Below are 144,179 nucleotides of genomic sequence, written 5' to 3'. Positions count from 1 at the left end.
TAAAATTAGCTATAGAATGGGTGACCAGTCTCCCAACAACACGAAAATAAGAGTAGTCACCTTAGCGTTAACAAACCACAAGTCAAAGATGTCCTCACGTTCCCGCCTTGATATAGACGGCCAAGTGTTTATCTAGTGGATAGATTCTTCATAAATATGCAAAATGTTTAACACTTAGAATATCGAGTAAGAAAACCGTATGTTAACCCATCGAGCTGCCCTGCGTGTTGTCATTGTGGCTAGACGAGAGAACACAGGTGGACACGGCAGCTTCGATGAACGCACTTAACCCGGACCTCCCAACACTAGCCATTACTGTGTGTGTGTACCTTGTGGTGACCCAACACAGCTCAGACCACCACCAGACATTATCAGTCTCTTCCTTCCAAGAAAATCTGAGAGACCACAGATATTATTAAGATCCCTCCTCCTCCTCTCTTGTCCTCTCTCTTTCTCCTCTCCACGATCCTCTCTGCCCCTCCCATTGCATCTCCTTCCCTCTCCTCTTCTTATCTTCCTCCCTCTCCTCCTCTTCCTTCTCCTAACTTTTATTCTCCCCTCCCACTCCACCCCTATCTCCCCTCCCCCTCCACCTTAACACTTCCTCTCCAATATATTAGTAACACATCCTTGTCTCCCCCTTCCCTCCTCCTCCTTTCTTCCTCTTTCCTCCCCTTTCACCCCCCCCCTCTTTAAAACCCTGTCTCTTTCAGTCATCTCTTCCTTTGTCTCCCTCTATTCATTTCCCCTCACCTCCCCTTGTCTCTCCCCCCCCCTTTTCTTCCCTTCCTCTTCCTAGTATCTTCCCTCACTGTTCTCTCCCTTTCCCTCTTCTCTCCTCCCCTCTTTCTCCCGTCCATCCACCTTTCACCCACTGTCCCTCTCCCTACTTTCTCTCCTCCACACACACACACACACACACACACACACAGAGAAACAGCCATGGTGTGTACAGTAAATCCGGCCTCGATAACAGCCACGCAAACTGCTTCCAAATTACCCGCCAGCAAATAGTAGTGATTAGGAAGAGGGTAGTTGGTGGTCTCCTGTAGTTAAGTGGCAGGGGAGAGACCCAACCTCTTCCATAACGAACCATCACCCCGAGGGTTAAGTTAAACCACAGGTGCGACCCCCAGTGGTTTAGGTTTAGTGTTTTAGTCGTTATTTGTGGGTTTATTAGTGGTTAGTGTGGCCAGGGTGATGAGGGGGTCCAGCTGGCCATTAGGTAAACACTGGGGTCTGTGATAGCTAACCAAACACCTTGTGAACTGGTGGTGGTGAAGTGTCCCAGTCACGCTAACCTGTGCTCTCTCTCTCTCTCTCTCTCTCTCTCTCTCTCTCTCTCTCTCTCTCTCTCTCTCTGTTTTTCTTATGTCTTCGTTATCTCTCAAATTAATTTCGTTTTCTTTGTCTCCTTCCCTCTTATTGTGACTCTCTCTCTCTCTCTCTCTTTCTCTCTCTCTCTCTCATTTCTTCCATCTGCCTCTTCTTCTTCTTCTTCTCTCTCTTCCCCATCTTCTTTGCCCTCTCCTCATTCCCAATCCTCCTCCTCACCCTCCCACCTCCCCTTCTCCTCCAACCCCCACCTCCACTTTCATCCACCCCACCCCCCCTTTCATCCATCTCCCCTCTCATCCACCTCCACTTTCATTAACCTCTTATCCGCCTGCCCTTTTCACCCCTTTCACTTACCTGCCTTTTCCTTTCATCCACCCTCCTTCTCATCCCTTTCATCCACCTCCCTCTCCCTTCAGGGCCTGGGGAGGGACAATCCTCCACATCTTTAGGTGTGTTTAGTACATAGGTGTGACGTCAGGGTGGTGGATGATCGACAGTCAATTTCTCCCAGGTAAGATTACACCTTGATAAACGTCCCCTCCCCTTCTCCCTCCCCCGTCCCCTCCTCCCCTCCTCCTCCTCCTCCCCCTCCCTCTCCTCCTCCTCCTCTCGCTGAAATCTGTCCCAGACTGTGAAATCTAACAAAATCTGGTTTCGTAGATTACACGATATTACTTACCGATGAACGTGATGGAGGAGGTAAAGGAGGAAGGTAAGAGGTAGGAGGAAGGAGGGGGAAACAAAGGTAGTGGGAATGGGCAAGGTTACACACACACACACACACACACACACACACACACACAACTACACCTCCAAAACACACACACACACACACACACAGAGCCTCAGGGTGGTGGTAGACTACCTCAAAACACACACACAGGTGGCCTCAGGGTGTGGTGGTAAGACTACACCTCAAAATACACACACACACACAGGTGGCCTCAGGGTGTGGTGGTCACTACCTCAAAACACACACACACACACAGGTGGCCTCAAGTGTGTGGTGTGAGACTACACCTCAAAACACACACACACACACACACCAGGTGGCCTCAGGGTCACCATGCCCGAAGGTCAATCAGCACTCAGTAGGACGACCTATAAATGGTGTCCTGTTGTTGTTTGTGAGTGGTAAGAACATTATGAGTGTGATACATACCTGTGTGTTTGTGTGAACTTATCTGAGTGTGTGTGTGTGTGTGTGTGTTGAAACGTGCGTGTGTGTCTGTGTTGAAGTTAAGTAGAAATTCCCTGAAGTAAAATAATTTTGTCGATAAATGATTTTAAAATTAAAGTACAGTAAGATAGAGAGATAATGGACTCAAGGAAGTGTTATAGATAAACGATCAGACTTATAATACTGTTTAATGAATTAATGACTAATAACAATCATCTTCGTAAAGAAATTAAAGCTTGGGTATGGATAATAATTTGGGTTAGGTTAGGTTAGGTGTGGTTAGGTTAGGTTAAGTGTGGTGAGGTTATGTTAGATAATATTAGATACGTGTAAAGTTATAAAATATTTCGAATGTGATATTAACTCTGGTGGATAAATTGGATTTATTAACAGTTAGTGATGGATATATGTTAGATAAAGATTTTAAATAGGTTTTGCTGTGTTTGAAAGTAGAAACATTGTATATCATGTTAATAATGTCATGTCAATAATGCTTTAAATTTGAAGTAAGTTTAGATAGATTATATTTTGAATTTGAAGTAAGCTTTGGTTTATTAGTGATTTGATTTTGAAGAAAGCGAGGGAAGATTTTATTTGAAGTCAGCTTATGTATGTTAATAGTTTAATTTTGAAGAACGCTATTTGGATTAGAAATCAGCTTGAGTGTATGAATAACTTGATATTGAATAAAAGCTTGACTGACACCAAATGAAATCGATGTCAGCTTGAGTATATGATTTTTTTTACATTGATTCAGTAAAGCTTGAAGGACGAATTATTCCAAGCTTGATATAAGCTGTGGGCTGCTTGAGGGATCTCTTAGAGAGAACGCTACACCTGAGCTTGTTTTACCTGTCTTAGATTACACGTTACTTAACTCATTGCCTCAGTGAGTTACAGTTGTATCCTATCCTCTCTGGACACGATTACAGGTAGGAGGGGAGGAGAAAGGAAGAGGTAGAAGCAGGAGGAGGGAGAGGCAAAGAGGAGAGAGAGGAGGAGGAGAAGCAGGAGGAGAGGAGAAAGAGGGGAGGAGGCAGGAGGAGGGGAGAAAGAAGGGAGGAGGCAGGAGGAGGAGGAGAAAGAAGAGGAAGAGGTAGAAGCAGGAGGAGGAAGGCAAGAGGAGAGGAGGAGAAGGCAGGAGGAGAGGAGAAAGAAGAGGGAGAGGTAGAAGCAGAGGGAGAAGGCAAGATGAGAGGAGGAGAAGGCAGGAGGAGAGGAGAAAAAGAAGGGAGGAGGCAGGAGGGAGGAGAAAGAAGGGGAGGAGGCAGGAGGAGGAGGAGAAAGAAGGGGAGGAGGCAGGAGGAGAGGAGAAAAAGAAGGGAGGAGGAGGCAGGAGGAGGGGAGAAAGAAGAGGAAGAGGTAGAAGCAGGAGGAGGAGAAGGCAAGATGAGGAGGAGAAAGGCAGGAGGAGAGGAGAAAGAAGGGAGGAGGCAGGAGGAGGAGGAAAAAGGGGAGGAGGCAGGAGGAGAGGAGAAAGAAGGGGGAGGCAGGGAGGGAGAGAGAAAGGGAGGAGGCAGGAGGAGAGGAGAAGGGAGGAGGCAGGAGGAGAGGGAGAAAGAAGGAGAAGGCAGGAGGAGAGGGAGAAAGAAGGGAGGAGGCAGGAGGAGAGGAGAAAGAGAGGAGGCAGGAGGAGAGGAGAAAAGGAGGAGGCGGGAGGAGGGAGAAAGGAGGGAGGGGAGGAGAGGAGAGGGAGGAGGCAGGAGGAGAGGAGAAAGAAGGGGAGAGCAGGAGGAGAGGAGAAAAGGGGAGGAGCAGGAGGAGAGGAGAAAGAAGGGAGGAGGCAGGAGGAGAGGAGAAAGAAGGGAGGAGGGCAGGAGGAGAGGAGAAAGAAGAGGAAGAGACAGGGGAAGAGGAGGAGGAAGAGGCAGGAGGAGGAAAAAGAAGAGGAGGAAAAAGAAGACGAAGAAGAAGAAGACGAAGAAGAAGACATGATAATTATTTTGATAGGTCCAAGTTTTTCTTTATTAATTTGTACGTGTGTGTGTGTGTGTGTGTGTGTGTGTGTGTGTGTGTGTGTGTGTGTGTGTGTGTGTGTGTGTGTGTGTGGAAGTTACACTCAGACAAAACCACCAAACACACACACACACACACACACACACACACACACACACACACACACACACACACACACACACACACACACATCTATCCGTATGACACGTAGATCAGATTGGCCACCATCAGATGCTCACGTCTGATGGTGAAGGAGTCTGCGTGTTCCCTCAAATGGCCTGACAGCTCGTTTACTCCCAGCCTCTGATTGGTGGAAAAGGGACCTATCAGAACATCTCCCCGGGATAACGACTTTATTCTCGAGGATCTGAATGAAGCTGTGACGTATCCCGAAATCTCTATTGGTGGGAAGTATTATTTTTCCGAGGTTCTGATTGGTAGGAGGACTTACACGAGGTTCTGAGTGGTGAGATGACCTCTCTAGGTTCTGACGACTGGATCTGAGTTCTGATTAGCTAACTCTTGAGTTCTGATTGCTTAGAGGACTTTTCTGGGTTTTGACTTGTGACAGGACTTATTGCTAGTCTGATTGGCGGCAGGGCACTAATACAAGGATTTGATTGGCGGAGGGGCTTAACTAGTATGTGGCTGCTAGGTAATAAGGGCGTGTGTTAATGGTCTGTCCGTCTGTCAGCATGGTCGACGGGGGGCTGTTGGGCGTAGTAATCACATAATGGCGTCTTCCTCAGAGCTGTGACGGCTGTTCTGGTCTGCTGTGACGGCTGTTCTGGTCTGCTGTGACGGCTGTTCTGGTCTGCTGTGACGGCTGTTATGGTCTGCTGTGACGGCTGTTCTGGTTTGCTGTGACGGCTGTTCTGATCTGCTGTGGCGGCTGTTCTGGTCTGCTGTGATGGCTGTTCTGGTTTGCTGTGACGGCTGTTCTGATCTGCTGTGACGGCTGTTCTGATCTGCTGTGACGGCTGTTCTGATCTGCTGTGACGGCTGTTCTGGTCTCGTGACGGTTGTTCTGCTGCTGTGACGGTTGTTCTGGTCTGCTGTGACGGATGAACAAGCATAACGTGTGTGGAGGGAACGGCTGACTAGTTATGACGGGTGATGTATGGCGTGTGACGGATGGTGGGTGATATGGTGTGTGGCGGGTGACGAATGACGTGTGAAGGGTGACGGATGACGGGTGAATAATGACGGATGGTGTGACGGGTGACGGATGACTTGTAACGGGTGACGGATGATGGGTGACGATAGACGGAAGACGGGGAATGATGACGGATGGTGTGACGGGTAACGGATGGCGTGTATCAGGTGACGGGTGACGGATGATGGGTGACGTACAACACACCTGGTTATTATACAGGCCCTCTTACGCCTGTTTCTGGCCCTCTTGTTGCCTTGACCCAATGGGGCGGGAACCCAGACAGTCAACCAGTCATCCAATCAACCAGTCATCCAGTCAACCGGTCAGACAATCAACTAGTCAGATAATCAACCAGTCAAATAATCAACCAGTCATCCAATCAACCAGTCATCCAGTCAACCGGTCAGACAATCAACTAGTCAGATAATCAACCAGTCAAATAATCAACCAGTCATCCAGTCAGACAATCAACCAGTCAGACAATCAACCAGTCATCCAGTCAACCAGTCATCCAGTCAACCAGTCATCCAGTCAACCAGTCATCCAGTCATCCAGTCAACCAGTCGGAGTTGGGATTCATAACAGTGTGGTTGTAGCCGAGGTTGTTAGGATTCACAACCTCCCAGGGGTGACTCCCAGCCGGTGGTGGTGATGGTAGTTGTTGGTGATGGTGGTAGTGATGGTAGTTGTTGTGGTGGTGGTGGTGATAGTGGGTGGTGGTTGGTGATGGTGGTAGTGATGGTAGTTGTTGTGGTGGTGGTGATGGTGGTAGTGATGGTAGTTGTTGTGATTGGTGTGGTGGTAGGTTTGGTGGTGATGGTGGGTGGTGGTTGTGGTGATGGTGGTAGTGATGGTAGTTGTTGTGAGAATTGGTGGTGGTAGGTTTGGTGGTGATGAGTGGGTGGTTGTTGGTGATGGTGGTAGTGATGTGGTAGTTGTTGTGGTGGTGGTGGTGATAGTGGGTGGTTGTTGGTGATGGTGGTAGTGATGGTGGTTGTTGTTGTGGTGGTGGTGGTAGGTGTGGTGGTTGGTGATGGTGGTAGTGATGGTAGTTGTTGTGGTGGTGGTGGTTTTTGGTGGTGGTGATAGTGGGTGGTGGTTGGTGATGGTGGTAGTGATGGTGGTTGTTGTTGTGGTAGTGGTGGTAGGTGTGGTGGTGCCGTGTGGTTACTGACGGAAGGAGGGAACTGCGAGTTAACTCCTTTCTCCTGGAACAACCTGTTGCTGGGGAGACGTTTGCGTGTGTATGCATATATATGTGTACGTCTATGTGTGTACGTCTATGTATGTGTGTATGTATGTGTCCCATATATCTTAGTTGATAGATGGAGTGTAGGGGCGTTTCCTCACCTTCTCTCAGTAGACGGATAGATAAATTCTAAGGAGACATTCTCACTTTACCTCACATAGGAGTGTTTCTCACCTCTCTCACTGACAGAGGGGCTGTAGTTGATGGATGGATTATAGGGGGCCCCTCTATCCTCACAGTTGATGGATAGATTATAGAGATGTCCCAGAGTTCTCCAGATGGCAGAAAGGGGGGGGGTAGGGTAGGGTTTCTAATCTCCGACCGTTGATGTGTGAATTATAGTGTGCACTGCTTATCTCTGCGAACCTGGAAATTACAAGGAAGAGGTGAGGAAGACAGTGGTAGAGGAGGAGGAGGAAGAGGGGGGGAGGAGGAGGTGACAGAAGGATTAGTAAGGGTAGGAGGAGTAGCAAGAGGAGGAGGAGGTGTAGGAGAAGCATCAGCAAGGGAAGACAAATGAGGAGGCGAAGAAGAAGATAAAATAAAGAGTAAAGCCGCACACAAGATTATACCCAGAAGTGCATAAGGGTGGCAGGCGGTGGCTGAGAACCGGAACGAAAAATTAAGAAAGATGATGATTAAGAGGAGGTGGTGAAGAAGGAAGAGAAGGAGAAGGGGGGAGAGAGGGGGAGAAGGAGGAGGAAGACTTGAGCAATACACACACACACTAAGTATAGGCAGTCAGTCAGCCGCCGTGATGGTATCTCCGGGGAGCCAGATTGACCGCTGATACGGGCCTTCTCATGCAACCTCCTTCCTCGGGGCATGGTGGGTGAGAGGGGGGGGGGTGCTGGAGGTGGAGGGATTGTGGTGGTGTTGGGGGAGGAGGGATTGTGGTAGTGGGTGCTGGTGAAAGAGGGATTGTGATGGTTGGGGTGTTGAGGGAAGAGGGGATGGTGGTGATGTAGTTATGGTGAGGGAGGAAAGATGTTTGTCGTGGCACAGTTGGGGGAAGAGGGAGCAGTACTGAGGCAACAAGAGAGGGAGGTGGGATGGTTGTCGTGATGGTGGTAGGGGAGTAATGGTCTGGTGGTGGTGGTAGTTTTGGCGGCGGTGTCGATGTGGTGGTAGTGGTAGTAGTCGTTGGCACACACACACACACAAGATGGACGTGCTCGAGTGTTCCTTCAGTAGATGGCGGCGCCGTAGAGGTAAGACTTAGGTCAGCCTCTTCATCCCTCACCACCAGCCTCGCCCTGTAATCTGGCATCGCTTGTCCAGATGACCCGATTATGGCCAGTTGGCTGTCTCTCTCTCTCTCTCTCTCTCTCTCTCTCTCTCTCTCTCTCTCTCTCTCCTCTCTCTCTCTCTCTCTCTCTCTCTCTCTCTCTCTCTCTCTCTCTCTCTCTGGGCAGTCGAGATGGGGATTCAGTCTTATTCAATGCTTTATGAGGGTTAAGTTCGAGTCGTTACATCGCAAGTCTTAGTCGCTGAGTAGTGAGTGAGGAGAGTAGTGAAGGTAGGGAAATGGCGAGTGAGGGGAGAGAGAAGTGAGAAAGATGAGGGAGGAAGTGGTGAGGGGTGGTGGGAGTAGTGAGGAGGTGAGGAGTAGTGAGGTGAGGAGGAGGTGGAGGTGAGGAGGTGGTGAGGTGAGTGGGGAGTGAGTGAGGGGTGAGGGAGGTGAGGTGTGTGGGGTGGGGAGGTGGTGGGGTGGGGAAGGGGAGTGGTGGGGGAGGGTGGGGGGAGGTGAGTGAGGAAGAGAAGTGAGAGGTGAGGAGAAAGAGTTGACAGATACAGAAGTAATGTGACAGGTTGCCATGTTGAGGAAAAGTTGATTGATAATGACAGGTGCTCTTTTTGACACCTACCTGTGCTGTCAACCTGGTACTGCCCCGTGTTGCAAGCCCTGTACCATGGCCCCATTCCCTAGCCCCGTTGCCTAGCCGTAGCCCCGTTGCCTAACCCTATTCCCTAGCCTCGTCTCCTAGTCCGTTCCCTAACATTAACCCCATTCCCTAGCCTTCGTCCCGTCTCCTAGCCCTAGCCCCGTTCCCTAGCTCTATTCCCTAGCCCCGTTCCTTAGCCCTAGCCCCGTTCCATAGCCCTAGCCCCGTTCTCTAGCCCTATTCCATAGCCCCGTTTCCTAGCTCTAGCCCTGTTCCTTAGCCCTAGCCCCGTTCCCTAGCCCCGTTCCCTAGCCCCGTTCCCTAGCCCTATTCCCTCGCCCCATTCCCTAGCCCCGTTCCCTAGCTCGAGCCCCGTTCCTTAACCCAACCCCGTCTCCTAGCCCCGTTCCTTTCACCAGACGAGTGTTCAGCAGTAGTGGGGAGGGGACAAGAGTGGTGATGTGCCGTTACTAATCAAAAGGCGTCGCGTTACCTGTCTTGGTGATTGATACATAAACAGGTTAATAGGAAGACCTGAAGGTGACCTGGACTAGTGTCAGGACCTGTGAGAGCTGGTGACCTGTTTAGTCATTAGTCAGTCAGGATGGCCGCCATTAGACTATAGTGCTATACAGTATATTTAGGTGTGTAAACAAAGGGGTCTTCGGGGGTTTAAACAAAGGGGTCTTCGGAGGTGCAAACAAAGGGGTCTTCAGGTGTATACAGGTGTAAACTGTGCACTTCACTTTCCTCTTCTCTACGCCTTCTGTCTCCGGCTCTCCCTCTCACTGAACACCCACACCTCCCTAACACCCACACACCTCCCAACACCCACACTCCTCCCCAACACCCACACACCTCCCCAACACCCCACACCTCCCAACACCCCACACACCTCCCCCACCCACCACCTCCCCAACACCCACACACCTCCCCAACACCCACACACCTCCCCCAACACCCACACCTCCCCAACACCCACACACACCTCCCCCAACACCCACACACCTCCCCAACACCCACACACCTCCCCAACACCCACACACCTCCCCAACACCCACACACCTCCCCAGCACCCACACTACACCCACACCATGATGTTGCTGTCAGTCATAAGCTTTTTTTATTTTTTTTTATCTTCCCCGGGGTGGCAGGAGCACATGTATGTCGAGCGAATTAATATAAATCCATCAGTGTGTTTTATTGTGGCGAGGCAGAGGAACACCGCTAACCTGAGACGTCATCAACTTGTACCCAATTTTACGCTTTGGGTTAATGGTAAAACACACGCACACACACACACACACACACACACACACACACATCTCCTTTGTACAAGATGCGGAACTCGGTAATTTTGATTTTAATCGCCATCTGCCTCGAGACAAGCTTGGATCGTTTTTGTTATTGCTACATCCGCAATTACCGGCCAAGACGCGGCGGACTTGCATTATAGATGAGTGAGTCTGATACTGTGAACCCCAACTCTCAACTGTGTCGGGATGAGATGCGGTTGACCCTCCAGGTTTACATTTTGCAGCCATGATTACGGTGCTTGGCTGCGTCATCAATTGCCGAGTTTACATTTCGATGCTGTGATTACACTCCCTTATCCCGTGTACCATCCCACGTCCGTTCTTGTCCGTCTAGAGGGGAAAAAGTGTTGAATTTCCATGTTGTCTGTGTGATTACATTGTGGGGTATATCTGATATTGGTCCGGGGGGTAATTTGACCAGGGGGGGTTACAACACCAGCCGTAACACTCACACCGATAACCTTCAACGCCAATTGCACGAAATTGCACAAATCGAACCAGATTGCACAAAACAATAAAAGTGGTGGAAACGATGAATCAGGTGGTGGAAACAATTCCAAGAGGAGAACACTGCTCGCGGGGATCTAGAAATCTGTTCCGACTCAGTACACCTCCTGTGAGTGGGGCCCCGACCTGCCCCAGGCTCACTGGACCCCGGGAGGTTCCTGTGTCCCTCGAGGTGTTGTACTGCAGGATAATGTTGGACACTTTAACCCGGGATCCTTAAATTGAGGAAAATTCGGTCTGGATACTAACCTAACCTAACCATACCAAGTTTATTAATGTTGCCAACAGCAGGAGCCGCCCGTGCTGTGGTCACTACTTATGAACAACACTAAATGCCTTCAGTAAATAACCAGTTCATCCTCACTGCCAAGCTCCTCACTTAACAAATATACAAGTGTTCGTACAGACGCTTGTTAGTGTGTGGATAAATATGGTGTTGTTAGTGGTGGTGGTGGTGTTAGTGGTGGTGGTGGTGTTGTTAGTGGTGGTGGTGTTGTTAGTGGTGGTGGTGTTGTTAGTGGTGTTGGTGTTGGCAGTGGTGGTAGCTGTCACTGTGCCATACTTGTGTGTTTACCCAGACAAGTGGACCGGGAAACGTACACCACTCGTCTGGCCATCTCATTTCCCTGACCTTCCTTCCTCACACACACACACACACACACACACACACCTTCACCACCAGCCTACACAATGATGGATGATACTCCTTACTTTACTGAGTGAAATTATAACCCCAAGTCTTTTTAGTGTTGTTATTAGGTACACGCAACACCACTAGTACACAACAGCAGAGAATAAGATCATGTTTTATCTCTGTAAAAGGGTGGATGCAATTGACTTGGAACTACTAAGAAATATATCGTCTATTGCAAAGGATGAATATAATAGACTTGGAGCTATAAGGAAGACTATTCTCTATCACATAATACAACATAAGAAATTAAATTAACGAGATAGAACTAACACAAACAAGATGCCTTAGTTTTAACACGTAGACGCCCGGCTGAGGTACACATCCCCACACCATCAGACAGCGGCGGTGTGGAAAAAGTACAAGAATTATGCATCGAGTGTTTTACCATTAGGGTGGGTGTTGTCAGGTGTGTCAGGTGTACCAGATGTGTCAGGTGTGTTAGGTGTACCAGTTGTGTCAGGTGTACCAGATGTGTCAGGTGTACCAGATGTGTCAGGTGTACCAGTTGTGTCAGGTATGTTAGGTGTACCAGGTGTGTTACGTGTACCAGGTGTGTTAGGTGTATCGGACAGGTTTAAATTACCTGTCATCGTGGTTAGTGGAGGAGATTATTAGATTGTGTTTTTAGAATGTAGATATTTTTTGGAATGAGTCTTTGTTAGTTACGTGTGAGTGCGTTCTCTCTCTCTCTCTCTCTCTCTCTCTCTCTCTCTCTCTCTCTCTCTGACCACAGATGGGCTCAGGAAGTTAGTTTCTTGTCCACCTGGTGATTACCTGTAGCGGATGGCTTATTGTGTATAGGTAATAATATGCATTAAGTCCAGACTCCAATATGTAAACAACAACAAACTGTTTTATGTTATGGTTTATTTATGACCTTTAGTTTAGTTTAAATATAAGTCTCGGATCAGATGATTATTAGACACCCGACTTATGTCACTTGATGAGTAAACAACCTAACCTAACCTAACCTAACCTAACAATAACACTAACCTAACCTAACCTCTCCCCTCCAGGTATCGGTAGGGTGCTTAATCATCAGGTGAAATAACCTGGGGAAGGGGGGGGGTGAGGTGGTAATGTTCACGTGTTCCCAGATCTTTGATGCACAATAAACGGATTAACATTATGATTTCATTCTGATATTTCCGTTGATAGAAAGTGTAAGTGTTGGGTGGAGGACCATCCCTTCTCTCTTTCTCCCTCTCCTCCCTTCCTCTCTGCCCTTCTCCTCCCTCTCCTCCCTTCCTCTCTCCCTCCCCTAATACGAGTCTGCCCGTCCAAGAGGGGTGAGGAGGGGTTGGAGGATCTTTTGAGATGAGGGAGTAGAGAGAGAGAGAGAGAGAGAGGAGAGGTGGGAAATGGAATGGAAGTGACGGGGGAGAGAAGGGGCGGGGGGGGTTGAATTCTTCCTCTTGGTATGTACTCACAACACCTGGACCAAACAACCATCTCTACAACACACAGACCACCTCAGACCACAAGACCAAACAAGCTTCCTACAACTCCTCCTCCGTGTTATCTCGTCTCTTTATCGTCTTCGCCACTTATCGTCTTCGCCACTTGTCAGCTCACTCGCCGGTCAGTTCACTAGTGGCAGGTGCTGGCCGGGTCTACACAGGGCTCTTGGAACAGAATACCTGGACATGCGCCAGTGCTCGTCTCAACCTCGACTTACAAAAAAAACAACAACAATTCACTTGGGTTGTTCCTCGACTTCACAACACTTACTGCTAAGAGGTTAATGTCTGATAATAGTCTGTACTGAAGCGGCCATTTGTAAATATCCCAGAGTACATTTAACCGAGTACTTCTTATTAGTAACCTTTATATCTCTTGAGCACGTCTCCTTCTGGCTTCTATTATCCTGTATTTAACCTAACCTAACCTAACCATACCATCCGCCAGACTCCGACTCAAGGATAATGATGGTAGGAGCAGTGTATGGTGATCCTCGCTAATTACAGGTGTTTTCTTCTTTTGTTTCCAGGTAAGTGATGCTCCTGCCCTGAGTGTGTTGGGGAAAACCTCGTGCTGGTGAGTGTTACGTGCAAGTGTAAATAGTGTATACGAGTGTTTATGTATGTTTATTTACATATATACATACATACATACATACATACATACACCGTAGTAATATTACGTGTATCCAGGTAGTCCAACACAGGTGCCTTACGTTAATTAAAGCCGTGAATGTGACACTTCACCTGGACCTCCATACCTGGTATATTAATCACCCAGGTAGTGTACTGTAATAACCAATCAGAGAACAGTAGTGTAGTGTAATAACCAATCAGGGAACACTTACGACTCCGCCCAGGTATCTGTTCGAGCTGACGTCACATAGAGAACTAGAGAACTCAAAATTAAGGAGATCTATAATTTTACTGTAATGTCTTATGTAATTATTATGAATTTTGTAATATTATGTACAGTCTCGTTCAAGATTTTTCGAACAGTACTGGAGACAGCTGGTAACTCAAGGCCGTTTGTTTACTATAGTACGTAGTATAATATAATGCGAAACAACAAAGCCCAACCATTACTTTAGCAACGGGAACTAAGTAACCAATCACCGATCATTTTTACATTCATTCATAATTTTTACTACGTACTATAGTAAAAAAACGAGACTGTACCTTCCCTTTGTAGTGTATATATGAGATTCGCGAGTATACGATGTGACCTCTGACCTTGGGTTTGACCTCATTATGTCCAGAGTTTTAAATCACTTTTGTCCAATTGGTAAACTGTCGTGAATATTGATCCAATATTATGGTGAGGTACATTGACACTGTGAAGTAATCCTACACTGTCTGAAGTAATCCTACACTGTCTAAATTAATCCTACACTGTCTGAAGTAATCCTACACTGTCTAAAGTAATCCTACACTGTGTGAAGTAATCCTACACTGTCTAAAGTAATCCTACACTGTGTGAAGTAATCCTACACTGTGTGAAGTAATCCTACACTGTGTGAAGTAATCCTACACTGTCTAAAGTAATCCTACACTGTCTAAAGTAATCCTACACTGTCTGAAGTAATCCTATACTGTGTGAAGTAATCCTACACCGTCTAAAGTAATCCTACACTGTCTAAAGTAATCCTACACTGTCTAAAGTAATCCATATACCTCCAGAATTATTATTATCTTACGGATTATATGTGAGAGGGATTCCGTTATGTCCAAGTCCGGTAAATGAGAAACCTCCTTTAAACAGATTATTATGCAGGTGGTTAGTCCGTTAAATCGAAGTCCGTTAAATGGAGTTTTTACCGTACATAGATAGACTGCGTGAGCTAATCGATAGACTGCGTGAGCTAATCGCATGAGCTACAGATATTTATCTTTCTTTGAGATATGTAGAGGAAGAATATTGTACAGTTGAGGATGATTTGATTTTTGGGGTAATGAGAATGGTGTTGGTGGTAGTGGTAGTAGTTGTGGTGGTGTTGGTGGTAGTGGTAGTAGTTGTGGTGGTGTTGGTGGTAGTGGTAGTAGTTGTGGTGGTAGTGGTGGTAGTGGTAGTAGTTGTGGTGGTGTTGGTGGTTATTAATTGGTACGGTGGTAGTTGTTGTGGTGGTGTTGGTGGTAGTGGTAGTTGTTGTGGTGGTGTTGGTGGTAGTTGTGGTGGTGGTAGAGGTGTTGGTGGTGATAGTGGTAACTGTGTCGATGATGGTGGTAGGCAGTGATGTTAGTGGTAGATTGTTGTGGTTGTGGTTGATGTGATTGTTGTGTTGTTTTAGTTAGATAGTTGTTGTGGTTGTGACTGGTGGCACTGGTTGTAGTGGTAGTTGTTGTGGTGGTGTTGGTGGTAGTGGTAGTAGTTGTGGTGGTGTTGGTGGTAGTGGTGGTGAGAGAGAGACATTAAAGGAGGAAGGTAAATATATCCTGTCTATGAGAGATAAGAGAGCACAGCAAGGAGCAAAGGGGCGGGCCGGGTGCAAGATGTATACAGTATGGTATTGCGTGTTGAGAAGGCCGGGTGCGTGGGCGTCTGTTGAAACATGTAGTGCAGTAATGGTGGGTTGGGCGGCCCTCCTCGACACTATCTCACCATCCTCGACACTATCTCACCATCGCCACCATCACCCAGACACGAGATCCGGTGTTTTAATGCTGACGCCTATCACCCAGCCTATTACTCAGCCTATCACCCAGCCTATTACTCAGCCTATCACGTGATAAATACGTACAAGAGGCAATTTTAATTTGATGGATCATATACATTAATTAAAAGAGAGAGAGAGAGAGAGAGAGAGAGAGAGAGAGAGAGAGAGAAACAGGTAATATCTCTGTGGTATCAAGTCATTAAGATACATTATTAGGCTGGTTATGCATATATTACCTAGTATTTATGCTGGCACCTTCATTATAATGGGGCTATACATAGTACTTTTAATACCCAACTGTGTTTATAATGTGTGTGTGTGTGTGTGTGTGTGTGTGTGTGTGTGTGTGTGTGTGTGTGTGTGTGTGTGTGTGTGTGTGTGTGTGTGTGTGTGTGTGTGTGTGAAGTATGCTAATGGCTTTAATTGATACCTTAGCTATTATTATTACTATGTGTTGAGCTTCGTGCCTCCTGGTGAGATGATTTTGGGGTTGATGTGGGTTTGTGTTTATTGACGATAGGTAGAGGTTAAGAGGTTGTATGGGACCGTATTGGCTATAGGTAAAGAGGTAGATATTGGTTATGGGTGTATAGGTAGATAATGGTTATAGGTATTGGTTATAGGTAAAGAGGTAGATATTGGTTATGGGTGTATAGGTAGATAATGGTTATAGGTATTGGTTATAGGTAAAGAGGTAGACATTGGTTATGGGTGTATAGGTAGATAATGGTTATAGTTATTGGCTATAGGTAAAGAGGTAGACATTGGTTATGGGTGTATAGGTAGATAATGGTTATAGGTATTGGTTATAGGTAAAGAGGTAGATATTGGTTATGGGTGTATAGGTAGATAATGGTTATAGTTATTGGCTATAGGTAAAGGGGTAGACATTGGTTATGGGTGTATAGGTAGATAATGGTTATAGTTATTGCTATAGGTAGAGGTAGACATTGGTTATAGGGTGTATAAGGTAGATAATGGTTATAGTTATTGGCTATAGGTAAAGAGGTAGACATTGGTTTATGGGTGTATAGGTAGATAATGGTTATAGGTATTGGTTATAGGTAAAGAGGTAGATATTGGTTATGGGTGTATAGATAGATAATGGTTATAGTTATTGGCTATAGGTAAAGGTGGAGCATTGGTTATGGGTGTATAGGTAGATAATGGTTATAGGTATTGGTTATAGGTAAGGGTAGATATTGGTTATGAGTGTATAGGTAGGTAATGGTTATAGGTATTGGTTATAGGTAAAAGAGGTAGATGTTGGTTATGGGTGTATAGGTAGATAATGGTTATAGGTAAAGAGTGACATTGGTTATGGGTGTATAGGTAGATAATGGTTATAGGTATTGGCTATAGGTAAAGAGGTAGATATTGGTTATGGGTGTATAGGTAGATAATGGTTATAGGTATTGGTTATAGGTAAAGAGGTAGATATTGGTTATGGGTGTATAGGTAGATAATGGTTATAGGTATTGGTTATAGGTAAAGAGGTAGACATTGGTTATGGGTGTATAGGTAGATAATGGTTATAGTTATTGGCTATAGGTAAAGAGGTAGACATTGGTTATGGGTGTATAGGTAGATAATGGTTATAGTTATTGGCTATAGGTAAAGAGGTAGACATTGGTTATGGGTGTATAGGTAGGTAATGGTTATAGGTATTGGCTATAGGTAAAGAGGTAGACATTGGTTATGGGTGTATAGGTAGATAATGGTTATAGGTAACTAGGTAGATATTGATTATAGGTAAATAAGTAAGTAGGTAAATATTGGCAACAGGTAACAAGTTAAATTTTGGCTATAGGTAGACTATACGCCAGGTAGACAGTACGCCAGGTAGACTGTATGCAGGTAAATTGTACGCCAGGTAGACTGTACATAGGTAGTTGTACACCAGTTAGACTGTACGCCAGTTAGACTGTACCCTTAAAATTAGACTGTGCGCCAGGTAGACCTGTACGCCAGGTAGACTGTACGCCAGGTAGACTGTACGCCAGGTAGACTGTACGCCAGGTAGACTGTACGCCAGGTAGACCTGTACGCCAGGTAGACTGTACCACTTGGGTAGACTGTGCATAGGTGGGCCTAACACGCCAGGTAGACTGCATAGGTAGACTCATACATGGAGTAGACTGTACGCCAGGTAGACTGTGCATAGGTAGACTGTACATATAGGTAGACTATACGCCAGGTAGACTGTACGCCAGGTAGACAGTACGGCAGGTAGACTATACGCCAGGTAGACTGTATGCAGGTAAATTGTACATCAGGCAAATGTGTTAGTAGAGCTCTCCATCCTTGGCCTACCTGAGTACACCTTGACACTGTCTCCTTGATGAGTGTATGCAGGTGTGCCAACTTGTGTCTTACCAATGAGAGTCTCTACATTACCTGGCTCCGTGGTACAGTGTGTGTAGAACATTCAACCAGTTAGCGAATAATCAAGGGTTCTACTCCCGACTCAAATGGAGAATTGAGTTCCCTCCTTGTACACAAACAACATCTGTACACACATCATACTGCCAGGTGTGTGTGTGTGTGTGTGTGTGTGTGTGTGTGTGTGTGTGTGTGTGTGTGTGTTGTAACCCACTATTTGTTGGAGATTAAAACAAGTAGCCAAACCTGTCTGGCTCTGAACCATATATAAACATACCGGTATATCTGTATAAAAAAAAGGTCTCTATACTTTACATTTATTCAGGTCACTTGTAAATGGTAACGTAATAAAACACATACATATTACAATAACTTAACAACAAGGAGAACTATAACTACATGATTATAGTGGCTGTTGAGTTATATGACTTGCCACACGCGATGACATTACGATAGTGAGTAGAAATACACTGTTGTTATGTTTATGTTGGTGAGAGGAGTCAGTCGATCTTGATGGGTTAGCAGCTTTGGGTGCCTGCCGCTATCACCTGTTGGCGCTGCTATCTCTGGTGTACCTCGTATGTTGGTTACAGTGGTGGGGTACAGCGGTGGTGTTGGGTACAGTGGTGGTGTTGGGTACAGTGATGGTGTTGGGTACAGTGATGGTGTTGGGTACAGTGATGGTGTTGGGTACAGTGGTGGTGTTGGGTACAGTGGTGGTGTTGGGTACAGTGGTGGTGTTGGGTACAGTGGTGGTGTTGGGTACAGTGGTGGTGTTGGGTACAGCAGTGGTGGGGTACAGGGTGGTGTTGGCACAGTGGTGGTGTTGGGGTACAGTGGTGGTGTTGGGTACAGCGGTGGTGTTGGGTACAGTGGTGGTGTTGGGCAACAGTGTGGTGTTGGGTACAGTGGTGGTGTTGGGTACAGCGGTGGTGTTGGGTACAGTGGTGCTGGGTACAGTGGTGGTGTTGGGTACAGGGTGGTGTTGGGTACAGTGTGGTGTTGGGTGACAGTGGTGGTGTTAAAGCATGGTGGTGTTGGGGCACAGTGGTGTGGACAGTGGTGGTGACATGTGGTGTTGGTACAGTGGTGGTGTTGGGTACAGTGGTGGTGTTGGGTACAGTGGTGGTGTTGGGTACAGCGGTGGTGTTGGGCACAGTGGTGGTGTTGGCACAGTGGTGGTGGTGACAGTGGTGGTGTTGGGTACAGCGGTGGTGTTGGGTACAGCGGTGGTGTTGGTACAGGTGGTGGTGTTGGGTACAGTGGTGGTGTTGTACAGCGGTGGTGTTGGGTACAGTGGTGGTGTTGGGTACAGCGGTGGTGTTGGGTACAGTGGTGGGTTGGGTACAGTGGTGGTGTTGGGTACAGCGGTGGTGTTGGGTACAGTGGTGGTGTTGGGTACAGTGGTGGTGTTGGGTACAGCGGTGGTGTTGGGTACAGTGGTGGTGTTGGGTACAGTGGTGGTGTTGGGTACAGTGGTGGTGTGTGTAGGTTGGGGCACAGTGGTGGTGTTGGGTACAGGGTGGTAGGTACAGCTGTGGTGTTGGGTAGTCAGTGGTGTTGGGCAGTGGTGGTGTTGGGTAGTGGTGGTGTTGGGTACAGTGGTGGTGTTGGGGTACAGTGGTGGTGTTGGGTACAGTGGTGGTGTTGGGTACAGTGGTGGTGTTGGGTACAGCGGTGGTGTTGGGTACAGTGGTGGTGTTGGGGCACAGTGGTGTTGGGTACAGTGGTGTTGGTATGGTGGTGTTGTACAGTGGTGGTGTTGGGTACAGCGGTGGTGTTGGTACAGCGGTGGTGTTGGGTACAGTGGTGGTGTTGGGTACAGTGGTGGTGTTGGGTACAGTGGTGGTTGGTACAGTGGTGGTGTTGGGTACAGTGGTGGTGTTGGGTACAGCGTGGTGTTGGGGCAGTGGTGGTGTTGGGTACAGTGGTGGTGTGTGGGTACAGTGGTGGTGTTGGGTACAGTGGTGGTGTTGGGCACAGTGGTGGTGTTGGGTACAGTGGTGGTGTTGGGTACAGCGGTGGTGTTGGGTACAGCGGTGGTGTTGGGTGCAGGTGTTGGGTACAGCGGTGGTGTTGGGTACAGTGGTGGTGTTGGGCTGAGTGGTGGTGTTGGGTACAGTGGTGGTGTTGGGTACAGTGGTGGTGTTGGGCACAGTTGGGGGGTACAGTTGTGGTGTTGGGGCAAGGTGGTGTTGGGTTCAGGTGGTGGTGGTGTTGGGTACAGCTGTGGTGTTGGGCACAGTGGTGTTGGTTGGCACAGTGGTGGTGTTGGGTACAGTGGTGTTGGGCACAGTGGTGGTGTTGGGTACAGTGGTGGTGTTGGGGCACAGTGGCAGGGACAGTGGTGGTGTTGGTACAGCAGTGGTTGGGCACAGTGGTGGTGTTGGGCACAGCTGTGGTGTTACAGTGGTGGTGTTGACAGCGGTGGTGTTTGGTACAGTGGTGGTGTTGGGCACAGCTGTGGTGTTGGGTACAGTGGTGGTGTTGGGTACAGCGGTGGTGTTGGGTACAGTGGTGGTGTTAAGTACAGTGTGGGCAGCTGTGGTGTTGACAGCGGTGGTGTTGGGCACATAGTGGTGTTGGGCACAGTGGTGGTTGTTACAGTGGTGTTGGCAACAGCGTGGTGTTAAACAGTGGTGGTGTTGGGTACAGTGGTGGTGTTGGGTACAGCTGTGGTAAACAGTGGTGGTGTTGGCACAGCGGTGGTGTGTGGGTACAGTAGTGGTGTTGGGTACAGTGGTGTGTTGGGTACATGGTGGTGTTGGAGCTGTGGTGTTGTGGTGGTGTTGGGTGCAGGGTGTTGGGTACAGTGGTGGTGTTGGGTACAGCAGTGGTGTTGGGTACATGTGTTGGTGGTGGTGTTGGGTACATGGTGTTGGGCACAGCGGTGGTGTTGGGCACAGCGGTGGTGAGGGACAGCTGTGGTGTTGGGTACAGTGGTGGTGTTGGGCACAGCCATGGTGTTGGGGTACAGCGGTGGTGTTGGGGCAGCAGTGGTGTTGGGTACAGCTGTGGTGTTGTACAGCGGTGGTGTGGTACAGCTGTGGTGTTGGGTACAGTGGTGGTGTTGTGGGGAAGGGGTACAGCTGTGGTGTTGGGTACAGCGGTGGTGTTGGGTACAGTGGTGGTGTTGGGTACAGCTGTGGTGTTGGGCACAGTGGTGGTGTTGGGGTACAGTACAGCTGTGGTGTTGATACTGGTGGTGTTGGGTACAGTTTTAAGGCACAGTGTGGATGGTAGTGTTGACGTACAGTGGTATGGTAAAATGTAACACAGCCGTAAATAAACACTATAATATTACCACGTTACAAAGTTAATAAGAAAATTATCTTTATTCGTACAGGTAAATTGAAAGTGTGTAATTATATTTTATTGATGAAAGCAAAATTGATCAACTATGTCCTGAGAAAATAAAGTTTATTTTTTTTTTCTTATTACTATTGCCGTTATTATTATTATTATTATTATTATTATTATTATTATTATTATTATTATTATTATTATTATTATTATTATTATTGTTATTATTATTATTATTATTATTATTATTATTATTATTATTATTATTGTTATTATTATTATTATTATTATTATTATTATTATTATTATTATTATTATTATTATTATTATTATTATTAGTGTATGCAATGACTATCTTTAATGAGAGGTGATCGTAGGCCTAGCGTCATAACTCTTGCTGGATATTGGTAAGACTTGCTTGCTTGAAGGTTGACCACACGATTGGTAACAATAAGCAGGGCTACCAACTGTCATTATTGTATTATTAACTGTCTCGTGTATATAATTAGTTATATTTACTAGTTATAATATTCTCGTGTTTGTTTAATTTAAAACCGATAAATGACTAGATAGGAAATGTGATAAAATGGGCAAAATAAAGGAATAATGAATTGGCTATAATTTGGGGTTAGGTTGGCAGGCATGGGCGAAGTGCGGCGGCTCCGGGTCAGAGGGTAAACAGGTAATCAACAGGTAATTAATCAGTTACAGGTAATTACAGGTTGCGGACGCTATGATCCCTGACGCCCAGCTGGTGAGGGGGTTAGAGCGAGGGAGGGCCTGGGGTGGGGGAGGGAGAAGGAGGGGCCTGGGGAGGAGGGGAGGGAGGGGGAGGTGCCTGGGGATGGAGGTGAGGGGAGGGAGGGGCCTGGGATGGAGGTGAGGGGGGAAGGAGGGGCCTGGGATGGAGGTGAGGAGGGAGGGGCCTGGGGATGTAGGTGAGGGGAGGGAGGCCTGGAGGAGGAGGAGGAGGATGTACTTAGTTGGGGTGGTGAGGGAGGGAGACCGTAGGGGAGGAGAGGATGTGAATTTAGTGAGGGTGGGGAAGGAGAATAAGATGAGGTGTTAGAGGAGGAGAAGGAAGAAGGGGGAGGAGGAGGGAAGGGGAGGAGGAGGAAGGGAAGGAGGATGAAGTAGAGGAAGACAGAAGGGAAGGCTGGGAAGAAGAACGGTATAGACAGAGAGTGAAAGAATTGGTCAGGAGAAAAGTGCAATTTGATGCTCTGAAAGTAGGAGCAGGAGGCGAGAGGTGGTGATGGTAAAGGGGAAGTGGCAATAAGTGGTTACAAAGGGGTGAAAGTGGTGGTAAGTGAAGGGATATAGAATTTAGTGTGTGTGTGTGTGTGTGTGTGTGTGTGTGTGTGTGTGTGGTTCTATCCTTCTTTCATCTCTTCTTCTCTCCCTCCCTATTCCATCTCTTTTCTCCCCCTCCATCCCCTTACCTGCACCACCCCTTCCTCTTCCTCTCTCTCTCAACCCTTCCCTCTCCTTCCTCTGTCTCCTCCTCTCCTCTTCCACCTTCCCTTACTCTCACACCTCCTCCTCCCCCTCCCCTTCTCCCCCCCCTCCCCCTCTCCCCTCCTCCCCCTTCCTCCTCTTCCCTCCACCCTCCTCTTCCCCCCCCCCTCCTCTCTCCCACCCTCCTCTTCCCTCCCACCCTCCCTCTTCCCCCTCCTACCCCTCCCTCCCTCCCCCCTCCCTCTCCTCCCCCCCCCTTCCCCCCCTCCCCTTCCTCCCCCTCCTCTTCCTCCACCCCCCTCCTCTTCTCCCCTCCTCTTCCCCCCTCTTCCTTCCTTCCCTCCCCCCTTCCCTCCTCTTCCTCCCCTTCCCTCCCCTCCTCCTCCTTCCTCCCTCCCCTCCCCACAACAAAGTAGAGCCAAAATATTACTCCAAATTATCAGTTTCGCAAAGAACGATGTTTGGGAACTGTCTGCATACATGGGTGAGAGAGAGAGAGGGAGAGAGAGGAGAGAGAGAGAGAGAGAGAGAGAGAGAGAGAGAGCAGGTTCAGAGCTCAGGTGGAGTCATCATTACACACTGGCCTGAATTGTGGACTGCAGTGAGTAGTGTTGGCACCCTCTCACGAGCCTCACCTCCCGCCCTCGCTCCTCCTCCTCCTCCTCCTCCTCTTCTTTCTTCCTTTTCTTTTTCTTTTCATTTTGTTTTCCTTCTGTTGGCTCTCTCTCTCTCTCTCTCTCTCTCACACCATAAATATATATAAGTTACTATTTACCGTGGTATATATGCTTAATATTCATGTGTGTATCACTTAACATGTATAACAAAGTACATGTCACTGGTGGTCTTTCCTTATCATTAAATTATAGAATCTATTCAAGATTTATTATGTATGTAAAGTGAAGGTGATGTTAATCTCCTGGATACCGGAAGATCTCCACCTTCCTTATCTCCCTCCCCCCTCCCCCTTCCCCCCCTTCCCTCCCTTCCTCCCTCCCTCCCCCCTCCCTCCCCTCCCCTCCCCCCTCCCCTCCCTCCTTCTTCTCCCTTTTCTTCTTCCCTTCCTCCTCCATTTCTTCTCATCCGCCTTCCTTTTCATCCTCCTTTCCTTCTTTAGTCCCTTCACTCCATCCACCCCCCCCATCCTCCCTCCTTCCGCCCTTTCCTCCCTCCCTTCTTCCTCTCCTTCCTCCTTCCTTCACCTCCGGCTTCCAATGTTACCTGTACACCGTCAGGTATAGCAGGTGTTCCCACGTCCCTCCTCGCTACAGGGGTTCAGACCTCCGGGTACAGCTTCACAGCAGCTGTACCCCTTATATGACAGGTGTTGTCTCAGTACAGGTGTTAAAGCACATCTGAAACAACAATAACAAGAAATATCTTACTCTAACAACACCATCAGTCAAGTCAGGAGAGTCTAGCATTTATTGATGTCTCGAATCCACATCCTCAGGTGAACCAGAGGAACCAGGTAACTCCACTCAGCCAGTTCATATGTAAATTAGTAGCCAGGTTATGGTCAGTTTAGTTTTAATTGTTCTTTATAATCTATTTTTCTGATGATTAATTTATTGTTTATTATTATTATTTTGTGTTGATTTATTTATTTTGTTTGTTTTTGTTTATTGGTTTATGTATTTATTTATTTGTTCTTATTTCGGGGGAAGGGCCAGGAGGTGAGACGGGGGGAAGAAGGTGTTCTTACAACATTGCACGTGAATAGTGATGGATATAGTCGTGTGTGTGTGTGTGTGTGGGTGTGTGTGTGTGTGTGTGTGTGTGTGTGTGTGTGTGTGTGTGTGTGTGTGTGGATGAAGCAGTCTAGCTGGAGGTGTGAATAATAATAATAATAATTAACGGTTTATTGAAGAGCATGCCAGCCAGAAGGCTGAAAATATACAGTTACATATTGGAATGGGTCTCTTGATTGACAATAAGATCATACTTCAAGGCATTTCAACATAGTAACAGTGCAAAATATAAAATTGACTGGGAGGAACACGCTGTTGATTACGAGATGTTGATCATTTTACAATGGTTGGGACTGGCTGTCTTATAGCGATCAGTACGTGCTCGTATGGGCTGGATGCGGTTGTGGTGTCGAACAGCAAATGACGGACGAGGATCTCGGTGTAAGCAAGAGCCGGTGGGAGGATGGTGCAGAAGCTTCTCCCAAATTGCAGATGTGTCATTGTGTGTGTGTGTGTGTGTGTGTGTGTGTGTGTGTGTGTGTGTGTGTGTGTGTGTGTGTGTGTGTGTGTGTGTGTGTGTGTGTGTGTGTGTGTGTGTGTGTGTGTGTGTGTGTGTGTGTGTGTGTGTGTGTGTATAATAAATAATAATAATAATTAACGGTTTATTGAAAGAGCTTACAGCCAGAAGGCTGAAAATATACAGTTACATATTTGGGGAATGGGTTACGAATTACAAATAATATAAAATGACATAAGTGACAAATAAGACATATAGTAACTTAGATGGGGATCAGCTCAAACTACAGTTCATTTCAACATAGTGACAGTGTAGGGAGTGTTTACTGGGAGTGAACACGCTGGTTGATTACGAGATGTTGATCATTTTTACAATGGTTGGGACTGGGCTGTTCTTATAGCGATCAGTACGTGCTCGTATGGGCTGGATGCGGTTGTGGTGTCAAACAGCAAATCACGGACGAGGGATCTCGGGTGTAAGCAGGAGCCGGTGGGAGGATGGTGCAGAAGCTTCTCCCCAAATTTGCAGATGAGGTCATTGTGTGTGTGTGTGTGTCTGTCTGTCTGTGAGTATGTTCGGTTATTTTATTTTTCTTATGCCTTAGTAATGGGTGTCGTTGTAAGCGCCATTCTCGGCGACCGACACAATCTCGTTCATCAGGAGTCTTGTTGATATTCTGTTCATGTTTTTCTCATTCTTCTCCGCCTCGTCTTCTTCTTCCTCCTCTTCGCCGCTTGTCTCTTCTTCCCCGTATTCTCTCTCTTTCTGTCTCACACACACACACACACGTTCTCTCTCTCTCTCTCCTTTACCAGTTCCTAATCAAGTGTAATATATTCGAATCACCTCAAGAGCCAATCCCGCGCTAGGCCTTTAAACAATCATGGCGAGAGAGAGAGAGAGAGAGAGAGAGAGAGAGAGAGAGAGAGAGAGAGACTGTTAAAAGGTCAGCCAATCTATCAATCAATATACCACGAGAGAAGTCAGCGGGCACATAATCATCTTGCAGAAACCTTCACCATCATCATCACCATCACAATCATCTGCCGGACAATCATCACTATCATCAGGTCGATTTATCTGCCCTCCGTCTCTGAGCCCAAGTTTTTATGGTTATCTAAATTAAATCTATGAAAAGGTTTGTCCGTGGTGCTATCATGCCATCGGCCGCGGGGTCTACAACCAAACGCTAGCATTTTCCCTACCACTTACGTACTCTTCCCGTATGTTTTGAACCGTGTCTGTTGTGAGCCTGATCCCACGATTACACTTTTAAGTTTGTGGTTTAACTATTCACTGCTTCCACTCGGAGTACCGGCAGGAACGCGTCATGGTAGAGATTGGAGACTTCGTTAGCCAAAAAGGAGGAGTTTCCGCGCCAAGACAAAAAAAAAAATGCCGGGAAAATTGATAAACAAAGTGTGATTTTTGGCGAGTCTTGGGTACTTACTCTTACATCTTGTCTCGTCTCCTAACACCACTCTGGTATAGGGTCGCTTATCACCGCTGTAATCTCCACTTAATAAACCCAGACTAAGTAACCAATTCCTTCTATACACCACTGCTTAACCTGGATATAGAATGGTGGGAAGGATTGTAACTCGACTCTACTGATATCGTTCACAAATCATTCCCGTGTTATTTTTTTTAGTGAACTCGTTCATAAGATTGTGATGATTTAATTTCATGAAGGAGACACAATGATATAGTTGGTTATTAGTGTAATTACTGGCTATCGTAGGTTATGTGTTCACCTGCTTAATGTAAGTGGGACTTGGATCAGGTTATTATCAAGTGATAATTTAGTGGCTGATCGCTGCCCCCCCCTCACCACCCCTCCCTACCACACCCCACCCCTCCCTACCTCACCCCTCACCCCACCACTCACCCCACCACTCCACCCCTCACCCCCCACCCCACCTCATATGTTCTAAAACCAGCCGTAATTCAGGCCGCTGTATGTGAGATAGGAAATAACTCTTTATCACCTGCGGCTTATCGCATCTTATCTCTTTATGGGTAATTCCTCTCACTGGTCTTATCAACAGTGTTCTTATACATGTTGAATTGTGATGAGATAGAAAGTCTCCAATGTTGTTGATCTGTTGTGCAATGGAGGTTTTTAATATTCTTGCACATGCTCTTGGCTCTCTGTTGCAAGTGAGGTTTAAAGTTTTTTTTTTCATATTAAACAGCCGTATAGTTAAGTAGGTTTTAATGTTTTACCTTTTAAATCAATGTTGATGAAAATTCAGGTGTTTTATGCACTTGTGTTACGATGGGAAGATTGTTTTGCAACGAGGCGTGATTATTCTTAAACGTGTATTAACTTATATTGCAATTGATAGGTTCGTCTTATTATTGCACCTGTTGACCTGTGTTGCAGATGAGCAGTTCTCTTGTATTTATAAATGATTAATTGACGTAAGATTGATAGACTTTATTGTTCTTTCTTTTGGTATTAAACTTGATGACCTGAATTACGTTTCTAGTGATTGACGCTCGAGATAACGTGAATGAAATGACTGTTCAATTAAAGCAAGTGACTTTCTCAACGAGGTATTAAGGTTGGTGTGTGTGTGTGTGTTTGGAGGGCACCCTGGATAAGTAAGTTGGTGGTCTTGGGGAGCTACAGTATCCCTCCCTCCCTCCCTTCCACAGGTTACATACACAACGAGAGAGAGACAGTGGACAACCTTCCCCAAATTACCGTCCCTGTGTTTGTAAGTTACTGTCACCCAGCTGTGAAAAAATTGTGAATTTCCCTACCCATTACTTGGCTCTCGTGTGATATATATTGAATAGAAGTAAATATATTTCACACGGCATAAAATTACGTGAAAACATACGGGGATATTAAATACATTATTGGTATATTTCCTTGTCTGTATATCACTATATTTCCTCGCCTGGGCTATATATTTTGACTCGGGTGTGAAATCTATTTTTCGGAACTCTCAGATCAGTATTACCAACACGGGCTGTAAATTGAATGTGTTGCGGGTAGGTTTAGATCAGTATTACCAACACGGGCTGTAAATTGAATGTGTTGCGGGTAGGTTTAGATCAGTATTACCAACACGGGCTGTAAATTGAATGTGTTGCGGGTAGGTTTAGATCAGTATTACCAACACGGGCTGTAAATTGAATGTGTTGCGGGTAGGTTTAGATCAGTATTACCAACACGGGCTGTAAATTGAATGTGTTGCGGGTAGGTTTAGATCAGTATTACCAACACGGGCTGCTAATGACACGTCCACAAGGTGTTGTTTTGTCGCCCTTAGCTCTTATTGCGAGCCTTCACAACCTGTTTTTATGACAACCGTAAACTCTTAAGCTTGATTTCATAAGTTGTAAATTAATGTTAACAGGTGATCTTATCTTTCTCTCTCTCTCTCTCTCTCTCTCTCTCTCTCTCTCTCTCTCTCTGTGTTACCTCTCCGTTTCCCCATCTCCCAACCAGTTGCCTTCCTCCTTCCCTTTCCCCCACCTTCTCTCCTACCCCTCTCCAACCTCCCCCTCCCAACCTACCCCTCCCCCATCCACATCCACCTCACTGCACTCCCCTACCTACCTTCCTTCTCTCTCTCTCTCTCTCTCTCTCTCTCTCTCTCTCTCTCTCTCTCTCTCTCTCTCTCTCTCTCTATTCCTCCCTCGTATATTCACATCACATTCGTTGGTAATTGACGAGGCCTCTATTCCTGCTTCACTGCCGGGTTGCCGGTGGACGAGTATAACCACCCCTTATCACTAGCATATCTGGGGGTATATCTGGGGGTAGATCTCTGGGTATAATGTTGAGAGGAAAAAGATGATGAGTGGGTTGGTTTATCTCGCTTCCATCTGATGCTGAGGTGATATCTGCCCTGACCGGTGAGGGCAGATGAGAGCTGGGGTGGTGGTAAGAGGGAAGAGGTGACGTGATGTGGTGGGGAAGGGGAGACACTGAGAGGGAAGAATGACGTGATGGTGGGGAAGGGAGACACTGGGGAGAGGAGGAATGGGGGAGAGAGTTGTTGTGATGAGGGAGGGAAGGGGAGTGGTTTGTGAGTGAGAGGGGGAAGGAGATGAGACATGTGGTGGGATGGAAGATGGGAGAGGGTGGGAAGGGAGGAAAGAGGGAGAAAGAGCCAGTGAGAGACAGTTGAGGATGCGATGATGTGGCTGGAAGGAGGACAGTGAAGGAAGAGGTAAGGGAAAGGGAGGAGCAGGAAGAGAAGAGGAACCAACTAATAGAAAAGGTGAGAGAAGATATGAAAAGAAGACTAGAGGGTGAGAAGAGGGAGAGGAATAGGAGGTGAATCAAGGAGTGGATGGAAAGATGGAATAAGAAAAGGAAAGGTAACGAAGAACGAAGTCAGTAGATTGTAAAGTAGCAAGGAAGAGATCAAGGAGGGGAGAGGAGAAGTAATTGTATGGTATAGGAGGTGAGGTGTGAGAGAGGTGGAGGGTGAGAGCCGTGTTATGTGTGGTGGGGTGTGAAGGAGGAGGAGGAGGAGGGAGGAGGAGGAGGAGGAGGAGGAGGAGGAGGAGGAGGAGGAGGAGGCAGTGTTGTTGATGGAGGACGTCAGAGATTTAAATAATAATAACAACACCAACACCACTACCTCTACTACCACCAACACCACTACCAAACACCACTACCACAGCTACCACACCAACACCACACCCATCACCACCACCACCACTACCACCAACCACCACCACCACCACCACCAACCACCACCACCACCAACACCACCACCACCAACCACCACTACCACCACCACCACCACTACCACCAACACCAACACCACCACTACCACCACCAACACCACTACCACCCACCAACACCACTACCACCACACCTCCAACACCACACCAACACACCACCCACCACACACCAACAACACCACCACCAACACCACCAACAACACCACCACAACACCAACAACCAACACCACCACCACCACACCAACACCACCACCACACCACCACCAACAACACTACCACCACCACCACCACCACCAACACCACCCACCACCACACCACCACCCACCACACCACCAACACCACCACCACCACCACCACCACCACCACCACCAACAACACACCACCACCACCACCACCACCACCACCACCACCACCACCAACACCACCACCAACACCAACCACACCACCAACACACCACACCACCACCACACACCACCACCACCAACACCACCAACACCACCACCACCACCACCACCACCAACAACACCACCACCACCACCACCAACACAACAACACCCACCACACCACCACCAACAACACACCACCACACCACCAACACCACCCACCAACACCACCACCACCACCACCACACCACCACCACCACCACACACCAACAACACCACTACCACCAACACCACCACCACCAACACCACCACCACCAACCACCACCAACAACAACAACACCACCACACCCCACCAACAACAACAACACCACCACTACCACCAACACCACCACCACCAACAACACCACCACCACCAACACCACCACCAACAACACCACCACCACCAACACCACCACCAACAACAACACCACCACCACCACTACCACCGACACCACTACCACCACCAACAACACCACTACCACCAACACCACCAAGTAGACTAGTGCAAATAGGCACTAGTCGATCCATAGTTTACCATGATGAGATGTATCAAATAAAACATGTATATGGAGCAAGTAACAAGATCACTAGATTACAAGATGTTGTAACCGCTAGATTAAGGTTCCTCAAGCAGATGTAAACGAGACTAAATGTAAAGTGTGTGGCCAGACATATGGCCACACGCTTGAACACTACGTCCTCGACTGTGTGAAGATAGAACCTTTTAGGGACAGGTCCAAGCACACTGTGTGTGAAATGGCACAACACTTCATCTCTAATGGCAAGATAGCCGACATATTAAGATTGTATCCACTTTTTTGCACTTAGTAACTATATCAGTTCTCATGTACAGAACCAAATACACAATGTGCTTGAATACCTCCCACGCAAATGTGAATAACAAAGTGTGAGGCCAGACATACTGCCTCACACGCCTGTACTCACGCATTTGTGAATAAGTTACCCTTTATGTATAGAACTAAACAAATAATGTAATTGAAATACTGTGTAACATTCAGTGCCATAATATCTTGACAACGCGGGTTAATTATTATGACCCTTTATAAACTCAACTCTGTAATCCTTTTGCGCTACCGCTCACAGGATGAGTGTGGGGTGCACAATAAAGTAGCCGCTGTAAGTGTCAAAATCAAAATCAACCACCACCACCACTACCACCACCACTAACAATAACAACCAAAGTATAACTCACACAACGCAACAAAAATAAACTAATAAGGTTGTTAACAAACAGGTGACACAGGTCTGGTCCACACACACACACACACACACACACACACCATCTAAGCATCATTATCCAGATCTATAATCCCTCTATACCAAGTTGCTGCTGATTTAAAAGACGATAATTATATAACCAGAATTATACTAATGGATTATGTTACTTAATTAATTATACTCTGAAGTGATTATTAGGCATTGTGGTGGAGGAGGAGGAGGAGGAGGATGGATAAGAATGATGGATGTTGGTGGATAAGGATGATGGATGTGGAGGATGGAGGATTTGGATGATAAGGATGAGGCTGGCGGTCAGTGCGGTTACAGTATAATTTGGGCTTATAACCACATTAACACCTTCACTGGTTAAAGGTCTTGCTAACCAGTCTCATATAGTATGGTCAATGGTTTCTTATTTAACCAGTGATTGTCATGGTTGGATCAAGAACTGGCTTAAGGGTAATGGTACCATACAAACTCGTGTGTTATGGTAAATGGTTAATATGGTTCAGTGAGGGGGGGGGGTGGTGGCAGGTGGGGCAACAAGGCTTGATAGTTATCTTAACATTAACACACTATACTTAACCTTCTCAGTGTCTAGTATAAGGCATTTCCTTAACTCTCTTGGTATTTCCTCTCTCTCTCTCTCTCTCTCTCTCTCTCTGTGTGTGTGTGTGTGTGTTTAAAAGTCTCTGTCTCCTCCCCTCTTTGTTGCATTTCACTATTCCCTCATTTATCTCTCTCTCTCTCTCTCTCTCTCTCTGTTCCTCCATCCCTTTCTCACCTTTTCTCATCCACCCTTTCTTTCCCTCCCATCTCATCTGTTTTCATTACTGTATTTTCTCTCTTCTTCTTCCCACTCTCCACCTCTCTCCATCCACCCATCATCACCTCTCTCCCATCCACCCCATCATCACCTCTCTCCCATCCACCCCCATCATCACCTCTCTCCCATCCACCCCATCATCACCTCTCTCCCTCCACCCCATCATCACCTCTCTCCCATCCACCCCATCATCACCTCTCTCCCATCCACCCCATCATCACCTCTCTCCCATCCACCCCATCATCACCTCTCCCATCACCCCATCACCTCTCTCCCCATCCACCCCATCATCACCTCTCTCCCATCCACCCCATCATCACCTCTCTCCCATCCACCCATCATCACCTCTCCCTTCCCTCACTGTTTGATCTTCCTCCTCTCATTGTTTATTGTTTTGATTAAAGTAAATATTATTTTTATCTTTATTATTTGCCTCCTCGTTAATCATTCTCTCCTCTCCTCCTCTCTCTCTCTCTCTCTCTCTCTCTCTCTCTCTCTCTCCTCTCTCTCTCTCTCTCTCTCTCTCTCTCTCCTCTATTTGCTCCTTCCCTTTCCTTCTCCCCACATATTTTTACCATAACCACCATCACCATCAATCACCATCCTCACCACCACTTACCGCCACCACTCACCATCATTCACCATCACCACTACCGCCACTGCCACCACCACTATCAGCATCACCACCACCACTAGTAACCACTCCGTGTAAAACCAAATAGTTATTGAGACACATTTTCTCCAACCACCGTTTAGCCTCCCTGACACCCCCCGCCCTGTACCACTTTACCACTTAACTCTACTTCCCCTGACCACCACAGTCTAATCACCCATCGCCACTACTACCCCTGGCTGTACACCACACTACCACTACCACTACTCCTTCAGCACCACTAACCCATCACCCAGCCACCTACCACTACTTCCCACCCAGCCACCTACCACTACTTCCACCCACACCACCACTCCCACCCACCACCTTCCCACAAACCCCCACTTCCCACCCAGCCAACTTCCCACCCACCACCACTCACCCAACCTACCACTACTTCCCACCCACCACCTTCCCTACCCACCCAGCCACCTTCCCTACTTCCCACCCAGCCACCTACTACTTCCCACCCAGCCACCTTCCCCTACTTCCCACCCAACCACCCTACTTCACAGCCACCTACCTACTTCCCACCCAGCCACCTACCACTACTTCCCACAGCCACCTTCCCCTACTTCCCACCCAGCCACCTTCCCCACTTCCCACCCAGCCACTTCCACTACTTCCCACCCAGCCACCTTCCCCCACTTCCCACCCAGCCACCTTCCCCCACTTCCCACCCAGCCACCTACCACTACTTCCCACCAGCCACCTTCCCCCACTTCACCAGCCACCTTCCCCACTTCCCACCCAGCCACCTACCACTAATTCCCACCCAGCACCTTCCCTACTTCCCACCAGTAGATGATTAGTAAGTGCACGTGGGGGGGTTAATGGCTTATTTAAAGTCTGTACAAGAAGGTGAAGTGGTCGAGGTGAAGTAGCCATATAGGGAGGTGGAGTGGGGGAAATGGTGGTTGTTCAGTGGCGAAACAGGCAGGTGAAGTGGTGGTAACGCGATATGTGGTGATAAGGAGGTGAAGTAGTGATGAGGGGGTAGTGTCTTGGAGTATAGGGGTCGTGGTAAGGTTAAGTGGCAAGTAGAGGTGAAATTAGTGATGTGGACTAGTGGTGGATGTAGTGATGAAGAGACTCGGTGGTGACATGAATTAAGATGAAAAAGTTATATATTTTGGAAACTTTTGTACATGAGGCAAAATAACGTTAATATTAAAGGAAAACTAATTTACCAATATAAAGTTCCAACTATTTCATCATTTACCTCAAAACACGAGTTAAATCACTGTTAACACGAGGCATTAACTCAAATTAACATATCTTTAGTAATCTGGTTTAATGCCGCGGTGATTCTTCGAGGAGTTTGGTGAGTGAGAAGATTTAAGATATATTAGCGATTAAAAACTCCTTGGTATGTGGCTCTTAAGTACAGGAGTATTAAACTAACTCAGTCCTCAAGGGTTAAAATTGACTCTTGCGTCTTTGATTTGTTTTGATTCATGCGATAGTCGAGTTATTAGAGACATAAAGGTGAAGTGGTAGAGGAATTAAGTAGTATTTAAAGGTAATTTGATAACGTTAAGTGGCAAGGTGAAGTAGTGATTTGTTATTAAGATACGTGGAAAATAATGATAAAGGTGTAATAATTATACAGTGTAGTCTCTTCCTCGTTATGTATGTATTTATGTATGTATGAAAGTATGTATGTATGTATGTATGTATGTATGTACAGAAGAAGGAAAGACGCAACTAGATCCAAAACTCTTCCCTTTCCTTCTTATCCCTACCCTTTCACTCTACTCCTTCCTCTTCCATTCATCCCTTTCTCCCCTTCCCCTCCCTTTTCCTCCCCAAACTTCAATAGATAGACAAAACTGGTTCCTCAAAGATTCTCCTTAGATACTAACAATGAACACATAGGTCGAGGGTGCCAGCGTTAACCCAAGGGAAGAAGTAGACTCGTGTAATCCTTTATGGAGAACAACCAAGAAACTATTAAGACAGAATCATCAACAAACACCACGTCTCTTCACCTTCTCCTCTCCCTTCCCTTCTCCCTCTGCCTTCACCCTCTCCTCACCCTCTGCCTTCACCCTCCCCTCACCCTCTGCCTTCACTCTCTCCTCTCCCTTCCCTTCACCCTCTCCCCTCCCCTCACCCTCTGCCTTCACTCTCTCCTCTCCCTTCCCTTCACCCTCTCCCCTCCCTTCACCCTCTCCTCCCTTAACCATTTCCTTTAATATCTGAAAGTTAAGAGGACTGTTTTTTACTTTTTTTCTTCTTTTATCACTGAAGATGTACTGTAACGAGAGGAGGGGGAGGGGGGTAAGTAGGAGGGAGTTTGTCGGTGCGCGGTTCCCCAAGGCGACTAATTGTGGCCCACCCAAAAACCTCACACGTGTAAAGCTCCTCCTGCTGAAGGGACTCGACGCAAGCAAGAAAGCAAGCAAGCAAGCAAGGAAGCAAGCAAGCAAGCCAGCCAGCCAGCAAGCCAACCCATTGATTCCCGTCGTAAATTGTGCCACCAGCCAATCTTGCTATCTCCTAACACCCTGCTACCTAGCCTGCTATTACTATTCAGGTGAGCGGCTACCTGTTATTCTGCCTCATTACCACCTAGTAATTATGGAAATTACCCTTCGCTGGTAATTAACAAAGTGCCACATAAGTGCTTAGCGAGTGAGTTAGGGTTAGAGGCTGGCCGGTCGTGCTGGCTTGTGATGGGGGGGGCGGTGAGAAGGAGGGAGACAAGAAGAAGAAAAAGAAGAAAGACAGAAAGAGGTGAGGGGTAGAGAGAGAAGGTGGGTAGGAAAGATGAGAAGGAGATATAGAAGGGGTGTGAGAGAGAGAGAAAGAGATGAGAGGGAGGGAGAGTGGGCGAGGTAAGAGTGAAGAAGAAGAAGAATAAGGAAGAGAGAAAATATGAGAGAGGGAGAGAGGATTTTAATGAGTTTGAGCAGTAAGCTGTAATAAAGGAATGGTAATGGGCCTCTCTCTCTCTCTCTCTCTCTCTCTCTCTCCACCTACACTTCTTACCTGTACAAACACAGCCTCCCTTCACCCTCTGCTTTCCCACTCTCTTCACCCTCTCCTCTCCCCTCCCTTACCCCCCTTTTCTCACCCTGCCCACCCTTCCTTCCCCTACCTCTTCCTTCTTCCTGCCTATCCTTCACCTCACCCTCCCTCTACCCTGTGCTGATCCCCTTCACCAGTCCACCATCCACCCAGTACCCCATCCTCCCTACACCCTCTCACCCTTCCTACCTCTTCCAATATCCTCCACCCCATCCCTCTTCCACCCTCCACCCTGCTAGGTATGATGATGTTGATCAGCATATGACTCCGTCCAGTACAGCGACGTTGTTCTCAGTGCCTTGTAAGAACTAGACTGGCCGGGTTCACGAGCAGATGTTATCTCTCGACCATTGTGATCGCCGGCTACACTGCCCAACTCATCCACAATTTGCTGTTCCTCTTCGTCTTGACCTAAACCTTTCGCCGTCACTCATACTCACCAGTCCCTTGAGTTTATTTATTTTATTACATTTATTTTTTATTTTTTTTAAAGGAGATCTTAGTGGATAATTTTGAATATATTTTTTGTACTGTTTGAAGGAATATTTGAGGATGGGTGAGCTATGCAGTCCGGATAATAATTTAGAGTGCGTTTGTGATTAGGATTTGGATAACGTGTCAGGTCACATTAACGGGACGAGGAGATAGAAGAGGTGTGTTTGTGAAAGCATCGGAGGAGGGGGAGGTGGTGGAAGAGGTGGAGGAGGAGAATGGGGGTGAGGTAGAGGAGGTGGAGGAGCTAGTGGAGGGGGAGGGAGAGGTAGAGATTGATGGAGGGGGAGGAACAGCAGTGTTACCAGAGCGGTGTTTGCCCCTGGAGACTCACTAAGAAACCCGAGACTGGTGCACTAACCCGTCTTAGATTTCATTAGTGATTTTTAATTCATATTTGATTATTACTGAAGATGAATGCTGCTCTAGCCTCCACAAGTGGTGTGTGTGTGTGTGTGTGTGTGTGTGTGTGTGTGTGTGTGTGTGTGTGTGTGTGTGTGTGTGTGTGTGTGTGTGTGTGTGTGTGTGTGTGTGTGTGTGTGTGTGTGTGTGTGTGTGTGTGTGTGTGTGTGTGTGTGTGTGTGTGTGTGTGTGTGTGTGTGTGTGTGTGTGTGTGTGTGTGTGTGTGTGTGTGTGTGTGTGTGTGTGTGTGTGTGTGTGTGTGTGTGTGTGTGTGTGTGTGTGTGTGTGTGTGTGTGTGTGTGTGTGTGTGTGTGTGTGTGTGTGTGTGTGTGTGTGTGTGTGTGTGTTCGTAAGTTATACTATTTTGTACGTGGTATTCATGCTAAGTAACAGTAAACTCTTCCTCCGTAACAATTATGGTATTGTGCGATATACCATTTTATACATAACTGTATATATGTACGTAATATCCTCGCGTACGTAACAACTGTGCGTCTTTACGGTATGATCACTCGTGTACGGAACAACAGGAGCATGTTAAGTAGCGTGTCGTCTAATGTTGCATGAGGTTGTGACGTGGCGGAGTATAAGTCAGGGGAGGAGAGTGGTAAGTGATGGTGATGTGTTGTGTTGTGTTTAGAAATAATTTACCACCTGAGAGATGATTAATGGCAGGTGTACAGGTGTGTATGTGTGTGTGTGAAGCGTGTGTACATGGGTTATTAGCACACACACACACACACACACACAGGTATAAGAGAAAGTGCTTTGGAAAGTGGAATGCAACGATACAGTGAAGTTGGTTAAAATAGAATGAAAAATAACATCGAGACGAACATTATAATAGATGTCACGAGGATCTTGTGGGTGATGATAGCTGTCGGGTGAGTAAACAAACGGGGAAGTCTATGAAAGTTAACGGTGAAGTGTTTTAACTGTGGTGTAAACAGAGACATTGTGTAAAACAGTGATTAAAACAACAAAAACAACGAAACAAAAGTACGAGGTAATGTTTTTTTTGGTTATATTCTTAAACAGTAAATCAATTAAAACAAGCTTGTATGGTTTGTGTATTTGTGTATGATTAAGATACATAGCAGACGCCAGAAATGATACTGTATAAGCTTAATGAACGCTTGAGTACTCACGTTCACTATACAATTAAGCTGATGTGTTAAGCTTATTTGATACCTGGTGTTCTTGTTACTTGAAGTGTTCTTGTTACTTGAAGTGTTCTTGTTACTTGATACAATTCTGATAATTTGTTACTGTTGCTTAAATTGTTTCAGTTACTATACCCTTTCCACACTAACTTGGCCCATAAGCCCCGCCCTGGACTGCTAGTGTATAAGCACATATTTACATCGACCTATTATGATAAATATTTATAATTTTCCAACATCCTCGCTGAAGTGCTAATGCCTTGAAATCAACCTCATTTTAATAGTTCAGGTATTTAACAATATTTTAGATAATAACAGGTAAATACATTTAGGTCGAATTTTCTATGAACCAATTAGCTATTAGTATAGAAGTGGGTCGTGGCTTATGGGCCAGGTTAGTGTAGAAATACTATAGATATAAACCTGTTACTGGCTACATTATATTACTATGATAACTGCAAAAATGAAATGAATTACTAGAAATTGATAAATACGAAAAATGTGCCAAATATTATATTAATGTATCTAGAAGTGAGAAGGTAATGGTAGAGATATTTTAATGGTGTGGAATATAAGATGGAGGAAAGATATTTATATGAATGGGTGGAATTTGTGGGGTAAGGAGTTGGGGGTGGGATGGGGTGAGGTACAGTGTGTGGGGGAAGGTGGAACGAGGAGAGGTAATGATATATTGTCGGGGTGGGGAGGGGTAGGAGGGAGGGGCAGGTGGGGGTGGGGCCAGGTTAGATAATGTAGATAGAACAAAATAAGTTATTATGGGAGAGAACCACAAGAATTCCTGGGGGGGGTCAGGGGTCTCATTGTGGGGTGGGTGAGGGAGTGGCAGGGGGGAGGTAGAGAACGGTGTGGGGCGGGTGAGTGTAAGGTGAGACGGGGGAAGTATCTTGAGGAAGTGTGAGGCCGGGCTAGAGTTGAGGTGGGGAGAGGTTGGCGCAAGGAAGTGTGGGGTGAGGCGGGGCAAAATTGGGGAGATGTCGGCACGTGAAAGAGGAAGGTTTGGGGAAAAAGGAAGTGTGGGGTGGGGTAGGGATGAGTGGGGAGGGGATTGGCACGATGAAGAGTGGGGTGGGGTGAGGCTGAGAGAGGTGGGGCGGGGCGGGGCAGGGGAGGGGAGGGGGTAGAGGATGCAGTAGCCCGGTTGCCCGCCCAGCGATCACTCTTGTGATAAACGCCATAAATACAAAGTGCCTTATCGGAAGTGTCGTAAATAGAGTTTATACGGGTGTTGATCGCTGCAAGTGTAAAGTGTAGTGTGTAGTGGTGCTGTGTAGTGATGTAATGGTGCTGTGTAGTGTGTAGTGGCCCTGTGTAGTGATGTAATGGTGCTGTGTAGTGTGTAGTGGTGCTGTGTAGTGTGTAGTGGCCCTGTGTAGTGATGTAATGGTGCTGTGTAGTGGCCCTGTGTAATGTGCAGTGGTGGTGTGTAATGGTGCGGTGTAGTGTGTAGTGGTGCTGTGTAGTGATGTGATGTAGTGGTGCTGTGTAGTGGCCCTGTGTAGTGATGTAGTGGTGCTGTGTAGTGTCCCTGTGTAGTGATGTAATGTAGTGATGTAGTGTTGCTGTGTAGTGTGAAGTGGCCCTGTGTAGTGTGCAATAGTGCTGTGTAATGGTGCTGTGTAGTGTAGTGTGTAATGGTGCGGTGTAGTGTGTAGTGGTGCTGTGTAGTGGTACTGTGTAGTGTAGTGCTGTGTAGTGTGTAATGGTGCTGTGTAGTGTTGCTATGTAGTGTGTAGTGGTACTGTGTAGTGTGTAGTGGTGCCAATACTCGCCCAAGACCTGACCATATGTTAGGCAGTCTCTCATGCTCAATTTAATACCTGAAAAAGATGTGATTTTTTGTTCTTCAGATATCCGCGTACTTGTGGCCTACGGTATTTTGATTGTCTGTTCTGATTGGCCGTCGGACTTGATAGTTGGTATTTTTGTGGCCCAGGATATTCTGATTGGCTTTCGAGTGTGATTGGAAAGTCCCTTAGCTTTTCTGATTAACTGATGAACTCTGTGACGATTCCGAGGCCCAAATTGATCTGATTGGCTGTGGCACATGTGGTAGAACTGTAGTTTAGGATAATCTGATGGTCTCCTGGATGTAGCAGGTTATACTTCAGTGGTTCGTGGTATTCTGATTGTTGCCGGAACATGATTAATGGTAAATCTGTAACCTATGATTGACTCACACACACACACATACACACATGATTGATGGATATTCAGGGGTCCAGGACACTCTGATTGTCGTCCAAACGTGATTAATGAGTCATGTGGATCAGGATATTCTGATTGTGTTCTGGACGTGACCAGTGATAGTCCTCTTTGTCCAGGATATTCTGATTGCCTGCAGTACATGAATTGATCGGTAACTATGCCTTGGTTTAGGATATTCTGATTGTGTGTCGGACGTGACTAGTAGGTGTGTCTTGGTCTAGGAATCTAGAATATTCTGATTGTCTGCCGGACGCGGATCAGTAACTTCGATCCCGGATATTCTGATTGCTACGATCGGCGACATCTGTGGTGCATGAAATTTCCAAAAGTCCCGTCAGGCTCTACAACCATGGCTCAGGAAATTAATACTGTGTGCCTGACATGATCGGTGGCGGTGTGTGCCTTGGTGTGAGTGGCGTAACACAGGGCGAGGTGTGGTCGCTCGCTCTTTGCCTCAGTGCAATTATTAAATGACGTGGATTGATTTACGCGGGATATTTCTTGTTGGCGTTGTGGAGCGAGAGGCAGAGTTCTTCCCCCGCGGCCTCCCTCGTTATCATAATGTTATCTAGAACAGGCATCTAAATGTGGGCATTGTTTGTTCTTGCCACAATCCACCCTTGAAGTCCCCAGGCAAAATTCGTAGATACTCGACCTTGTGAACACTGCTCCTAAGAACTTCCATCCCCAAATTTCATAGTATTTAGCGACTCCTCAAGATTGGAAAAAGTATTTTATCTATAGTAAAAGATAACTACGCGAGAGGTTTATTGTACGGGGTGTAATTTTTTTTTTTTTTTATGGGGAGGGTCGACTGATGTGGTGTTAGGATGATTGAGGCAGCCAGCATCCGCCTTGCCACACACACACACACACACACACACACACACACACACACCAAGAGATCTCCCCTCACACTGTTACCTGAGTTGTAGTCTGTACCGTGTGTATTTACGGTCTGCAATCAAGGTAGAAAAAGAATCCAAACTGAATCCGATCGTATCAGCTGGCCGGGATGCATGTCATGCTTGATGCAATGACTGTGATCTCAAGTGGTGTGTAATGCCTTGGTTCTCCGCTCCGCATCATCACAGGGACCCCACAACACTCCACAACAAGAGTATTGATAAACTTGAGCAGATGAAGACAAACCCAAGCTGTAAATAAGACAGTTTATAATGTCAGTGCAAGTCGTTTGATGGAGGGGAACCCAAATGACTCTTAACGACAGTATAAGCAGTTTAATAGGTGATTAGAGAGATGTTGGGGGGATCCAAACTACTGTAGCGGTAGTAATAAATAGTTTAACAGGGAGAGTAGGTAAACGACCCCAACGGCTTTATCAACAGTGTAACGGGGGCAAATTAAGGAACCTCGGTGCTTAATTGTATATACTTATGACTGAATAAACTTATCTCAACGCTAGGATCAACAGTCAAACAAAGGCGCCAGACCAAACACCCTCAACGGCAGTATAAACACGTAAACTGGAGGCACTGTTAACGTCCTTACTGACAAATATAAACAGACGAGGCCATATTAAGCCTCAACGCCAGAATGAACAGTAAAACAGGAGGAGGGGGGACAAACTAAACGGTCCCCCACCCCCTCCCCCCAACGCCTGTAAAACTTGTGTGTTGTAGAACCGCCCCAGTGGAGATGAGGCTTAAGATTATTTGTTTATGACCGCTGGTGATTTCCAATATTCACCTCGCAAAACTGCCTAATGCGTGTCGTAAAGATGGTCAAGACAAGAGAGACGAACCACAACACTCTGCCCTCCCTGTCTGGTTATTTTTTGACTAAGTAACTAACTGGCTTCCGGCATGAGAGTCACCAGATGGTATACTGTGTGTGTGTGTGTGTGTGTGTGTGTTTTTACTCCTCGTCAGGGTGTACTGTGGGTGTAAGAGAGTGTGTGTTGTGTAGATACGGGTGTGTTTATGAGATGGTCTGTTGTGGCAGCTGAGGAAGATGTGTTCAATGTGATGGTCTCTTGTAGGTGTACCTGATGTAAACAACTTTATTTACAGGTCTAAGTTTACACCTGTCATTGAGATAATTTTAACACTTGCTACTGGCACACTGTAAACACGTGTTATGAGGTACTTTTCACGTAGTAACACTCTTGGTATGAGTGTGGTTCCGTAATATTGTTCAGGGTACAAGACGTAATTGGTAGGTTTATGTTTACCTGCAATTGTTGATAATTGAGAACGTCCACCAGGTGTATTGGGTTCATTGTTTACATCAGCCATGGAGGGAAGGAGGTGTCGCTGGTCAACTGTGTATATTGTTTGTACCTTATTATAAACCTCCACATATAACTAGTATAATTTAAACTATTGTAAAGCTCTATAATTATGCTGTATAATCAGCCGTAAAGTTAGGATGTTGTTATAGATTTAACACCGACTGCAATGGTAAAGTTTAAATATTCGTGTCACTCATTTGAAGACAAGGTTTCGGATCCCCAGTGTAGAGGCTGATGGGAGACTTCAATTCCGTGTAGGAAGGGATCCCAGCAGGTCTCAGCGTGGGGTCCGATGCTCCACCAATAGATGAAAGACTATCTCAAACCCTTGTGTTTATACTCTGTTTTTATAATAGGATCCTATCTGATGGTCATATTATTGGTAGGATGTTTAGTTTACGAGGAATTGGGAATGGTTTATGTTTTGTTTTATCTCTACATTAACTTAGGTGACCCGTGCTGTGAAAGGGTTTAATCTGACTCGACTTTACAATATTGAAGAACTTTATACATTCAAGTTTCTGGTGACTAGGGTGAAAATTTTGTATTACTGTATAATCAACTTTCTGTAGTATAGATGTTCTGTCAATATAGATTAAAAAGAAGTCATTTATTTTATCCACTTCGTAAATTTAGGGATAAAACTGTGGTATAGTGATTTTTTTTAGTTTATTTATGTCTTTCGAGGTGTGTGTGTGTGTGTGTGTGTGTGTGTGTGTGTGTGTGTGTGTGTGTGTGTGTGTGTGTGTGTGTGTGTGTGTGTGTGTGTGTGTGTGTGTGTGTGTGTGTGTGTGTGTGTGTGTGTGTGTGTGTGTGTGTGTGTGTGTGTGTGTGTGTGTGTGTGTGTGTGTGTGTGTGTGTGTGTGTGTGTGTGTGTGTGTGTTGATGCATTAGTGAAGACAGTGGCCAAGATAACAAGTGCACATCTTTAACACACTCTCATTAAGGTGTAAAGTTATCTCCGCTTAACATTACCTGCGTCACAGCATCACCTACAGGTGTTTTTAAAAGCAGAGGCAAGGTAATATATTTTAATGACGTAACAACACTTTTCGTTCAAATTAATGGTCATATATCAGGGTGAATTTATGCCTGTCATTTTTAGTGCTATTACCAAGCAGTATATAATTATCTAGAGGGGGATCTTTCTGTCAGTCTATTGCAGGTGTTTTTGATTAATATCCACCTGTTGTTTTCTTCTCAGGCATTATTCGCTGTTGTTGTGTGACATTTGCCTTTGGGTGAGTGATAAATGGTATAGCTCTTCAGATCACCCTCACCTTTGAAGTGACTTTGACTTTTGAGAACTGTAACGATCAGAGGTGAAGGAGGGCGTGAGTATGGGCGTGGGTGGTCAGCCGTGGGGCGAGACGGACGTGTGTTCATCTGGCCGTCAACAAGCTGTTATTTTACTCCCAGTCTCACCCGGAGCCTTGCAGCCTGTCTTGTTGGTGGTGGTAGGGATGGTGGTAGTAGTGGTAGGAGTTCTCTCGGGTTGGTGGTGGAGGTTATGGTAAGGATAGTGGAGATAGTTGTGGTAGGGGTGGTGATGGTGCAGGTGGTGTTGATGATGGAAGTTGTGGTAGAGATGGTGGTGAAAATAGTGGTGATGATAAAGTTAGTAGTGGTGGTGGTGATGCGAGTAGTGGTGGGGGTGATGGTGCAGATGGTAATTGAGATGCTGGAAGTGGTGGTGATGGTGGTGGTAGAGATGGTGGAGGTGGTGGTGGTGGTGGAGATAGTGATGGGGTGGAGATAGTATTGGTGGAGCTAGTGATGGTGGTGGTGGAGGTAGTGATAATAGTGATGACTATGGTGGTGGTGGAGGTAGTGGTAATAGTGATGACCGTGGTGATGGTGGTGTTGGAGTTAGTGATAATAGTGATGACTGTGGTGATGGTGGAGGTAATGATAATAGTGATGACTGTGGTGATGGTGGGGTGGAGGTAGTGATAATAGGTGATGACTGGTAGGTAGTGATAATAGTGATGACTGGTGGTGGTGGTAGTGAAAATAGTGATGACTGGTGATGGTGATGGTGGTGGTAGTGGTAATGGTGGTAGGAGGTAGTGACAATAGTGATGACTGGTGGTGGTGGTGGAGGTAGTGGTAATAGTGATGACTGTGGTGATGGTGGTGGTGGATGTAGTGATAATAGTGATGACTGTGGTGATGGTGGTGGTGGAGGTAGTGATAATAGTGATGACTGGTGGTGGTGGAGGTAGTGATAATAGTGATGACTGTGGTGGTGATGGTGGTGGAGGTAGTGATAATAGTGATGACTGGTGGTGGTGGATGGTGGTGGTTAGTGATAATAGTGATGACTGTAGATGGTGGTGGTGGGAGGTGGTGGTGGTGGAGGTGATGATAGTGATGACTGTGGTGATGGTGGTGGTGGAGGTAGTGATAGTGATGACTGGTGGTGGTGGTGGTGGGTGGAGGTAGTGATGATAGTGATGACTGGTGGTGGTGGTGAAAATAGTGATGACTGGTGATGGTGATGGTGGTGGTAGTGGTAATGGTGGTGGTGGAGGTAGTGATGATAATGATGACTGTGGTGATGGTGGTGGTGGTAGTGGTAATAGTGATGACTGGTGGTGGTGGTGGAGTGTAGTGATGATAGTGATGACTGGTGGTGGTGGTGGTGAAAATAGTGATGACTGGTGATGGTGATGGTGGTGGTGGTAATGGTGGTGGTGGAGGTAGTGATGATAATGATGACTGTGGTGATGGTGGTGGTGGTAGGTAATAGTGATGACTGGTGATGGTGGTGGTGATGGTAGTGATAGTGATGACTGTGATGATGGTGGTGGTGGTGGTAGTGATGTGATGGTGGTGATGGTGGTAGTGGTGGTAGTGGTAATGGTGGTGGAGTGTAGTGATAATAGTGATGACTGTGGTGATGGTGGTGGTAGTGGTAGTGGTAATGGTGGTGGTGGAGGTAGTGATGACTGTGGTGATGGTGGTAGTGGTGGTATGGTAATGGTGGTGGTGGAGGTAGTGGTATGTGATGACTGTGGTAGTGGATGTGGAGGTAGGACTGTGGTGATGGTGGTAGTGGTGGTAGTGGTATGGTGGTGGTGGAGGTAGTGATGACTGTGGTGATGGTGGTAGTGGTGGTAGTGGTGGTAGTGGTAATGGTGGTGGTGGAGGTAGTGATAATAGTGATGACTGTGGTAGTGGAGGTAGTGGAGGTAGTAATGACTGTGGTGATGGTGGTAGTGGTGGTAGTGGTAATGGTGGTGATGGAGGTAGTGATGACTGTGGTGATGGTGGTGTAGGGGGTGAATATATTACACTACACGGTGGGTGGTCATTAATGTCTGGGTGTCTGAGTGTTTTGTGCCCTCCCCCGGCTCCTACCTGACACCTACGCAAGTGTTAGCCGTCACTCTTGTTCGGTGACAGGTAACACGCTGTTTATACCGTCTTGTCACTCTCCACCTCAAACCTTCGTGTATTTCCTATCTCATCTGACATTAAAACTTCTACCAGAATTAAATTTATCCACTTAAATGTTGGTTGTCCCTTAAGAGGTGCGTGTTGTTGCTAAGGTTTTATGCCCTTTTTTATTTATGGTTTGTAATAAAAGTTTGACTGAAATTAAAGTTGTTTTTTAAGAGTTTGCTATTCACAAGTTCTTAGTTCCCACGACAAAGAACTTTTAATTGAAACTCTATTGACTACTGGGTCTTGCATCTCAACTGTTATTGAACTTTTATTAAAACTTGTCATTATTAATCTTAGTTATTAATTTTGTTATTGTTATTGTTTTTGAAGATTCAACTACCTGAGCTAATTAAACAACATTGACAAGACCTTAATTCTCTTGTACTAAAATACATAAGAGTCATTTGGACAGGTGAGTGTAGTAGCCAAGGACATACTCGCAGATGAAGGGAACTTAAACCTATAATACGCTTAACCCTTCGAGTACTGAGGGGTTAAACCATCGTTCTCAAAGGGTTAAACCATCATCCTCAAAAGTTAAACCATCATCCTCAAAAGTTAAACCATCGTCCTCAAAAGTTAAACCATCGTCCTCGAAGGGTTAGACCATCGTCCTCAAAGTTTAAACCATCGTCCAGGTTACTAGCACGTCAACATCTTGGACAAGACGCATGGCTGGCTATTTGCATCACCTCTTGTCTTAGTGTACACTCTTAAGGGGTAAGCATGATACTGGTTATATGTATGTATGTATGTATGTATGTATGTATGTATGTATGTAGGTATGTATGTATCCAGGTGTTGTGATGACGTAGTTATCCCTTAACACAAGAGTATTATCCTTCTTTTTTTTTACAAGTTCTGTGATTTTAACTAAGTTAGACACTTTATTTTAACATTAACACGCTATTAACATTTCTTCTTCACACACACACACACACACACACACACACACACACACACACAGTCTACCCAAATTTATATCATGTGAACTTTTAACCTTTGATAATTGTGACTTTTTTAAATCTTTCATGAAGTAGATCATGTTACTTGAAGTTATTATATCCTGGTATTGTTTATTTTCCTCTTATCTTAACGTTATGTCCTGTTATCCTATGCTTCCTGGAGTTGCTTCATAGTGTTATCAGTTATGCTTTACGCTTCATAGACGGTAATGTAATCGATACTTTTAATTCTATTTTCACGACTTAATGTGTAATAATAATAATAATACTGTAATAATAATAAACGGTTTATTAATAGAGCTGCAGCCGGTGGCTGAAAATATACAGACTTACATTTGATTTAGACATAATGATATAATATGCGTTGAATACATTTACAGGGCTGTACAGTACATAAATCAGGAGTTGTTTATTATTTTAACAATAGATGGGATGGTGCTGTTCTTATATCTATCGGTGCGGGCTCTTATGGGCTGAATTTTGTTGTAGTGGCGGACTGCGCGACGTGGGTGGGGGACTGCCGGTGGCAGGAGGTGGCGATGATGAGGGTGGTGCAGTAGTCCACTGCCAAACCTTGCAAGTGCTTGGTGGTGGAAGTCACTGAGGGATGGCATTTCCAGGGTGGAGAGAGCGTTGGTGTAGCCGGAGTATTCTGCGCCGAGCATGATTCTGCAGGCCCTTTTCTGTACCTTCTCTAGCTGACGTTGTTGGGTGGAGTTGAGAGAAGACGACCAGGCTGGTGACGCTTACGTTAGTTTGGGGAGAATAAAGGCGTTGTAGATGGTCCTCAGCTCTGGCGTGGGTGTCCCAAGTGTGTGTGTGTGTGTGTGTGTGTCTATGTGTGATCAATACAATACTTATTTTACCCTTATAATAACTAGTGGACCAGGAACAAAATACAGAGTAATATTTCGTGTGGTATTACCGAGGTTTTAAGACTTATTACCTGTATTTTGTCTTACCTGTGTTGTGATTAATTTAGTGCCCTCTTCTCTCCTCTTTCCCTCCCTCTCATATTCTCCCTTCCTCTTCTCTCCTACCTTCTCCCTCATTTTTTGTTTTATTGCTTAGAATTGTTAGTAGTAGTAGTAGTAGTAGTAGTAGTAGTAGTAGTAAATAAAAAACTATTATTATTATTATTTTATTTTTATTGGCTTTACAAACATCTCACTGCCAGTCTGATTACACTTACATTACTTAACATTAATAAAGTTATATAATAATTCATGACCAATTTACTGGTGAGTGACTGACTGACTGACTGACTGACTGACTGACTGACTGACTGACTGACTGGGCGAGGGTTGTGTGTCATCTGATGATCCCAGTGTTAAAACTTCCTAAACTTCTTTCTTATTTTTCTTTTTTCTTCTTTATTTTTATTTTTCTCCCTTTTCTCCTTTCTCTTCCTACTCCTCCGTTTTCTCCTTCCTCTTCTTCCTCCTCCTCTCTTTTCTCCTTTCCTCCTTTCTCTTCCCACTCCTCTTCGTCCTCTCTCCGTGTATATCATTCCTCTTGGACCTCTTTTACTCTTCTTTATCACGTTTCTCTTCTTCTTCCTCCGTTTATTCTTTATTTTAATTAAAGGTCGTTTAGTTATTGGTTTATCTCGTTTACTTGTTTATCATGTTTATTTTATGTCCTTTTTCTCGTTATTTATTGTTTATTTTCCTTTTGTTTTATTTGACTTCTCTTATTTATTACTTTTTATTTAATATATATTGTCTGTTTTATTGTCTTAGTTTCGTTTATCTCTTATTTAGCATTATTCTACTATTTATTCATTTATTAATTATCTCTCTTTCATTATTTATTTTGTGTATCAATCTCTTCAGTTAATTTTATGTCGGTATTAAATATTTATCAATTCTTTATCTCATGCTTATGCTTTTGTATTCGATTTGGTATTATCAGTTTCTTATCAGTGTTTTATTGGTCACACTTTTATCGGGTCTCGCCTTATCTCTCCATTTGTATTTTGGTGAATATATATATAATTTTTTTTTTGCGTTGATTTGGTGTGATTTCTATGTCCGTGTTATGTTATATATATTTTTTTATCAATGTTTTGTCACTTATTCTTGTATATTGTTAATGCTTGGATGTGGCTTTGTAGTGTGTGTGTGTGTGTGTGTGTGTGTGTGTGTGTGTGTGTGTGTGTGTGTGTGCGTATTTTTAATGAGTTTTTGTGTGTTTTTATGTGTATGTGTGTATGCCTGCGTGTATATCGGTGTATGTGTGCGTGTGCCGCGTGCTAGTCTGCGTGAGTGCGTGCGTGTGAGGTATCAAGTACCATACCACAGGAAGAGGCATCAGGCATCAGGGTTACGAGGAAATAACACCTTCTGGAGGCGGAGTAGTCACCACCATTAACCACCTGGTCAAAATATCACCTTATTATCCCGTCCAGTGTACCTTAACCCCCCTCCCCCCCTCACTATCAGGGGGGTGAGGGAGGGAGGGAGGGAGGGAGTGGACGTGAGGGAGGGAACGGGAAATATCACCCTATTAAAAGATGCATCATATATACTTTTTCTCACTTTTTTCTCACTTTTTTTCTTACTTTTTTCTTACTTTTTTTTGTGTGTCGTGAATCGTAAAGTGGAAGAAGATAATACTAGCACTTATACTAAATGGCAGTGTGTGTGGACTCGGGGCCTCCAAGTGTTGATGGTGGGTGATAGGGTGGGAAGTGCAGGCTCAGGTTATTACAGACGAGCTGACAATCCCCCCCCTGTGCAGTGATATGTCTGCCAGCTGCTCTCTATCTTATCTCACACCCCTTAAATACTCCTTTCCTTTTGTTCCCTGGACGCGTGTGTGTGTGTTTTCATCACGTAATAACTATGGTTACACGATTCGTAAAATGTACACACCTACCTACCCCTCCCCCCGCCCAACCTCCTCCCATCCCATGCTGTAGTATTTCATTGTATTGCCATCTATGCGCAAACTGGTTCTGACCACATGAGGAGGCCGCTCGTTTGTCCCAGGCTCTTACCCCGACAACGCCAGTCTTATCTGACGTTCCAGCAGGGCAAATAATAGCTATAAAGTCACACACCGGCGCATGCGTGTTGGCGGCAGGCGGTGCGCGGTAGTTGGCGGGTTGTTGGCAATGTTTGGCCAGCGATTCGCTACGCCCGTCCCGCCAACTCTGTGTAAATAACCGACCGGGCGCTCTCACTCCGCCTGACTCGCGATGCTGAATGTGATTTAAGACTTTATAATCACAATTGAAACTTTTAGTGGATATTCGGTCATTAATATGTCGCGACGAGATATATTAGTTGTGTTTTAAGGTTTATTGAAGGTATCTGTGTGATTTATGGGCCGAGAAGACCAGAAGCAAGTCAAGGTGAAGGGGTCGGGACGCGGCCTGGGAGGATCAGTGCGAGGCGGGCGCCACCTCTCGCCAGATCGGGGAACCAGTTCTAGCGATAACATATTCTCCAGAAACAACGCCTGCGAATTGACCTCTTTGTTTTAAGCTCACCTTGAAGCATACCGTAGATCCGATACGGATAAATAACCCTGGGTAATTTTTCAAGGGTTTGATCTGGTGGAGGAGGAATGAGAGTGGAGGGGCAGAGAGAGAGGAGTAAATCATGTGGAGGCGCCCTGCTGAGTTGTCTGATAACCCAGCGGCCGCGCGCTGCCCCGGCCTCTGATTGTTGCCCCGATGGTGGCTCTCTTGTTTATTGTTCTGCCGGGGACTATGCAAATTGAATTAATATCATCTGTTGTCTCACTCGGAGTAAATCGTTTTATGATTGAGTTTCAAGCGGACGCGGGTAGGCAGAGGCAGGAGAGCGAGCCTTGTCCCTGGGATAATTTATGCTTTTTAACAATAGCTGAGCCGCGCCGAGCCTCACACCCCATAATTTTACTTTACACCCATTGGTTACTATCTGGCATTCCATCTTTAACTTTTTCGTCGCGTTTCTCGGCAGGATATTTTCATTAAAGGTTAAGTAATGTTGTATGCGTAGGTTGAGGCCACCACCACCATCTTGCCCGGGCTGGTGTGGGCGTGGGTGTGTGCCACTTTGTATCCGTCCCATAATTAATAGGTTTCCTTTGGACGCTGTTAATCATCGTAAACATCACTATTTGCATCGCACGAGCATAATCTGCAGTGTCGAGTTCACAGGCCATCGCGCAACATTTCGGGGTTGTCAAAGCTGGCGCACCAGGCCGCCATAACCTGCCAAGATGACGCCGCCGATTGGTCTTTTTTCCCGCCGTGCGAATTCAAGCTCCCCGCCCAATTCATCATGCCTGGAGATTTGGTCTGTCGTGCACAATGGCTGTATACATTTAAATAGAAATACATAAATATATAAAATATATCCTGTAAATAACTCCCACGTTAGTCATATATAACAGATTAGACTACGTAAGGGTACATCAGAGTCAAGTATCTGTGGAGGTGACAATGGGAAGGACGCCATACTAGGGTAGGGAGAGCCTGGCAAGGATGGCCGACGTTATCATTACCGGTGTGTGCATATAATTACCGGTTGTGTAAAAGGTGTTCTCTGTTGCTTTTGTTGCCGGGTAGAGATCACTCCTCTTGATGAAGCCTCGCCAGCCTCCCGCCCAAAAGTCTTCTCCGTACCTCGCCTCACCTTACCTCTCCTCGCCAGCACGGAAAGGAAATTAATTTTTAATTAGTATGTCATTAATGGTGTTTTGAGGAATGCCAGCTTACACGAGCCGTGAGCCTTGAAAATGGACGAGATCTCTTCTCTCTTCCTCCTCCTTTCTCATATCCTGCCCCCCCCCCTGCCTCCCTCCCCCATCCCCTGTGCACCTGTTCGCCTGTTCCGGGTGCGACAGACAGGTGGAGATGGCCGGAGTGAATCACCTGTTTGTTAGTCACGTTCTTCAGGTGGTAGGTGTAGCGTGAGATAACTTCCTGTGTGTAGAAGCCAGGTATGTGTAGAGGCCAGGTATGTGTAGAGGCCAGGTGTGTGTAGAGGCCAGGTGTGTGTAGAAGCCAGGTGGATAGGGTGTACTTGCATCTGTGTCAATCAGTTCATGTTATGTTTTACGCTTAACTACTGTATATTAATTCATTTACAAGACAACACGCTGCTGGGCACTTAAGTCACCTACATGTCCAGGTGAACCGAACACTAACACAGGTGAGCATCGTTACCTACACACACACACCTGTTCTCTCTACTAATTAAGGTATGGTAGATTGTGATGTGTTCTGTTAAGGCAGGAAACTAGGTCTAAACTTGTAATATCCAGTGAATTAATAACGAAGTAATGTGGTTTCCAATTTCCTCGGAAGTGGATTATTTTCAATGGTATTTCAATGTTTCGAAAATATAGTGATGATTGTTTTTGAAAGTTGTGAAGGTTTGTTGGGCAATGTTGTTGTTGTTTGTGTTATTATTTGTTCATGATAATTACTATTTTTATTATTTTTATTATTATTATTATTATTATTAGTAGTAGTAGTAGTAGTAGTAGTAGTAGTAGTAGTAGTAGTGGTAGTAATAGTAATAGTAGTACCGTTTTTGCTTGAGGTTTAATCCCAACTTAAAACCAAACCTTGAATTTTTCCATCGCATTTTCATATTTAATCCTAAAATAAACAAACACTATATATCATCACTATCATGTTATAGTCCCGAGTGTTGGCAAGACTACACTATATGATGTGGCTTAATATATCACGGCTACATCTATGACTATATCACGGCTACATCTATAACTATACCACGGCTACATCTATGATCATTATATCACGGCTACATCTATGACTATATCAATGGCCATATATCATAACTATATCACGGCTACATCTATAACTATATATCAATGGCTACATCTATGACCTTTATCACGGCTACATCTATGACCATATCACGGCCAACATCTATGACTATATCAATACACATCTACAATTATATCACGGCCACATCTATGACTATATCACGGCCACATCTATGACTATATTTCACGGCTACATCTATGACCATATCACGGCTACATCTATGACTATATCACGGCTACATCTATGACTATATCACGGCTACATCTATAACTAATTAATATTCTTTAGTTCTGTCTGGTCAGCACAGTGGTCCGCCTCTCCTGACTTGGGTGATGTATGTGTTTCTCGTGAGGGATATTTTGTTTATTGTATTCACCTTTGTATTGTCAGTGTTACTATATACTGTGTGGTCTACCGGGATATTTACACTGTAGCGTCTATTAACCTAACGTAACCTAACCTAATCTAACGTAACCTAACCTAACCTAACCTAATGTAACCTAACCTAACCTAACCTAACCTAACCTATAGTAACGCCAACCAATGTAGGAGAAAATGGCCTCTGTTTTCTTTCACGACTGTACCATAATGGACACGGGAAATGTTTTTTATCAAATTTTTTCGTAACTAGAGACTAAGAGAATATATCTGTTAATAGTAAAGTCTCACTACCTTTTGGAAACCATATTGTCTCCCAGTAATCTCTCGAGTCTCAGTGTAATTATGTAACACCTCCCCCCCCCCCTTAAAAAGATATATGGATGAAATAGTCTAACTTAATTCCGATCGAGTCTAGGTAATATTTTGACGCCATGTCCCCCCGTCTAGTAGAGTCTTTGAGTGATTTTGACGACATTGTGACTGCTGATGTGAACTACGGTAGTTTGGTGTGTTCTGATGCCTTTGTTTTGTAGGAATTGTTTGAGAATATCGTCCCTTGTTGGATGTGTGCGCGTGCTTTTGCGTGTGTAGGTCGGGAGGGTTTATGTGTGTGTGTATGTGTAGGTCGGGAGGGTTTATGTGTGTAGGTATAGATCGAGATGGTTCATGTGTGTGTGTGGGTCGAAAGGGTTTATATATGTGTGTGTGTGTGTGTGTATGTGTAGGTCGGGAGGGTGTGTGTGTGTGTGTATGTGTAGGTCGGGAGGGTTTATGTGTGTGTATGTGTAGGTCGGGAGGGTGTGTGTGTGTGTGTATGTGTAGGTCGGGAGGGTTTATGTGTGTGTAGGTCGAAAGGGTTCAGGTGTATGTGTGTGTGTCGAGAGGTCTCAGGTGAGTGTGTGTGTAGGTCGGCGGGGGTTGAGGTGAGGTGATGACCAGGTATGAGAGGCGTGACGAGGTGCGCGAGGCAGCAGGCTGGTGGTGTGTGGTCATCGGGGCCAGCGATCAGTGGGGTGTGCAATGTTGCAGAGATATCGCCCTAGTTGATCAGCCATATCAAGCTGGCCATTGTTGCAGCCTCACAGTCACCAACCATCACAAGAACAGAGACCTACAAATATTGCGGACGTGAGAGGCACTTTGGTTACCTGGAGGAGGGGGGGGTTAAGGAAGGGGGTGGAGGGAAAGGGGGGGAAGGAGATAGAGAGAGGGAGGAAAGATGGTCATTTGTGGGGAGGAGGAAAGGATGGCCAAAGGCCAGCTCAAATAGTTTCAGTCTGGCTACATAGGCCCCAACCCAACCTAATCAAATCTAAATTGAATTAACGTAATTTAACCTAACCTAACCTAACCTAATCAAATCTAATCTGACCTAACTTAACTCTTTTGTAACTGAGTTCCAATCTTGATGGTTAGGTTAGGTTAGGTTGAGGTCAAGAAGGGATTGGGTCCGCTTAGCCACCTGCTTGTTAGTCGAGAAGGATGGAGAGGGAAGGAAGGAGGAAGGAAGTAAAGAAGGAGGAGGAAGGAAAGAAGAGAGAGAGAGAGAGAGAGAGAGAGGGAGAGAGAGAGAGAGATAGAGAGAGAGAGAGAGAGAGAGAGAGATTCATAATAAATTAGAAGTATACGATGTTAACATTAATATCCAATACACCTTTAATCAGCGCTAATTACTATTTCTCTTTCTCTCAACAGGTAAGTGAACCCCCACCCCGAGCTTCTTCAAGTGATGGAGGTGATGGTAAGACTCTTGGCCAGACTATGTACAGATAATAAACAGACTGGTGAAACGTACATACATACATACATACATACATACATACATACATACATACATACATACATACATACCTAATTATTATATATCATATCTGCATCACTTATGTTACTTGTATATTATTTGTAAATCAAGAGACACATTCCCCAATTATGTAACACACACACACACACACACACACACACACACACACCGACAAATGATATCTACCGACTCATGATATACAGGATATCAAACCAGTAATATATCTATTGTTATCCCTCGCCGTCTTATCAACCAACAGTGTATAAACCACAAATATTTGTTTAACATCCTTATATCACACGTGTTTTGATTTGGGTTATAAAAGAATATTTATATTTTATTTCATGTGGTATTTTTTTGGCTGCATTGTAGACTACTAATGATAGTGATAATGATAGTAATAATGAAAATGATAATGATTAATATAATACCAATAATAATAATTTTAATAATGGTAATAATAAGATGTGGTGGTGATGATGATAGGGGTATGATATGATATTAAGACCTTCACTCACCTGTTATCATCATTACTGCTGGGAAGATGAGTTATTGACCCCCCTCCCCTCCACCACGTCATCTATTATAATACTAAATGGAAATACAATACAATTCATAACAGGATATTTGAATGATAAGAAGAAAATTATTAAAGTGTGTGTGTGTGTGTGTGTGTGTGTGTGTGTGTGTGTGTGTGTGTGTGTGTGTGTGTGTGTGTGTGTGTGTGTGTGTAAGAATTGATTATCCTCTTTGTATTTGAAATAAAATTGGAAGACAAAGGTGAGGTAATGCTGGGGACAAGTGAAGGGAGTAAAGTCTGTAGGAGGGAGAGTGGAAGACTGAGGAGGACTGAGGTGTGGGCCCTGTGTTACCCCACGTCGACGATCGTCTGTTTTAAGCGGTTTTTTGTCATCTTAGTTATGGGTTTGGTTTGGTTTGGTTTGGTTTGCTAGGTTAGTTAGGTTTGGTTAGGTTAGGTTAGGTTAGGTTAGGTTAGGTTAGGTTGGTTAGGTTAGGTTTGGTTAGGTTAGGTTTGGTTTGGTTAGGTTTGGTTAGGTTAGGTTAGGTTTGGTTTGGTTAGGTTAGGTTAGGTTAGGTTAACTAGCATAAAACAGACGATCGCCCTAGTGGAATGTAATTTGAGTGCAGGATTTTACTGGAACTGAGGAGAGAGATGGACTTCTATAAACCAACAGTGAGTGTGTTGTTTGATCTTCAGGAAGGATTTGTTTCTGATGGGTCATATATGTGTTAGGTTATATATACAGTACTCTGAGGCTGTAAGTTCTCTAGGATCTGTACACGTTGATGTGTCGCCTCTGGTGCTCGGTAGGTCTCCGTACCATACTGTCTCATGTAAACAAACCGCCATGTTGTGACGTAGGTAGGGTCTCCGTACCATACTGTCTCATAAACAAACCGCCATGTTGTGACGTAGGTAGGGCTCCACCATACTGTCTCATGTAAACAAACCGCCATGTTGTGACGTAGGTAGGGTCTCCGTATCATACTGTCTCATGTAAACAAACCGCCATGTTGTGACGTCATTGACAGGATTGACTTGGGAGATTAGAGCCCATCTCCCCTATATCCACCACTCCATCTTTCCTCCATCCATCCATCCACCTCCCTCCTCATTCTCCACCCCCTACGTCAACACCCCTCATCTATCCTCCATCTCCCCTCCATCTCCCCCCCTCCATCTCCCCTCCCACTGGTCACTTACGTTACCATCAGAGGCAGGTCAACCCGCTATCCAACCATTAATCAATTTCAACTGACTGGCGCAAAGAACATCTGCCTACTCGCCCTGATCTCTCCCTCCTCCCTTTATTTCTCCCTCTACTCCCTTTTCCTTCCTCCGTTCACCTGTCTCACCCTTCACTCCTACCCGTTGCCCCCTCCAACTCCCTTACTCCCTCTTCCTTCATCTTCCCTCCCTTCACTTACTTCCCTCGCTTTTCATTCCCTCCGCTTCTCATTCCTTCAACTCTTTGTCTCATTTCACTCCTCCCTTCTCCCTCATTCCCTTTCCCCTCTCCTCTCCCATTGCTCGGTTCACCCTTCCTTTCCCCTCACTTCATCAGCTAATCATCACTTCCCCACAGCCCCCCTTCCATTCCTCACCATTTACTATTTCTCTCTACTTTCCTTCTCTCATCTTGCATCTTCTCTCCTCGTTCACCCATTTCCCTATTTCCTTCCTCTCCTTTTCCCTTCTTTTTCATTCCCATTTCTTCCCCTTCTCTCTTTTCCTCGTATCCCCTTTTCTCTTTGGCCTATCTTCTTTCCCCCTCCCCTTCCTTCATTCCCATCTTTCTCGTTCCCTGCCTTCCTTCTCCTCTTCTTTCCCTCTTTCTCCCTTCCCCTCGCCCTTCCTTCTTCCTCTCTCCCTCCTCCCCTCCGTTTCTTTCCCTTCCCCTCTCCCTTCCTTCTTCCTCTCCTCCTCCCCTTGCCCTTCCTCCCGTTTCTTTCCTCCCCTCCCCTCCCTCTTCTCCCCTCCCCTCCCTCCCCTCCCTCTTCTCCCTCCTCCTCTGTTATCACGGTGTGGGTGCTCCTCTTATCGGGGTTTTCACTGTGATTTTTATATTGGTGTGTTGGGGCTTTTATCGGGGTTTCCAGATGATTGGCTCAGCCTGCCAATCCTCGCTGGATGATTGGCTCAGCCTGCCAATCCTCGCTGGATGATTGGCTCAGCCTGCCAATCCTCGCTGGATGATTGGTTCAGCCTGCCAATCCTCGCTGGCTGATTGGCTCAGCCTGCCACTCTAGGCCAGGTGATTGTTTTTTCTTACGTATCCGCTTCTTATGATTGACTACCAATCCTTGCTAGATGATTAGCTCGACCAACCATTCTCTGTAGGATGATTGGCCAAGCCATCTGCCCTTTTACCAGGTAATCAAGTTAGCTTACCAATCCTCACCAATTGATTAGCTTAGCTCAACCAATCTATCCTTACCGGCCCCCCTCCACCTCATAACGCATTGGTTCATCTCTACACTGTGTGAAGTGAACATAAAATACCCGTCAGCATCATCGTCTGTAACTCACTGCATTAAACATATATTGACAAGGCACCACCTGTATAAAAGTTACATAGGAACCAATATATAGAGACTTATAACTGTATAGTGTGTGATTATTTACAAAGTGTTAGGTTTTGTAATGTGTATTTGACGCATGGGATCTCGTAAGGGATAGATAGGAAGATAAAAGAACCTCACCTCACCTTATCTATCCTAACCTAACCTAACCACTTGACCACACCACCCCACCCCACCCCACCTGACCCCTCTACCTCACCCAGAACACAGCATCAAGGGAAGTATATCAGGCTGTCCCAAGCTCACTTTATCACCACGACTTATATTGCAACAGTTGAACAAAGCAGAACGAGATGAACAGCATCTACCTCGTGATGAAACTGCTTCCTGCTCACCAAACAGCATCTACCTCGTGATGTAACTGCTTCCTGCTCACCAAACAGCATCTGACTCGTGATGAAACTGCTTCCTGCTCACCAAACAGCATCTACCTCGTGGTGAAACTGCTTCCTGCTCACCAAACAGCATCTACCTCGTGATGAAACTGCTTCCTGCTCACCAAACAGCATCTACCTCGTGATGAAACTGCTTCCTGCTCACCAAACACTGTAGCAGGAAGGTGACTAAGATTGAGAGATGGAATGTAATCACTGGTGGTTGACGTGGAGGTGAGGTGGTAGATTTGGGCGTGGGGTGGTTGACGTGGGCGCGAGTTGATTGACGTAGGGTGAGGTGAGGTGATTGACGTGGGCGTTTGGTGATTGACGTGGGTGTGAGGTGGTTGACGTGGGTGTGGGGTGGGTGACGTGGGTGTGAGTTGGTTGACGTGGGCGTGGGATGCCCCAAGTTGACCCAGTAGTTTTGGTCCCCTGGTGTCTGTGCCACTTGACGTCGATCCACTGTGAAAAAGATATGTTGAAGAATAAGAAGGAGAAAGAAGAAGACAAGTGGCAAAGAAGAGAGGAAGAGGAGTAGGAAGGAGGAACAAGTAAAGGATTGGGTGGGAAGGTACAGGTAGGTGTGTGGCTGCCTGCCTGCCTTCCCGTCTCACCATTGATGACTTTCTATAAACTGTATCTGATGAAGCGAGTCTCCTGGCCCCCGCTTGGCTGGCATGACTCCCACTAATACCAACAGCCTGGTGGACCATGTCGCTCATCTGACAAAGGAGAGACTTGCCAGAAGGTTATGAGGTGGACCTTCAAGTACCATCCATCTGTGTAAGGTTGTATCGGGGTGACAGAGACATACAGAGGGAACAGTGAAATGGTTCAGTTCACTTTACTAGAATATAATTAGTGTTAATGAAGAAATATTGTAACGCCTACCGAACAAAACTCTTGCGAATTTGAACCTTTATGATTTTTTTTAATGAGTATTTTAAGAGACCAGTAAAATGACCTGAATAGTTTTAGATATTTATTAAAATGTTGAAAAACTGTCAAATGTTTGATAGACGAGCCTGCAGTGTCCTCGTCTAGCACCTGTAACATATAAACCATCTGGCTCACTTATATTAACGAACAGTGATCAGGTAGTGTGTCTTGAAGTATGACAATTACCTGCCTGCTGTTGTCTTAATGCTGTTGGTACTCTTCATGTTACACGGTCCAGTTAGCCTCGCCGCCCAGATAGCCATCACCTGTACAGATAGCCCTCACCTGCCCATATAGCCTTCACCTGCCCATATAGTCACCTGCTCAGATAGCCCTCACCTGCCCAGATAGCCACTACCTGTACAGATCATCACCTGTACAGATAGCCTCACCTGCCCAGATAGCCATCACCTGTACAGATAGCCTTCACCTGCCCAGGCCCTCACCAGCCAGATAGCCCTCACCTGCCCATATAGCCTTCACCTGTTCAGATAACCTTCACCTGCCCAGATAGCCTCACCTGCCAGATAGCCCCCACCTGCCCATAGCCTCACCTGCTCAGATAGCCTCACCTGCCAGAGGCCTCACCTGCCAGATAGCCCTCACCTGCTCAGATAGACCACCTGCCAGAGCACCCTCACCTGCCCATAGCCCCCACCTGCTCAGATAGACCTCACCTGCCAGATAGCCCTCACCTGCCCATAGCCCTCACCTGCTCAGAGCCCTCACCTGCCAGATAGCCTCACCTGCCCATAGCCTCTCACCTGTTCAGATAACCTTCACCTGCCCATATAGTCCTCACCCGCCAGATAGCCCTCACCTGCCCAGTAGCCCTCACCTGCCAGTAGCCCTCACCATATAGTCCTCACCTGCCCATATAGCCCTCACCTGCTCAGATAGCCCTCACCTGCCAGGATATCCCTCACCTGCCACACTGCCCAGACTACACCTCACCTGTCATAATGAGGACAAGAAGGATACTCAATAATCCTAATCTACCTGGAAGGATTTACACATTATTTTTTAAAACACAACAATGACGACCTGTTTGACCCCTATCCTAATAAGGGAAGGCAATATAAGTAAGAATCTGAGAATTTGTCTAGGATTTACTGTAGGATTTCTGTAGGATCAGCTGATGTTCCCATCCTTCGTAGTCTTGTAAATAAAAGCTATAATAAGGAAATTGAACTGATATACAGCTGGGTGGTGTTTGGTGGGTGTGTTGATGGGTGAGTGACCAACGTCACCATTCTCTCTAGAGAGAGAGAGAGAGAGAGAGAGAGAGAGAACGTTATCCTGGGAAATAATCGTGCGGGGGACCTGGCTGGTGGCGCCCCCTTGATAAATATAATAAATCACCAGATACTGAGCAGCAGACATGATATGGAGACTGGGAGGTGTTGGCTAGTCCCCTTTTTCTCTCTCTCTCTCTCTCTCTCCCCGATCACCACCTCTGTTGCCTCTTCCTCTTCCTCCTCTGACCTCTTTCTGTTCCCCCTTCATCCTCTGGCCACTTCTTCCTTTGACATCTTCCTCCTCTGACCTCTTCCTCATGTGACCTCTTCCTCATTTGACTCCTTTCCTCCTTTTGACCTTTCCTCCTTGACTCTTCCTCCTCTGACCTCTCCTCCTCTGACTTGTTCTTCCTTGACCTCCTTTTCTCTTCCTCCTCTGGCTCCTTTTGGCCTCTTCTTCCTCTGACCTCTTCCTCCCTGACCTCTTCCTCCGTGACCTCTCCTCCTGTGACCTCTTCCTCCCTCTGACTCTGCCTCCTTCCTTCTCTTCTTCCTCTGACCTCTTCTTCCTCCTCTGACCTTCCCCCCTCTAACTTCTTCCTCCCCTGACCTGAACCTCTTCCATCTTTAACTTCTGCTCCTCCTCGTCACCCTCGCCCTTATCTTCACCTCCTCCTGACCTCCTCTTCCTCCTCCCTTGACCCCAATCCTCCTTTCCTCCTCCCTTTTCTCCCTCCTCTCCTAACCTCCCTCTCTCCCTAACCTCCCTCTCCTCTCCCTAACCTCCCTCCTCCCTAACCCTCTTCTCCCTAACCTCCCTCCTCTCCTCCCTAACTCCTCCTCTCCTTAATCCCTCCCCTCCTCCTTCCTCCCTCCCTCCTCTCCTAACCTCCCTCTCCCCTAACTCTCCCTAACCTCTCTCCCTAACCTCCTCCTCCTCCCTAACCTCCCCTCTCCTAACTCCCAACCCAAATTCCTTCTATAACTCAAAATTTGGCTTATAATTCTGAAGTTAACAAAATCAAATGTATCTTATGAGTTGATTTTAATAATGGTTATAATAATGGTATTGTTAAATAGTCTTTTATTTCAAACCTGGAGGAATATTATAATAAGAATAATTTGATAATATACCAATCTAATTTATATTAATGATTTGATCCGGATTCTGAGGAGTTGAACGACAAAAATACAGAGAATAATCGGATGAAATATATGAAGACAAACACGAACCTGATAAAAATGGTATCACATAATCTTGGCTGTGATGACTAGGATAATTCGATTAAACTGTCAGTCAGTAGCCCAAGGATGATAGAGAATCTTTTTGTTTAAAGATGTACTGCAGGTTGAGATTTTGCAAATGTTTATATAACCGGCTACCTAAGATTACTCTGGCTGATAAACTGGCTACCGAAGATCCTAACCGGCCAGCCAGCTTTGCCAGCTTCTCATTCACCCCCACCCTAGGATGGGGAAGGAGGGTGAGGGAAGGAGAGGGAGATGGGAGGGAAGGGGGTCCATTCTTCTCCCTCACCACCCTTATTGAGGATGATAGGGGGGCGGGGATGGGCGTGGGGGGGACTGGGGCGGGCGTGCTGGACTAGGGGGTGGGCGTGGGGGGCGTGTATCAGTTACCACGCCTCAGCTCCTAAGCTATAAAATTTTGCCGTGAGAATGATGAAAAGTTTAATAAAGATAGTGATGGTGTGTTGGCCAAGGTGGGGATGGTGAGGTTATGGTGTGTGTCGCTCGCTCTACCTGTCCATCTATTCTAAAGTCATTATGGTGCTGTTTATGGTGCCTCTGTTATTGTACCCTAGTTATGGTGCTGTAGTGATGGTGCCGTGATAATATGCCCAGTTATGTTGCCGCGGTGATGGTGCCCTAGCTATGGTGCCGTGGTAATGGTGCCCTAGCTATGGTGCCGTGGTAATGGTGCCTGGTTATGGTGCAGTGGTAATGGTCTTAGTTATGGTGGCCTGGTTAAGTCCCTAGTTATGGTAACCTGGTTATGCCCTAGTTATGGTGGCCTGGTTATGGTACCGTGGTAATGGTGGCCTAGTTATATGCCGTGGTAATGGTTGCCTGGTTATGGCCGGTGCCCAGCTATACATGCAGCCAATGGTCCCAGCTTATGGATCCGCTATGGTGCCCTGCTTATGCTGTCCTGGCCATGGTCCCAAATGTGCCAACTGGCTTGTTATGCCGTGGTAATGGTGGTCTGGTTATGTGCCGTGGTAATGGTGGCCTGGTTATGGTCCTGCCATGGGTCTGTCCCAGTTAATGGTGGCCTGGTTATGGTGCCGAAGTGTTGGCCTGGTTATGGTGCCGTGGTAATGGTGGCCTGGTTATGGTGCTGCCGTGTGGCCTGTTTATGGAGTCCCTAGTATGGTGGCCTGGTTATGGTGCCGGTAATGGTGGTCTGGTTATAGTGCCGTGGTAATGGTGGGTAACAGCGTTCACTGTATGTAAACTGATCTCACTCTCCATCATGGCAGCCCATGATAGATAGAGAAGGTGCTGACCAGGTGGGCGTGGGCGTATAGCGTGGTTGTGAAGGGTCAATACACGTCCACCCACCCTACCCTCACGCCCATACCCGCCTCACCTCCCAACAATGAACCAACTCAACCTGAACTGACAACAGCTATACCTCGTTACCTACCCAGCCCCCTCCCTACCTCACCCTCCTCCCTTTTCCTTCTCTTCTTCCTCTTCTTCTCTTGTCTTCTACTCTTCCTCCTCTTCTCCTGTCTCCTTTTCTTCCTCTTTCTCCTTTCTTCCTTCTGTCGTCTTCTTCTCTTCTCCTCATTCTCCTCTTCATTTCGTCTCTCTTCCTCTTTTTTCTTCCTCCTGTCCTGTTCTCACTCCTCTTCCTCATCATCATTATTCCTGACACCTCATTCTACCCTTACAAATTTTTCTCATCCACTCACTCTTCCCCCACCTCATTCTTCTCTCCCACCTCATTCTCCCCTCTCCACTCATTCTTCCCCCACACCTCATTCTTACTCATTCCTGCTGATTTCTCTCATAAAACCTTTCCCTTTTATCATACTCTTTCTACATAATATTTATCATAATGTCTTTCTCCATTCCTTCATTATCGCCTTTATTCTCCTCCTTGCCCCGGCCCTTTGCTCCCCTCATCCTTCCCCTTTCTCTCCTCACCTTACCTCTTTCCTCCTTTCCAATTTCCACCCCCTTCCTTTCTTCATATTCTCCTTCTCTTTCTTCGTTTGTCCTAATTCCATCCCTGTTCTACTATATTTCTTCATTATCCAGCATCTGCCCTTCCTTCCCCCTGGCAGACGCCCCTCCCCTGGCAGACGCCCTCCCTGGCAGACGCCCTCCCCCTGGCAGACGCCCCTCCCCTGGCAGACGCCCTCCCCCTGGCAGACGCCCTCCCCTGGCAGACGCCCCTCCCCCTGGCAGACGCCCTCCCCCCTGGCAGACGCCCTCCCCTGGCAGACGCCCTCCCCGACCCCCCTGGCACCCCCCAGCCCCCCCCCTGGCAGACGCCCCCCCCCCACCCCCCCTCCCTGGCAGACGCCCCCCCCTGGCAGACGCCCCTCCCCCCCGGCAGACGCCCTCCCCCTGGCAGACGCCCCTCCCCCCTGGCAGACCCCCCTCCCCTGGCAGACGCCCTCCCCCTGGCAGACGCCCCTCCCCCCCCCCCTGGCAGACGCCCCTCCCCCTGGCAGACGCCCCTCCCCTGGCAGACCCCCTCCCCTGCCCCGGCAACCCCCTCCGCAGACGCCCCTCTAGCCCTGTGCAGGTATCAATATAGTGGGCCAGCCTCTTAATTCATCACGACCTATCTCCTGTTCCACACTCTCCCTCCCATCCCTTCCTCCCCTCCCCTCCCCTCTCTCTCCCTGACCCCTCCCTCCCTTCCCATCTCTTTCTCCTTCCCTCCACTCCCTTCTCACATTCTCTCCTTCCCTCCACTCCCTTCTCACACTCTCCTCCTTTCCTACAATTCATTTCTCTCCTTCCCTCCTTCTTTCTTCCCCTTCCTGTATTCTCTCTCATCCTCTTTTACAACATTACTTCTCCTTTTCCTTCACTTTCTGCATATCTCTTCCCTCCCATGCTTCTTTTCTCATGTATTATATTATTTCTCTTCCTTTCTACTCTCTCTATCCTCCCACTTGTCTAATTTTATATACCTCCCTTTCCACATTCCCTCACCTTCCTCCTAAGTTTATCATCAACGCTTATCTCCTCCTCCTCCCACACTGTCTCACTCTTTCTTTTCCTGCACTATATTCTCTTCTGTTGCCTGGCTCCTTACCCTCCCATCCTACTCTTTTTCCTGTGTGTGTGTGTGTGTGTGTGTGTGTGTGTGTGTGTGTGTGTGTGTGTGTGTGTGTGTGTGTGTGTGTGTGTGTGTGTGTGTGTGTTGTTGTGCCTAAAACTCATCGTCAGGACATCTTCACTACACCCAAACTACAGGTTGGGGGTAGAACAGCATCACCTCAACACCACACATTTTGTGTTCTGGTAGTGTTGACGTGATATTTATATTTAGAGTCAATAGACACAACATAAATCTCTCTATACACACACACCCACACACACACATCACCCACACACACACACACACACATCCCCCACACACACATCCCCCACACACACACACACACATCCCCCACACACACATCCCCCACACACACATCCACCCACACACACACACATCACCACACACACACACACACACACACACACACATCCACCCACACACACACACACATCACCCACACACACATCCACCCACACACACACACACACACACACACACACACACACACACACACACACACACATCCACCCACACACACACATCCCCCCACACACACACACACATCCCCCCCCACACACACCTCACTCACATCCCCGTCCCCCACATCACACCTCACACGTCCCCCACACATCCCGTCCCCACATCACCATCCCCACACGTCCCCTCGCTCCCGTCCCCCACCTACCCCCATACATCCCCCACCTCTCCCACACATCCCCACACATCCCCCGTCTCTCACGTCACTCCACACCCCGTCCCCACACATCCCCCACACACATCCCCCCACCATCCTACACCCCCACCCCACACATTCCCCCACACATACATCCCCTTCCCACACATTCCCCACATCCCCCACCCCCACACACATCCACGTCCCCACACACCTCCTCACACACTCCCCACCCTTCCACACCATCCCCCCACCCCCACACACATTCCCCACACATCCCCACACCCATGCCCACACATTCCCCCACACCACACCCCTACACTCTACACATGCCCCCACACACCCCACACACCCAACCACACCCCACTTCACCCCCACATTCCCCCACCCACACACCCACACACCCCACACACACACACCCACACACACCCCCAACCACACACCCCACACCCCCACCCACCCACACACACCCCACACACACCCCACACCCCCCCCCCACACCCCCACACACACATTCCCCCACACACCACACACATTCCCCACACACACACACACCCCACACACACACCTGTCTCTCCCATCATCCCTTTTTTCCTCGTCCTATATGTTTCCTCATTCACCCCCTTTCCTCCCTTCCACCCCTCCCTACCCCTCCCCCCCTCACCCATGATAACATTCACAGTTAATGGCACCCCTTTGATCTTGCCCATTTTCTTCTGACTCTTCCCCATTTTCTTGTGCCACTATCGCGTTATGATTTTCTATTTCCCTCGCACTGTTATCTGCCTGGCTTATCGCGATCATATCAGCTTCTCCTCTTCCCTCGCCCCCCAGCCGCCCGGGGGAGACCCAATAATGGAAAACGGGAAATTACTATTCTCTCGTGATCTCCTGTTGTATCTTGCGGTCTTCCCCACCCCACACGCTCCTCTGTAATGGCTTCTTGGCTGCCTACCTAGGGCACGTCCGGCTACCTACCCTCTGGCTACTACCTGGCACACTCCTGGCTACCTACCTGAGGCACAACTCGCCCAGCTACCCCGGCACAACCCAGCTACCGGGCACAACTCCTTGCCACCTACCTGGGCACAACTCCTGGCTACCTACCTGGGGCACAACTCCTTGGCTACCTACCTGGGCACGGCTCCTGGCTGCCTACCTGGGGCACAACTCGCCAGCTGCCTACCTGGGCACGGCTCATGGCTACCTACCTGGGCACAACTCCTCGGCTACTACCTGGGGCACAACTCATGGCTACCTACCTGGGCACAACTCATGGCTACCTACCTGGGGCACAACTCCCTGCCTACCTGGGGCACAACTCCCCAGCTACCTACCTAGGGCACAACTCCTTGGCTACCTACTGGCACAACTCCTTGGCTACCTACCCAGGGAAGGGCTCCTTGTCTGGGGTGTCTGAGCTATGATACCTATAATGTGGTTAACAGGTCCAACCTATACACGTTAACAGTGACCTTGACAGCTGGGTAAGTCACCCGTTATGAGACAGGTAGCCGTAACAATAGTGCTCCTTGTTCTATCGACGTTTCTGTATTTGAGAAGAAAGTGAAGTGATTCCAGTTTATTGATCAAACTTCTTCAAAATATATATTGATCTTTGTCTGGGTGTCGTTCATCTATTTCATGTTTGTGTTTGATTGAGGAATATTTAAGGTTTCGTTTTGTTACTTATCTACTGTACATGAGAGAGAGAGAGAGAGAGAGAGAGAGAGAGACTCTTCAAACAGTCCTCCCGTCTCTTTCCATCCTCCCCACCTCCAACTATCTCTTCTCTAATAACATCTTTTTTACGTATTTTCTTTCCCTAATCTTACTTGTATTGTCTATAGTAGTTATTTAAGTATTTTTCCTTTTTTTCTTTCTTTGATAATTTGTCTTTTACTGTGAGCTCAGGAAGTCTTTATTCACGCAGGGGTTGGGATAGGTTGGGAAATTTAAAGTTTTAAAATTTTCAGTTTTCTGTGTTTTTTCATACTTTTCGTACAAGTCCTAAAAAGCTTCCTCTCCCCCTCCCCCCCTCTTCCTCATCTTACTCCTCTTCCCTTCCTTCTCTTCTTCATCTTCCTTCTCCTTTCTCGTCTTCCAAAGGTCTCAAATAGTTTCCTTCCCCCCCCCTCTATTTCTCATCTCTTCCTTACCTTCTCTCTCTCCTTTTCTTCTCCCACCTCTTCCTCCTCACACCTCTTCCTCCTCACCTCTTCCTCCTCACCTCTTCCTCCCTCACATCTTCCTCCTCCTTCCTCCCCTCCTCACCTCTTCCTCCTCACCTCTTCCTTCTCCTCTCTTCCTCCTCACCCCTCTATCTCTCCTCTCCCTCTCCTCTTCCTCCTCACCTCTATCTCCCTCACTCTCTCCTCCCACCTCTTCCTCTCACCTCTTCCTCCTCACCTCTTCCTCCTCTCCCCCTATCTCCTCCTCTCCTCACCTCTTCCCTCCTCACCTCTTCCTCCTCCACATCTTCCTCCTCACCTCTTCCTCCTCCCCTCTTCCTCCTCCCTCTTCCTTCTCCTCTCCTCCTCCTCTCCTCTCCTTCCCTTACCCCAGTACATCACTCATTGTATATCACCCAAGTATCATCTTCACTGCTGCTGAGTCACATCACCCCAAACCAGTTTATAGCTTCCTCAGGTCATCCTCACTTACACCACTTACCTGCTGCACTCCTCTACCCTTCTTCTTCTTCTTCTTCTTCTTCTTCCTCCTTCATGTTCCTCCTCCTCACCTCCTCCCCCCACTTCCACCCCTTCCTTCCCACCTGGCCAACTGACCCACCTACCCCAGCAACCTCTGACAGGTAGTGGGTGTAATCTGCGTCAGTCTCCAGTACCTGACACCCTTTCATAGTCTACCATTCTACTGTTCTTTTACTCCATTCCTTACCTGGTCATCTGTCTGTCTGTGTCTGTCTGTCTGTTTTGCCTGTCTGTCTCACACTAACTCATTCACACATAAACACAAATTTGTATACATCTTAAAATGAACTACAGTCTATGTGTGTGTATAGGGAGAATGTAGACATCATCTCATCCCTCCCTTTCCCCTTTAAGGCTCCAGAATCAAGGGGTTGAGGTGGTTAAGGTTTAAGGGGAAAAAAGGACCCCCCCAAAAAAGTGAAACATTTTGACAAGTAATGAATCACAGGTAAATAGATATTATTACCATACTAACATAAACACCATCTTCAGATACGTTCTATTCTTTCGTTCAAGTTCCTTCAAGATCGACACAAGATATGACGTCATTAATCTATTAGAATGTCGTCGCTAATGATCTGTTGGCATGAGAGGTGACCTTTTTTATAATATATGTATTGTGTGTTGGTAGTCGTATGTTTAGTAATGTGATATAGGGATGGTAATGATGATAGCTATATACCTCTATATTAATAATAGTAATTAATTGTATTACCTGTAATTAGTGTATAGTAAATAATAATTGGGTCAACTATAGTATGTAGTCTACCGGGATATTTACACTTATATAGCGTCTATTAACACAAGCTAACTTAATATATCTTAACCCAACTAACCTAACCTAACCTCAGGTAGGAAGAGTTAGGTCGTCCTGGCCTCTGACATGAAGTGACAACCTCCAGAGCCCTGACGTAAGGGAGAGGAGGGAGGGAGGACACACATCTTTGTGCACCGCCATCACTGTAATCACCATTCCACCAACACTATACCTGACTTTGAGAGTGGACCCACCTCACCTCACTTCACCACATCTCTCATTCACACCTCCTCTAGACAGGACCCACCATCACCTCTGCAATAATACTCTCTCTCTCTCTCTCTCTCTCTCTCTCTCTCTCTCTCTCTCTCTCTCTCGTCAGTATTGTTATTTCTCCATTTTTTTGGTGTTTTTTATCATTTATTTCTTGGTTCCTGTTTATATTATCTTTTTCTGTACCTTTTGTTGTTTGATTATTGTAGTTGTTGTTATAATTATTGTTGTTTTATTATTATTGTTTTGTTATTATTGTTGTGTATTATTGTTAGTTGTTACTGTTCTTGTTACGTAAGCACTCATAGATAGTTTGTGTTAGTAGTACACAGAGATCATTGAGGAACAGCCCATGTGTCTTGTCTGTACTGTCAGCTGAATCCTCCCACCTACCTGTCTCTCCCTTCTTACTGTCAGCTGGGTCCTCCCTCCCCCACCTACCTGTCTCCCCCCCTTTACTGTCAGCTGGGTCTCCCCACCTACCTGTCTCTCCCCCTTTACTGTCAGCTGGTCCTCCCCCACCTACCTGTCTCTCCCCTTTACTGTCAGCTGGGTCCTCCCCCACCTACCTGTCTCCCCCTTTACTGTCAGCTGGGTCCTCCCCCCACCTACCTGTCTCTCCTCCTTTACTGTCAGCTGGGTCCTCCCCCCCACCTACCTGTCTCCCTCCTTTACTGTCTGCTGGTCCCCCCCACCTACCTGTCTCTCCCTCCTTTACTGTCAGCTGGGTCCTCCCCCCACCTACCTGTCTCCACCACGCTACACCTGACCACTCATTCCACCCTCTCCCTCTCCTCTCATAAGCTGCTCCCCCTACCTTCCTTCTCTCATGAACACCCCCCATGTTTAGTCTCTCCCTCTCTCTCTCTCTCTCTCTCTCTCTCTCTCTCTCTCTCTCTCCTTCTCAGTGCTTCTTAACAATTTAGTGACAAACGTAACATTCCTTGAGTTCAATTTCTTGTTTATGATCTGTAAACATAGATAAATGATTTAAGACGATGAAAAAAAAATGGGGGGAAAAAAATCCTCAAATCTCTGGTTTGTTATGGAGTGTCAATAAACCAACTCTCGTCTACGTATTTTATCGCTTCCATCACGCCTTATTTAGGGTGTCCACACTCTCGCCGCCAGCAACCTCAACTTTCAACCGCACCAGTAAGCAGCCCCAACACTCACACCCATCCAGGACCCCTCCTCCTCCTCCTCCCTCTTCGCCACCCACGCGTAAAAGTCATTCCCTTCGTAGCAGTCGCCAACAAGTGTGAACAGAGCGGTCACAGGAAGAGGGGGAGGAAGTTAGAAGACGATAAAAATGCGGACTGGTGGAGAAACATGAAGTCTGATGGCGCTGTGGTGGGGGGAGGGCGGGGAGGGTAAAGTGCGGGAGGCGGGAGGGAGGGGGAGGGGCTACTCAGCTGTTCCCTATAGCAGCTCTTGCCAGGCTAGCGTCGCCCAGCCCACTGCCGCCAGTCACTCCGCCTCACCCTAGTGGGAGGACGTCACCGCTGCTCTCCGCACCACTACCTCCCTGCCGCCACATACGCTAACGTTGAGCGCTCCTGCTGAATTACGCTATTTTGTGGTGTTTGTGACTAGATACGTTTACATTGAAGAGCAAGTGGTAAATAACGTGACTGATAGATACTAGAGAAAAATTAAGTTACTGTAAAGCAACAGTCGTAAGCAAGATATTAATATCGACACATCAACTGGGCAACATTGCTTTGTGCGCTGATGTTGAGCCTCTGTGCTAAGTTTCACTGCTGGGCTGGTGAGTGGTGACGGTGAGCGATAGTACAGAATACGCCAGTGGAGTGGGAGGACACGTTCGCTGGTGTGGTGGTCGACTACTAGAAGGAGCCATGGACTTAGGCGCAGTGCTGAACACGCTACAATTGAGCGCCAATGCGTCCTCCGCTACATATCAACAACAACAGATCCATATGTATAAGCTGCTGGCAAGACTAGCCTACGCCACAGGCAACAGTAAGTGATATACACACATGCTTTAACCACCTAGGAGTGTTGTTTAGTTGTGAACCAGTGTTTATTAGTGAACGACAAAGGTGAATAACGTTTACATCTGGAAATCAATGGTGTTTATATATGAACGCTAATGATGTTAATACTTAAATGTGAACGCTAGTGATGAATGATACACGAGACGCTAGTGGCGTATAATGTTTATATGTGAACGCTAGTGGTGTATAATGTTTATATGTGAACGCTAGTGGTGTATAATGTTTATATGTGGAATTAGTGGCATAATGTTTATATGTGAACGCTAGTGGTGTATATGTTTATAGTGAACGTTAGTGGTGTATAATGTTACATGTGAACGCTAGTGGTGTATAATGTTTATATGTGAACGCTAGTGGTGTATAATGTTTATATGTGAACGCTAGTGGTGTATAATGTTTATATGTGAACGCTAGTGGTGATAATGTTTATATGTGAACGCTAGTGGTGTATAATGTTTATATGTGAACGCTAGTGGTGTATAATGTTTATATGTGAACGCTAGTGGTGTATAATGTTTATATGTGAACGCTAGTGGTGTATAATGTTTATATGTGAACACTAGTGGTGTATAATGTTTATATGTGAACGCTAGTGGTGTATAATGTTTATATGTGAACGCTAGTAGTGTATAATGTTTATATGTGAACGCTAGTGGTGTATAATGTTTATATGTGAACGCTAGTGGTGTATAATGTTTATATGTGAACGCTAGTGGTGATAATGTTTATATGTGAACGCTAGTGGTGTATAATGTTTACATGTGAACGCTAGTGGTGTATAATGTTTATATGTGAACGCTAGTGGTGTATAATGTTTACATGTGAACGCTAGTAATGTATATTATATGTAAACGCTAGTAGTGCATAATACTTACATAAAAACGCTAGCAGCGCATAATACTTACATGTGAACGCCAAGAGTGTTGTATGTACATCATCTATATGTCAAGTTTGTAATGCATAATGTATACAAATTGAGTTAGACCGACAGTGAATGACGTGTACATGTGTTTGTCTGTCGAATATATAGTGGTTTATTAGTAAAGTGTGAGTAGTAGTAGTGATAGTAGTGATTACGAAGTATTGTTAATATTAGAAGTAGTAGAATTGTAGTAGTAGTAGTGTGTAGTAATAGTAGTGTGAGTAGTAGTAGTGATAGTAGTGATTACGAAGTGTTATTAATATTAGAAGTAGTAGAATTGTCGTAGTAGTAGTGTGTAGTAATAGTAGTGTGAGTAGTAGTAGTGATTACTAAGTGTTATTAATATTAGAAGTAGTAGAATTGTAGTAGTGATTAGTAAGTATTTTTAATATTAGTAGTGATAGAATGATAGTAGTAGTAGTAGTAGTAGACGATTGTACATATCCTTCATATTGCAATTTCAACTACTGATGATTGGTACTACCTGTACAGTGGTATTAGTAATATTTGATGGTATTTGAATGATAATCTCTCTCTCTCTCTCTCTCTCTCTTTCTTTTTGTGGCTAGTATTTACATTAACTCTCTCTTGCTGTCTCTCACTCACTCACATCCCCCCTTCATCACCCCCTCCCCACCCCCTTCGTACGCTTTGTCTCTCACTATCAGCACCTTCCATCTCTTAGCGTTATCGGCCTCTCTCATCTCTCTGGCTATCGCTTTCTCTCATCTCTCTACTTTATCGGTTCCGTCATCTCGACCACCTCTGGAAGGATTACGTTAAAAGACGTAGGATGTTGGGGGGGAGGTGGTGCAGGTGGACACATGGGTGGATGGTGATGATGATGGTGATTGATAAAGTATTAGTTATAGTGCATTGATGATGATGATGATGGTGGTGATAAGGTATTGATGGAGGTGATAGTGCGATTGCTGATTGTGAATGGTGATATGTTAATGTCAATGTAGAGATAGTGAGTTAATGACATGAGTGATAGTGCAGTGATGGTGATGTTAATAGGATTTTGATGACGTGTAAAGAATAATGATGGTGATTATGTTTAAGTAATAATGTAACTGTACAGGATAGTGTAACGATTGTGATGATGTAATTGATGGTGACGATATGGTGCCATCTTGTGATATCTGTGTTGATGAGGTTATAATAGTCATAGTGGTTATTGCAGATAGTGAGAGGAATGATAACGCTTAATGTAGTGATAACAGTACGATACTTTGATGATAACAGTACGATACTTTGATGATAACAGTACGATACTTTGATGATAACAGTACGACAATTAACGATAACAGTACGACACTTAACGATAATAGTACGATACTTTGATGATAACAGTACGATACTTTGATGATAACAGTACGACACTTAACGATAACAGTACGACACTTAACGATAACAGTACGATACCCATAATAGTAATAACAATAACGATACTTCTAATAATGACAATAACAACGATAATGACTATTAATAACGCCTAAACAATAATAATGAATTTTTCCGGGGTTAAAAATTTACTTTACGAATAATAATGAATCCACCAGTTGCGTGCGTGTGAGTGAGTGAGTGAGTGAGTGACACATACGGTTCGTGTGGTGATGGTGAAAGGAACTGGCCTGAGGAAGGTGGTGATGATGATAGCGGGAAGGTGATGATAGACTCCAGAGGAAGACTCGTTTATATTATAACTTAAAAAGCGATGTTGGTGATAAAGTAAGGATGGTAGTAAGGTATGGTGGTAGTGTATGGTAGTGGTGGGGGTATGGTGGTAGTGGTGGGGGTATGGTGGCGGGGTAGTGGAGTTTGGTGGTGGGTATGGTATTTTTTTTTCGTATTTGTCATTTTTATTTTGTACCACAGCACAATCTTATAGTCTATGAAGTGTTAGTTTCGTGTTGTGCATCTCTGAGTGGTCCTAGGAACAACTGATAACGTTATCTACTTCCGGGTTTCTCCTTAACTATTATCAGAATAAATATGGCCTTACCTTCTCGTTAGTGGGAAGCAGCTCTGCCAACAACGACCTGTTATTAAAGATCCCCCTGCAGTGTTGCCAAGGGCTCGAGTTATTTTACCATGGATGTTTTGTACGTTCTCTCTCTCTCTCTCTCTCTCTCTCTCTGTCGGTGTTATAAACTTACAACACAGGGAAACCAGATCAAGAAGGACTGGGGAGGGTCGGTGATAGGAGGTTTCGAAGCAGTATGGATTAGACTCGGTAAAGCACTATGGGTCGGACTCAGTGGTAGTAGGGTTAAGTGGTTCTAAGCACTATAGATCGAACCCGGGTAGTGGGAGGCTCGTTTTGGGAGATACAACTTCATGAATCACCGGGCTCTGAAACATGAATCACCGCACATAAACTTGCTCTAATCTGCCCAAATGTGAAGGAATTATCTTAAATGTCAGATAAATGTTGAAATACTGGGATGGCCGATGATGTGTCCGTTCGTAGCCCCTGATAGTCTTCCCTGCTACTTGTTGTAATGTTTGTGTTTACTTAGGAGAATACACACTTATTTATATGTATGAAATTATGTGTGTATGATAGTTGTGTGTACTGGTCATGATATCTGTGTGTATATTTATGATAATACACATTTATTTATAGGTATGAGTTATTTATGACTGGGTGTGTGATATGTGTAATTGTATATACATATTACGACATAATTATAGTTGTGTGTGTGTGTGTGTGTGTGTGTTAGTCCTGTTGAGTGATGGGTTCATGACATGTTCAGTACATGTTGACATCATCCATCATCTCTCTCTCTCTCTCTCTCTCTCGCCTACCAACCTTTCCATCCTTCCCCCACTCCTCTCCCCCCCTATTCGGTTTCCCCTGTTCATTCTCCTCACCCATTCTCTTCTCCTCTTCTCCAGATCACCCATCTTGAACACTGTACCTCCCACACCCTCCCTCTCCTCCAACCAGCAATCACCCTCCCTCTCTCCATCCAGCAATCACCCCTCTCCTCCATCCAGCAATCACCCCCTCCCCTATTCAATCACCTGTCAGCCCTCTCCCCCTTCCCTTCCTCACCATCCTCCACTCCACCTCTTATACAGTCACTCACCACCTTCTCTTCCATCCACCCATCCATCAAGGACCTTCCTTCTTCTCACCCCTTCCACATTCCAACCCCATTTGTCTCATCCACACTAACCTCCCACCTTCCAGCCATAACCTCCCCCATACACTAACCTCCTCCCACCTCTCCACCCATCAACCCCATCCTCCCTAACACTAACCTCCCCACCCTCTTCACCCAACCCTCTTCTTAATCTCCCCCCACCACTTTCATCCGTTCATCAGACCTCTATCTCTTCTCTTCCTCTAACCCCCTGCCCCCAGAACCCCCCTCTCATCTCAATTTCACCACATCACCCCACACACCGCATTCATCACCCCCACACACACCCCACTACATCACCCCCACACACCCCACTACATCACCCCACACACCCCACTACCCTCTCCCCCATTTACTCCCCCACACTCCCTCTCTCTCTCTCTCTCTCTCCCCTACAGCCTTTTTCCTTCGCTCTTCCACTCACCACAACCTTCTTCACTCCTCCACACCCACCACCATCAACACAATCATCACCACTACCATCAACACCTCCTTAACCTTCTCCACCACCACCATCAACACTTCCTTAACCTTCACCACCACCTCCTTAACCTTCTCCACCACCACCACCTCATCCACCACCTCATCCACTAACTCTATTACCTGATTACCTTGCCACAGTGAGAAGTACGGTGGCGCCAGTGTGTGTGTGTGTGTGTGTGTGTGTGTGTGTGTGTGTGTGTGGTTGGTGTGTGGTTGGTGTGTGTGTTGAAGCCAGGACCAGCGCGGGGGTTGGGAGGCGTTTATCGCCGTGATCAGAGCCGCACTATCGCCACATCGGAACGTGGAGCTTATCGCCTCACATGGCGGCCACGGAAGAAGAAAAAAAGGGGACCGGAGATAACACGAGAGAGAGAGAGAGAGAGAGAGAGAGAGAGAGAGAGAGAGGGGTTCTGGGGTGGAGGAAATATCTAGAAACTCATAATATGTGTGTGTGTTTGTTTGTATTTAAAGGGTTTTGTACTGCCTGTAGGTGTTTGTGGAAGGCTTGTATCTGTATACGTATGTGTTTGTAGAATGAGGTTTGTATAAGGTCAGAAGCCAGAGAAGGTACCTTGGAGAGAGAGAGAGAGAGAGGAGAGAGAGAGAGAGAGAGAGAGAGAGAGAGAGAGAGAGAGAGAGAGAGAGTATAAGGATACACCACCTCCTAATACTCTACTAAGGTACTACTTGTAAAAAGATATATTACAGGTGTGCATTGTGGAGTAACATTATATTGAGTCCTGTCAGAGGGGTGGGGTAGGAGGAGGGAGGGGTGGGAGGCTGGCAGGTGTTGGCAGATTGAGGGTGGTGGGGTTAGTTTGGGGGGTGAACACCTGTGCTGGGGCTTGCTGGTTTTATTAGTATTATTATTATTTTATTATTATTATTTTTGTTGTTGTAGTTAGTTCAGAGTTATCAACCACACGTGTATAATAATATCTACGGTGTCAAGCTGCCTCGGTGTGTAGTCACGATCCCCGGTCACACACTACATGTTTCTGATACCGCTACAGGTGTGGTTATAAGTACAGGTATGAATTACGCAGGTAGATATATAAGTACAGGTACATATATGAATACAGGTACAGATATGAATACAGGTACAGATGCGGTTACAGATATATATGCAAATGTAGGTACTGATGCAAGACACACACACACATACACACACATACACACCCGCTCGCTATTGGCAGTACAATACAATATATATTACAATATGTTTCTCACTATTATTGAAGAGTCGTGTCATCTCCTGTTATTGTTGAGTCTCGACTTTCTGTTTCGTTGTATTTTTAGGTTTTTTTCACATCCCTATACCACTTTTGTCAGCCGTGACGTCATGGCTGTCTCGTTGTCAACACCGGAAGTGGAAACTGAAATGTCACACACACACACACACACACATACACACACACACGCGTGTTTTGTTGTATAATTCTGTGTAGTGGGTCGAGTGAGATGTAGCTTGAGTAGTGAGGGTGTGTGGTGTGGTGACGGTATATGTGTGTGTTTATGGTGAGGGTAGGTGGGAATGGTCGGTGTGTGTGTGTGTGTGGTGAGAGTAGTTAGATGTGTGTGAGTGGTGAAGGAGAGGCGCCAGTCTGGGGTTGACTCACTTCCTCCCATAGTCAAGTAACTATAGTATATATTATTATTATTATTATTATTATTATTATTATTATTATTATTATTATTATTATTATTATTATTCTCCTTCTCCCTCCTAAAAAACGGCTAATTTGGTCATTATTAATGTTATCAGTCGTGAGGAGGATGTGGTGGGGGGAAGTTCGAGGTGGGGTATCAAGCATGCGTGTGTGTAACTCCTTTCCACAAGATAATAATAATAATAATAATAATAATAATAATAATAATAATAATAATAATAATCGTGAAAATTGTAATAATGCGTTTAGCTAGAGGCTATTTTAGGAGTTATTTCAGATTAGCGGTGTTGAGGGCTATGCAATGACGAGGAGAGGAGGAGCTGGCATTTAATGACGAGGAGAGGAGGAGGTGTGTTTAATGACGAGGGAGGTGTGATGTTTAATGACTGTGAGGGGGAGGAGGTGTGTTTGTGACGAGGAGGAGGAGGTGTGTTTTAATGACGAGGGAGGAGGAGGTGTGATGCATTTTAATGACGAGGAGGAGGAGAGTGTGTTTGTGACGAGGAGAGAGTGTGTTTAATGAGGGAGGAGAGTGTGTTTAATGACAGAGGAGGAGGAGGAGGTGTGTTTAATGACGAGGAGGTGTAGCGAGGGAGAGAAGTATGTTTTAATGACGAGTGTATTTGTGAGAAGTGTGTTTAATGACGAGGAGAGTGTGTTTAATGACGAGGGGAGGAGGTATGGTTTAATGACGAGGGGGAGGAGGTGTGTTTAATGACGAGGGGGAGGAGGAGGTGTGTTTAATGATGGGGAGGAGGAGGTGTGTTTAATGACGAGGGGAGGAGGAGGAGGCGTGTTTAATGATGGTTATCAACACGACACATTAACACGAAGTTATTAACATTAGATTAAATTGGGGGATTATAGACAGGAGGATTGGTAAAGTAAAAGTTGAAGACTTTACGTGGGCGGAGTGTCTGGGATAAAGGTTAAAGGAGGTGGGGGAGGAAGGGGTGGATGACAGAGTGGAGATGAGGGAGGAGTGAGGGGTGGATGAGAGGGATGGAGGAGGAGGCCAGCCGTGGGAGGAGGGGGTGGGGTGAAGTGATCTCTACGTTGCAATCACTATTTCCATCTCCTCACTATCAGCAGCAGCGACCGGGGGATAGAAATAGCTCTCTGAGGGCATGGAAATTTATCGCCAAGCTCCATCTCTCAGGGTATGGAAATTATCTACGGGTCCATCTCTTAACTGAGGATGTCTAGTTGCTAGTCGGATTTGGGGGGGGTCGTCAGGGGCTCGTCTGGAGGTCGTCAGGGCTCGTCTGGAGAGTCGTCAGGGCTCGTCTGGAGAGGTCGTGGGCTCCGTCCTGAATCGTCCTGGGCTCGTCTGGAGATCGTCCGGGGCTCGTGTGGAGGGAGTCGTCCGAGGCTCGTCTGGAGGGTCGTCCGGGAGCCGTGTGGAGGGAGTCGTCCAGGGGCTCGTCTGGAGGGAGTGTCATCAGGAGGCTCGTCTGGAGAGAGTCGTCAGGGCTCGTCTAGAGGTCGTCAGGGCTCGTGTGGAGGAGTCGTCAGGAGCTCGTCTGGAGGTCGTCAGGGCTCGTGTGGAGGGTCGTCAGGAGGCTCTCTGGAGGGTCGTCCAGGAGGCTCGTCTGGAGGTCGTCCAGGAGGCTCGTCTGGAGAAGGTGGGTCGTCGGGGCTCTCGTCTGGAGGTCTGGGTCGTCCAGGGCTCGTCTGGAGAGAGGTCGTCAAGGAGCTCGTCTGGAGAAGTCGTCAGGGGCTCTCGTGTGGAGAGTCGTCAGGAGGCTCTCTCTCGTCTGGAAGAGGTCGTCAGAGCTCTCGTCTGGAGAGAAGTCGTCCAGGAGCTCGTCTGGAGGAGTCGTCCAGAGGCTCGTCTGGAGGGGGGGGTCGTCCGGGACTCGTCTGGACTATATATATGGACGTCTGGTTGGACTTTATCAGGTCATCAGCCGGAGCTTTGAGAACCGATGTTTGTATCCTTGTTGATGTAGACACGTGTAACACCGCTAGACTAGGAAGTTCCTTTTGCTAGATGTTAGGAGGGGTAATACGGGGCGAGGGAGAGGGAGGGAGGAACTGGTCGTGGGTAAGTAAAGACACCTCTCACACACAGGTCTACCGCCGAATGAGTTCCATCCTCGTAATCTCTATCCAAATTCAGGCACCAAATAGAAGGAATATTTTTACATCAATAATTATTAAAAAGTATATTCCTGGATCTTTAGGTTGTCGTGGAGGAGGAGGAGGAGGTGTGCCCGTCTCTCATAATCTCCTTATAATCTTAGGCCCTTGGGTCGTGCTTGAGGCATGACCTGCTGCCTCCTACTTATTGGGTGAGAACCTTCTGCTTCCCGTGGTCTTGAGAACACTGGTGACCTGAAGGTGTTCTAAGAGAGTACACCTGAGGCCACAAAAGATTAATTCGTCAAGGTGTTTCGGACTTAATAATAGTAAATGATATAAGAGCCTAAAAATATGTAAGAGATTCCTTTTACCAGGCAGTGACGGTGTTAGGGAATAAGGTAGATGGAGTAGAGAAGGTGTGTGTGTGTGTGTGTGTGTGTGTGTGTGTGTGTGTGTGTGTGAAAAGACGTAGTCCTTCATCTATACTGATAACCCGTCCAGGTCTTTGGTCAATACACACATTTACAAACAGGAAATACTGGCTGAGGTGTTAGCTACCAGTCTTGTGGCGGCGTCTTACTCTCCGTAACCCCATCCTGTGTTTATCCTTGAGGTGTGATGTCAAAAGTTGTGTTTACTTGTTGTATATTAGCCTAGGACACACACACTGTACCGTAACGCACTGAAGCCAACAGTAAAATAAGTTGTTTATTTTTTAGCGAGTTTATTAAATTTACAATATAATTCAGTTAATGTAGAATGTGTAAAAAAAAAAATTTATCGAGACAGACAGACAGACAGATGCTCAGTGTGATAGACGTAGAATAAGACAGACGAGTAACAATCTCAGCTGTCCAGGCGGGGGTAGACAGGGGCCTCTGTTTACCGTCTGTGTCGTCAACCTCCTGCAGATACCGTAGCCACCTGTACCTTACCTGGTAGCCCGAGTAGAGTTAATTATAGATTAGTCATCTGTGGGAGCAGCACCTGTGTGTATCTCCTGCTGGGCTTTCCTCACCCCTCCCTGTCCCCCCTCACCCCTCCCTGTTTGTCTTCACCCCTCCTGCCTGTTTCACCCCTCCTTGTGTGTCACCCTCCTGTCCCCCCTCACCCCTCCCTGTCCCCTCACCCCTCCCTGCCCCCCCTCACCCCTGTCTGTCCCTCACCCCTCCCTGTCCTCCCCTCACCCCTCCCTGTCTTCCCCTCACCCCTTCCCTGTCCTCCCCTCACCCCTCCCTGTCCCCCTCACCCCTCCTGTCTCCCTCACCCTTCCCTGTTCCCGCTCACCCCTCCCTGTCCTCCCCTCTACCCCACCCCTCCCTGCCCCCCTCACCCCTCCCTGTCCCCCTCACCCCTCCCCTGCCCCCCCCTCACCTCCCTGTCCCCTCACCTCCCTGTCCCCCCCTCCCCACCCCTCCCTGTCCCCCCTCCACCCCTCCCTGTCCCCCTCCCACCCCCTGTCTGTCCCTCATCCTTCACCTGTCCCCCTCACCCCTCCCTGTCCCCTCACCCCTCTCTGCCCCCCCCTCACCCCTCCCTGTCCCCCTCACCCCTTCCCTGTTTCCCGCTCACCCCTCCCCTGTCCCCCTCCACCCCTCCCTGTCCCCTCACCCCCTCCCTACCCCCCTCACCCCTCCCTGTCCCCCTCCCACCCCTCCCTGTCTGTCTGTAGCCGTCATGTGTGTTTATTGTACTGGAGGGCTGAGTCTGGTAATAATAATAATTAATAATAATAATGATAATTAATAATACTATTGATACTAATAATAATGATAATAAAAATAATAATAATAATAATAATCACCAATAATGTATATACTACTTGAGTACTGGAACACTTGACAGCTCACCAAGTATGGTCGTCACATTCAAGAGACATGGAGAGCCGTGTATGGTTCACTGTTAACTCGGCACCATATATACTGCACACCAAGTGGTAAAAGTGGTCCGCTGGCCATACCTTAATATTTTAGCCGTTCACTTGACTAATGGTTCAGCCGAGACCATACTAGGTTGACGGCTGAGGCAGATTCGTGTGTGTTTTCCAGTCTCCATGATGCCCTGAGCCAAATATAAATATACCTCTGTACCTGACACCATTATTCTAATCATTGTCATATTTCTGTCATTATTCCCTTCTCTTCGGGCATGGCATTATTTTGAATGATGGATTAACTAATCATGTGCCAAGTGACAGTTGTGACGTTAGGTGAAGGTCGGTGATTGGCCGGCCGCGTGCTGGTGTCGACCAATTAGTTAGCTGTCAGACGGGAAGGCTATGCTCGTATGTCTGACGTCGTCGTCGGCAGAGGCACAACGATCCACCGATGCTGAGGAGAGAGTTGGGTTTTTGGCCGAGTTTCTGCTCTATCTGTCTGATTAATTACCCGCGAGATAAGGTTGTATCCTGCCGGTCTGGGTGACAGTGAGAGACGAACATGATGGCCGCGGCAGACGATAATGGAAACACTCTCGCCGACAGTACTAATGGTGGACAGGATGTATGGAGGGGGGCGATACGAACAATGTATGGTGGGGGAGGGGGAGGTATGGTAATTGGATAAAAGAGAAAACTTATCAACACGGTAGAGTCTCAGGGCAGTTTGGGCGCCATGTTGTTTTACCCTCATTATTTCACTAAGTAAGAGTGTCAACGGGATGTTTTCTTACGTATCTAGGTCCATAAAATTATCACTAAGTCACATATCCCTAAATCACATCCCTAAAATTATCACTACGTCACAATTATCCCTAAAATTATTAGCGTACAGGTGTTTGAGAAGTGTACTGTAATGTAGGTTCGATTATCGTGTGGCCAAATTCGTAGATGTATTCGTGACGTCAGGGTAGAGGTGATGACGTCAGGGTAGAGGTGATGACGTCAGTTAGAGGTGATGACGTTTAACCCAGTATCACAACTTATGGTCTTGTTAACTCCATCTCACAGCTGTCTTGCGGAGGTCACTTTTTCACTGTTCTTGTACATTCCTGGGGGACGTCTTGTCCTGTGTGTGTGTGGGGGCGGTAATAGTCAGCTGTGTATGAGGACGGTTCGTATTTTTACTTATTTTCTGTTTTGTTTGTTTGTTTATTTACCGGGAATCCTGTGTTTGTTAAGAAGGCGGCTGTATTTTTGTTTATAACTCTCGAAAGCTTTTATTTATTTGTTGTCTTTTAAAACTTGTGTTATTTTATTGATGGGATTGATTAGAAACTTTTTTATTTTATCAAGTTCAATCAAAAGGTCAAGTTCAGTCAAGGTGTCAAGCCAGATCAATGATGTTACTTGATCTTGAAGGTTAGAGTATCACTTGGGATGATCCGTAACAACGTCAGGTAAAGCCTCGATTTTTTTTAGGGTACTGGGTTATTGAGGTCCACCTTGGATATACTTCCTGTGCTTTACTTATGAGGTCAAGTAAAGGTCACGAGATTTTGATTTTTTTTTAGATTGCGTCGGAGGGGGCTAGTTTATTGGGCACCCCCTTACATCCTGTGCAAGATGAAGCGCAGAAGCGTTGACAGTGTCCATCAGGGAAGCATGCGGAGTTCATGCTTGCCCGTATGACTCATGCAATAAGGGCGTAAAAGCCTGAAGGATCATGGGTTTTGTCATAAAGTTACATAAAGTGACAGAATGAGGAGTGTGTGGGGTGTGGGGGGGAATTTCCCGGTACAATTTATCTGTTGTGGCAAAGCGTGGCAGGTCCCTAATAATGTCAAGTGCCAGGCCATAGGCATTGACAGTTTTGAGGGACTTAACTTTTAGTGTGATGTGATGGCGTGTCCGTCGGTAGTGTCGGCTTCAAGGGGGACGTCGAGAGGTTGGTAGGGGACGTCCTTCCTGGCGTAGATACGTAGTCCACTAGCATGAGGTCAAAAGTAGAGGTTATGGGGTCAACTAAAGGTCGCGAGGGGTCATACGATCACTCGATCGGTCTTAAAACAGTTACCTTTGAAATATCTCATCAGATTCTTCCTGCAACAAAAATATTTCTCCTGAAGGTGTTACGTCCTTCTTGTATTGGGTGGGGCAGGGGGGAAAGGTCAGGTCAGTGTCGCAGGGTCAAAGGTTATTCATTAAAAAAAAATTTCCTTCAGGGTTTAATGTTATTTGTGTTGCTTTAAATTTGTATTGAGTTATGTTGTTGAGGGTGCCGACCACACTGGGTGACAACATAGTGTTGCTTGCGTGTGATCTTGACCCAACACACCTTCATAATTAATACACACACCTGTTATGCCCCCGATGCCAACACACCTACCAAGGGGCATATCTCTCTCTCTCTCTCTCTCTCTCTCTCTCTCTCTCTCTCTCTCTCTCTCTCTCTCTCTCTCTCTCTCTCTCTCTCTCTCTCTCTCTCTCTCTCTCTCTCTCTCTCTCTCTCTCTCTCTCTCTCTCTCTCTCTCTCTCTCTCTCTCTCTCTCTCTCTCTCTCTCTCTCTCTCTCTCTCTCTCTCTCTCTCTCTCCCCGTTTCCTTCCCCCATAACAGTAGCAGCAGGAATAATGATAATAAAATAAGAGATACGTTTGTATTAGACGTAACTAACTTGACGAATTACCCAAAAACTCTGAAATTCGCATCTTTGCAAAATTCTTATAAAAATTGCCCAAAAATGTTGCAAAAATTAAAGATACATTTTTACGATCCAACGTGAAATTTCGCAACATTGACCCAATTTTGGCTAGAATTAAAAAAAATCATATTTGTTTCCTTTCTATATTGACTTAATTTGCACAATGATCAACTATTATTTACAGTTATTAACCACCGTTTGTGTTTTTCCCTCCGTGATTGCAATTAAAAAAACATCACAAATTTTAAATCATTCTGAGGAAGTGTCTTCAGATCCGAATCATTCATTCAGGCGATAATACAGAGGCGAGGAGGACTAGCCTGACCGAGGTACACACAGGCATACAAACGCTGAGAGATGGAGTAGTAGTACCTGTAGTAGTATTGGTAGTACCTGTAGTAGTAGTAGTACCTGTAGTAATAATTCCTGTAGCAGTAGTAGTGAAACACCCTCACTTAACCCCAGCAGAAAGATCACTCCTTGCACTACCACCGAGACTGGGAAGAATGGGATTGACCAATCCAGAGGAGATTGCTGCCACCAAACATCAAAACTCAGTTAAGCTCATGGCAGCCCTCACGGACCACATAATAAGCTCAGAACGCAACAGGGGAGGTGGATACCAGTTAAGTAAACAAAATTCGAAGGTCCATTACGACAGAACGACAGCACAGCCAAAGTGATAAGTTGCAGCAACTGTTGCTGCAAGTACCAGAGAATTTGAAAAAAATAAGTAGCTATAGCACAGGAAGTGGGCGCCTCGATCTGGTTAAATACGTTACCGATAAGGACAACTGGTTTCAGTCTCAATAAACAAGAATTTACAGATGCCAATGCTCTAAGGTACGGTAGGCCAGTAGAAGGTTTGCCCTCCCAATGCGTGTGTGGCTCTTTCTATGACGTCGATCACGCCATGGTGTGCAAGAAAGGGGGCTTCATATGCATGAGGCATGACGAAGTAAGGGAGATCACAGCAAATATGTTGAAGGAAATCTGCCGTGATGTCACGGTAGAACCGACCCTCCTTCCATTGGACGGTGAGATTTTCCAACATAGGACTTCAAACACATCCAACGAAGCCCGTGTTGACGTCAGTGCTTGAGGATTCTGGACGCGGGGACAGCGAGCCTTCTTCGACATCAGGATTTTTTATCCCATGGCCGCATGTTCACCGAAACTTAGCTCTCGATGCTGCACACAGGAGAAACGAGAACGACAAGATAAGGGCATACGGGGAGAGAATTCAGAACGTTGATCAAGGCAGCTTCACTCCTCTTGTGTTCACAACCTCTGGTGGGATGGGACCAAGTGCAAGATGTTTCTACGGCAGACTCACGGAGGTGATATCCGAACAGAAGCAGCAACCCAGAAGTTATGTTACAGCCTGGATGAGATGTCGACTGTCCTTCTCTCTCCTTAGGTCGGCTTTGCTCTGCCTCAGGGGAACGAGAGCATCGGCCCCAAAGCCGACAACAGTTGCAGATATTGACTTTGAGGCAACAGTCACTGAATGCCGCATAGATCTGCGGCTCAACTAACTCAACACAGCTGGGATAGCTACTTATGTATTAGGATATTTAATATTAAGGTAATAAAATGGTGGCGAAGGTGTGGCTATTGGGGGAGGCTGGAGGCCACGCTAGTAGTAGTAGTACCTGTAGCAGCACCATCACCAGCAGGCGTGTGGGAGCGTCACGCTTGGTTGGCTTGGCAGTATTACCTGTGTTTTAAGGTTACCTGCGTGGCCTCTTGTTACCGATCTCAGGTGCGCCCCCAGGTGTGCTGATATACACTCACCTACACTGATACACCTGCACACACACACACACACACACACTCGAGTATATTCTCTCTCTCTCTCTCTCTCTCTCATAACCATGACGAGGTCTTTTTGGTTTTCGTCAGGTTTATTATGGTTTAATGTTTTTTAAGAACCCGCCTTATCGTAAATCAAGGCCAGTGAAACGTTCTTGTCCGTTCACCAAGTATCACGTTCACTAGAAGACCTCCTCTTTCACCATCACCATCCTCTTACTTTCACCATCACCACGTCCTCTAAACTACCTCTTACATTCACTATCCTCGTCGTTCACCATCTTCTGCGTTCACCATCTGCGTTCATCATCACGTTCACCAACAACTTAGTCTACAAAAAAAAAAGTTTACCTCGGTGTTGATGATGTTATTAAATTAATATTTTATCTAGACTCGACTAGGAACTGTTGCCAAAACATTACGGGACTCTTATAGCGTTGGAACAAGGCGAGCGATAAGCTATGTTGGCCCAGAGATGTTGGGTACACACACACACACACCCTCTCACACACACACACACACACTCTCTCTCTCACGGACGGTAGCCTGCCCTGAGCTGATCAACTCCAATGATAGTTTTGTTGGAAATTGAATAGATGTGCTGATAACAACACACACACTCATATGGAAAGTTAGTCTCCTTTTTTTTGCCGATGATGCAGCTCTTCCGTATCTATCTGGTGGCTTCATGGTACACATTATAAGCCTCTTGGGATGTAAAAGTCGTTAGTTTGGAAGCCCTGAGTTCGAAGCCTCTGTAGTCGTTACTTTGGAAGCCTCTGGGGGTTGTCACTTTGGATGGCTCGGGAGTCGTTACCTTGGAAACCTCTGGAGTCCTTATCTTGGAAGCATCTGGAGTCGTTACCTTGGAAACCTCAGTCGTTACCTTGGAAACCCTAGTCACTTTGGAAGCCCTGTCGTTACTCAGGAAACTGGAGTCGTTATCTTGGAAGCATCTGGAGTCGTTACCTTGGAAACCTCAGTCGTTACCTTGGAAGCCTCTGGAGTCGTTACCTTGGAAACCTCTGGAGTCGTTATCTTGGAAGCATCTGGAGTCGTTACCTTGGAAACCTCAGTCGTTACCTTGAGCCCTGGAGTCGTTATTTTGAAAGCATCTGCAGGCGTTACTTTGGAAATAGGGTCTACAAAGCCTTAATTAATTTGAAAAATCTTTTAAGTCGTTATTGGAAAATTTTAAGAGGTCGTTGCTGACAGATTTAGAGGTCGTTCATGGAAGATTTTGTGGTCGTAAGGGAATACGTTACCAGACTTCTTGGGTTTTTTTTGGGGGGGGGAGAATCTAATAAAAGCCTAAAAAAATGGTTGGTGGAAGAATTTTAAAGTAAATTCTTACTGTTGGTTAAAAAGTGTTTAACTCAATTTATTTTATGAGAGACTATGGATAATGTATTTTAAAATTTTATTTCATACACTAAGGTTTAACTGAAAAAAAAATTCACAACACAGTTACCACAAACAAAAGAAACCCTTTGAGTAAGTTATCTCAGCCAAGTGAAACCCACTTAGAGGTTTCTGATAACCGCTAATGCTCATTGAGACTTTTTTTTAAAGAATTTTGTTGTATTGGACGGCAGAGAAGCACCGGGGTATTAAGCTCCTCTAACGAAAACTTTATCTAAATAATTCAGGAAATAAACAAAGGCTTAAATAATCCAGGAAGTAACAACACAACCTGGAATTATGTATACATATTGTATACCAACCTGGAAATAGGAGTTAGAAGGAAAACACAGGAAGTATCTGGAAAGGCCATTAAATACCAGTCATGTTCTGGGTATACGAGGAACTGCCTATAGAGAGCGTTATGGTGGAGGTAGTGATGGTGTGTGGTGACGGTGTTGTCTGTGGGGGTGATAGTGGTATGTGGCGATGGTGGTATGTGGTGATGGTGGTATGTGGTGATGGTGGTATGTGGTGATGGTGGTATGTGGTGATGGTGGTATGTGGTGATGGTGGTATGTGGCGATGGTATGGCGATGGTGGTATGTGGTGATGGTGGTATGTGGCGATGGTGGTATGTGGCGATGGTGGTATGTGGCGATGGTGGTATGTGGTGATGGTGGTATGTGGTGATGGTGGTATGTGGTGATGGTGTAAGAGAGACCCTCAGGCTTGCATATTGTGCAAGTCGTTAGCCAACACTTGTTCCCTCGGGTTAAGTACCGTATTGCGTTAGTCCTTTGTTTTTGTAAGGGAAGTGGAGGGTGAGTTAATTTTAATTAATCAGTGTGTGTTTGTGTGGGTGGGTGTGTGTGATGCTGTGAGTGTATGTGTGTGATGCTGTGAGTGTATGTGCGTGATGCTGTGCGTGTATGTGTGTGCTGCTGTGAGTGTATGTGTGTGATGCTGTGAGTGTATGTGTGTGATGCTGTGAGTGTATGTGTGTGATGCTGTGAGTGTATGTGTGTGATGCTGTGAGTGTATGTGTGTGATGCTGTGAGTGTATGTGTGTGCTTGCTAATGATTGTAACAAGACATTGTGTGTGTAAATAAAATAAAGTTTGCGTATGATGACGATAACTATTTGTGTGTATGTGGATGAGTGTGTAGTAGTAGTAGTAGTAGTAGTAATAGTAGTGTAAGTGCGTGTTTTACAGTTAGTTTGGGTAATGAACTGTAACAAGATCCCATCATCGCCTTATCGTGGCACTAGCAAACAGAAGACTATTTAATTTCACAACCCATGCCTGGAAATAGTGACATGATTAATGGGTGAAATAGGTTAGTGAATAGACGATAAACCTCATCTCAAAACAGAAGGCGGAACACCAAGCGAAACGGGGCTGGTGGTGATGGACAAGCGGGGCCGGTGGGTCGGGGCGGGGTCAGGGGGCATCGGGTTAGGATGAAGCAACGGGGCCACAAGAGCCTTAGATGGTTGAGGAGCCGTATGGGGGCTAGGGGTGAGACGTGTGTGTGTGTGTAAGCCCAAATTCAAGTCAAGACCCAGACAAATACAGACATACTTAGGGCAAGACATTGGAAAGGGAGCGAAGGGGAGAGGGCCAAGAGGTGACTGATGCTAGGAGGTGGCATGGTTGAGGAGGACTTCCAAGGCTAGGAGATGGTCGAGGCTAGGAGAATAAACAGGAACTGCAGGCTAGGAGATGTCCCAACTAGTTAAGAGGTGGCCGAGAATAGATGAGTGAGCTAGGCTGGAGGGCTAGGAGAGTTGTCAAGAGCTGGGAGGGGGGGAGGGGGGACTAGAGGATGGGCTGGAGGCTAAGAGGTGGGTTGGTGGGGGAGCTGGGGGACGGGTATCGAGGTAGTGATCAGTGCATGTCATTTCAGCTAACGAGAGAGAACACATCTGAGGATTGAACACTGCCCCGCTGCGCTATCTTCTATCCCACCCTCCTTTTATATTACCTCGCAGCACCTGTGTACTCTGCTGTGTTGATGCTGTGTACTCTGCTGTGTTCGTGCTGTGTTAATGCTGTGGTGGCTTGTGTTGATGCTGTGATGGCCTGTGTTCTCTCCTGTGTTTATGCTGTGATGGCCTGTGTTGATGCTGTGATGGCCTGTGTTCTCTCCTGTGTTGATGCTGTGATGACCTGTGTACTCTCCTGTGTTGATGCTGTGATGACCTGTGTACTCTCCTGTGTTGATGCTGTGATGATGGTATGTTGGCCTGTGATGATGCTGTGATGGCCAGTGTACTCTCCTATGTTAATGCTGTGATGATGGTATGTTGGCCTGTGTTGATGCTGTGGTGGCCAGTGTACTCTCCTGTGTTGATGCTGTGATGATGGTATGTTGGCCTGTGATGATGCTGTGATGGCCAGTGTACTCTTCTATGTTGATGTGCTGTGATGATGGTATGTTGGCCTGTGATGATGCTGTGATGGCCGGTGTACTCTCCTATGTTGATGCTGTGATGATGGTATGTTGGCCTGTGTTGATGCTGTGGTGGTGGCCAGTGTACTCTCCTGTGTGTTGATGCTGTGATGATGGTATGTTGGCCTGTAGTGATGCTGTGATGGCCAGTGTACTCTCCTCTATGTTGATGCTGAAGTGATGGTATGTTGGCCTGTATTATTGATGCTGTGATGGCGAGTGTACCCTCCTATGTTAGTCTGTGATGGCCTGTGTACTCTCCTGTGTTGATGCTGTGATGGCCAGTGTACCCTCCTATGTTGGGCCTCGAACCATTGCTGTCAGTGCTGTGTTGGCCTCCAAACTTCCCTACCACTCCTACGCTGCTGTGTTTGATGTTTCATTATGTTGCTGTGTTGACCTATTTACTTTCCAGGGTTTGTTTATTTGTTGCTGTGTTGTTGTTTTTAATTATTGTATATAATGTCTTACTCAGTTATAATCTGTTGTTATAGTAATTTTTTCTTCACCAAATTCTCTTATTTATTATTATTATTTAACTGTTATTATTATCATTATTAATATTATTATTATTATTATTATTATTATTATTATTATTATTATTACTACTATTGTCATTATTGTTATTATTTAGTAGTATTATTAACATATTACCAGTATATGTTCTGTTAGACTATGTTAAAGCTCCTCTGCCGTGTTATAAGCCTAGCATGTGCTGTGTTGTGTTAAGACTCCATGTTATATCAGTGTGTTTCAGTTATTGTGCATGAAGCGCTTACAGACAACACTAACCTAACCTAACCTAACCTAACCTATCCTAAACTCTGTCTTTGGTACCAGCGATAATTTCCGTGTTACCTCTAGTAGTGTGGTGGGAGAGGAGATATTATGATGTGTTATGGTGTTAGTGTGCTGTGTTATGGTGTTAGTATGCTGTGTTATGGTGTTAGTATGCTGTGTTATGGTGTTAGTATGCTGTGTTATGGTGTTAGTATGCTGTGTTATGGTGTTAGTATGATGTGTTATGGTGTTAGTATGTGTTATGGTGTTAGTATGATGTGTTATGGTGTTAGTATGATGTGTTATGGTGTTAGTATGTGCTGTGTTACAGTGTTAGTATGCTGTGTTATGGTGTTAGTGTTGTTGTGTATGCTGTGTTATATGCTGTGTATGGTGTGTTGTTATGGTGTTAGTATGCTGTGTGATTGCTGTGTTATGGTGTTAGTATGTGTATGGTGTTATGTATGTGTGTTAGTATGTTAGTATGATGTGTTATGGTGTTAGTATGCTGTGTTATGGTGTTAGTATGCTGTGTTATGGTGTTAGTATGATGTGTTATGGTGTTAGTATGATGTGTTATGGTGTTAGTATGATGTGTTATGGTGTTGGTATGCTGTGTTATGGTGCTGTGTTATGGTGTTAGTATGATGTGTGCTGTGTTATGGTGTTATGCTGTGTTATGGTGTTAGTATGCTGTGTTATGGTGTTAGTATGATGTGTTATGGTGTTAGTATGATGTGTTATGATGATGTGTTATGGTGTTAGTATGCTGTGTTATGGTGTTTGTATGCTGTGTTATGGTGTTAGTATGATGTGTTATGGTGTTAGTATGATGTGTTATGGTGTTAGTATGCTGTGTTATGGTGTTTGTATGCTGTGTTATGGTGTTAGTATGCTGTGTTATGGTGTTAGTATGATGTGTTATGGTGTTAGTATGATGTGTTATGGTGTTAGTATGATGTGTTATGGTGTTAGTATGCTGTGTTATGGTGTTTGTATGCTGTGTTATGGTGTTATTGCTCACCTACAGGACAAACTTGGGTAATGCCAGTTATTGTCCGACGTATGATATAGCGTTCCTGTGTACCTCCTGGGGTGGTGTGCTGTGATAGTGTACTGTGGTGCTGTGCTGTGGTGGTGTGCTGTGGTGGTGTGCTGTGATAGTGTGCTGGTGGTGTGCTGTGGTGGTGTACTTGCGTGGTGTGGTGGTGTGCTGTGATAGTACTGTGGTGCGCTGTGGTGGCTGTGGTGGTGTGCTGTGATGGTGTGCTGTGGTGGTGTGTGTGCTGTGGTGGTGTGCTGTGGTGGTGCTGTGGTGGTGTGCAGTGGTGGTGTGCTGTGATAGTGTACTGTGGTGGTGTGCTGGTGGTGCTGTGGTGGTGTGCTGTGGTGGTGTGCTGTGGTGGTGTGCAGTGGTGTGTGCTGTGGTGGTGTGCTGTGGTGGTGTGCTGTGATAGTGTGCTGTGGTGGTGTGCAGTGGTGTGTGCAGTGGTGGTGTATTGGTGTGCTGTGGTGGTGTGCTGTGGTGGTGTGCTGTGGTGGTGTGATGCTGTGGGGGTTGTGTGTGGCTATATAAGAAACAATTCTTCATCAAGTCATCTACGTGTTATTATTAGAAGGAACAGTCCCCTTCACTTGTGCGTTTACAGGGGCTCGTCAAGTTTTGTGCAGTGTGGGATCCTGTTTTTGTATACATTCGACACATGGAAACTCACAATATGGAATCAAATTAAAACAATATTAAAACCAATATCTGAATGATAATGATTTGTCGAATGTTTATATGAAGAGCCTCTGTAAACGCAATTAGTGGAGGGGACAGTACATTGATATTACTGTACTTCATTTAAAAGCTAACTGTGAGTAAAGATTGCTATATGATAGGTTAGGTTATATTTACGCGGAATGATCGACTAAAGACCATTGCTTCAGACTGACGCCATCAAGACCCCCCACTCTATGGTCCCCACTGTGGTTAAAAAGACCTCGACGTGGATCTAAGACTGTAGTAACTGTAATTGTTTATTTTTTTTTTACGTGACCCGTATTTTCAGTGTCGGGTATTAGTGATGCGGCGTTATGGTTTAGACATTCTGTACCTTTGTTATTTTATGCTTCGTATTTTATCGTATGGCTGCTGATGTACTGTATATATATGCTGTTTAACTTGCTCGTCCGTCCGACACTGGGATGCTTACTATGTCATTAGATAACTTGTACAATCCTCCGCATCATAACGGGACAATAGACACATTATTAATGGTTCATGCCTAATTGTGTGTGTGTGTGTGTGTGTGTTGCGGTGGGTGTAGCTGCCCCCACTGTGAGTAATGACGTCATCCCATAAAACTGCCACCATGGGTGTTACCCTCCTTGTGTCCTTCACCTGTGTGTGTGTGAGAAAGTGCGTATATATGTCGTAAGTATTGTTAGTGTTTTCGCCCGTGTGTGTGTTAGTGTTTTATATGTATGTATGTATGTATGTACCGGTATGTGTATGTACCGGTATGTGTATGTACCGGGTATGTATGTACCGGGTATGTGTGTATGTACCGGTATGTGTATGTACCAAGGTGTATGTACCGGCATGTGTATGTACCGGTATGTATGTACCGGTATGTGTATGTACCGGCATGTGTATGTACCGGGTATGTGTATGTACCGGTATGTGTATGTACAGGTATGTGTATGTACCAATGTGTGTACCGGTAGTATGTACCGGTATGTGTATGTACCGGGTATGTATGTACCGGTATGTGTGTACCGGCATGTGTGTGTACCGGTATGTAAATCTGGTATGTGTATGTACCGGTATGTGTGTACCGGTATGTGTATGTACCGGGTATGTGTATGTACTCCGGGTATGTGTATGTACCGGCATGTGTGTATGTACCGGGTATGTGTATGTACCGGTATGTGTGTGTACCGGTATGTGTGTGTACCGGTATGTGTGTACCGGGTATGTGTATGCACTGGTATGTGTATGCACCGGTATGTGTATGCACCGGTATGTATGTACCGGGTATGTGTGTGTACTGCATGTGTGTACTGGTATGTGTGTACCGGTATGTGTGTATGTACCGGGTATGTGTATGTACCGGGTGGTGTGTGTACTGGTATGTGTATGTACCGGGTATGTGTGTGTACCAGGTATGTGTGTGCACCGGCGGTATGTACCGGGTATGTGTGTGTACCGGGCATGTGTGTGTACCGGTATGTGTATGCACCGGCATGTGTACACCGGTATGTGTATGTACCACCAATGTGTGCTGCACCGGGTATGTGTATGTACCGGGTATGTGTGTACCGGGTATGTGTGTGTACCGGTATGTGTGTGTACGGGCGGTGTGTACCGGGATGTGTGTACCGGTATGTGTGTGTACCGGCATGTGTGTGTACCGGCATGTGTGTGTACCGGTATGTGTATGTACCGGTATGTGTATGTACCGGTATGTGTATGTACCGGTATGTGTATGTACCGGGTATGTGTATGTACCGGGTGCTGTGTGTAACCGGGTATGTGTGTGTACCGGTATGTGTGTGTACCGGTATGTGTATGTACCGGTATGTGTATGTACCGGGTATGTGTGTGTACCGGTATGTGTATGTACCGGGTATGTGTATGTACCGGTATGTATGTACCGGCATGTGTGTGTGTACCGGTATGTGTATGTACCGGTATGTGTATGTACCGGGTAGTGTGTGTACCGGCATGTGTATGTACCGGTATGTGTGTGTACCGGTATGTGTGTGTACCGGTATGTGTGTGTACCGGCATGTGTGTGTACCGGGTATGTGTGTACTGGTATGTGTGTGTACCGGTATGTGTATACCGGTATGTGTGTGTACCGGGTATGTGTATGTACACCGGTAAGTGTGTGTACCGGGTATGTGTGTGTACCGGGTATGTGTATGCACCGGGTATGTGTGTACCGGCATGTGTGTGTACCGGGTATGTGTGTGTACCGGGTATGTGTGTGTACCGGTATGTGTATGTACCGGGTATGTGTGTACCGGGTATGTGTATGTACCGGGCATGTGTGTGTACCGGGTATGTGTGTGTACCGGCATGTGTGTACCGGGTATGTGTATGTCACTCACATAAGCTACACTACCTAATCGTCCAATATCATATTTTTCTCAATTAAGTATCTTGACAAACACAAGGTAGACGTCACCCACCTGTCGCTAACACCTGCCATTGGCACCTGTCACAAACACCTGTCACTAACTCTCGCTATTAACACCTGTCACTAACACCTGTCGCTAACACCTGTCGCTAACACCTGTCATTAACGCCTATATTTAACACCTGTCACTAATGTTAATTTAATTTGTCTCGGATTTCATTTTTTAGTATGTATGTGTGTGTGTGTGTGTGTGTGTGTGTGTGTGTGTGTGTGTGTGTGTGTGTGTGTGTGTGTGTGTGTGTGTAATTGTTCACTCTTATGTAAATTATGTAGTTGTTTATTAAAAGCTCACAAGATATATATCCACTATAATCACTGCCCACCAACCACTCCTCGCTGCCCACCAAACCCCTCACTGCCCACCAAACCTCACTACCACCAACCCCTCACTCCCACCAAACCCTCACTACCCACCCCCCCACCCACCACCACTCACCAACCACCACCACCAGCCTCCCATTACCATATATATACTGTAAAAAAAAAGTCTTGTAAATAAACATCACATCAAAATAAAATTCACAAAATCCCACAATAATACGTAAAGTACAGGAAGATAAACCCGTGGAGATAATTATTCCTCACCTGTAAAATGGATTATCACACTGGTCTCGTTAACCTGTGCAATAATTTATGAATCAACTCGCATCAATATGTCAACAAAATGTCGACATCTGTTGACGTTCTTGTGTAAATTGATATTCGGTAATTTACTTTTTTTAGATTTACAGTATAGTAACTCTGGTAATTTGTTTACTGGCTATAATGCTGAAAGGTTCAATTAAATTTTTTTTTTAATTTACAACAGTTTGTTAATTATGATAATATTGTTAAATAGAGTATAATAATGCTAAAATATCTTGTATTATTAAAATGTTAGAAAAATTAATACATACATACATACATACATACTGTACATACATACATACTGTACGTACATACATACATACTGTACATACATACATACATACATACATACATACACACACAACTTTCAATCGCGTATGGTGAAACAAAAGAGATTTGAAAAATATTACCCAAATATATACCGCTATATATACATTTAGTAAAAGTTAATAAAATCGTGTAAAAATTATATAAATAAAAGTGAACACGGCCCCGGGTTGATTCACAAAGGATCGTAAGTTATTTTGTTTCCTCTACCAGTTTAAGGTGGTAGAATACACGTACAGCAGTAATTAGTTGACCTCTGACCTGCGGCAAGAAGATGGTGGACAAGATGATGTACTTAAAATTTGCGCAACAAAATTATCCCGTAAATAACATATATTGTACTTGATATTAACGCTGAAAATTTACCGTAAATGACGTACTGTACTTGATGTTTAACGCTGAAAATTTACCGTAAATAACATATACTTTCTGATGTTTAACGCTGAAAATTTACCGTAAATAACATATACTGTACTTGATGTTTAACGCTGAAAATTTACCGTAAATAACATATACTGTACTGATGTTGATTTAACTGAAAATTTAACCTTAAATGACGTTCTGTACTTGATGTTTAACGCTGAAAATTTACCGTAAATAACTTATACTGTACTTGATGTTTAACGCTGAAAATTTACCGTAAATAACATATACTGTACTTGATGTTTAACGCTTGAAATTTACCTTAAATGACGTACTGTACTTGATGTTTAACGCTGAAAATTTACCGTAAATGACGTACTGTACTTGATGTTTAACGCTGAAAATTTACCGTAAATAACATATATGTACTTGATGTTTAACGCTGAAAATTTACCGTAAATAACATATACTGTACTTGATGTTTAACGCTGAAAATTTACCGTAAATAACATATACTGTACTTGATGTTTAACACTGAAAATTTACCTTAAATGACGTACTGTACTTAAAATTGGATAGAAAAAAAAAATAAATTCGTCAGCGTTCTCTTGATCCCTAGCAGCTGCGTTCAACCGAGACATGGGTTGCGTTCAGAGGTTCCCAAGAGGTGCGTTCAACTAAGAGATAATAAGTTGGGTTCAGAGGTTCCCATCAGCCTCGTTCAACCAAGACATTCCTCCTCCTCAACATCTTAGCGTCTTCTTTTGTTTTTAATCTTTAGCATAGACGAACCAAAGTCAGTTTTTAGTGAGACCCGCCTCCGCCTCCCACATTATCTGATAAGTTTTATGCATGTGGCTTCATCACTCATGACAATTATTCACCCAGTCTTATGGGGACCGAAGGATGGGGTAGGTGAGGTTGAATTTTTCTTTGTGGGATTTCCTCAATTTTGACCATTATGGGGTTATGGCGAGTGTGTGTGTGATGTTTGAGAGGTGGATATATTTGTTGAAGTGATGATAAATCAGTCTATAACATCTCTGGATGGTGGGAGAGAGGAGAGGAATAGATGGATGTGTGGATGAATCTAGCCTATTCCGGACACACTATCCACAGTACGACCAGTAAAGAGCAGGAGAGGGGAGGGGGTGTGCATATCGTCTCTGGCACATAATTATGCAGGTCATATAATTGGCGAGGGATAGTCGGTGCAATCTACTAACTTAATGAACTCCCAGTCTGCTCTTATCACACCACCACTGTCTATAGCTTTTTCTGATAAGCTTCCCATTAATTTCGACAATCAGGCATCCATCGCGGGCTCACCATCACCAATTTAGTTTGAGAATCGTTTTCTATGCCTTTGTTTGATTGTTGTATATCTTTATTCATGAAGGTTTGCCCCGTCAAATAACAATACTGACAGCCTTTTACGTGGTATCTGATGCTTGAGGAGTGTGTGGATGTATGGTGCCAAGAGTCGTATACCCGCCCTCTTATAAATATACTACCTCCTTAGATCAATTATCAGTAGGGGCCAAACTTGCCTTTCCATCTTGGGTACCGATTTATCAGTTTTCCGCGGGAGTTTTTGTTCGTTTACACGTTTGTGATAAAATCAACCAATCACATTCAAGTTTCATTCTGCGGCTAGCGAGGCTCCGCCCACTCTCCGTCCGCCATCTTTGATTGGCCGAGACGATACGAGGATTGGGTGCTGAAGTTCCCAAAAGTATTCGTAAGTTTTCATGAACTAGCTTGTCAATCCTCGTCGAAGGCTAGCATAAAACACACCCCGTTTGACATAGGAACACATTGTTTACGGTATTTTCAAGCCACAGTACACACGAGTGATAAGTTACGGCAGAATATGAATCCCATTTTCTCTTCTTGGTTAGCATATGTAAGCTGCCGAGCCCGGACACTCCATCAAAACAAGTCCCATTTGTCGAAAAGATGGCATGGTGTGATAGGAAGCCTGTGTAAAGTTTTTAATTGTGTTACTGATGGCACGATACCAACCCGCCGGTGTCGATAGGCATCACTCGAGACGTACGGTTGCCAACTAGCCACTTTTTGGCCCCTCCCTCTCCCCACCACAACAAGGTCGGAGGTGAGGGACTCTGGCTAAGCTAGTCTAAACCTACAAATTCTTGCATAAATAAAGTACAAAGCGAATAGGAAACACCATAATGAAATAATATAAACAGAAGAAAATGAATAAACGATGTAAAACAAAAAAACAGGGGTTGTGGTGGTGGTGGGAACAGCCATATGAATTCTGGTCATGAAATGGGTGGAGTTACCAACAGGTTCCATAACTATTGGATAACAAATTAACAATCTGAGGAAGGATTAATTATGGCTGAGTCTTTCACATATTATTAACTGGTGCTGAGTGAAGGTGGGTACACACACACACATACACACACACTTGTTCCCACACCTATGTTATTAACCTAAGTATATGTTGCATTATGTGATACTCCGAAATGACTTGTGTGTGTGTGTGTCTGTGTTTTATGAGGGTGAGAACGTTTTTTTTATCGTGTGTGTGATTGTTTGTTTCATTGTGTACGTTTGTTTTCCTGTGTGTATGCATGATTGTGTGTGTGTGTTTGTGTATTTTTGAGTGTTTGAACGTTTTTTCTCTTGCATATGTTTTTTTATTATTTTTGTGTTTATTTTATGTACGTTTGTCACGGAGCAAGTTTTACACACATCCACACACACACACACACACACACAGATAAATAATCATATCAGAAGACAGACGTAACAAAGAGAGTTGCGTCTCACCCAAAGATAGGAAAGTGAATTTGTCTTATCTCCTTGAGGTGATTACGGCCAGTACAGGTGAACACAGGATGCACTGGTACTCGCTCTGGCAGGGTGATGAGGGAGAGGGAGGAGAGAAGGTGTACAAGTCAGGGAGAGGAAGGGAGATGGGGGGAAATGGGTAAACAAGTGAGGGGAGGAAGGCGAGCATAGGCAAGGGGGTGGGAGTAAGGGAGGGAGGGATAGTGTTGATGGTGAAATGATGGAGACCGATAAGTGATGATGGTTAAGGAAGTGGGTGGTGTTGGGGAAAGGTGTTGGTGGTAATCTTGAAGGAGTGGTGCTGTTGAGGGAAGAGAGCAGTGTGATGGAGGAAGGTGGTGATGGTGGTGGAGATAGAAAGAGAGAGAGGGAGAAGGGGGTTAGTAGTGGTGGTGTGGAATAAGGTTGTATCAGGCGTGGTAGAGGGACACCTAGAGAATACTTGGTCAGGGAGATAATATGCATTGTGGTGGTGATGACTGGGTGGTGTGGGTAGTGGATGGGGGTGGTGTGGGTAGTGGATGGTGGTGGTGTGGGTAGTAGGGGTGGTGTGGGTAGTGGATGGTGGTGGTGTGGGTAGTAGGGGTGGTGTGGGTAGTGGATGGTGGTGTGTAGTAGGGGTGGTGGGTAGTGGATGGTGGTGGGTCGTAGGGGTGGGTAGTAGGGTGGTGTGGGTAGTGGATGGTGGTGATGGGTAGTAGGTGGGTAGTGGATGGTGGTGATGTGGGTAGTAGGGGTGGTGTGGGTAGTGGATGGTGGTGGTGTGGGTAGTGGATGGTGGTGTGGGTAGTAGGGGTGATGTGGGTGTGGATGGTGGTGGTGTGGGTAGTAGGGGTGGTGTGGGTAGTGATGGGTGGTGGTGTGGGTAGTAGGGTGTGGGTAGGGGTGGTGGGTAGTGGATGGTGGTGGTGTGGGTAGTAGGGGTGGTGGGTAGGATGGTGGTGGTGTGGGTAGGGTGGTGTGGGCAGGATGGTGGTGGTGTGGGTAGTAGGGGTGGTGTGGGTAGTGGATGGTGGTGGTGTGATAGTAGGGTGGTGTGGGTAGTGGATGGTGGTGGTGTGGGTAGTAGGGGTGGTGTGGGTAGGAGTTGTGGGTAGTGGATGGTGGTGGTGTGGGTAGTAGGGGTGGTGTGGGTAGTGGATGGCGGCGGTGAGGGTAGTGGATGTGGTTATGATGGTTAAGAAAGATATTTTTACGTGGTTGGAAGCTGATAGTAATAGTTGTGATGGTAATGGTGGTGGGAGGATTGCTGTTAGAAGCGGTGGTTCTTGTGGTGATTGTTGTTGTTGAAACCCTTAAAAAATAATCACAAGGCCCTATTTTGGAAACCTCAAATATGGGACTTGCTATTTTGGAAACCCTAATGTCGGAAACCCTTATTTTGGGACAGCATTTTTGGAAACCCCCTATATTGGAAACCCCCTTTAGAACCCCCCCCCCCTTTTATGGATTGTTATTATTACTTTTTAAACACTGATTGACTTTGGTTGGATCAAGTATTCACAGGTGCGCTTCCTATACCTGGCCCACTACAGCACTATCCTCAGTTCGTCCCTCTCACTATAGACAAAGAAATATTTACAATTTAGGTTAATGTTGTATGAGGTTTTCAGTCACTGGCAAATGTGTGTGTGTGTGTGTGTGTGTGCGCTTTTTATGTATGTATGTGGCTGTAATGCTCTGTGTGTGACTGTGGTGCTGTGTATGTAGATATGTGTGTGTGAAGAGGGTAGGTGTAACGTGCGATAAGGGAGGGAATGTGGTAGTGGTCGGGAGGTGGTGATAGTGTTGGGGGGGGGAGTGCAGGTGTACTGACGATAAGAGTGGTCGTTCCCCTGATAAGATTGAGACCAGACTGACGAAGCAAGACTAGAGGGTGGAGCTGAAGGGAGGGGAGGATTAATGGACGGGGGGGGGGGGGGGGGAGGGTGGGGGGAGGGAAAGACGAAGGAAGTATTAGTTGAATCAAGAAAAAAAAAGTATGAATATTAAATGATTGGTAAGAGACTGTAAACGAATTAAAAGAGGAAGGATTAACACTCACACGTAGCACTTACTACGCAACCACCTGTCATAACGCTGCCACAACGGACACATATTATTATTATTATTATTATTATTATTATTATTATTATTATTACTTGGGAGCTATTATTGAAAAAAAAAATATGTTTGTTTGAAATGTTTGATTTTGTTCAGAAATAAAAGTCTCGAGATATGTCTGTATGTCTGAGTGTTCATTCAGCTCTCTTTTATCTATTTATGTCTGTCTGTCTGTCTGTCTGTCTATATTCATCAATCCTTCTCTCTGTCCCGATATAACAATTTATTTATATATCTATTTGTCTGTCTGTATTAAAAGCTTCTCCATCTGACAGGGAGTAGACAAGTAGGTTAGGTTAAGTTTTGTTAGAGTGAGTGAGTGAACAGGTGTGAGTGAGTGAGTGAACAAGTGTGAGTGAGTGAGTGAACAGGTGTGAGTGAGTGAGTGAACAGGTGTGAGTGAGTGAGTGAGTGAGTGGAGTGAGTGAACAGGAGGAGGAGGAGTGAACAGGTGGGAGGAGTGAGTGAACAAGTGTGAGGAGGAGTGAACAAGGTAAGTGAGGAGGAACAGGTGTGGGAGGAGGAGTGAACAGGTGTGAGGAGTGGAGGGGAGGAACAAGTGTGAGGGGAGTGGGAGGAGGAACAAGGCGTGAGTGGGAGGAGGAACAAGTGAGTGAGTGGAGTGAGGAACAAGTGTGAGTGAGTGAGTGAACAAGTGTGAGTGAGTGAGTGAACAAGTGTGAGTAAGGGAGTGAGTGAACAGGTGTGGGAGTGAGGAGGAGTGAACAAGGTGGAGAGTGGTAAGGGGAGGAGGAGGGAGGAGTGAACAGGGGTGGGGAGGAGGAGTGAACAAGTGAGGAGGAACAGGGTGTGGGAGGAGGGAGTGAGTGAACAGGTGGGAGTGGGGAGGAGTGAACAAGTGTGAGGAGGAACAGTGGAGTGAGTGGAGTGAGTGAGTGAACAGGTGTGAGTGAGTGAGTGAACAGGTGTGAGTGAGTGAGTGGGTGAGTGAGTGAACAGGTGTGAGTGGGTGAGTGAGTGAGTGAGTGAGTGAACAAGTGTGAGTGAGTGAGTGAGTGAACAGGTGTGAGTGAGTGAACAAGTGTGAGTGAATGAGTGAGTGAGTGGGTGAGTGAGTGAGTGTGCCTATCTCATCATACCTGTGTATGTATTTTCACGAGCTGTTTTGTCACCCATATCTGCTTCCTACTTAGTTATTTTATGTTAATATAATAGACCTAAGTATTTATCGTCCGGGGCTGAGTTTGGGTGCATTTTCACAATACATTTGTGTATGTGAACCCGCCAGTCGCCACGGGAAACTCACGTGATCACTTAACCACATTACGCTCATATCACCCTCATCTATCAATCGCCTCTTCATTAGTGACTTTGCAACCTTGTCTTGAAGTGCAGGCGTTTAATCACCAACGCAGAAAGATGTACAATTGTATGAATGTGTGTGTGTTGAAGGTGACAGAGTTCAGTTTGACGCTACACAGTTGGTTAATATTACCTGCCTCTAATTAAACTGTACCCAGATGTTTCTGTTTGTGGCCGCCAGGGGTTATTTCGGTGTTTCTCTTTGTATTTTTCTTAGTACTGATAATGTATTCTTTTTTCGTCTTTCAGGAGATGATGATTGGGACAGTGACGGTGAAAAATCGGCGAGTGACTTAATGACGTCTTCACACTCCGACCAATCCGCAGGAGGGGAAGGCGTGACGTCATCGCCCTTCTCTATCCAATCAGAAAACGGTGTAGGGGGTGAGGCGCCTGGGGACGGCCGTGAGTCTTCAAGAGCCGCCAGTCCAGTCGATAAAGATCTAAAGGAAGCCATCGATACTACAGTCAGGAGCTTGTCTGACAGGTGCGTTATAAAGTGTGTCACAGAACGTACGGTAGTCACATTGTTCTTCATGGTAACCAAGAAGGCACAAGGGAACAATATTTAATGACTTTAGTGGCTTGGTGAGAGTGTGGGAAGACCGAGACGAGTGAAAGTGTGTGAAGACCGAGACGAGTGAGCATTGTTACCATGACGAGTGAGAGTGTGTGAAGACCGAGACGAGTGAGCATTGTTACCATGACGAGTGAGAGTGTGTGTGAAGACCGAGACGAGTGAGCATTGTTACCATGACGAGTGAGAGTGTGTGAAGACCGAGACGAGTGAGCATTGTTACCATGACGAGTGAGAGTGTGTGAAGACCGAGACGAGTGAGCATTGTTACCATGACGAGTGAGAGTGTGTGTGAAGACCGAGACGAGTGAGCATTGTTACCATGACGAGTGAGAGTGTGTGAAGACCGAGACGAGTGAGCATTGTTACCATGACGAGTGAGAGTGTGGGAAGACCGAGACGAAAAAGCATTGTTACCAACTCCACGTTACGCCACTCATAACCATAACAAAATTAAGGAGAGATACACAAATGCGTTACTGTACTGACAAAAACTAACTACATCTGATAATTGTGTTAAATGTTAATGGTTTACCAAGTTCTAATATATATATTTTTTAGGACGTTGAATAAGTTGTGTGGGATATGCTTGACGCTTGAGGAGAGGTTTAGGAAAATAACTCCTCAACAGCATCCACTACATTAGACACAAGTTTTCCTTCTGTCATCGGTATTTCCTGATTTTCATCCCTTGCTTTCTACCATCAGATGCCCACACACTTTCTACCTGGTTTTTTGTACCATCTGTCACTTACCACCTGGCTTATTGTACCATCTGTCACCACCTGGCTTATTGTACCATCTGTCACTTACCACCTGGCTTATTGTACTATCTGCCACATTCACCACCTGGCTGCCGCTCACATTCACTGAAGACATCACACGCTTGACCTGTCGTACTAGAGATGTATTTGGATAACTCTTTAATATTTTTCAAGAGTTTCTATACATTTACTGTGTATTGAGGAGCCGCCGTGTAAGAATGGACTCATACAGCGCCTAAGTGATTATTGTCTATACCAGTGAGTCAAGAGGTTACATAATTACGGGTACTGGCGCGGATAGGTTTCCCGTGAGTTTAAATTTTCTCTTAATTACATGATCATAATAAATAGATTTGGCGGGTGTGACGGCCAGATACAGGAAGTGAATGAGTGAGTCAATCAGTATGTGAGTGTATAGAGGTGTCGGTAGAGCCAAAGGTGTTTTGTAGGTATATAATATTAAGTATATCACACGTAATTAATCTACTCCCAAGTTTACTATCGTTTGGTATGAACTGTTAGTAGCGAGAGAAAGAATGTCCTATAGACTGGCAGCAGTCATACCCCCCCCCCCCCTAACACACACACACTGATATTCTCTGGTCCAGGGAGGGAACGTTCTTACCAAGTATTCTGAGTCTATCTAGGTACTCTACTGGGGAACTTGGGAAGTACTGTTTTCTGTCTCTGTTTGTATAATTATGTCTCCTCCTTTTATATTAAAATTAAACACATTAACTTTAGTTCCCATGTTATTAGCACGGGGAAGCAACGTTGTAACTGAGACATCCTACAGTCCATTCATAATGTTTGTGCTTGAACAGATTAAATATAAAGATTTGGTTTTTCTTTTCTTGTAAGGTAATTATAAAAAAATATATACTGACCTTGATATCGTTTTCTATAGAGATTATTAATTAAAAGCTCCAAATCGTGGCCTCTGTTTCTGTCCTCAGGAATGGAGAAGAACCCTGCACGGTTAATGATGTGATGACCAAACATTCTCTTAAGTTGTTACCGTATAATTTTTTCCCATAAGTTATCCTCAACGCGTCTTTGAGGATCTGAGGCAGTCTTGTTATTGTAACTTCCCTGTGACTCATAAGGTCTGGTAAAGAATAGAGTTTAATTTATTTGTGTTATATTTTGCCGAGAGAGAGAGAGAGAGAGAGAGAGAGAGAGAGAGAGAGAGAGATTTTATGTAAAACGGTATAGAATCAGTACAAAAAACTAGGATATATCATAAAGATATATTTCAGTGCCTCTTCTTCGGTAAGTTACCCCTAGAACATGCTAAAGCTGCCTTGGGAGATGTGAGGAGGGGTGGCACATAGAGGCGCCCTTTCTTGCGGTCCGACTAATTACCCAAATGAAGCCAAATGTAGCCGGAATGAAGTCAAATAATGGTCCTAGATGAATAAATCGGACTGCTAATCACTTCTCGACTAGTATTTGGTGTCAGAAAGTCACAAATGTACCCAAATGTAGTCGCAATGAAGTCAAATGATGGTCGTACAAGCGTAATTCGGGCTGTGAATCACTTCTCGATTATTATTTGGTGTCATAAAGTAAAAAAAAAATTGGTAAACTTAATTTAATCTGAGTTGGGTTAGGTTAGGTTAGATTAGATTAGATTAGATTAGGTTAGGTTAGGTTAGGTTAGGTACATGCACTCAATCTATTAACTCAGATTAAATTAAGTTTACCAATTTTTTGTGACTGACACCAAATACTAGTCGAGAAGTGATTAGCAGTCCGATTTATTCATCTAGGACCATTATTTGACTTCATTCCGGCTACATTTGGCTACATTTGGGTACATTTGAGTAATAACTCCGTATAGCAACAGTCTAGTGAATCATTGGCTTACAGTACATGTGCACTTACCTTTACAGAGGGGTGATGGGGATATTAGTTCAGGGTCAGCTTTATCTTCTTATCACGCACAGTACCGGTGTGTTTAACTTGTACCCTCTTTGTCGAGTGAGTAGGGTTTTGGTGGATAAGTTTTAAGTTTCATTATTCTCCCAAGACTGAGTGTGTCTGGTGGGGATAACGAGGAAGGGCGCAACTCTCCTGCACCCGGCGTCTCCGTCAACAGGTCCACGCCCTCATCTCCGTCTAACTACGCTCAAGGTGCCAGCCACTACGCCAAGACACAACCGGTAAGTGTCTTAACATGGTTAACCTAATGTGACCTAACGTTCACAACACGATGCTACTTGTGGCACTATTTTTGCCTTGGGAGACAATTTTCAGTTTAATACTTTATATATATATATATATATATATATATATATATCTTGATAAAATCACACGGGGAAAAGGGAAACAACGGAGTACCTTAGTATTCGTCTTTATTCAAGACATCTTCAGTTGCCTCTGAAGATGTCTTGAATAAAGACGAAAGCTAAGGTGCTCCGTTGTTTCCCTTTTCCCCGTGTGATTTTATCAAGATTTATCTTATCCACGTTTTCATTGTGGATCTACATGTGATATATATATATATATATATATATATATATATATATATATATATATATAATATCAGTCCATATAGCACGCGGACTTCCTTATGCAAACAATACCTCACTATAAAAAATATTCGGGAATCGAACCCTGGACCTTATAACCAAACCCATCTTATTCTAAAATAACATAAACCAATTTTATCTAACCTAACCTTAACTACCTAACCTAACATATCCTAATCTAACCTAACCAAACCAATATGCTAGGGTTCCTAACAGTTCCTGAAATCCATTTACTCTTATAAGTTTTTTAATAATCTGTAACAAAATTTATTTGGCAAAAATTGATTCAAGTTCCATCCATAATGTGAACCTTTTGTCATTGAAATTTCTATAGCCAAGGTTAATTTCCTTAATATTACTCTGTCCTGGAACCAGTGTACATGTTTATTATTAGTTATTATTACCAATCGAAACTAGAATTTTATCTTCCCAACCAATAGAAGCCTACAGTCAACACTTACGCTTTCTTACGCTTTCTTCCATGACGTTTCCCTCGCAAATGACCAATAGTATATTATGATTAAAGGTTAATTTATGGTAGTGCTCCCTTCCTTCTTTGGGTATTAGAAATGTGTAAAAACAATAAACAAGCAGACATAGGTTAGGTTAGATAGAGCGGTGCACTAATATAAAAAGATCTTATTAAATTATTATTTATATTATTATAATTATCCATTTAATTTAAATGACACTCGTTTTGTATCTTTTACACCATGGTAACTCGTTCAAACTCATTCACTCATTTAATTCCCACATTTAAACTCATTCATCAAACTCTTTAATTACGTCCATTTTCTCTGTTGTGATAAAAGAAAATGGAACTTTTACTTGGGAGGACTCCTTTACCTTTTTATTATGGTTGCAAGATTTATAAATTATTATACTTTAGTGTACTTTACTCTACGTATTTTATCCTCTTCGTCACTGTTCGGCCTGCTAGCCACTTGGAAGGTCAGTCACGTCTTTGTTAGGCACTGTTTGCATCTTGGTGAGAGCTTGGATAAATGCTTAAAGTCACAACTCAGGTTACAGAACATGATACAGTCCTGTGTCCAGTATCCACTGACCTTGTGAGATGTTAATATTAGGAGTAGAAACACACACACACACACACACACACACACACACACATATATATATATATATATATATATATATATATATATATATATATATATATATATATATATATATATATATATATATATATATATATATATATGCAAGTAAATCACTGTAGGTGCGCGTGATGTAGGTTTATGCTGATAACCACAAGGAAAGAAGAAAACACGAAGTTCCCAAGCGCTTTCGTGTAATTCACATCTTCAGGGGTGAGTACAGACTAAAGAGAAATACAAACCAAGGAGTATATATACAGAGGAGGGTGAGACCAGGTCCACAATGGTCAGGTATTAGGTAATGACCCTACTAATCTTTAAATAGCACACAACGGTTGGTGGTCAGGTCAGATGGTCAGGTGACCCGACCTTCTCACCTGGAACATCATAGAATCTAGTCTTATTAAACATACCGAAGCATTCAACATGAATTTGAGGAACGGCATGTTCAACCTGTCACATGTCACATGCACAAAAAATGGCTCCAAATACAGGTGCCAATGACAGTCATGTACTGATCTCAATCGTACATGTTAGTTAACTTCTTTCATATTTATAGTATGTTCAATAGCCCATAAAACATGTAGCTGTGACCTTTCTTGACTTACCCACTAAATGTACAGTTTCTCTCTTGTCTCTATTCCTTTCTCCCACATACGAATTCTCATGTTAATGTTTGTAAATTTGAAATTACGATTGAATGCGGATGTGTTAATCACAGGATCAATTGAGTGTGATGCTGAAAGTTTCAACTGCTTTTATTTTTAGTGAAACTGTAATACAGTATAAGCTTAGTGTTTGGGCTGGCAAAAGCTGAAAGATTCCACTTCTCCTCTGTGTGAGAATACAAGATCTATTCGCTCTCAAAATTTTATATCTTTGATCAAAAGGAATTAGAGAATGTGATGAATATATTTAAATGATTGTCATGTTTGTATTTAAGAATCTTATTAATCATGGGAAAGAGGCTTATCAATCTACAAACAAACAGAAAAAAGACCTATACAGTGTACACTCACAAGACCCCCTTGTACACAGCAGCTGCCTCACCACAGAACGTGACTGACATTCAGTGTAGTGGTCACTAATAATAATTGATGCATTTCAAGCTCAAGCACTGATTAGATTATAACCATTAGTCTTAAGAAATGTTGTAAATTCTTATAGATGTTACTTGCATTAATGTGAAGTGCACACGACTCAGAATAATAGACTTGTAATTCCTAGTTTGCAATGTTCCATTATGAGTGGTGAGCAGGCAGTGGAGGGGAGCGTTCATTCTGAACGCTGCTCCCATGCCTGGCAGGTATGTTAACTAGTTGTTCCTGTATTCCTTTGTATTTTGTTAAATAAGCCTATTTTGTGAATTATTTGATTGAACAAGTAACTCTACTAAGTTAGTTAAGGCCCATTATAAGAAAAGGATGACTAATATTGTGAGGAATGAGACTTCAGTCTATGCTTGCTTAATTTAACATGTGGTATTTTGGCTAAAAGTGATTCACATATCAAGTACTGTACCATTACTCACAAGTAAAACTGGTATATTATATGGTAGACAGTACAGTACAATTTTGCACTTTGGCCATATAATTTTTATTTTCTTATATAATTTTCTGATATAATTTTGAGGTTTTACACAACAAAAAATTTGTTGAGCCGTGTGTGTAGTGTCGCATGGGTTTAATAACATCTTTCTTTCAGGTAAAGTGTGAGCGTGGGTCGTCTTCACCCAGCCCACAGCCCGGCCCCGCTGTTAATGCCATCATGAAGGAAGAGGCCAGTACGCCCTCCCCGCCCACCCACGCCCCCTCTACGCCCCGGAGCCATGCCTCTCCTTCTCTCACGTCAGAAGTGGAGGCAGCCCGCCAGCAACTCACCTCCATGATCCAAGGCCTTCCACTCCTCTCCATGCTGCCAGCTCTCCACCGCCTTGCTCCTGGTGAGACCCCAGCACACACACACACACACACACACACACACACACACACACACACACACACACACACACACACACACACTCTCTCTCTCTCTCTCTCTCTCTCTCTCTCTCTCTCTCTCTCTCTCTCTCTCTCTCTCTCTCTCTCTCTCTCTCTCTCTCTCTCTCCTCTCTCTCTCTCTCTCTCTCTCTCTCTCTCTCTCTCTCTCTCTCTCTCTCTCTCTCTCTCTCTCTCTCTCTCTCTCTCTCTCTCTCTCTCTCTCTCTCTCTCTCTCTCTCTCTCTCTCTCTCTCTCTCTCTCTCTCTCTCTCTCTCTCTCTCTCCTCTCTCTCTCTCTCCTCTCTCTCTCTCTCTCTCTCTCTCTCTCTCTCTCTCTCTCTCTCTCTCTCTCTCTCTCTCTCTCTCTCCTCTCTCTCTCTCTCTCTCTCTCTCTCTCTCTCTCTCTCTCTCTCTCTCTCTCTCTCTCTCTCTCTCTCTCTCTCTCTCTCTCTCTCTCTCTCTCTCTCTCTCTCTCTCTCTCTCTCTCTCTCTCTCTCTCTCTCTCTCTCTCTCTCTCTCTCTCTCTCTCTCTCTCTCTCTCTCTCTCTCTCTCTCTCTCTCTCTCTCTCTCTCTCTCTCTCTCTCTCTCTCTCTCTCTCTCTCTCTCTCTCTCTCTCTCTCTCTCTCTCTCTCTCTCTCTCTCTCTCTCTCTCTCTCTCTCTCTCTCTCTCTCTCTCTCTCTCTCTCTCTCTCTCTCTCTCTCTCTCTCTCTCATCAGTAATGAAATCACTGTGAAAGTCTCCTTTGACATATATAAAATTACATATTTCATTCAAACATTTTATCCATTTGTTTTATAATTTCTACTGGAAGCTGATCAACCCCACAAGCTTCATTTTGCTCACAGCCTCAACTTATGTTTCCAGAATTGGCTTTTCAATGTTTATTTCTTTTTTTGTTTCTTACCTCCTTATCATTGTACAGTATAGTTCTTCTATGTACTCTTCCCAACTCTCTTTTACTTCTTCTGCCTCAAATATGATCTTATTGTCTTTGCTTTCAATAGTCTCACCCCATTTATTTTCATTTTTTATGGTTCATTTGTACATTTCCCTATAATTATGCCTTGTCGTCATGATCAGTCTCTTTGCATTTCCTTTCTAGATAATATTTCTTGGCCTGTCTGCATTCCCTTTGGATTTCTTTGTTAATTTTAATGTAAGCCTCACTTTGTTTTCTCATATTTCTTCGTCTATTTTTTTTCATTGTCGTCCACTTTTAGCCCTCTTTATTACTTGCATAATAAAAGGGTGTTAGGTCCAGATCCCCTTCCCTGACCAAATAATCATACTCCATGCATTGCTCTCCTGATCATGTCATAATCTTAAGTTAGGGGAATCGGTTGAAATATGAAAATGACTGATATTATATTAACTAAGTTAAATCATGTTTTGAGATTAAATCAAGAATACTGTTTTTTTAATACTTTCTGTATTGTTGCTGTATTAATAAGTATACTTAGAACAAACTGGACACATAATTAAGGTTTCTATTGTAATTTCAATGGATTATTGTGTCCTGTACATTGATAGGACTAATCATCATTATTTTTTTATGGCTATTTTCTACAATTGAATGGGTTAGCCATGATTACCTGATGGCATCTCCATGTAAAATATAAAGCAATATACTATATGTATTTCTTGTTAGATATATGTTTAATTTTTCATTGCAGAACTTACACAAAACCTGTGTAATATTTCAGCTGTTGTGAGCCTGGCCTCAGGGCTAAGTAGCATCAGTACAAGCATTACAAACAGTGAGAGCAGTTGTGGCACCACGTGTGTGTGTGGCATCAGGTTCAGCAGTGCCACCAACTTAGAGGCGCACCGCATGTTTTATTGCACACACCGACCAAATCAAACTGGTATGACAAGCTAAAGTGTTGTTGTAGTGTTTTAATCAAGTATTGTGAATAACAGTGTCAACAAACTGGGGAGAAGACTACGGAGTACAGTAAAGTTCTTCTGTAAATTGAGATTATTTAGAGCATATTGTCTAGGAAAGTTCATTTATTTAATATATTTTAAGCTATACCGTTAAATTAATTACATACAAGTATAGTACAGTATCCTTACTAGAGGCGATTCTTTAAAATATGTTTTAATATTATTATTGCATGTACAGTACAGTCAAGAATATATACCATATACAATGTGTAACAATGGTACAGTCTCGTTCAAGATTCTTCGAACACTGCTGGAGACAGCTGGCAACTCAAGGTCGTTTGTTTACTATACAGTATAGTCTCGATTTACGCGGTCAATTAAACCCGTGGAGGTCCGCGTAAAACGAGGAACGCGTAAACGAAATAACAGAACATATGGGATTAATTGAAATAGAGACTGGGCCGACCCCAGGCTACCCCTTTTTCGGCACAATACGTACCTTGTAGTAAAAAAACATCTTAATTTTATGATGGTATGCACACATACATAATATATAACCTAAATATCAATAAGAAAATACATTACTCTACAGGTATAAGAGAAATATCAAGGAATTTTTAACACTTACGTTAGTAGAAGAGATGGGTGGGCACACGGGGATGGCGGCTGGTTCCGAGGCAGAGGGCAGATTAGTGGCCCTCAGGTGAATCACTTGTATCACTATTCACAGAGGTTAGCAGGGCCTCCCTGACAAACCCTTCAAAGTCCATAACGTCACTGTCACTGACTTGGGCTGGCTGTGGTTGATTGCGGGCGAAGAACTCGGTAATGTTACGTTGACGGCTAGCATTAATGTTGTCGTGATACATCTTGATATACGGCTCCATAGATTGCAACAGAAGGTGATTGGAAACTTCATAACGGTGATTCACTGGGTCTTTGGAAAGGATGAGCTTGACTTTCTCGACATACTCGATAGCCTCCTTTATATCACTATGAGTTAACTTCTGTTCTTCTTTTTCTGCCATACCACCTGCCACAGACAGCTGCCCTCATGCCTCCACCAAGAAATCAACAGCTTTCTTGACGTTGAACTTCTTCCAAAACTGTTTGACTCGCACTTCATGCTCCGCCAACTCTTGTTCTGGATCCTCGTCCTCGCTCTCGCTATCGGTGCCACTCAGAAGGTTCCGCAATTCATCCTTGGTGTTGGTCAAGTCGTTCAGGGGCCGAAACTTCTTTGCGGAGAAAGCAGCCTTTACGTTACATATAACTCCTGATCCATGGGCTGGATTAACGACGTAGTGTTGGGGGGAAGGAAGACCACTTTTACATTGGGGTGACAATCCAACAGTAGGGGCGAGTGTCCTGGTGCGTTATCAAGGAGCAACAAAATGTTGAATGGAACATTATTTTGCTCGCAGAATTTCTTTACATCAGGAACGAAACAGTCGTCAAACCAGGAGAGGGACAGACCAGTGAACATCCACGCCTTCCTTGAGGTTAGCCAGTGGACATTTAACTTGCTCATGTCCATGTTCTTGTAGGCGTGCGGCTTGCGGGCTGTGTGGATCACCGACAACTTGAGCTTACAGGTACCGGAGGCATTGGTGGTAAACAGAACGGTGATGCGCTCCTTCTGCAATTTCCGGCCCCGACACTTGCTGACAGACTTGACAACGAAGATCTTGGTAGGTAGCTTTTTCCAAAACAGACCGGATTTATCCATGTTGAACACCTGGTCGTCGGTGTCCTGTCCTTCCTCCATAACTTCTCATAAGAACGGAGGAAAATCACTCGCTGCAACACGGTCAGCACTACCACCTTCACCAACAATGTTAATGTTGGTGATCTTTTTCCTCTTCTTAAACCCTTGCAGCAACCCAGAGGAAGCAGTGAAGGGTCTGGGCTCTGCAATTCCCATCTCGTGTGCCACTGCCACGTACAGTTCACGGGCGTACTCTTGAACTGAGCTCGTGTCCACCGCCATGTTCCGTCTTGCATGACGAATCAAGTAGCTCACCAGCAAATTCTCAGTCTTGAGCAGCACCTTGTTTTGGCAGTACTTCACCATTGAAGCACCTGCAGACTTTGTGATGCTCATGTGTTCTTTTGTCTTGGCGGCATCCTTCTTGATCGTCCGGATCATAGACTCGTTCACGCCATGCTGGCGCGCCAGATCAACTTGCCTGGTACCTTTTTCCAACTCCCGCACAATCTTGTACTTAACTTCATAGCTTAAAGCTCGTCGTATCTTCTTAGGCTTGGGGCGGCTTGGGCCAGGTAGTTCAAGGTTTTTCTGTGGTGGGGGTCCAGCGGATGCCATTCTTACGAGATTAGCGGGAAGAATGGAGCTCAGTATACACAGGGTGACTGGGAACAAGGCGACTGACGCGGGTAGCGGCTTCTCTGTGGTGGCAGGGCACGTCATATTACATTAAACCAATCACAGCTAGCGGGGGGAGGGAGGTAAGGATGCGTGGCCCAATCACAGTCTGATACGTCATATGACGTTAGCAATAACGTAACAGCGACCTAATGCGCACCCCTCACTGCTCCGCTTCCCGCGTATGGTCGAGAATGGATCGCTTGAATAAAAAATGGCGTGGAGCGTCTGGACCTCCAGCCGCTCTCCGCGTAAATGACCAAATTTAAAGCCCATATTTAAAGCGTAATTAAAGCATTTCAATTCTGGCAAGGCACCGCGTAAATGACCAAATGCGTTAACCAAAACCGCGTAAATCCAGACTATGCTGTATATATATATTTATTTATTTTGCCTGTGGTATATGAATGATGATAAAGTATGGAATCATCATTTAAAGAGGGACTTTAGCCATGGCTGGGATTGTATTGTAACCTCCTTATCCATACGGAAACTTAGCTTTGTTCTAACCATTATCACTTGTACTGGCCCCTTCTAGGAACACAGCCCTAGTTATAAATAGAGGCAACTTCTTATTGTTTTGGGGAACCATATTAGTATTCAAAATGTTTTATTAAATGGACATATGCAGGACAAAAGTTGTCTGGATACCATGTTGTTTACTGTATCAGACTGAACTTGAGTTAAAAGCTACAAACAATTATATAAATGTTTATTAAATGTATAATAGCCCACATTGTTAATATATTGTTTATTACAGAAAATGATGGTGTTAATAAGGAGTTGAGAACTTCTCCGTCTATTGTGAGTCCTCGAAGTGAAGGTGGAAGTGGAGGGGCTGAAGAAGATGATGCGGGTAGAGTGCTACGATGTCCCCATTGCCCTTACACCACTACACACAAGTTAAGTCTCAATGGACATATGAACATCCATACTAGCCCAGAAGACCTTGCAAAAGCCAGCAACAGTCCACAGGCAGCACCTAACCCTCAGGTCACTTTGGGTGAGACCCGAGCCACAGATAGGTACTGCTCAGACTGTGACATTCAGTTTTCATCAGTCAAGACATTCCGTGTTCACAAAGCACACTACTGTCAGACTCGACACGTCCTAAAAGGTGGAAATAAGAGCCCTGCACGTGAAGAACCAGGAACAGGCACTGGTGCGAACACACTAGCTGGCTTGGTCAGTGCTGCAGCTGGAAGTGGTCAGCCAATCTTAGCTCTTCCTACAAATCCCATCTTATTAGTTCCCTACTCATTAGTAGCAGGAGCACAGCTGCTCCCACCTCATGTACTACCTCAGGCTGGAGCAGCTGTTGTCCTTCCTAATGGTCAAGTACAACCATTATCTCCAGGACACCTACCTGGTCCAGCACCACCCCCGTTACTCTCACCTTCTGCTGCTGCTACTCGGGGTACATCTCCTGCGGCTCATAACCTCCCACCTCAGACATCCCCACAGTCAAATCCCATCTCGCCTCCCAAGCACTCGCCCAAAGATGAATCAAGATTAAAATCTATTAGTGGAGAAACATCAGGAAAGAGACGTGGGGAGGGAGAGTGTCCTCTAGACCTAACTACTAAAAGGCCAAAGCTAACTGTTAAAACAGATCTCCTGAGTGATGAAGAGAAAGAGAATCGAGAAGTCAATGCTCCAAATCCAGCAAAATCACCAGTCCCTAAGTCACGTCCTGGATCATCTCATGGAACTGGGGAGTTTGAGGGAAAGTTGTTGGCATCACCACCTCGACCCTCACCATCTAGTGAAGTGGAGGGCCACTCCACTCCACGTTCTCCCCGCCCAGCTTCTGCAGCCCCTACTGTAGGTTCTCCACGAGGTTTGGCAGATTCTCCGAGACCTTCCACCTCTGCCCGCTCTCCTGGGCAACCGACTCAGGTTCCACCAGGGCTTCCCCAAGTACCTCCTGGTTTTCCAAGCCTTTTAGCAAGTTTAGAGAGTTTAGGTGGTTTATCTCTTGCCAGTCTTCAGGGTTTACAGGGTGTCCCTCCAGAATTAGCTCTAAAACTACTCAATTCTGATTTGCTCATGAATGGTTTGGCACCCATCCCAAATCCCCCAGTTATTGTTAAACAAGGTGAAGCTAAGTGCAATGAATGTAACATTGTGTTTTATAAAGAAGAAAACTTGCAAGTACACAAGAAACATTACTGTGCCGCACGTACCGTAGGTAGAGGTGAAGATGATCGTCGTACAAGTGGCAGTAGAAGTCCTGCTGCTGCTGCAGCTGCAGGTGAAAGTGGAGCTGGCCCTTCCAGACGCTCCCCTACAACCCTACCTGAAGTTGCTGCAGCACCTGCTACCAAGGCTTCTGTTTCTGCTTCAAAAGATACAGCCAAACCAAATAAACCTTTATTACAATTCATCTGTACAGCTTGTGGCATTAAGTTCACTTCACCTGACAATTTGAAAGCACACCAAACATACTATTGTCCTAAACGTGAGGGTGCATCAGGAGACGAAGGTATAACTAAAGGGTTGTGGCGCTGTCCCCGGTGCCGCTGTGCCATGCCCGAGACCTTGCAGGCAGCTCATCAGTGTGTAACGCCATCCCCTGCTCCCTCACATGGTTGGAAGTGTCCTTGTTGTCCCATTATTTCCCCCACTGCGGCAGCTGCTCAGAAACATCTGGAAACTCATGCTGGAATTAAAGGATTTCGTTGTACAATTTGTGGTTACCGTGGGAACACACTACGGGGTATGCGCACACATATCAGAATGCATTTTGAAAAAAGGACCAATGATCTACAAGAAGAAAATTTTATATCATGTATTCTCGACGAAGACGATGGAAGTCGTAGAGCAGCAGAGGCTCGAGGTGTAGCCGATCTGCCACGAGTGATCCTGGAGAACCCAACACTCTCTGCTCTTTTAGCAGAGGGAGCTGCAGATTGCTCTGATCAGCCACTGTCCTGTCACTTTTGTCCTTTTGTGACACCTTTCCGTAACAATTTGGCAAGACATCTGGCTTTGGTGCATAAGGTGGGGTTTGATGCTAAGCTCACACAAGATCTACAAGCATTGCTGGAGGGCCATGTCATGGGAGCCACAGAAGCTTCAGCTACTGGAGAATCAGAGAGACATGACCCTGTAGAGAATGGGAACCCAGTTAGCTCACCTCCACTACCAGCTGTTAAGCTGGAGCCAGAAGTCAAACTTGAAGTAGATGAAGATGATAAAGGTCGCATAGTCCCATCCACACCTCATTCCCCTAAGGATGAGGAATCTACACCAGAGGTTCCAACCAGTGGGTCAGCCAGTAGTAATGGTGCAGATGTTCCACGATACTGCAAAGCTTGTAACATTACTTTCTCCTATATTGAATCTTTCTTGGCACACAAAAGATTCTATTGCTCGAAGCCCGAGTCCAACACACCCCCAGAGACGGCAGTGCAGTGACCCGTACAACACACTTGCATTGGCTCCAGGTGTAAGATGTCCACGGGTCACAGTGGATGCAACATATTGCTTCCTAATGCATTATCTTATTTGAGACAGGCCAAGCTTTAGTTGTACATAGTGTTGGGCCAGGTGGTGACATTTTGCCATATCATATGTACATACTGATGATCGCCTGGTCACAGCATTCTACTAACCTGTGCTAGTTGGTAGTACTGTACTCAGATGTGAAATATACCACAAATATAGAGATTTTGAATAACTATTTATATATATGTTTTATAGTCAATGGCTGTTTACTGAGCAACTAGACTCTTGATGATTTCTTCAACCTGCATGAATAAGTCTGGAGAAAGTGTTATAGCTGAAGACTTTTTATGCAGTAAAGATTTTCCTGTCTTATGACAGTTGGTATTTCTCAGCTGCAATTATTGTATGTTTTCATATATACTGTACAGTACAGTATATGAATATCATACCAACTTTCATGTTAATTACGGAAGAGTGAACTAAGTGCTTAAAGTGAAATACAGTTAGTGTATTTAAGTGAGGGTAAGATACTTACATGGTGAACCATAACTACTCTACCATATAGTGTAAGAAACCTGTGAGTAACCGATGGTAAGAATAATGGTAAAGAGGCTGTCTAGTCGTGTTCTTATTGCCATCAATGGGGTGTTCAACCCAATTTCTTTCAACCGCTCATTTAATATGAAATGGAAAAAAGTGGATGTACTTACAAACTAACTAGAAATTTTGCATTTACATTAGTACTCTCAAATATGTGAACATAAATACTGTACGTTATTCAGTTGATGGGTCCTTTACATGAGTACCTACTTTCCTAAATGTTAATACTGTTGCTTAATATATTCTTAAATTTCTCTTGTCTCCATTGTTTGCTTAGTTGTGTATCATGTTGACTTATTGTCGTTCTAAGTCAATCTTAGGGAAGAATCACCTTTGCGCTGGACCAAACCACATGAGTCACTCTACTACTCATGTGACCGTGTGATAGCTCCATGTGGCATGTATACAAAACCCCCATTGTCTTGTGAATGTTTCATGTATGTATGTATGTGTGTGTGTGTGTGTGTGTGTGTGTGCGTGTGCGTGTGTGTGTGTGTGTGTGTTTACTCATTGGATTTTGCTTCGTGTTAGGCTAATCTAATGGCAGGGAAATTAAATTGGAAGAGCTCATTCAATTTTAATGCAATCCAATACTTTAGGACATTGTCTTGTAAAGTGTTCAATGCTCCACTCCTCTGTGCCACACAAAGTCACAGGCCAATGTAAAGTTTCAAAATTTAATTCATTAATGAATCTGGTATTCACCCTGCAGTGTTATTTATCATTTTCTATGCACAATTACCGGTACCAAGATATTTTCTATATGATGAGTTTCTCATGTGCCAAATTAGGTGTTTTCCTTGCCATCAATCTCTGAAGCTGTACAGTTATTTCCATTCCAGACCTACCCACATGTCTATGACAGGCTAGAATTATTACCTAATGTAATTGTTAATATCTGTTCACTTTGGGTGTGATATGCATGAATGTCATGTTTTGTTACTCATCATAGTGAGTTCAGTACCAGTTTGAAACTTTGAAAATTTGTTTGAGTGTGTTGTTCTCCCAGCAGAGTGGACAAGTTGCTCAACTTTTGTCAGATAAGATTATTGATATGTCTTGATGATAACTGTATGATCATGTTAGGTGGGTCTGTAGTATGGAAGTCAGCCTCTCCTTGTACTTCATCCTTCCTCACCCCTCTTCCACATCCATTTCCATCTCTATACAGAGTACCACATTCCCTTCCACCCCTGACCTCATCCCCTTCCATCCCTATTCCACATTCCCTTCCACCCTTGACCACATCCCTTCCCATCATGTAACATGACCCTTTTCACACTTAAACTAAGTTTTTCCTCACCCGTGTATACTGAATTCTTCCCCATCCATGTACCAATTGTACCATATTCATCACCACCATAGCCCCTCAATGCTAAGTCCTTGTGTACCATAATATCCCCTCTCTGTGTACCATAGTCCTCTGGAGTAAAACCGATGTCCGTTTTATGAGCATTTTCTTACCCAATACTTGGTACACATGATTTCATTATGTGATAAAGAACATTGATTCCAGATTTGACAAGATACACAGTGCCAAGTATAAAGTGTGAACCTTAAATCATATGACGGCAGACGGGTAGGCAGAATGAAAGTGTTGCCTATCACTTGGCACCACCTGTAACTCCTGCCAAAAATATTTCCTAGTGGAACTCATGTTTGGTAAAGTTTTGTTAATGCACACTTTATTGTAACATGAGTAGGTATATCTAGAATTTAAACTGCGAGAACTCGGTTGGTGGTGGCCGAGCGGTGTAACAGCACCTTTGCTTTATATAAATACACCCCGATGAATAACACCAAGCTATTCATCAAATTATTCAACATGTGATTCACTATGTTGTTTATGACTAGATCACTGAGGTTGCATCCATCACGGGGGTTGAGCTAGGGTCAGCTGATTCAGTAAACTCCGCTCTCTCTTGCCCCAGAGAGGGGCAGTTCACTTCATACCACTAGACAGGGGATTTCACACTTAACAGAAGTGTTATCTCAAAGTGATATTCACAACACTTCCTTGGAGAAACTCACAATATATTCTCTCAGATTATCGGCCATTTTTTTAAACACTCAGGGCAGCAAGTCCGAAGAGCAATCCCGAATGTCAGGTCACCATTTGGTAACCTGACAAACGGATTCGTCAAACTCGAATATCAATCCCGAACATCGGGTTACTATTTAGTAACCCGAATGCATCAACTCGAGAGGGTTGGTACGCCTTATCCAAGATAAATGTAAATTAACAGGTCATCCGCGCACCAAAATCAAAGCAGAACATGAGCCATGAAGAAGATAAAAATAAAACAAAATCTAATATCTATAATCTATATACAGTGAGTTCTGCTATAACGCGTGTTTTGATAACGCGAATTTGCTCTAACGCGATTTTTTAATTAGGAACGATATTTGTTTAACGCGAACGCTTGTTTGCTATAACGCGATTTTTGCTTACTATTTCTCCAATTTTGTGGTATTAACTGTGAATATGGTAAAGAAGAATATCTCCAAGAAGCGTTCTTGTGATAGAATTCCCGGTGATGATCGTAAAAGAAAGGATATAACACTTGAAGAGAAGCTCGATTTTATCAACCTCAAAATCACCCTTCTCCCCCATCAAGTAAAGTGTTACATTTACTGTATGATTTCATTATTAGATATGAATGTAACATTTATTTAGACTGTGCTATCCTTTGTGTTAGGCTAACTACTAAATTTTTTCGATTTCGAGTAATCTGCACCTAACCCTATTTTCTCCATAAGCCCTGTTATTTCTATTACGCGATTTTCTATAACATGATATTTTATAAGAACACAATTATCGCGTTATAGCAGAACTACCTGTATATTGTGGTAACTATTGTATATAAGATAAATTACTTTTGATAATAGTTTACAAGCTTGTTGCATAGCTATTACAAAGAATTTCTTTAAGAAATTTGTCCATTGTACATTTAACTTTTGTTTATTGTTGTTCCATTGATTAAGATAGGACTGACACGATTTAAATTGAGTGATTGAAAACATCAGTAATAAATTTTGTCACTTTTTCTAACCCTTATTTCGAACATTTCATCTAAAAAAAACATTTTACATAACCTAATCTAAACTTACAAATATTGGTATACCTAAACACAACTGGAACAACAACAACAACAACAACCCGAACAATGAAATATAGCAGGAGAAAATTTTTTCCTAGGTAATTATCAGCTTGGGCCACGGATGACATTTATTGTAAACTATTACATTAGCATCTACCTAGTACATTTGGCTCATCTTATATCTTCCCTATATAATATATTGGCAAATGGAAATTGCATTACATCTATCTATTACAAACAAAAGTGCGTTACTTATCATACTGGAAGCTATACGAGGGTGGTTGTAGGAATGCAATGCTTTGTAAAATTGGAGAAGGGCGATGGGGAGACGAAAAATATTCCGAGTTGAAGGTACGACGTCACAGGGGTACATGGCGGTCTCTTAAAACTATATATTGTACATTTCCATCGTAACTGGTTATTAGGATATTTAAATATTTGTTTTCTTTATTATCTCATCTTAATTTACATGTATTGTATTTCAGAGACGTTTTCTATTCATATATAACTATGTAGTTTGAACATTCAGGATAAGTCTTTTGGGTGCCTACCCACACCCGAGGACTTATCCCGAACTTTCCAATAATATTGTCGGACTACCAAACGGTAACCCGACAAAATTTGGTTAAAAAAAATGGATTACGGCTCGGTGGGGGGGGGTCACTTCCGGGTTACTAATAAGTAACCAGAATGTTTAAAAACGGCCGTATATCTGTGTATATACCTGCTTTCAGCATTAAAACAGAAAATGACAAGAAGTGTTTACATTAAGCTCTGCCACTTCAGAGTTCCATAACTTAAAACAATTAGTGTGATACCAAAACAGCTATCACACATGGCTTTAATTAAGCAATGCCCATTTTTGGAGGACCTGCCACTCATTCTTATCGCTCCCCTGCCGCCGTTAATCGCCCGTAAGGCGTTTGCCACCACTCATTCTTATCGCCCCCCTGCCGCCGTTAATCGCCCGTAAGGCGTTTGCCACCACTCATTCTTATCGCCCCTGCGCCCGTTAATCGCCCGTAAAGCGTTCCGCCCTCTTTCTTTATTGCCCCTGCGCGTTAATCACCCACTAAGGTCGATTGCCGCCACTCATTTTATTGCCCCCTGCGCCGTTAATCGCCCCGTAGGTCGATTGCCGCCAATCATTCTTATTGCCCCTGCACGCGTTAATCGCCCGTAAGGCGTTGCCGCCACTCATGTCAGTGGGTACCTGGGGTGTCAGAGGTGTACCTGGGAGTACACCTCTGACACTCAACACTCCTGACATTACACCTCTGACACTCCCAGGTACGTCCAACACTCCCAGGTACACTTCTGACACTCCCAGGTACATCTGACCTCCCAGGTACACCTCTGACACTGCCAGGTACACCACTGACACTCCCAGGTGCACCTCTGACACTCCCAGGTACACTCTCATACTCCCAGGTACACCTCTGACACTGCCAGACACTCCCAGGTACACCTCCGATACTCCTGGTACACCTCTGACCTCTGGTACCTCTGACACTCCCAGGTGCACCTCTGGCACTCAGGTACACCTCCTGACACTCTCAGGACCACCTCCGACACTCCCAGGTACACCTCTGACACTCCCAGGTATACCTCTGACACTCCCAGGTATACCTCTGACACTCCCAGGTACACCTCTGACACTCCCAGGTACACCTCTGATACTCCCAGGTATACGCTGACACTCCCAGGTACACGCGTGACACTCCCAGGTACACGCTGACACTCCCAGGTACACCCCTGACAATCCCAGGTTCACATCTGACACTCCCAGGTACACCTCAGACACTCCCAGGTACACCTCTGACACTTCCAGGTACACCCCTGACACTTCCAGGTACACCTCTGACACTCCCGGTACACCCCTGACCTTCCAGGTACACCCCTGACACTCCCAGGTACACCTCTGACCCTCCCAGGTACCTCAGCTCCCAGGTACTTCTCTGACACTCCCAGGTACACCTAACACTCCCAGGTACACCCCTCTGACCTCCCAGGTACACTAACACTCCCAGGTACACCTCTGACCTCCCAGGTACACCACTGACACTCAGGTACACCTCAGACACTCCCAGGTACACCTCTGACACTGCCAGGTACACCTCTGACACTGCCAGGTGCGCCTCTGACACTCCCAGGTACACCTCGATACTCCCAGGTACACCTCTGACACTCCCAGGTACACTAACACTCCCAGGTACACCTCTGACACTCCCAGGTACACCACTGACACTGCCAGGTACACCTCAAACACTCCCAGGTACGCCGCTGACACTCCCAGGTACACCTCTGACACTTCCAGGTACACCTCCGACCTCCAGGTACACCCTCAAACCTCCCAGGTTCACTTCTCACACTCCAGGTACAACTCCGACACTCCCAGGTACACCTCTGACACTCCCAGGTACACCTCCGGCCTCCCAGGTTCACCTCCTGACCTCCCAGTGCCTCTGACCTCCCAGGTACACGCTGACACTCCCAGGTACCACGCTGACACTGCCAGGTACACCTCAGACACTCCCAGATGCGCTGACACTCCCAGGCACACCTCTGACACTTCCAGGTACACCTCTGACACTGCCAGGTACACCTCTGACACTGCCAGGTACACCTCTGACAATCCCAGGTACACCTGTGACACTCCCAGGTACACCTCCGACACTTCCAGGTACACCTCCGATAATCCCAGGTACACCTCCGATATTCCCAGGTACACCTCCGATACTCCCAGGTACACCTTTGAGACTCCCAGGTACTCCACTGGCCTCCCAGGTACACCTCTGACACTCCCAGGGACTCTCTGATACTCCCAGGTACACCTCTGACACTCCAGGTACACCTCAGATACTCCCAGGTACACCTCCGATACTCCCAGGTACACCTCTGACACTCCCAGGTACTCTCTGACATTCCCTGGTTCACCTCTGGCACTCCCAGGTACACCTCTGACACTCCCTGGTACACCTCCGACACTCCCTGGTACACCTCCCGACCTCCCAGGTACACCTCTGACCTCCCAGTTACCTCCGTCACTTCCAGTTACACCCTGACACTCCCAGGTACACCCCTGACACTCCCAGGTATACCCCTGACCTCCAGGTACACCTCCTGACACTCCCAGGTACTCCTGTGACACTCTCAGGCTCCTGTGACACTACCTGGTACTCCTCTGACACTCCCAGGTACACCTCAGACACTCCCAGGTACACCTCCAGACACTCTCAGGTACACCTCAGACACTCAGGTACACCTCTGACACTCCAGGTACACCTCTGACACTCCCAGGTACACCCTGACACTGCCAGGCACACCTCTGACACTCCATGTACACCTCCGACACTCCCAGGTACACCTCCTGACACTCCATGTACACCCCTGACACTCCCAGGTACACCTCCGACACTCCCAGGTACACTTCTCACACTCCCAGTTACACCTCCGATACTCCCAGTTACACCCCTGACACTCCCAGGTACACCTCTGACACTCCCAGGTACACCTCTGACACTACCAGGTACACCTCTCACACTCCCAGGTATTCCACTGACCTCCTGGTACACCCTGACACTCCCCAGGTACTCCACTGACCCTCCCAGGTACACCTCAGACACTCCCAGGGACACCTCAGACACTCCCAGGTACACCTCAGACACTCCCAGGGACCTCAGACACTCCCAGGTACTCCACTGACACTCCCAGGTATTCCACTGACCTCCCTGGTACACCTCAGACACTCCCAGGTACACCCCTGACACTCCCAGGTACACCTCTGACACTCCCAGTTATACCTCTGACACTCCCAGGTACACCCCAGACACTCCCAGATACACCTCCGACACTCCCAGGTACACCTCCGACACTCCCAGGTATTAGCCCACCCAGGCATAGATCACAGAGTTGCCAACTCGGATTTTCAAATTTCGCTAGGCTGGTACCTAAAAGTAGCTAAATGTCGCTAAATCTTCCATGGAAAGTCGCTAGCTATTATTCCTCCCCTTCAGTAATTTGATGCAAATAATATTTTCATAATGCCGACTATAATGGACGGAGTATAAATAAAATGCATTATGTAAATTTTTCAGATTTTCTGTGAAATGTGGCGCAAGAATATTGCATATTATCCCAGAACACTTTGATCTTTTTAACTTGAGTTCACTGCCTGCCTTGCTGTCACTAAAATATACTTTACACACTTCACTTAAGTGTTCTACCACACGAATAGAACAATGTTCAGCTACAAACATGACCAGAGTTCCCTGCACTTTTTTTGCTTCACCAAGTTTCTTGAATGGTAAAATTGTCTGTCTCTGCACTAAACGGCTCTTCTGCTTTCTTGTGTTTTTAGTGTTTTTGTGTTTTTCAATGTCGCACAACTTAGCAGACAAAGTACACTTGCAAAATTTACAAAATCCTTTTTTATTATCTCCTGGCACCTCCAGAAGCCAATTTTTGTATCTGTCATCTCTGAGCCATTCCTTCCTAAATCGCTGCGAATACTGTGGCTTACCCACTTTCTATTGGGACTATGAAGGGTTCAAATTAATAAACAGCATGCAAACAAGCGGAAACTTTCCTTGATGGTTTTTGGCAAAGCGGGTGAACAGTGTCGGGGCAACTGTATGGAGTCTATGGGTCACCCATGGTGGACGCGGATGACAAGTTTGGAACCACGCAAGCTTGATAGAATTAATTCTATAAGATGTTTTGCTTATATTCTTTAAAATTTAGCGTATTAATGAAATTCATATTGCATATCTGACAAAAAGGTAAGTCACCCAGGTACTACAAAGGCGAAGGTAACAGACAAATAAATGACAACACGGCAACATTAGCCATGGACGGGCTGACATCAAGTGATCAGGAAATAGAGGTGTCCCTCCTTCTGTACCACGACCCGTTCAAATGTATTAAACTTTTCTGATTATTTATTATCCCTGTAACCCCGTTGCTATATATTATGGCTCGAAATTAGGAAAACTGAGTTTTCATGGACAGTCCAACTGTCCAAAAGTACCCAGAAAGTCGCTAGATTTCTGTGGATATCTCTAGAGTCGCAAATCGCTCTAAATGTCGCTAGAAAAAAACAAAAAGCTCTAGATCTAGCAAAAGTTGGCAACTCTGATAGATCACTGTAGTAATAATAATTATAATAATAATTATTCATAGTAAATAATTTTTTTAATAAAAATACACCAAAATAAAATAATAATAATAATAATAATAATAATAATAATAATAAAATTAATAATAATAATAATAATAATAATAATAATAATAATAATAATAGCAATAATATTGTAATAATAAAATAATAATAATAAAGAAATACAAGAATGAAAAAAAAGATCAAAAGTGAGAAACACGATCTAGACCTATGAATTATTATTATTATTTTTATTATATTTTCCACCCCCAGGCCCCAATGTGGGTCAGTGATCTATGCCCGGGTGAGCTAACACACATTAAAAAAATAACCATTCTGAAAACCGAACTACCTCTGGCCAAGGCCGCCCAGGTCTTGTATTGTTAAAGAGCCTTTGCCAGTCTCCAGACCATTTGAACAGCTCACGTAGGTCTTTCTTCATTATTGCAATATCATCTTAACTTCCCAAATATCTATACAGTATAGCTATCTAACAAATAATTAAATGTGGCGGTGAAGGAGTTCTCATAAGAGATTAAAAAATAAATCCGGGTTTGTCAGTCGACCAGTCAGCGGGGTCAGTCAGCTGCTGCCTACCACTGGTTGAGGGAACATGGCGCTCAGGGCTACCACCGTACTGCGTCTCCGTTCACCCATTGCTTTGTGAGTACAGTCATGTCACTTATTGGAATCCCTACAACCTGTAAATGATTTGATGATTATTTTTTTACAGCTTTGGTCGGTGAGTTTGTAAGTTAATGGTGTTGTAAAACTACGATGACTAGGAATTTTATTATCAACAAACCGGTGAAGTTGTAATTCACATGTTATCGCTTGTCATCTTTGTTCTATTATACTGAAATGTATAATAAAACGTGACTGTGGATATCCGGCAGTACGGGAACGAAAAGCTGTAAATAAGTTGTTAAATATTGTACAATGACTTAGGGATTTCTTAGCCACCACCCTTCCCTTCCCCATAAGATAATCAGAGAAAAAATAATAAGTTAAATATTTCGGCAGTGTCTGAGAGAACTACTACTACTAATTCTAATACACTTTTCATCTGTGGCATATCCATCAGAAATTTATATTTTTTGAGTATTTTAAAAGATAAAGTTACCAACAATATTACTTGGGTAAATGTCCTGATGAACACCCCTTTGAAGCTTAAATTTTCTTTTTCCTAAGATTTTTAGTGAGATTCATTTGAGTAACATCCATTTCTGTCGGAAATCTCTCGTACGTTGACAATGAGCTGAGGTTCTCGGGCCATTTTGAGAAGTAGGTAAATCAGGCAATTAAATTACTAGGTCTTATAAGAAGGTCGTTAACATATCTAGAAAGTCCGTCCCTAATAACAGTCTTGAAGAGTGAAGTGCTTCCCCGTCTGGAGTACTGTCACCCCGTCTGGTCCCCGAGATATTTTAAGCTTCAAAAGTAACTCAACCTAACCTAACTTAATTAAACCTAACCTAACCTAACGGGAGCTTTGTGACCGACCAAAGTAATTACTTTAAAAAAAAATCAATATTTCGACAGAGTTATTTCCGACATGTTTATAGAAGAAAAGTTGCTTAGAATTGTATAAGGTAAGTGGGTATTATTTTACTTTTGGACAACACGGGAATCTTAAGAATTTTATCTTTGTAATCAATAGTTTAGACTATTCTAAGACACTTTTCTTCTGTGACGTTGCCGGGTGGTCAGGGGAGGACGGAGTCCGCCGGTTGGGAGGTTAGGTTAGGTCAGGTCATTTACAAGGGAAACATCACAGAAGAAAAGTGTCTTAGAATAATCTAAACTATTGATTACAAAGATAAAATTCTTAAGATTCCCGTGTTGTCCAAAAGTAAAAATTTACTGGTAAGTTAGTATTGTTGTGCGTGACTTGGGTGGTAATATGGAAAAACACCATATGTTGTTTAAAGGGGGCAGGGCTTTGAAGTAGAGGGAAAATGTGGGGTAAAATACTAAAAATAATGCCAAACAAACCTTTGAAAACCTGACAAAACATTCCTAACTTGTAAAAATTGGGTCCGACTAATTACCCAAATGTACCCAAATGTAGCCAAATATAGCCGGAATGAAGTCAAATAATGGTCCTAGATGAATAAATTGGACTGCCAATCACTTCTCGACTAGTATTTGGTGTCAGAAAGTCACAAAAAATTGGAAAACTTACTTTAATCTGAGTTAATAGATTGCGTGCATGTACCGACGGAGCGAGGAATTACCCAAATGTACCCAAATGTAGTCGCAATGAAGTCAAATAATGGTCCTAGATGAATAAATCGGACTGCCAAGCACTTCTCGACTAGTATTTGGTGTCAGAAAGTCAAAAAAAAATGGTAAACTTAATTTAATCTGAGTTAATAGATCGAGTGCATGTACCTAACCTAACCTCGACTAGTATTTGGTGTCACGAAGTCACAAAAAAATGGTAAACTTAATTTAATCTGAGTTAATAGATCAAGTGCATGTACCTAACCTAACCTAACACAACACAACTCAGATTAATTTAAGTTTACCAATTTTTTTTTTACTTTGACACCAAATAATAATCGAGAAGTGATTCACAGCCTGAATTACGCTTGTACGACCATCATTTGACTTCATTGCGGCTACATTTGGGTAATTCCTCGCTCCGTTGGTACATGCACGCGATCTATTAACTCAGATTAAAGTACGTTTTCCAATTTTTTGTGACTTTCTGACACCAAATACTAGTCGAGAAGTGATTAGCAGTCCGATTTATTCATGTAGGACCATTATTTGACTTCATTGCGGCTATATTTGGTTACATTTGGGTACATTTGGGTAATTAGTCGGACCGGTAAAAGTTTTAAGAATTGATTTTGAGTTTATGGATCCATTTTCATCTAAACATCGAAAACAAAACCAACACAGTACAGAACTGTACTAAAAACCGAAAGCACCACCACCACCTACTAAATACCTGAATCATGAATATGGTAAAAAATTTATAGTTTTAGAATTTTTAAAGGTTAGGAAACTTTAGGGGAGGTTATCTTTTTTTAATCCCACATTTTCCCTCTACCTCAAAGCCCTGCCTACTTTGAACAAGTAATATTATTGGTAATTTTATCGATTAAAATACTCAAAAAATTAAATTTCCGACGGAAACGCTATAGAAAAGTGTCTTGGAATTGTCTAAACTACTGATTCCAAAACTTAAACACCCAGAATTTGCTACATGGCCGAAACGATAAATTTACCCTTACAGTATTTGGATATCTGGTACCGTACTAATGAAGTCAAATTTGTTGAAGCATCATGGTATAATCTTTTGTTTTTAGTGGACGTGAGAATACCCTTGTACCGAGTGGGTCGGTTGTAAACAGACGGACGATGCACTGTGACTGCACTTTTCAGAGGAGTATAGTATTTACAGTAAATAATTAATTCTTTGCATATATAGCACGTAGATAAATAATTTTAATGCCGTGTGATCAGTTTTGGTATTATTGCAGTTTCGGCCAATACACGGCCAACTGTTTTAACCATCCCCAACCTTTAGGTCTCCTTATATGGAGTATTTCTAACCCCATTTCAACTCGGAGGCAAAGAATAATAATGTCAGAAATGAATTTTAAAGTTTTTCCATACGTTTTTTTTTTCCGGGGACTCTAAAATGGGTACTGTACTTTTCCCCAGAAGTAAAGGTCAAATTTAATTAAATCACACCAAAATACGCAGGATAAGCTGATTTCTAAACTATTGGCAGAAACTGCAATTTTACCCAGTTTTCCACCTTGTTTTACCCTGCAATTTCTCTCATCCTTTATGGAATTTCTAACATATCGGTAATTAGAACTGCTTTTATGGACTCCGGTAGTTTAGACTCTCGGAAAACATTCCCTAACACCCAGAAACGTTCTGGGGATGTGGGCTAGTGTAAGATGTGTAGTTTAGACACTCGGAAGCATTTTACAGTAACCAGAAAAATTCCGTATCCCCGGAATTTTTCTGGGTTTGGGAAAGTCGTCTGGTTACCCGGAAATCTCTCCTCCCCAGAAGTGCTCTGCACCAATTGTTGAGGCAGCGGGATATTTTAGTACAGTATTTCTGTTCACCCAAAATCCGAACACCGCCCTTAAAATCCTGTAAGTCACTACTCACTATCATGTTTTAATATTTACAATTATCACACTTACAGTATGTGCAATGAAAGCTTTTTGGCAGCGGCTGGAAAAAAGTACATAAATAACATTTGTTTTTATACAAATTATTAAAATAAATTAGTACTGTACTGTACTGTACTGTACACCTTTACAGTTTATGGATATAATGAACACTCGTTGCTCAGAACTCAGGAGATGAATCAGAATAACCTAACAGCCAACTTCATGTTTGCTTTGTTTGTGGACACCAAAACAAAGTACAGCCCAACGAAGTTGTCAGCCTTGCACTACCAGTGTAAAAAGCTGTGGTTGATTGATATACTGTTTGCAATAATCATCATGTGCATAAATACTGCACATTGATGACAGTAATGTGTGCTCACCAATGTGTCAAGGGTTCTTTCCATAGAAATAAGAGAAAGTGAAGGCCAAAAAATTTTATCTGTAAATTATTGTTATCTGCACCTTTGTCATGTCCTTGACAATTCTGTATGTCATGCCATAGACCTTTAGTAGAATTACATGAATAAAATTACAGTACTGTACATGTGTTAATTTTTTCTAGTTTTTGAGTGAACCAGTATTTTCATGTATGTTATGAGTCCTTTAGTAAAACAAAAATATTATGTAGTTGTGTTTGGTGTAGTACTGTATTTATTCATCACCAACTCAAAGAAATACAAAAATCAGTCAATTTCTCCCCATATTCTCTTATTTTTCTTTATTACAGTAATCTCATTTAATCCACTGAATTATACTTTGTGTTCTTATATTGTATCAATATTTTTTCCTAAGAAATTCATATGAATAATTGTGTTGGTACACATTATCTGATGATCATTTTGCAGGTGTGTGAGAGGCATGTCAAAGGGTGAGCCTGGTTCAGGTTCTGGTCAAGGTGGTGGTACTGGTGGAACAATCAGGGATGCTGGCGGTTCCTTTGGTAAGAGGGAGGCAGCCCAGGAGGAGCAGTATTTCCGTAAACTGGTGAGTTTGAGTTAGAGTACCGTACGTGTTATGATATATTTTGTTCTATTTTATTTTTTTCTTGCTTGTTTCGGCCATATAACAGCAGCTATGGGAGTGCTTGATTTTTCTGCATCTTCATCTGTTGGAGTGATGATCCATTTGTTTACAGACACTTTATTTGTTCCACCTCTCTCTTCAAGTGCAATAAAACTACTGTACTGTTCTGCATCTATAAATGAGCCATCACCAAAATCTTAGTCGATTCATGATATCCCTGAGGAAAACTCTCCATTAAGATATGGAAAGTAGCCAAACAATTCAGGGTTTCATTGTACAGTACATAATATAATCTGTGACCATAATGCAAAAATAAGGAAGCAAAACTCGTGTGATAAACTATAGCATTTGTATTAAAAAACTATATACTGTATAATAAAAATGCAACTAACCATAAATAATTGACCATTTTTTGGACATAAATGTTTTTATGAGCACCTTGCAACTCCAGTACTGTCCATCCACCCAGGTGAATCCAGGTAACTGAACCAGTGAACAATAAAGATATAGAATTCTAAGAGAAAGGGTGGAGTTCAGAAGGAAAGAAATATTTGGAGTTTTGGATATTGTCGGTGACAAACGAGGGTGGGTGAAGGGAGGGCAACTGACTGAACAAAGACACCGGCTGGTGCTGTTGGCTGGCTTCAAGGCATTTTTTTTAAATATTTGAAGCTAGCCTATAGTGAAATTACAGTGATGTGGAATTTTCAGTTCCTCAGAGATTGTCCATGTTCTATTTTTTCCTTTTAGCACAGCTAAACTCCGTTCAGCACAGCTAACTCAGTTCTGTACTTTGGTGTTTGTTTGAGGTCAGTGTGAAAGCAAAATAAAGGCAAACAATAGACAGAGTGTAGAGAGCACACCCAGCCTGATGTTTGAGCCAGCACTGTTGTTGTCTCATGCCATGTAAACAGCGGGAATTCAGGTTGACACAATAACTCTTCAGGAGTTGAACTTCCCCTCTCCCTCTTCCAGTAGAGAATGTATCTCCAATTATGTAAAGGGAGTCTGTGTATGTGTACAGTAATGTACTGTATTTTGTTATATATGCTGACCAAGTGTTTCATACTTATTCACTTTGTTTTAAATCTCACCCAGTTTGTCTGTAAAGTACAATATAGGTATGAAGTTGCTATTACACTCTAAAATATTGCATGCATTTCATTTATTATTTTCCTAATTGTCACCCAAACTAGAAGTGACTAAAATTACTATTAAAAACACTTTTTTTGTAACATTGTGGCATTTTTGAAATTTTTAATTTCTCAGAAATTGAATTACAGTACAGGGGATGCAGGCTTTATTTATTCTTTCTCAAAACCACTCCAATGTAATACAACCCTGTGTCCTCAAAACTAAATTTATAACCAGAGACAGAATCCACTTGAAGGATGAAACATGGGTTATGGTATGGAACAACTGTCAGAGCCAGGTCAAGTAGAACATTTAGAAGACAGAACTTGTTAACTATATGATCAAGGGTTTATTTGTTGACTGTCTACCCTGTGTAGTCCATGCTAGCAAAGTGGTCATAAATTTAGGTTTGAGGACACTCCAATGTGATACAACCCTCTCCACTACATACATACATAACATACAGCCATGTTACATAGTAAATTGGGGTCTACCAGTATATTCTGCATGCTGGTTAATTGCATGACAGTGTGTGTGAGCTATACAAAGGTACTGTACAGTGACACCTCGATATAATGGACTTTCCTCTCCATATAGTCTATTAAATAGAGGCTAATTAGGATTGCTGGAAATAAAGAGGAATAACAAGTGTTTGTAGACCTTTGATACAGTAAAGGTGGTTCTGAAACACACTAAATAACAGTATCTAATAGTGCAGGGTCACCGAGGGGGTTGAGAAGGTTGTGTAACTTTGAAACTTTTTAAGTGGCTTGATCTGAAATATGGAAACCAAACCCACCTTAAAAGACAGATCACTTAATATTAAAAAAGGTTTTATGCTCACTGGTATCCTCTTATTTGCTTTCCTTCACTGCCTTAATGCAATAACATATATCATTATGCTCCCCTACCAGAACAACCTAGTACAGTACTGTATCCCCGTCAGTAGCACATCCTTTACCATAAACAATTGTACTGTACATTATTTCCTCCTGTACACACACACACATGTACTGCTTCTTGGATAAAAAGTTTTCTTTTCTGAAATTTTAAATGGCTTTGGCAGACTGTAGAAATGAACTGGGTAGCCAGGTTTGCACATCATGGGTCTTAGAGATTCACCAGATTGACCAATCTTAAGCAGTCAATCAATGAAGAGGAGATACTCAGGTCTGAGGTTTGGCAACAATGGCATTTCACCCTAAACACTTGTCTACTCCTCAGTTTTATATCTTTCCAGACCCTGTTATTAATTTCACACAACCATATCAGTCTCTGCCTTGTCCTGACCTTCAGTTTTACCCATTTTTACCATCCCTATTTATACAGCCAAATTATTTCATTATCTTATTCTAAAAAAATTTAGTTCAGTATTTCTATCATGGCTGTGTCCAATCTTAATACTTCATGTAATTTTATGTCAGTAGTAGTTATCTTTTAGCATTTTCTACTAACTGTTCTAGATTTCTTTTGGTGTCTCTTAAGAGTTTCCATTCCTTTGACCCATACAACAGTACCTTACGTAGGATCTCACGTTTTAAGTAAATAAATGTTTCTTCTCAGACCTTCAGACTTAAGAAAGGTTGTTTTTGCTGGACTTATATGAATTGTTTTAATTTCTTTCACTTCTATCATTGTAACTTGCATTTCTTTTCAAGTGCACAGAATTTTCCACCTATTTTGTTCCTCTTTGCCTATCATGAATTTTTTTTTTAGGATTTATTTTTAATATAGAAACAGCCATTACTTGCATCTCTATAGCAATAACTCCTTGCCTGTGTTTTTGCCTTTTCTCGCTAATCTTGCACAAAAATCTCTCTAATCCTGCCCTGCTTCATGATCTAACTGGGGTGACAGAGTTCTATAGTATTGTATCTTGCATTTCCAATTGGGAAACTTAAATTTAATTGAAAACAATATTATCCAGTCCATTTACTAATTTACCAATACAGTACTGTACATCTAGAGTGTGGGGTGCCTTTGAAAATTAGTTTAAATAGTCTTTTCTTGATTTTCTTTTTATAATACTGCATCTTGTTACCAGCATAGTTACTGTAATGCACGCTTGGATGGATATTTATACATAAACAGTATATATATATATATTTTTTAAACCGATCTTCCATCGCTTAAACTATGAACTTGCTTTTGGCTTACATCGCTAGGCAGTTGTAATACTTTTGTCACTGTTAAATACTGCATATGCTTATGGCCAGCAAGAAGACCAGTTGAAGGACCTTAAGGGGAAGACGACAGAGAAGGAAAAGGGCACCACAAAAGACAACAAGTGATGACAATGATCTTCTGGCTTCTTAGTAGGTGTTCTTGCAGCATGTGCATTCAACCATGGTGGTTTTTTTATCCAAGGTTCTTTTTCTTTACATAAGTTTTGTGTGCTGGACTTTCAAAATACTTAAAAAATATACAGTATATATTAAAATTGCATTTTTAATTTATACGTCCAGTTTTGGTAATCGATTACTGGAAATTTATGGCTACATTTTATTTGCAGCAACATCAACAGCTGGAAAAAATGAGGCAGGGACTTAAGCAAGAAGTAAAGTTTCATGAAGACCAGATCAAGGCTCATAAAGATGCTATCAAGAGACATCATGAGCGTTTGGATGATCTTAAATGAGTTGCAGGAATATAGAAAATAAAAAAAATGCAGTTTGTTTGCTCTTAATCATAAGTGTATCATACTTAAAACACAGCTAATCTCTGAGCAATGGTTGAATTTTATTTTAGCAGTTGTGCTGGATGTAGTTCAGTGGACATTTAATTTCATTTGGTTAAAGGCTCCTTTGTATCAAGTAAAACTTAAAGCAAATCAGTGCACTGTTGTAAATATTGTGTGAATGTATTGGAGATTATTGGCTAGTGAAAAATATTTGTAATAAAGGATGCCTAAGTGAAGCAAAGTTTCAACTTCCCTTTAACTATTCAGCACTAGTTGTGTCTGCACTGTACATCTGTTTTATTATGCTGGTGTCAGTGTCTTCCACAAACTGTGGGGAGATCACTTGATCATACACACACTCCTGGACTTGAGTAAGAGTTATGTTTCTGGAACCATTATGTAACTGATCTTACTCAGTAACCATAAGTGGATTCCCTACACAACAACAGTACATTAGATCTTAATAAAATCACACAGGAAACAATGGGGCGCCTTAGCTTTCGTCTTTATTCATTGTGGATCTACATGAAGTACATTAGATCTAAATTGAAATTAAATAAACTACTGTACTGTATTAGTAAATAATAGATGATTAATTGAAAATTTACATTACGTACAAGCACATTATTTTAATTCATAGTGTTGACTTGCAAATTTGAAAGGATGGCAGTGCAGGTGTGATGGCAATGTTACTACATCATGGTGGTAAAGGAGAGAGAGGAGGAAAGAACAGCAGACTCCTCCACAGGGTTGCCAGGGCCATCAACACTCCTCCATAATACTATGCAACCAAAAGTACACCGTGGTACCCAAGTTTGCCCACATATAACTTGGCATAGGAAATCTGCACTTAACAGGAATAAAGCTCCAAGTTTTGTGTTTCCTTCTGTACCATTAGTTTTGTTATTTTCAATGGAACTTGTACAGTACGTAAAGTTGAATTTACATTCTTCAAGTGTTACTAACTTGAGAACTGACTTTCTTACACACCCATATTCCATCAATAATCACCAAAAGATGTGAATTATACGAAAGCGCTTGGGAACTTCGTGTTTTCTTCTTTCCTTGTGGTTATCAGCATTATATATAATATATATATATATATATATATATATATATATATATATATATATATATATATATATATATATATATATATATATATATATATATATATATATATATATATATGCATATATATATATATATATATATTTATGCATATACAGCTAGACCCCGACTTATGACGCGGTTACGGACCCAAATCCAGGTCGTAAGTCCGACATGGTCGTAAGTCCGACATAGATAAAAAAAAATAAAAAATAAAATTTCAAAAAAATAAAATCAATTTTTTTTTTGTTTTTTTTCAAAAAAAAATTAAAAATCTACAATGAAATACAGTACACTAAACGAAAAAAATAATGAGGAATGGATACAGTACAGTAAAAGTCATAAATAATGAGGAATGGATACAGTGTGACTGAGCACACGGGGCCCCCATAATTTTCTATTTACAGGATACATGGAGACTATATTAATTGGATGAAGCAGAAGAGGAGACAGGCCTGTTGGGTCATCAATGTCGCTTTCTTCAGACAGGTTTATGTACAGGGGTAAATTGCTGGTTGAAGGTATTGGATCATCTTGAGGGAGTGAAGAGGCAGCACTGGTGGGGCGTGAGGAGCCAGTACTGGGGGACTTCTTGAAATAGATGTCCAATTTAGACTGCACAGTTTGCTTTTTCTTTTCATTATAAATTTCTCTGTAGCAAGCAAGTGCATCTTGGATCATTCTGTCAACTTTGGCATAACGCTCATAATTTTGATCCATGTCATCAAACATTTGCATTCCTTTATTAATTGTAGCAAATGCCTCTGCCATATGTTTCACTGAAAACTTTTTGGGGGGTGCAGGCTCTTCTTCTGCATTTTGTCTCTCTTCTTCCTCTGCAACTTTCTGTGCATCTAGTTCAATAAGTTCCTCGTTACTGAGCTCTTTTGCTACACTTTCAACCAACTGTCCAACATCTTCAGTATCAATTTCTAACTCCAGCTGTTTACCTAACTCCACTATCTTGTTACTAATATCCAAAATAACTTCATTTTCATTAAATCCTTTGAAACTGTTCACATATCTTTTCAGGATTGTCTTCCATTTTCCATTCATGCAATGTTTTGTAACCTGATCCCATGCTGCACTAATGTTCTTTATACATGACAAAATGTTGTACTCCTTCCAAAACTGTCTGAGCGTTTTCTCACCTTCAGTAGCAGCAACAGCCTGAGCGAAGGTCGTGCGTAAATAATACGCTTTAAAGGCAGCAATAGCACCTTGATCCATGGGTTGGATGATAGAGGTAGTGTGAGGTGGAATGTACACTACCTTAACATCAGGGTGCATGTCGTCCAGGTGTGGTGGGTGTCCCGGAGCATTATCCAAATTATCCAAAATCAGTAAAATCTTGAATGGAATCCTTTGTTGCAGACAATACTCCTTGGCTCGTGGAATGAAACAAGTCATGAACCAATCCTCAAACAGTACTAGGGTCATCCAGGCTTTCTTGTTACTGCGATAAAACACTGGCAGTGTGTGCTTGCTGACATGTTTAAAAGCCCTGGGGTTCTCTGAATGATAGATCATGAAGGGCTTTAGCTTGAAACCAGCAACATTCCCCCCAACAGAAGTGTAATTCTGTCCTTGAATGCCTTGAATCCGGGCATTTTTTTTGCCTCTTTGTGGATGTATGTCCGCTCAGGCATGCGTTTCCACAATAATCCAGTCTCATCCACATTGAATATTTGCTCAGGCAAATAATTCCCTTCCACAATCACATCATGTAACTCCTCCTTAAAAGCTTCGGCAGCACCAACATCGGCACTAGCTGCCTCTCCACTCACCTTAACATTGTGTAGACTGTAGCGTTTTTTAAATCTATCAAACCACCCATGACTTCCTGTAAAGGTTTGATCACATTCATCTCCTGCCTGCTCCTTCAGGCTTTGGAACAGGCTTCTTGCTTTAGCCTGTATGGTTAGAACACTTGGGTTCATATCTAGGTCTGTGAGTAACAGAACTGCTGACGTTATCTTGAAACTTTACCTAGCATTAGTGAGGCCACACATGGATTATGCGGTTCAGTTCTGGTGTCCTTATTATAGAATGGACATAGATTCTTTGGAGAGAGTACAAAGAAGAATGACAAAAATGATCCATAATATTGAAACCTTCCATATGAAGAAAGACTGAAAAGCTTAGGCTTACATTCATTAGAGGCGTAGAGTTAGGGGATATGATAGAGGTGTACAAGTGGGTAAGTGGGATTAACAAGGGTAAAATGGAAGATGTTCTGAGCTCAGTAATAACAGAAATAACTAGAACAAATGGCTTTAAATTAGATAAATTCCGATTCAGAAAGGATATAGGCAAGCACTGGTTTGGTAATAGAGTTGTGGATATGTGGAATAGGCTACCGAGTGCTATAGTAGGATCGGGGGCGGCTAGGGAGCTTCAAGACGAAGTTGGATAGGCACATGGAAGTGCTGGGATGGGTGTGAAAGGGATCTGCCCTGTATGGGCCAGTCGGCCTCCTGCAGTATCCCACTTTCTTATGTTCTTATGTTCTTATGTAACACTTAAGGGTACACGCTTCTGTATCTGGTCTTCTATCCATATCACCAATAATTTTTCCATATCGTGGATAGGACCTTGTCTTTTCTTTGATATTATAGTTCCCTTTATAGGTGTTGTTCCTTTCACTACTTCACGAATACGTTCCTTGTCCTTCAGAATAGTGGATATAGTCGAGTGTGAGAAACCTAGGTCGCGTGAGATTGTTGCTACTGTTTTTCCATTCTCATACTGTGTTATTATCTTCAGTTTCATCTCAAAAGTAATTGCCTGTCTCCTTTTCCTTGGAGCACCACCAGCACTCTCACTTTTACGCTTTCCAGTCATTATAAAGTCAATTAAATACGATAATAACGAAAGTTCACAGCGCGATCAGTATAGGATACGATAGCCAAACACAAACAAAGCGCTCCACTGAGTGAGTGTACCCACGAGGCGACCCAAGACACCCCTCCCTCTCGCCCGGGACGGAAACGTTCCGGTATAGAAAATGCGCCCGTCATTTGAAAAAATTTTTGGTCACGACGGTCGCAGTCGTATGGACGTACGGTCAAAGCAGGTCATAAGTACCAATGGACGTAAGTCCACGTAGTCGTAAGTCGGGGTCTAGCTGTATATATATATATAGCGAACGCTTGTTTGCTGTAACGCAATTTTTGCTTACTATTTCTCCAATTTTGTGGTATTAACTGTGAATATGGTAAAGAATATCATCTCCAAGAAGCGCTCTGTTGATCGCATTCCCGGTGATGATCGTAAAAGAAAGGCTATAACACTTGAAGAGAAGCTCGATGTTATCAACCTCAAAATCACCCTTCTCCCCTATCAAGTTATATTCATATTTCTTCACGGTAAAGTGTTACGTTTACTGTATGATTTCATTATTAGATATGAATGTAACATTTATTTAGACTGTGCTAACCTTTGTGCTAGGCTAACTACTAAAATTTTTTCGATTTCGAGTAGTAATCTGCACCTAACCCCATTTTCTCCATAAGCCCTGTTATTTCTATTATGCGAATGTGTGATGAAATATTTCCTTGTACACTTCCTACATAACACCTTGGTAAGCTTGAAGTTGTATCCTGGCCTGTGGTAAGATTCACCCAGTTTATTATCTTGTAATTTGTAGAGATAGTTTGTCAAATCCTTTGGTACGAGGGGTTGCTCTCTGCCGAATAAAATTGTCTAGTACTGTATTTACCAAATTGAATTTTATGGAGCCACTTCCCACTCTGATGTAGGCAGCTCTATATAGCACACTTTTAATTACTGTTAGCTTGCTTTTGTTTTATGCCATCAAATCACACCAAATGGATTCAGATGATACTACAGTATGGCATTTAGCTTGTCAATGATGCTTCCTGTCAGCTGTTCCTTGACATACAATAGTACACCACCACCTCTTGTAGTCCTTTCTGAATGGTGGATACCCTGGTAGATAAAATTCACCCGACGACACATTTCAGTCCCAAGACTTGATGATGTCCAATTGTTCTGTCTACATATGCACTCGGTACATCAGTCTTATAGCATTCGTGTGTTGTACCGACACTTGATTAGCATAGTTTCGTTGTGGATTAATAGAATCACTCGTTTTTCTTTGGGATTTTGTTTTCTGGGCTTGTGGTACTGTACTTAAAGCTACAGCATGTACTATATTAGTTTACAGTACTGTTTCTAAAGGTAGGTCGCCTCTTGATCTTACTAATGGGAGGGTTGGAACTTTACTTAGCCCTCCCTATCTTCCTGTACCTTGAATACTTGGCTTCTTTCACAGAACATTCACATACTGCACTGTGGGTTACAACAAAGCTCTGACCACCTGTTTTTTTTTTCTTCTCCAGATTGTATGAAGGGCTACCCGTTATTAAAATGTCTGACAAAAATTAAGGTTCTGATATAATTTTTTTTTATCATTATTTGGGATAATTGAATGTTTTTTCAAGACTAATTACTCGGCACCAATAACTTTTGAATGGTGGCTTCTAATGTATACCTCTTACTCGGGATGCGTTAAATACATTTCCAATTCCACAATAAAAGGTAATTTTAGCCAAATTAAAAAAAAATCAGTCACAAAACACTAGACTGATTCAGGAAATCTGATAAAAATTACTTGTGTCGCAGTGATTTTACATTCAAATTTACTTTATGTAACACAGTACTGTACATTTTTTATTGAGATATTTGGTGTTTTTCTGGATACAGTACATTAAAATGTCACCATTACCATTTTTCAGCAGTATCTTGAAAATTTTGATTTTGCTCAAAATTTCAGTACTGTACAGTATAGTAGTTACAGTACTATTGAGCATGCTGATAAAGGATCTAGGTCAGGAGTTGGAATTTCAGTACAGTACTGTATATACTTGTCCTAATGGTCCTTTGAAAAATTAAATTAACTTTGCAGTGTCATTTACTTGCCATTTGGTGATCTGGCTGAAATTTTTTTCTCAAAATTAAGTCATGTTTAACCCATTGAGTGGTGGGGGTTTCTCTTGGCTGAATAAAATCTCCTGGGTTCAGCCAGAATTAAACACCGAAGTGCAAAACTACTCCTTAAAAAGTAAATTGAGATATATATTAATCAGAGTAAAATCATCTGGTTTTATCCAGAATAACACCAAAATGTGTCATAAAAAAAATTGCAAACAGTGAGTACTGTACCTGGTAATTTGCATTGCAAGTCATTAAATTTTTCAGTCACCAGGGCAAGTACTGGTAATTACCCATATTCCAACTTTTGGACAAAAGATCCTTAATTAGTACTGCAGGTTCAGGAGTACTTATACAATATTGAGATTCTGAAGTCAAAATTTTCGAGATTATGGCTAAAAAATAAATTTTCTTGGAATTGGAAATTTAACGTGTGCTGTAGTAGTTAATCCATTTTTTTCCAGGTGTAATCATGAAAATGTTGATTTTATTCAGTATCTTCTGAACATACTGATCATTGATATGGAGTAAGAGTTCAAGTTTGGGTAATTTTAAGTGTCCCAGTCATGGGGACTTAAGAGTCGTTATCTAGCTGAGTGCTGGCAGGAGGATGGCTCCTCCGTCTCAAAGGTTTAACCTGTACAGTTGTACCCCGCTTAACGCGGTTTCACTTAACGCAATTTCTCATATACGCTGTGCCTCGCCAGAACCGAACTTTCACTTAACGAGGTTCATCTACTCATATACGCAGGAAGCTGTGCAGGCACAAGGTCGCCCAGTCATCAAACATTACCGAGTTCTTCACCCGCCACCCACCACAGCCGGCCCAAGTCAGTGATAGTGATAATTATAGTGAGGATATGGACTTTGAGGGGTTTGACAAAAAGGCCCTGCAAGCCTCTGTGGTGGATAGTGATACAGGCGAGGGCCAATAATCTGCCCTCTGCCTCGGAACCAACCTCCCATCCCCGTGTGCCCAGCCATCTTTTCTACTAATGTAAGTGTTAAAAAACCTAATATTGATATTTATCTTAATTATTAATTGTGTGTGCATACCATCATAAAGTTAAGATAATATTTTTACTACAACATAGTTGTGTGTCGTCAAAAAGTGGAGTTTGGGGGTCGGGCCAGTCTCTTGGAATTAATCCCATATGTTCTGTTGTTCACTTATCGCGGTACCCTGTGGGTTCAATTGACCGCGTTAAGCGGGGTACAACTGTACTGGTCTCCAGTACATCATCATACGTTGGTATGCCCGCTTGCCTTATCAGCAATAGCTAGAGATGGGGGTAAGGAGTCGTCCTTGTATAGCATACTACATCCCTCATAACGAGGAATCCATTAAGCTATATTAATGTATGTATCGATCTAAAACACACACTTTCATGCTCAAAGGTCGCAGATGTAGTACCAAACCATTCAGAAATAGGTCGAGCAATATTGCTCAGGAATTCTCGAATCACATCTACCCCATGGTTAAGGATACTGGGGGACTGTACAGTATACCACCACATCGATTCACACTTGAGGTAAACCCCCAAGTTGGACAAAATGAGGCTGTGCAGATTATGAGGAGCAGTTATGTATCCCAGGCAAGTGAATTAAGAAATTGCCTGCCCAGATATTTTCCTTTGCATTCAAATATAATATCAATCAATTCTTCGATCACCTGTCGGTCTAACTGCCTTTTACCCTCACCCAGTCAATTTCACGTTTTATTTTCAAATTGTAACACAATTACCTGAGCAGATACACACAGCACCTGATAAATTCCTGTCGGAGTATCTTCCTCAAAATATTTACATATCTGTTGGAAAAATAGATTTGAAAAATTACATGTCCAGCCCTATATCCAGGAAGTGCTCATCTTGCACAGCCTGGACAAGACCCGACTCTGTACTGTACTAACAAAGCATACTAGATCTTGATGGTTACAAAAACATCTGGTGATCTTTTTTCTTTATTCAATACATTTTACTTTGCCTTTGTTGCAGCTTTCTGGGCCTTCAAAACCTTTACCACAATCTTCTGCTCCTCGATCAGGAACGCTCGCACCACCCTGAAAAAAATAATAATAATGTTGGTTGAACGTGCAAGTTTTTAGAAATACAGTGCATATCACAGAAGTAGTTAAGGCTTAAATAGTACCTTTGAGAGCTAACCAGATATGATTATATTGATGTAGATAAAATTGGGCAGACATTGTTAAGTGCACAAAGTTTGCAGACTAATTTATTTAGATAATGAAACCTTTTGTACTGTCAAAATGCAAAGATTAATAGATTCCAACCCCCCCCCCCTCAAATAATTAGAATTAAAACAACAACATTTAGTCACTGATGTAAAGATTGTTAGGAACAAAATTTAACCAATTCTTTCAAGACCAATGTACAGGTATCCCTCAATATATACGAATAACAGAACAAAAAAGGGTTCGGCCCCCAAAGACAAAAATTCCCTAAAACCTTGAAATGGGTTCACGAGCAAGAAAAAAAACCCACTCGACTAATGATAAATAGTACACAACTCCTTTAATTCACTACCTAACACAATGATGAAAATGAGCTAAAACCGTCATGGAAAAGCTAAATCAAAGTTTAACACAGGCGCCATTTGTATAAAAGCTGGCTGTGTTATACATGGCCGCCCTCAAGGCACTACAACCCAGTCTGGCCAGGGATGCTCCCCCTCCTGATTCGTAGAATGGCTATCATATCCCGCTCACACACAAAGAAATGTTTATTCCTTATAATTTAGACACTATGATAGTTATTTTGTACCTTTATTTTATACATTATGTAAATAGAATTGTGTGTGCATGTTGCTGACTGAAAATAAGAGAAACCAAGTTCAGCTTTGCAAAAAATACAAATTGAATTTTAACCTTAACTTCCCCAAGCCCAACCAGCTCATTTAATACAAAGAAATATTCAGTCTCGAAAAAATTTTTGGGCACATTCTGATGTAGGATTGTGTGAATGTAAATTAATATTAAAGAAAATTAGAAGATTGTTTATATACATGAAATTACGTGTTGAAAAATAATCATAACTTCTACCTCAGTCTTGTAGGGAGAGGGCCAAGGGGATGTGACCTTCCCCTGCCGACTTCCAGGGATGCGTTTAGTTTAATTTTTTGCCGGGCCCCAAATTCGTATAAGCGGGGGGGAGCTTTAGTAGCCCGAAAAAGAGTGACAATTTACGAAATTTGTAAGCGAGAGATACCTGTACTCTCCTGACATTCTTTAGGTGCGATTTATCTTTAACTCTATGGCTGCAATTCACACATGTGCACAAATACGCTCAAGTGAAATTTTAAAGCATATCTGCATAATTCTTATCAAGGGGTTTAAAAATCTTGGTTAATATAAAACTTGCTGCTAACTGAAGCAGATTGATGGATGGAGTCTCATAAGAAACCAATACAAATCCATATAATTTAAACTTACCTCTCACGGACACACTTATGGCAGAGATTACCTCCATAAGCACGAGCCACTCTC

The 144,179-nt window shown here is 44.2% G+C and overlaps 3 protein-coding genes across 5 annotated transcripts in view; 2 read left to right on the top strand and 1 right to left on the bottom strand.

Annotated features, from left to right (window-relative positions):
- Positions 1-70,424: 70,424 nt before the first annotated feature.
- On the top strand, positions 70,425-118,811 carry LOC121855885 (zinc finger protein ush-like). 2 transcript variants are annotated; one of them, XM_042351055.1, is made up of 6 exons: positions 70,425-70,931; positions 102,318-102,555; positions 105,442-105,574; positions 108,766-109,003; positions 110,745-110,906; positions 114,075-118,811. In XM_042351055.1, exons 1-6 carry the CDS (start codon positions 70,808-70,810, stop codon positions 116,732-116,734), a joined length of 3,555 nt encoding a protein of 1,184 aa, XP_042206989.1. In that variant the 5' UTR covers positions 70,425-70,807; the 3' UTR covers positions 116,735-118,811. The 2 variants fall into 2 exon arrangements, with proteins under 2 accessions (XP_042206989.1, XP_042206988.1); XM_042351054.1 differs by having other exon boundaries at positions 110,715-110,906.
- A 7,211-nt stretch (positions 118,812-126,022) lies between these two features.
- Positions 126,023-134,844, top strand: LOC121855893 (ATPase inhibitor mai-2, mitochondrial-like). 2 transcript variants are annotated; one of them, XM_042351064.1, is made up of 4 exons: positions 126,023-126,286; positions 130,617-130,755; positions 134,145-134,243; positions 134,441-134,585. In XM_042351064.1, the coding sequence occupies exons 1-3, from the start codon at positions 126,237-126,239 to the stop codon at positions 134,217-134,219; spliced, it is 264 nt and encodes an 87-aa protein (XP_042206998.1). In that variant the 5' UTR covers positions 126,023-126,236; the 3' UTR covers positions 134,220-134,243; positions 134,441-134,585. The 2 variants fall into 2 exon arrangements, with proteins under 2 accessions (XP_042206998.1, XP_042206997.1); XM_042351063.1 differs by lacking the exon at positions 134,145-134,243 and having other exon boundaries at positions 126,032-126,286; positions 134,441-134,844.
- Positions 134,845-142,629: 7,785 nt separating this feature from the next.
- The window catches only part of LOC121855892 (60S ribosomal protein L34-like), a 3,025-nt gene continuing 1,475 nt past the window's right edge, over positions 142,630-144,179 (bottom strand). The window contains exons 3-4 of the mRNA XM_042351062.1: positions 144,126-144,179; positions 142,630-142,736 (exon numbers count right to left, since the gene is read on the bottom strand). The exon at positions 144,126-144,179 is cut by the window's right edge and continues 144 nt beyond it. Of these exons, the coding sequence (XP_042206996.1) occupies positions 142,652-142,736; positions 144,126-144,179 (139 nt within the window). The 3' untranslated portion in view covers positions 142,630-142,651. The remainder of the gene's footprint in view (positions 142,737-144,125) is intronic.

Source organism: Homarus americanus, unplaced genomic scaffold (assembly GCF_018991925.1).
Source record: "Homarus americanus isolate GMGI-L3 unplaced genomic scaffold, GMGI_Hamer_2.0 scaffold10373, whole genome shotgun sequence".
Lineage (NCBI taxonomy): Eukaryota > Metazoa > Arthropoda > Malacostraca > Decapoda > Nephropidae > Homarus > Homarus americanus.
The sequence above is the reverse complement of the archived record's forward strand: the minus strand, read 5'-3'. Positions and strand labels throughout refer to the sequence as shown.

Excerpts from the sequence above, each read along its gene's own strand:
- LOC121855893 (XM_042351063.1), top strand. The coding sequence starts at position 126,237 with ATGGCGCTCAGGGCTACCACCGTACTGCGTCTCCGTTCACCCATTGCT. Across the intron at positions 126,287-130,616 it reads CTCCGTTCACCCATTGCTTT|GTGTGTGAGAGGCATGTCAA; the intron begins GTGAGTACAGTC and ends ATCATTTTGCAG. Across the intron at positions 130,756-134,440 it reads AGCAGTATTTCCGTAAACTG|CAACATCAACAGCTGGAAAA; the intron begins GTGAGTTTGAGT and ends TTTTATTTGCAG.
- LOC121855885 (XM_042351054.1), top strand. The coding sequence starts at position 70,808 with ATGGACTTAGGCGCAGTGCTGAACACGCTACAATTGAGCGCCAATGCG. Across the intron at positions 105,575-108,765 it reads ACTACGCCAAGACACAACCG|GTAAAGTGTGAGCGTGGGTC; the intron begins GTAAGTGTCTTA and ends TCTTTCTTTCAG. Across the intron at positions 110,907-114,074 it reads ACACCGACCAAATCAAACTG|AAAATGATGGTGTTAATAAG; the intron begins GTATGACAAGCT and ends TGTTTATTACAG.